The sequence below is a fragment of the Hibiscus syriacus genome, unplaced genomic scaffold (genome assembly GCF_006381635.1).
Source record: "Hibiscus syriacus cultivar Baekdansim isolate YM2019G1 unplaced genomic scaffold, ASM638163v2 tig00112490_pilon, whole genome shotgun sequence".
NCBI lineage: Eukaryota > Viridiplantae > Streptophyta > Magnoliopsida > Malvales > Malvaceae > Hibiscus > Hibiscus syriacus.
The window spans coordinates 565,971-710,149 of NW_024063343.1; the positions used below are offsets into that span (position 1 = coordinate 565,971).

Consider the following 144,179-nt stretch of genomic DNA (forward strand, 5'->3'; position numbering starts at 1 on the left):
TTAGCACCCCCATAACGCCCAAAATTGGTACCGATATTTATTAATTAGTGTCTTTACAATAAATTATAAATTTGTTTTCTAAATTTAAATTTACTAATAATTTAATATAGATAAATATTAAATATTACTAGTCATATTATAATATTTAATATTAAAACTATATAAATTAGATTTAAAATTAACCTAATATACAAAAGTACTATAATAATTAATCCTATAATTAATAAATAGTGATTAAAAACTAAAATAGTAAAATTAATCAACCTAATTCGAAATAATATCAAAATTATGTACTAATTATGTAATTTAACCTAATTACTAATATAGGATTAAAATATAAATAATAAAAAATATAAGGACTAAATATAATATTTTACCCTAAATATATAAATATATAGGCAGGACTAAAATATAAATAAATAAAAATAAAAGACTGAATTAAACTGGGTAAAACTTGTTTCCGGGGACCAAAATAGAAGGATTACAAAGATAAAGGGACCACAAATAAAATTTTTCCATGCCTAAATTACGTAAAAACCCTTCTCCCAAAACGACACCGTATGGGAGAGGATATAAATGGCCTAAAATCAGCCCAAAGAGGGTAAACCCTCTCATTTCTCTTGTTTCATTCTCTATCTAAACTGAGATAACCCTCTCGGTTCTCTCTAAATTCCTCATCTGAGGAAGACCGACCACTGGCCAGCAGCCGAGTGCCGCCTTCAACCGCCGACCACCATTCATGGTGGCCAAAATTTTGCAAACTACCCTAAAATATAGATCGACTTTCCCTCTTTCCAAATCCGACTTCTTTTTTTCTCTAAAAACCCTTCAATAAACCTAAATCTAGGATTTTTACCTTTGGTAAAATCTTTCTTCCGACGACCTTTGGATTTCGGTGATGGTAAGTGCTCTCAACTTCTTCCCTCTATTTACTGCTTGGTTGTTATCTCTTCTGTTTCTGGTGCTTGGTTGCTCTTGGCTTTCATTGCTTGCCCTCTCTGTTGTTGTGTGTTCTTGCTTGTTTTCGTTTCGCTCCCGTTCTTGCTGCTTTTGTTGTGTTATAGGTTTGGGGTTTATATAGCCCTTAGAGATCCTCTATAATGATGAGGAAATCCAGTGAGTCACTGGACCTACGGTGGTAACTCGCCATAGACCAGTGTGTTGTGTGGTCTGTGTTCATCCATTGGAACCTTCAGGATAGCTCTGGAGAGGCGACAATCATCGTGGCAGCATCTGGTTGGAGCAATAGAGGCGGTGGCCAAAATAGGCCCTAGGGTTTCTCCTGGTGCTTTGTGGACCGTTGGATCTCTCCAGATCCAACGATGATGGTTGTTGGCGACTGCTGGAGAAGCATGGGAAACCCTAGATGGGTCTTGGGCTTTTCAGGCCTGTTGGGTCTGAACTGGGCTGTTGGGACTTGGTTCTGTTGTAATTGGGCCTTTGGGTCTTCATTTGTAATGGGGCCCCGATTTTGTAATATTTGTAATATAATAATAATAATAATAATATAGTAATAATATAATATATTATTATTATAATATCAACTCGGACGAAAATGACTGTCGACAAAACATTTTTGAACTATCAAGTTCAAAATGTGGGCAACACACCTTATATGGAAGTACTTACCATTGTAGGGAATAGGATAAATGACATTCAAATCATCTTTCAGTCTCCTGACCATTTTATCATTTGCAGAAGCATTATCAAGTGTAATGGTAAATGTTTTTTTTAAAAGACCCCACTTACATATCATCTTTTTAACAAACTTAAAGATTGACTCACCATCATGAGGATGAGGAAAATGACGAAAATTAAGTATTTTAGACTGGAGTTTCCAGTTATTATCAACATAATGAGAAGTAAGATCAAAATAAGAACGTGAAGTGTAGGCAGACCAACCATCACATGTAAAACAAACACGACTTGAAACAATATGCATTGAATAAAGTAGCAATTTTTTATGCTTTTCATGCTCCAACATGCAATACTTAGTAACAATATACCTAGATATATCCTTAACAGAATTATTAAGGTAACAATGCAAATTCCTAAGTTTTTCATGCTCAACAATACTATATGCATAACCATGACACATAATAGCCTCAGCAAACAATTTACAGTATTTGTTTTGATCAAAAGAAATTATCAAAGCAGGATTTTCAGCAAGATATTATTTATAAGATTGACATTTCTCTGTATGCCTTCTAGGGTTAGATGTACCAATATAAGAATCAGCTTTATACCTTTTATTTTTGCAATACTTACGCTCGGCGTAAACAGAACCATCGACATATTTGATGAATGTGTAATGCTCCCAAACATGAGAAGTTTTTATCCCAACCTTAGCTGAACATTTAGCCTTCCTCTTAGATGATTTATTGATATCAACTGCTTCTGAAAATAGATCATTTATATCACCTTGCAAAAAAAAAAACAGAGTTAGTATACAAAATTAAAATATATATATATATATAAAGTAATGGGCAGTTTACCTCTTTCAAAATGTTCTTCATTCTGATTTGTTGGGTTTTCTCTTACAAAAAAAATAAATAATATATTAATTCGAATATTAAAATAAAAATGAAAAAAAGGGAATGAAAAATACATGGATAACTCAACTCGTAAGACAAATTATCCATGAAACCGTAAAAAAAATAAAGGTTTCAGATAGTTTAGATTTAGGTTCGAGTTCAAATTCGGATTCGGGTTTGGATTGGGTTCAAGTTCGGGTTCGGGTTTGGACTCGGGTTTGGGTTTGGGTTTGGGATCAAGTTCGGGTTTAGGTTTGGTTTCATGTTTGGGTTCGGGTTTAGTTTTGGGTTTGGGTTTTGGTTAGGGTTTGGGTTAGGGTTAGGGTTATAGAAGATGAACATGGGTGGGTTTGATCTAAACAAACAGATTGGGTTTCGGTTTTCGGTGTTTGTAAGGATCAAAAAAGGGTTTTGGGATGAACAAGGATAAACTGATGTTTGGGTTTGGTGTTTGATCGAAAAAAAACAAGTTGGTTTTAAGTTTTGGGTGTTTGTAAGGGTTTGGGGAAGAACATGAATGAATAAGGGTTTAACTTTTTGGTGTTTGATCGAAAAAAAGGAATGAGTTTAGGTTTTGGTGTTTGTGAAGATCAAATAATGGTTTGGGAAAGAACACAGATGAACAAGGGTTGAATTTTTTGGTGTTTAATCGAAAAAAAAACACGAAATGGTTTGGGTTTTGGTCTTTGTGAAGATCAAAGGAGGATTTTTGGGATGAACACGAATGAACAAGGGTTGAAATTTTGGGTGTTTGATAAAAAAACACAAAATGGTTTGGGTTTTAGTGTTTGTGAAGATCAAATGAGGGTTTTTGGGATGAACGTAGATGAAAAAATATGAACACATATGAATTTCTAGAGAGAAGTCAGAGAATTTTGAGAGAATCAGAGAGTTAGAGAGAGAGAGCAAAATAACAAAATGAGAAAAAGAAAGGAAAATGACTAAAAATGAAAATTTTTGCCTATTATATGTAAACTATATAGTATATATAGTTCATATGTATACTATATAGTATATATAGTTTACATATAGTATAGGTTATTATATATTGGTTATATATAGTTTAAATATTACTATCTATAAACTATATAGTTTATATATAATTCCATAAATTAACCCTAAACCCTAAACCCTAAACCCTAAAAAATATATACTATATATATAAATTATATAGTTTATATATAGTTTATATTAATAAACTATATAATTTATACATATTATATATTATTTATAATTATACATAATATATAAATATAAATTGTATAGTTTATATATAGTTCATATATAATTTTTATATATATGAACTATATATAAACTATATAGTTTCTATATATATATAGTTGTTTTAATTTTTTTCTCAACTTTTGAAATGAATGCAATTTAGTTTATTTTATAGATTTTCTTCAGACTTTACAATCATTTCGATTTGATCTCTTTGTGTTGTTTAATTTATTTAAATTTTTATTTGTAATTTTATATTTGTTCAATTTAGTCCTTAAAATTATATTTGCATCTGAAATTGACATATACTTATTACTTATTTATATTTTTAAGTGGCTTATAACTTTTTAAATGGGTATAATTTAATATTTTTTTGTATGAATTTCAACCTCACATTTTAAAATTATTTCAATTTGATCCCTCATCAATGCATGTTGTTTAATTTATTTAAATTTTTATTTGCAATTTCATATTTGTTCAATTTAGTTCTTAAATTTTTATTTTTCATAAAATTGATCTATGATTATTTATATTTTTAGTAATTTACTCTAAATCATATACAATTACAAATTGCAATTCAACGTTTACGAAAACGAAAACAATTAATCCAAAATAAAAATTAACCCATTTAAACTCAATTTGTATCTGAAAAAGATCTAACTTGAATTTTATCTGCTAATGATGTGACCCGATCTGAACGAGATTCGCCTGAAGTCCATCCGAACCTGAATTAACCTGGTCTTTAACTGCTCCGAACATGATTTTTTTTTACTTAAACTGACATCGATCCGAACTTAAAGTAAACCGACATGTCCACAAACTGTACTAATATAGTGAAGAGAGGGAAAGAACTAAGAACTACCGTGTTTTGATTTTAAAATATTAGGAATAGTGAAGACGCCATGAAATTATACCGCCTTGAATTTTTTAATTTAATGACAGCTTTAAAGTATTTTGTCTTTAATCTTTTTTAAATAAAAAAATAGTGAACAGTAAAGACGATGGGAAAATATTCTATCTTTAATTTCTTAATTCAAAAAATTATGTTTAGATGACGAGGATAAGTTGCTTGTTAGGGGTCTAAACGAGCCGATTTGAACTCGAGTATTGTCAAGCTCGACTCGAACTCTAAAATTTTAAATGTAAGCTCAACTCGAAAACTCGCGAGCCTAAAATTTTTAAACTCGAATCGAACTCGAAAGATAATATTGAAACTCGACGCAAACTCGAAAAGGCTCGAACTCAAAAAAAATTCAAGAGCTCGACTGAAGCTCGAAACTCAAACTCGATTCAAGCTCGAACTCGCCCACAAAGTATGTTGAAAGGAGGTAGCTGCCTTTTATTTATAATATCAAATAAGTGGTCCACTCATGTTCTTCCCCAATGTGGGATATTGCTTCAGCACACGATTCTACCGAGCACACAATTCCGAAACAGTAACTCACAACAAGAGCTGGAAAATAAGACCAAGAAGCCAAAAGCTCCAGAACCTGTTGAACCTAATGAAAAGATTTCTTTGAAAAAATCTCAAAATTCGAAGAAATCCGACTACAGCGTTAGAGATGAAGTTTCTGAAGACAATCAACGAGAAACTGATGTTTTTGAAGTCCCGGTGGAAAAAGCAGCGATTAAACCTAAGGTGGAAGTTGAAGAAGTCGATCAAGGAGAAGAGGAAACCAAAGCGATAGAGATATCAACTGCACCACCAGCAACATTCGAGCCGAAGAAACCATCTTTGCATAAATTGGCTTTGAAAAATGATGAGATAAATAAGCTGAAATCCAAGCTAGAAGAGAAAGAAAAGGAGCTTAGTGTGTTTACTCAAGGAAACAAGGACCTGAAAAAGCAGCTCAATGAAGCGACCTTGAACATTTCGAGTGCTAAAGCCAAGGAGGAAGAAATGACTTTGAAGTTGAGCCAAGTAGGGGAGGAACTAGGAGCAAGTAAAACAGACGCAGCTCAATTGAATGAAAAGCTCCAATAAGTTGAAGAGCAAAATGAAGCATTGGAAGTCGAGATGAAGAAGTTAAGGGTACATACTGAACAGTGGAGAAAAGCAGTGGATGCTGTAGCAGCTATTCTCTCCGGGGGCATGGAGATGAACAGGAGGATTTCGAACCAGTTTTTAGTACAAATTTATCCATTCTAAATTCCATTCACCATAATTGTATGGTGTTGTGAACAAATATCAATGTTATTCTACTTAATATCTTAATTATTAACTCGACACTACAGGCTTGATTTCCAAAGGTTATACTGCTGAGTATGATTCAAAGAGTATTTGATCATTTGGAATTTTATTCATAAATAATGTAATTTTAAAAAATTTAAAACTATAATATAATATTTTTTGAGCTGCTCACAAGTTTTTCGAGTCGAGTATCGAGTAATTCGTTTCGGCTCGTTAAGAACTCGAGTCGAGTTCAAGCTCGAGTCGAGTCCATTCGATTCGAGTATTTAATGAGCCAAGATCGAGTCAATCTCGAATAGCTCGTAATCTGTCTCGTCTCATTTACAGCCCTATTACTTGTACTCCAACATTGTTTTCACTGTAAATTTTGTTATACTTTGAAAAATAAATATGTGAATGCAATATTTTAAAAATTAGAAAACCGAGTCTATAATATCTACGTAATTTACCCTGGACCCTTTAAAATCAACAAACAAGATATCCAACCTGAAAATATTTTCTAGAAATAATACCTAACAATTTTTAGGGTAAATTACATGTTAGTACTTAAATTATTAGTTTTGATTCGTTTTAGTATATAAACTTTTAATTTTTAAAATCAAACCTAAAATTTTTAGTTTTTATTTCATTTTAGTACCATGACGTTAAAAATTTTAGTTTTTATTTCATTTTAATTTCTCTGTTCAAAATGTAATATTAAGTTTTTGAAGAAATTAAAAGTTTAGGTATTAAATATTTAAACTAATCAAAACTTATAGTTTAGGTACTAAATGTGTTAAATTTTTAACAGCGAGTACTAAAATAAAATGAAAACTAAGTATTAGGTATGATTTTAAAAAAAAATAGGTACTAAAATAAATAAATAAACTAATAATTTAGATACTAATTATATAGTTTACTCAAATTTAATAAACAAATCAAGTATCATATATCAAATATTTTTTTTTAACGCCTCTGGTCCTAAATGCACAGAATCAAGAGATTTGACATCACTGCCACTAAACACAACACTTGCGAAAACAAAAGGTCAATGGGAAAAAACCGGCCATGGAAATTATGAAACATCAACTTGATCAAAGATGTGATATTCCATTGAGAATATAATAGAAAGAATACTGTTGATTGATCCTTCCCACCATTCACATGCACAGCTAAACCATTTATCTCATCCACAAATATCTTATAAGCATCCACACATCTGGCAGCGGATTTATGATCTCCATGATGATAAGGAAAATTATTATTCTTTTTAGAGATCACCACGTTTAAGTAATTACGTTTCCGGTGCATTATTTTTTTTCATTAATCTGGGGTACTTACTAGTGATAGTATCTATTCTAAAGATTTCAATAATTTGATAATCAACGTTGAAATACTCTACAATCTCTGATGCTCGACTCTGGGACCTCTAAAAATAAAAATTTTCCTTTAACCACTGAAGTAACTTGATTCATGTAAATATGTGTGCATCGTTAATAAACTAAAAAAATCTTATCATATATTATATCGTAATCACCTCAATCGTACATTAAATTTGTAAGAGGCCATATTTTTGTTATCATTTATTCCTGTCCATGATTTTTCTATTTAAAATTGTGATATCATTTTTATTTTACTATCGATTCTGTTATTACTATCCAGGTACAGCATAATAAATAAAATTTTTATATAAAAGAAAATGATATTATCTCTATTAATAAACAATAATGTTGTGCTCAGCTTTGCTTACAAAAGGAGTAAGAATTCTGGGTTTATTCTTAACACAACGCATCATAAAATAAATTATTAATTTTGGTGAAGAAAACGAAGAGCACCATGTTGGATCATAAACTTGATTCATTATGAGAGCCTAAACCCAAACCCAAACTAAATTGATGTCATTACTTACATCATTTAATTAAAGATGTCATTGCTTACATCATTTAATTAATGATGTCATTGCTTACATCAATTTAGTTAGGTGAGAGTTAGATATTTGTTGAATTTGTAATGGTTTAAATTAGTTTATTTGTGTGGTGTAGGATTGTTCTTGAATAGTATAAATACCCCTTCCCATTTTAGTTTTAAGTATCAAGAAAAATTAAGAGCTTCTAAGTGAGTGAAGAAGCAAAGTCTTATAAGAGTGAGTTGTAGTTCTTGTTTTTGAGTGAGAGTACTCTTGTAATATTTGTTTGAGTTTCAATAAAAGTTGTTTGTGTGAGTGTTTTATTTCTAACAAAGTGGTATCAGAGCGAGTTGGAAAGATCGAAGGTCTCGACGAGAGGAATACGACGCCGCCAGAATTTTCTCAATCTGAGTTCTGACGCACCGCCACGCACCGCCGGAAGACTGCTGCCAGAAAATCGAGTTGACTCACCGAGTTGAGCCGAGTCAGCCGAGTTGGAGCCCTTGACCGAGTTGTCCAAGTCCCTCCAAAGTTTTTTTTCATCGTTCCGGATTCATCCGTGCAATCGGATTTTACAAAATCTCATTATATTGAGAGATATGGCAAATGGTATGGCACCATTCCAAGTTCCGACACTCAACAACAACAACTACGACACTTGGAGTATCAAAATGAAGGCACTTCTTGGATCACAAGATGTGTGAGATATCATAGAGAAAGGCTATAACGAGCCTGCGGATGATGATGCTTTTGCTACTCTTACACCAGATCAAAAGACAACTTTGAAGGATTCAAGAAAGAGAGACAAGAAGGCTCTCTACCTCATCTATCAAGCATTAGATGATGATGGTTTTGAAAAGATTTCAAGTGCAAGCTCTAGCAAGGAAGCGTGGGAGAAGCTGTAAACCTCTTACAAAGGATCCGAGCAAGTGAAGAAGGTTCGTCTCCAAACATTAAGAGGTGAATTCGAATCCTTAAACATGAAAGAATCTGAGTCTATTTCAGATTATTTCTCAAGAGTAGTAGATGTTTCTAATCAATTAAAAAGAAATGGTGAAAAGTTAGACGATGTGAGGATAATAGAGAAGATACTCCGTTCGTTGGATCCCAAATTTGAGCACATCATCGTGACGATTGAAGAAACTAAAGACTTGGAAGAAATGAAGATCGAACAGCTCCAAGGATCATTGCAAGCATACGAAGAGAAGCATAAAAAGAAGCATGAGTTTACTGAGCAACTCCTCAAGCTGCAACTCAAGGATATGCATGAGAGCCAACGCAATGATAGAAACCAACGTGGCCAAGGCAGAGGTAGAGGCCATGGACGAGGTGGAAGTCGAGGTCGTGGACGAGGCTAGAATTACAACAATAACAATTCCAATAATAACTATGAGAAAGGAGAAAGCTCAACACGAGGCCGTGGAAGAATTAATCCAAACTCAAAGTATGACAAATCTCAAATTCGATGTTATAATTGTCAAAAATTTGGGCATTATGCTTCAGAATGTAGAGCTCCCAACAACAAAATTGAGGAGAAGGCCAATTACGTGGAGGAAAAGACAGATGGCAAAGAAACTCTTCTTCTAGCACGAAAGAAAACTGATGGTGGCCAAGCAAATTCCTGGTATCTTGACAGTGGTGCAAGCAATCACATGTGTGGAAGGAAAGACATGTTTGTGGAGCTAGACGAGTCAGTAAGTGGAAATGTTTCGTTTGGAGATGATTCCGCAATAGCAGTGAAAGGGAGAGGTAACATTCTTATCCGTTTGAAAGATGGGAGACATCAATTTATTTCAAATGTCTACTATGTGCCCAATATGAAAAGTAACATTTTAAGTTTAGGGCAACTGGTAGAGAAAGGTTATGATATTCATATAAATAATTATAATCTTTCTATAAAAGATGATAAGAATAACTTCATTGCTAAAGTGCCGATGTCAAAGAATAGAATGTTCTTGATCAACATACAAAATGATGTTGCAAAGTGCCTGAAAGCTTGCTACAAAGATGCATCATGGCTTTGGCATCTTCGATTTGGGCATCTCAATTTTGGAGGTCTAGAGCTATTATCTAAGAAGGAGATGGTGAAAGGACTACCTCACATCAACCATCCTGACCAGCTCTGTGAAGGGTGTCTAGTCGGGAAACAATTCAGGAAAAGCTTTCCAAAGGAGTCAGAGACAAGAGCTAAGAAGCCACTTGAGCTCATCCATACCGATGTGTGTGGACCGATCAAGCCAAGCTCTCTCGGTAACAATAACTATTTTCTTCTCTTCATTGATGATTTTTCAAGAAAAAACCTGGGTATATTTCTTGAAATAGAAGTCAGAAGTTTTTGAAGTCTTCAAGAAGTTCAAAGCAGCAGTGGAGAGAGAAAGCGGTAGAAAGATCAAAGCCATGAGATCCGATCGAGGTGGAGAATTTACTTCCAGGGAGTTTCAAGAGTTCTGTGAAGCAAATGGAATTCGTCGACCAATGACAGTTCCTAGATCCCCCCCAGCAAAATGGTGTGGCAGAAAGAAAGAATAGAACAATCCTCGACATGGCACGAAGCATGCTCAAAAGCAAGAAACTACCCAAAGAATTTTGGGCGGAAGCAGTATCGTGTGCAGTCTACTTGTCAAATCGATCTCCAACAAGAAGTGTATGGGGAAAGACACCGCAAGAGGCATGGAGTGGAAGAAAGCCTGGCATTTCCCACTTGAGAACCTTTGGAAGTATAGCCCATGTTCACGTACCAGACGAGAGAAGAACGAAGCTTGATGATAAAAGCGAGAGTTTTATCTTCATCGGCTATGATGCTAATTCGAAGGGCTACAAGTTGTACAATCCAGACAATAAGAAGTTTGTGATTAGTCGAGATGTGGTCTTCAACGAAGAAGGAGAATGAGATTTTAACTCTCATACAGATGACTTCAATTTCTTTCCTCAGTTTGAAGAAGATGAGCAGACAATGAGGGAGTAATTAGATGAATCTCAACAAGAGCTTGCAACTCCACCCACTTCACCAACATCAACCACTCAAGGAGACTCATCACCTTCATCATCGTCAAGTGGGAGTCAAAGTGAAAGAGTTGTGCAACGCACAAGAAGCCTTAGAGATCTCTATGAGGTAACTGAACGACAAGATAATCTTACATTATTTTGTTTGTTTGCCGATTGTGAACCAGTGAGCTTTCAAGAAGCGGTACAAGAAAAGAAATGGAGAGATGCGATGGACGAAGAAATCAAGGCCATCGAGAAGAATGACACATGGGAACTTACCTCACTTCCCAAGGGACATAAGGCGATAGGTGTCAAATGGGTGTACAAAACAAAGCAAAATGCCAAAGGAGAGATTGAAAGGCACAAGGCGAGGCTAGTTGCTAAAGGCTATAGTCAAAAGGCTGGAATTGACTATGATGAGGTATTTGCTCCTGTTGCTCGATTGGAGACTATCAGACTAATCATTTCTTTGGCAGCTCAAAACAAGTGGAAGATACAACAGATGGATGTAAAGTCCGCCTTCCTAAATGGAGTTCTTGAAGAGGAACTTTACATTCAGCAACCATCAGGCTATGAAGTCAAAGGGCATGAAGACAAGGTGTTGAAGTTGAAGAAGGCTCTTTACGGGCTAAAACAAGCACCAAGGGCATGGAATAGCCGAATCGACAAGTACTTCCAAGAGAATGGTTTCAACAAATGTCCCTACGAGCATGCTCTATATATCAAGATCAAAGATGAAGATATTTTGATCGTGTGCCTCTACGTGGACGATTTGATCTTCACTGGAAGCAACCCAAGCATGTTTAATGAATTCAAGGATGTGATGATGAAAGAATTCGAGATGACAGACATGGGGCTCATGGCGTACTACCTTGGCATTGAAGTTAAGCAACAAAATGATGGAATTTTCATTTCACAGGAAAGCTATGCAAAGGAGATACTGAAGAAGTTCAAGATGGAGAATTGTAAGCCAATAAGCACACCGGCAGAATACGGGATCAAGATGACCAAACATGAAGAAGGCGAAAGTGTAGATCCAACATTCTTCAAAAGTTTGGTAGGAAGTCTACGCTATCTAACTTGCACGAGACCCGATATTCTTCACGCAGTTGGATTGGTTAGTCGCTACATGGAATCCCCAACAACCACCCATTTTAAAGCTGCAAAGAGAATTCTTCGCTATCTGAAAGGTACAATTGACTTTGGCTTGTTCTATTCAGTTTCTAATGATTACAAGCTTGTTGGATATAGCGACAGTGATTGGGGTGGAGACATAGATAATCGAAGGAGCACTACTGGATTCGTATTTTTCATGGGAGATATTGCATTCACATGGATATCAAAGAAACAACCGATTGTAACATTGTCCACTTGTGAAGCGGAATATGTTGCTGCTACCTCATGTGTTTGTCATGCAATTTGGCTTAGAAATCTATTGAAGGAGATTGGTTTGATACAAGAAGAGCCTACCAAGGTTTGTGTTGACAACAAGTCAGCCATTGCCTTAGCGAAGAATCCAGTATTCCATGATCGAACCAAGCACATTGATATTCGCTACCACTATATAAGGGAGTGTGTTGCAAGAAAAGATGTGGAAGTTGAATATGTGAAGTCACAAGATCAAGTTGCTGATATTTTTACCAAGCCACTGACCATCGAAGACTTCTTAAGATTAAGGAACCTACTAGGGGTCACGAGATCAAGTTTAAGGGAGGGTGTTGGATCATAAACTTGATCCATTATGGGAGCCTAAACCCAAACCCAAACTAAATTGATGTCATTACTTACATCATTTAATTAAAGATGTCATTGCTTAAATCATTTAATTAATGATGTCATTGCTTACATCAATTTAGTTAGGTGAGAGTTAGATATTTGTTGAATTTGTAATGGTTTAAATTAGTTTATTTGTGTGGTGTAGGATTGTTCTTGAGTAGTATAAATACCCCTTCCCATTTTAGTTTTAAGTATCAAGAAAAATTAAGAGCTTCTAAGTGAGTGAAGAAGCAAAGTCTTATAAGAGTGAGTTGTAGTTCTTGTTTTTGAGTGAGAGTACTCTTGTAATATTTGTTTGAGTTTCAATAAAAGTTGTTTGTGTGAGTGTTTTATTTCCAACAAACTAATCCGCCATTGATATGCCAATATCTTTCCAAGTTATCACCACTTAAGCTTTGCTGGGAAATACTGAAACGGAAAAGGAAAAAAATGTTCAACTTCTAGGCACTAAAACTGAAATTTATCCATCAAATTGAATCGAAAAGCAGAACTTTACTGACCTTTTCAATGAGTGAAAGATAATACGGCTTCACTTGCTCAACGTCAACAGGGACTTTGCTCTTGCTGTAGAGGTCATATTTGCTGTAAAATTAACATTTTCGCCAAATCGTATTATAAACTTTTCGGATCGGATCGTAACAAAATTCAAGTCGTAAATTCTAATACTCGTAAAGTTAAACATTTGAGACCTACTTAAATACTCTCAACCACTTCAAATTTTCCTTATCCTCATCGTTAAGAAACTGCACGTATGCTTCTTCCTTATGAAAAGCTTCATAATTGTATTTTTCATTAATGATGTATTAAATAATAATATTATTTAAAATATAGATTATAAATACATGTATATATATTCTTACGATAAAGTGAACGGTATCGGATAACGAACAGCCCTGCCGAGGTAGAGTGGTTCCATTTTCCTTTGCCACCAAGTACATGTAATCATCATGCCCCCATGAAATGGTAACATTGTCAAGCCCACTGCCATCGGAGTAAATTCCATTCTTAATGTTGCAATTAGGATTGTTGTAATCTGGGTTTTCCTTAAAATACTGAGAAAAAAAAATAAAAAAAATATATTATTGTAGCATAGTGATGATCATGTTTTCAGTGACTAGAATAGTTATTTACCTTGTGGTGAATATTGGCTTCGTCAAAGGCACACCCAAGAGGAAATGTATCCCCAACAACAGCCCATTGTGGAAGCCCTCCAAACTTGGGTAGAGTTTGATATTTCTTAAATAAGATATCGAACGTGAACACACCATGAATGAGGGCAGTCAAATGCAGCCAGTCTTCATTTGGCTAATCTTTTCTAATTGCTTCAGCCGATTGCAACAAGTGCTGGATTTGAGGTTCATCCAAATCAGGGTAACTGTCATCCACAACCTCGTTCAACAACTCACAGCACTCCCATTTGCTCATTTCCATCCTATCCAGCTTTGAATATTCTTCCCTCATCTTTTGCACCTACACATTATGAATCGAATAAATTAAATTAAGAGGATCGTGTCCTTACGGTATTGAATCTAGATTCATTATATTTTAACATGTTTTTATGTTTTCTTTTGCTTACAAAATCATGTCTGATTAATATGTTGCTGTCTGTAGAATTCCTCCACGCTCTTTAGCCTTTCACTTTCTGCATTGTAATCCCTAAAGGATTGGCCGAATGAATTGATCTCCGGTGCCAAGAATCCATCTCCCCACAGAGATTTCGGCACTGGAAATCCTCCGTCCAACACCATTTCATTGGTTTCCTCGACAACATTCTGGGAATCTGCTTGGGACACTTTTAGAACATAAAATAAGCGCAATAAGTGATCATTACTGCAAATTCCATGAAAAAGATAAAGAAAAGAAACAATGAACGATACCTAGCGCAGGCTTCTCGATGAGGATAGTCATTTTCCCTCCCGAGAAAATGTTCGGGAAAAGAGAGAGAGAGAGAGATAGAGAGAGAGAGAGAGAATTTGCTGTCTGAAAAGCAAAAAATGAACCATTAGGAGAGTTCAAGTTGTTGCTGTTGCCACTACAAAAAAAAAAATTGTAATTGCTGATGGAATTGCTGACGGAATTTAAGTTTAGTAACAGAATTTATGAGGGAATAGAATAGTCAGTAAAACGCTAGTAAAATGCTAGTTTAAACCAACATTTCCGAGGAAATAAAGTAGTCCGTTAAATTTACCGACAAAATTCTATCAAAATATTATTGTGGAAATATTTAAAATCCGTCGGAATATTTAAAAAATTTACCAAAATATTTTATGTTTCTCATGAACATATATTTTCCTTCGGGATATTTATAAAGATGAAAAGAAAATCTGAATTTTTAATTTTCGATGTATTACATTTTTTCCGTCATAAATATATATACTTACAAATATTTACTTATAAATATTTTATGTATTACATTTATTTTTCAATTTAGAAATATATATACTTATATGATCATGAATTATCAAATAAAGTTGGTAATTAGATACATCCAATACTTACTTAGCAAAAGAACCGTTCAACAAAACCTGCACTCGTCCATGTGAGTCCACTATCGTACCTGGCGGTGGCACACTAGATTCAGGCATCAACGTAGTAGAACTAACATGAGAAGTGGTCTGAAATGTCCGCGTAGTAGAGCCATCATGAGAAGTGGTCTGAATTGTCTTCAGAATGGTCTCTGAAACTGTATCTGTATCAATATCATGAGGATCCTCTGATCTAGCATCAACTGGTGAGTGGAGCCGATAAAGGGTGAGTATGGAGTAGTTGGACGGAATCCTCTACCTCTAGTCCCTGACATAATCTGTGAAAAAAACATGTAACTATAGGTATACTTCACAATGATAAATTAAATAGACAAATGAATCAAAATTTGATAGTAAATAGGAAAAAAAAGATTATCAGTACATAGCAAAAACTACACCTAATCATCTTCTATTAAGTCAAAGTACTCATTTTGATTTTCATCTTCGTCTGAATCATCTTTGACTTTGACATCCATAATATTTAATTGTGTCGCTGAGTCATGAACTAACAGCTCAAGTTCATCATTTGTCATTATTTGTATTGGATGAGACTCAGACTCGTCATCTTGGTATGAATCTGAAGTCGATTCAGGTTCAACATTATTTGAAATTGGGATATCCACAATTGCTCTAGCTTTAACTTTAACATATGCTAACCAATCTTGCTTATCACGTCTAAGACTAGGATAGTTGACATAACAAACTTGAGTTGCTTGAGTCGCTAGAACAAATTTATCGTTTCTGCTGTATCTTTTTTTCTCATTCACTTCTATAAGAGACAAGTATTTTGTATTGATTTTTGTACCGACTCCTGATCTCGGATCAAACCATTCACACTTGAACAAAACAATGTTATTCACTGGCCAACCTGGATATTGAATCTATATAACCTCAACAAGCCGTCCAAAATAATCACTTTCACCGTTTACATAGTTAGAGCCTTTAACACAAACACCATAGTTTGGTGATGGTTTATCTGAACCATAAGACATTTTGCGAAATTTAAAACCATTTACTTTATAACCCGACAATGATTTTACCAACCGAAGTAGACCCATCGCAAGTGCTTTTAAGAATATGTTTGTGATGTTATTCATCGGTTCTTGAACCTATTAAAAGTTACCAAAAATTAAAATTTTTGGCATATTTCTATAGCTCCTTTCAACTAAAAATGTAACTTGACTTACAAATCTATTGAACTATTTTGAGAATTCAACATCAAGTGTAAAATTCAACTCAAATGGGGTTGACAATATCTCTAACAGGTCCTATACATTTTTTTCAATTAAAGATAGATCATGATTAATAAAAAATTAAGCAGCGTCAGAATATAATGATAACTATGATACGTACTCAACAAATGGCTCCACCTCTGTGCAATTCAACAATATGTAGGTGTGTGATGCTATAATTTCTTCATTAAAAAGATATCTTTCATTCCCTTTCCCAATCGTCTCTGCTCTATGTTGTACAAAAATAGAAAGAATTTTTGGATGTTCTTCATGATTGTTTGGCATGAGTTGTGCACTATAAGTATTTGCTAGCTTGGGAAAATAATAATGAAAGAATTTGGACCCTTCTACTGTCTCATATGAATTGCAAATTGAACCTTCAACATGAGCTTTATTGCCGACAGAACCTTTTAACTTTCTAAAAAACCTAAATTAAAAGGAAACAAAAGATTGTAATTTAAATAAAAATGCTTATTCACTTTGTAACAATACTGTTAAATTATATTAAAAATTACCTTTCAAATGGATACATCCAACGATAATATACTAGTCCACCAATCCTTGCTTCATATGCCACGTGTATAGGTAGATGTTCCATTGAATCAAAAAAACTTGGAGGAAAAAATCGCTCCAATTTGCACAAAATGATTGGGCTATCATTTTCTAATCTTCTCATGTGTACCTCCTTGTTACAGTTGATGTTATGTCTTTGAAAAAAAGACTCAGCTCTGTCAATGCCTCCCAAACATTTGTCGGTAATAGCTCTTGAAAAGCTATTGGAATTAACATTTGCATGAAAACATGACAATCATGACTTTTCATTCCAAATAACTTTAATTTTTTCATGTCAATGCATTAACCAATATTGGATACAAAGCCATCAGGGAATTTTAAATCTTTCATCCCATCACATAACATTTTCTGCCTTTGTTTGTCAAGTGTGTAACATGCTTTTGGATATTTACCAGAGTCATCTTAATTTGCCAACTCAGGACGATCACAATAACGTTGTAAGTTTACTCTAGATTTTGCATTGTCCTTTGTCTTACCTTCAACATTCATTATTGTGTTGAATATATTCTTAAAAACATTTTTCTCCACATACATCACATCAATGTTATGACAGATCAAATTTGAAGACCAATATGGCAGAACCCAAAAGATGCTACGTTTTTTCCAACCACATAATTGAGCTAATTGGCCATTAATTTCGACAGCGTCTAACTCAGTCACTTTTACAAAACCCCAATTATCGGTCTCATTTAATATCTTGCTTCCAGACTTAATTGGTGGAGGATTGTTTAGAACCTTTTTACCTTTTCTGAAAGTTGTAGCATTTCTTCTGAAATGATGATTATGAGGTAAAAATTTACGATGATTATCGAACCAAGATTGTTTCCCACCATGCTGAAGAGTAAATGTTTCAAATTCCTCCATGCAATATGGACAAGCCATTCTTCCAGCTGCACTCCAACCCACATCATGTCGTACGCAGGAAAATCATTGATAGTTCATAACAAGGTAACATGAAGCATAAAATTTTGCTTCATTGAAAAATCATATGTTACCTCCCCTATTTCCCACAAATGTATCAACTCATCAATTAAGGGTTGCATGAAGACATCTATATTATATTTTGGATTTCTAGGATCTGGCACAATTATTGTCAAAAACATAAACTCATCCTTCATGCACATAGAAGGATGAAAAATATATGGTGTTATTAAACCAACCACAAAGAATATTGTTTTCCGGATTGACCAAAAGGTTGAAAACCGTCTGTGCATAACCCAAGCCTGACATTACGAGTTTTATAAGAAAATGTTGGATGTTCCTTATCAAAATATTTCCAATCAAGATAATCAGAAGGATGACACATGAGACCGACCTCATCAGTTTGATGCTCAGCATGCCACCTCATATGCTTAATAGTAACTTCTGAGGCATATAACCTTTGTAACTGAAGAGTTAAGGGGAAGTAATACATCTTTTTGTACGCCTTTCTATTATTAGAACCTTCACCAGCATTATCCTTGTACTGAGGATGATCGCAAAACTTATATTCGCTCAATTCAAAATCACTACCCTAGTAAATCATGCAACCATTTCTACAATAATGGATTTTTTTAAACCGACAAACCAATATCACGAACTAACTTCTTCGTCTCGTAAATATTTTTTGGGCATGACATTATCTTTGGGTATTAACCTCTGCATTATTTGACAAAGGTCATCGTAGCATGCATTAGGAATCCGATATTGTTCTTTCAAGTGTATTAATTCAGAAACCACTGATAACTTGGATTGATTGCTACTTGGCCATATCAGTTCAGAAGAAGCACCAAGTCTGTTATACAACATCTGCGTCAAAGCAGTTGGTGGTTGATCGTCTTCTATCATATATACATTTAATTTAAGACCAACAACATCTACCTCATTGGATTCATGATTACTACCACACAAATCGTATGCATCCTCTGGAACTGGAGTATTAAAATCCTTCATAAGGTTATAGTAACCAGTATAAGAAAAACGTGGTCTCCATGATGCACCAAATTGTGAGAATATGGAATAAACCCTTAAGTGATCACATGAATTTTAACCATTTCTGGATCTCGAAACTTTTATTTCTGCATTTAGGCCGACTACATGAACACCTAATATTTCCTCGATCCGCAAATCTAGGCTTACTTAACGCAAATGTGATGAATTCTAACTATGGCCGCTCAAAATCAGGATTAATAATGTGACCATTAATCAGCCTATCAATATTGTACATCCAAGATCGATCCATATTGAATACCAAAACTTGTTTCTATTGTAATATTAAATTAAGATACTTAAATTAGTAAAATTTAAATAATACTTTTTATTTTTTATTTTTTAAATTTCCTAAAAAAATTGGACTTATGGTATTATTATTGTAAATTACATGTAAACAAATTTAATTTTTTTTATTAACATGCAAAAAAGAACATTGTTAAACTATGTTACATGCAAAAATATTTTCTCTACTTTTTTATATATTTTGCATCTTTTTAATTAAAAGGTTAATACTAATAAATTGATAGCATTAAATTGTAAAAAATAAATTAAAACTTACCTCATATCAAAAATTCAGTAGAAAATTTTAGAGTTCTGCAAAAAATAAAAAGAATACTCTTTTTCTTTTAAATGTAAAAAATAATAGGTATGTTATCAATATCATTAAAAAGAAGTTTATTAATTAATCAAAAGCAACTTGCATTAACTATAAAAAAACAATTTACACTATATATATTATCATTGAGCATATGCAAAGCAATAACCCTTGTAAAGAAAAAATTATTTTTATAACAAGATGATTGAGTATGTTATATATAAGTCATGAAATTAAATATCTAAATCATTTAGATAAACAACATTCTCCAATCTAAAATTACAATATCAAATAAAAAATAAATGCATATAAATTAAAAAATAAAGGATAAATCCATAAATCAATATATTATAATTTCAAGTGGACATATAAATGAAAAATTAAATATTTAAGATAATATAAAATAAAAATAAGAAATACTTACATGAATCAATTTACATCTTCAAAACTCATTCACCATAAAATATTAAAATTTTGCAAAAAAAAATGTAAGAAAAATAATCTAAGAAATATATAATAGAAATAAAAAAAACTAACACATTTACCTTCAACTAAGATTCTGGTGTGGCTTTGTTGGTGTGGTCCCGCATAGAATATTTAGAAGAGTGGTTTTGTTGGTGTGATCCCGTAGAGAAGATTTGGAAGAGTACTGGTAGAATTTAGAATGGGGAATGGGAGAATACACATAAATGAGAAATAAGAAAGGTAAAGAAAACAGGTAGGTTGTTAAAATAATTTAAAATTATTTACAGCTCTAAGATTTAATATGTGTATTATTTTAGGCATTGTTGGTGTGGTTCCGCATAGAAGATTTGTTTAACTTTAATTAAAAATATACTAATTTAATTTGTGATAGAATAGTCATTCCGTCGGAAATAAAAATAACTACATTTAATATACAACTACATATTTCTCTTTTCAACCTTTTATCTGAATAATTACATATAGTGCGGTGCAGGTACCGTGCCTTATATGGTTATAAATACCCTTCACTCCCGGTTAAGTTTCTCACATCTCCTCACATCTCTCCTCTCAATTTATAAATTAATACAACAATTCCGTCAACGAGTAATAATTCTGGTAATTTTCTCATATTTGATTTAGAAGTTCGTGCGATTTTTCGTTATAAATTTTGTTATAAATTTTTTTATTATACTTATTGTTTATTATGATTATTTTAAAAAATATTATACTAATTATTTTCAATTAATTTTTTTGTTTGTAAAATTGAAAAGCAAGAGCATACGTCAAAATAGTTTTGCAGTACATGTAATAATATAAAATTATATTATTTAAATTATTTACGTTGATGTGTAAAAAAATTATTGTGTTATATTTTCGTTCATATATAATTTATTTAATCAGGTTTGTTTCTGTTTTTTTTTTGCAGATATATAATATTGACGCACTTTTAAACTCAAAGAATGGCGCGACTTTCAGCTATTGTTTATTATGATGGTGAAATTCGAGAAGATGAAACCGGCACTGTTTTCGTATCAAATGAGCGTGTTAAAATATCATTCAAGAGAAACATAACTCTTGAGGAGCTGATAACGAAGATTTCGAGGAAAATTCATGTTGGAAGTAGTAGAAGAATGTCGTCGTTGCAGTACAGATTTCTAACATCATTGTTTCCATTAACTTATACAGCGTTCGAACTTTCGAACAATGATGATGTTCAAATGATGGTTGAATCTCAAAGTAATTATTTAGACGCCGCTATTGAGATGTATGCATATTTTATTTAAGTGCGTGTTGTTCGGGGTCAATCTTTAAGCTCCCACTATGGGCTGGCTGAACAAGTTGATCAAGCTGACAGCCCGACTACAGTAATGTGTAATGATTTTAATGTCATAATGGGGAGACATTCATCCGTAACTCCTTACGATATGTACCGAGGTGGGTCCACGAACAATCCGTATGGCAATACCGCGTCCAGTTCAAGGGGAAGACATTCATCTGCAAATTTATTTAACCATATGGAGATGTCATCGACGCAACCATCTGTGCAGTTTTCATTTGACACGATGGCTTCAACCTCCAGGGAGAGGCATTCGACTGCGAGCTTTTTCGATCTCAATGTCGATATGCCTTCCAGTTCAAGGGGAAGGCGTACAAGTAGTAGGTTATTCGACCTAAATGTGGAAAGCATGGAGGAACCATCATCTCTACCAGAAGAACCGCTTCGTGAGCCTGGTGCGGATGGTGCTGAGACTAGACTATTCATTCACCCGGAATCACCCCAATTCAACTCCGATGATGATGAAGTTCCAGGAAATGTGGCACAAACTGACCCTCCTACACACATGTATGAAGCTGATTATGGTGCAATGTACGGGCCAGAATTTGCGGATATGCCTCATCTCGGTGACTATGGATATTACTCATCAATAAATAATGGTGAGTTATATTTAGGCATGGAGTTTTCAAGCAAAGAAGAAGCGGTGATGGCTATAAAAAATTACAATATCCGTAATTTTGTTCAGTCCAGAGTTAATCGATCGACGACCGAAAAATATGTATGCTATTGTGCCCGACGCGAAAACGGATGTAATTGGATAGTTCGCGTATCTAAAATGAAGAGGAAAAACAACATATGGGAACTAACAGTATACAACGGTCCTCACACATGTTGTGCTGCAGGGGTCAACCAAGATCATCCCAACTTGGACTCTGAAATGATATGCCAAGCCATCAGTTTTGGTACATTGTCGTTGAAAACTTAACGCATTTAGTACATAAACTATCAGTTTTGGTCTATTTTTTAAAACTTATCGTTAGATTTTGAACAGATTTATTAAAATGAAACAAAAACTAAAGTTTTTGATGACATATACTATAATAAAATAAAAATTAAACTTTAGGTATGATTTTGAAAAAAATTAAAGTCTAGGTACTAAAATGAATCAAAACTAATAGTTTATGTACTAAATGCATAATTTACCCTAAATTTTAACATTAAACTCATTAATATATTAAAATCCAATTAATTTTAAAATCAAATAAAAAATACCTAAATGAATTAAAGAAATATAAAACCTAAAATTAGTTGGAAAGAAAAAACTATTCTTAAATATAAATCTAATTACTTTTTTGTTTGTTCATTTGTTCTCGTTTATCATTTTAACGAATGATCATGGACGAGCAAGAACAAGCTATATTCCTTAATGAACGAACACGAACAAAATTTTGTTCATTTAGTTGTTTTTGTTCGTTTATTTGTTCGGTTAAAGTCAAACGAACGAACATGATCATATACTCTATTGTGTTCATTTGGTTCGTTTACATACCTAAATAAAATTAAAAAAACATGATGAAATAGAAAGATAATATATGAAACTCATCAAATATTTTTAATGATAAAAATAAATTATTTTTCTTAGAGATTTTAGATTCGAACAATTGCATATATCATAATTCATTAAAAATATTTAAACAAAATATTATTTTATAATCACTCTAAACTATCGAAAAAGAAGAATAGAATGTTTAGATTAAGCTGCATCATCAACCGGCAAAAAGTTCAGTTGTTTTTTTCAGTATGGTTGAGCAAGTTGGTGCTAAATAGACCAGACAGAGATTAGAGATGTATAATGGATTTCTTTTGTCCGTATGATATAAGAGAAATGTAATCTAATTTTGACTTTAATATGATTTAATTTAATTTAAATTTGATTCTAAAAATAAATAGTAAAAATTGAAAATATTCCAAATTATAATGATTATTATAGTAAACTAAATACATAATTTAGATATCTTCTTATACATTGAAACTAGTCACTTTAGATCTTATAGGGATCATATATGGAAAATGTTAAAAACTCAATCAAAAGACTCAAACAAAAAATATATACGAACTGTCGACAACGTTTTTCGCCCGGGGAGACCGATACCGACTCTGGGGTTTTCTCTTTGAAAAGAATTTTCGAAATGTGAGGAGTCGCCACCAATCAGTAAAGGTGTGATTGGAATACCATAAAACCGGGTGATTTTAATAAAATATTTTTTTTTTATCAAAATACCGAGTTTTGGGTATGCGAAAATCCATAAATCAGGTTCGAGAGTCGGTTACGCGTGGGGAAGGATTAGCACCCCCACAAGCGCCCAAAAATTGGTACCTATTTGATTACCCTAGATTTAAAATCGGAAATTTTGAGTTCGATCTTTATTTAATTTAAAAATCATTAGGAATGCAGAGTTTGAAATGAGTATTCGTTTATTGAGACAGATAGCATTCGCCCCCGAGCATAAATGCGGGAGATCAGCTATCGTGCCTAATAACCAAACATTTCCTATAATACCCCAAATAGTAGGTCATTGACTAATTTGAAATGAATTAAAAATTTGAAGGACCAAATTGAATAAAAGGTAGAGTATAATAAAATTACTTAAGCAAGACCAATGTGTAAGTGATAGAATAATGAAAGAGCATTTTGGTCCTTTTAAGTGAAATGAATTTTAAAACCCATTGGATTTAAATAAAAAGGGAAAGGAAGTCAAATAAGCTATTTTTCTTCTTCTTCTTCTTCTTCTTATTCTTCTTCTTCTTCTTCTTCTTCTTCATTCTTTCCCGTGGGTTTTGCTATCCTCCATAGCTCCAAAAATAAACTTTTATTATTTGATTTTTCCCTTTCGATTATGGGTATTTCTTGTAACCTTAAGTGATATAGAAGATTAAGGAAGGATTAAATGAGCTTAAAACTATGAAATAAAGTAAATATTGTACATTTTAGAAAATGGTTTTTTGAAATGATATGTTAGTATATTGGTTTTTATTGATGGTTAATGGTATATTTGACTTGTCAAAGAGGTAAATGAGAGAATAGAAGCATTATATAGGATTAAGAACATATTAGAAAAAGTGGTTTGATTCTTAGAATTGAATGTTCTTGAATGATTTTAGATGTTCTAAGAGGCTAAATGAAGGAATGTTAGTATGAATAGTTATGGAAGAGTTTAATAGTATTGTATGGGGTAAATATAACGAGAATTGACCACATTGGGATGAAAATCGAGTTAAAAACTGGAAATTTTGGGCAAGGGTATCGGTACTGCTAAGAACAATACCGATACTATAGGAAAAAATTTGATAAATTAGATGAGTAGTACTGATATTGATTCAATCAGTATTGATACCGATGAGGTAGTATCGATACCATGGTAAGGGGTATCGATACCAATAAACATCGAATCTAATTTTGGTATCGATACTGGTAAGGGGTATCGATACCCTAGTAAGGTAGTATCGATACCCTAGTAGGGTAGTATCGATACCATGGTAAGGGTATCGATACCAGGCAACATCGAACCTATTTTTGGTATCGATACTCGAAGGGGGTATTGGTACCATAGTATAAAAGTATCAGTATTAGGGTAGTAGTGTCGATACTATGGAGCCAGAAATGTTAAAATAGGCTGATATTGGTATAGAAAGTTATTGATATGTTCTTTTGAGTATTGTTCAAGTATAATGGTTAGAAAGTATTCTAACATTGAGTACGGTACTTGTTCTATGGATGCTTGAGTAGATCGAAACCAAGCTCCCGAAACAAGCAAAACTAAGGGCAAAAGCAAAGTACCAGAGTAGTCAGCCTTATATTTGGGATACATAGAGAAAAAAGTCAGGTGAGTGTATTTAATTGTGTACGTACATGCTACAATAATTATAGTTGTAGAAATGATTAATGTAAGTATGGTGATTACCAAATGGCACTTCGAGTGCAAAATGTTAAGAAATTAATACTAAGTGTATGAATTTTCGTATAGGGCACTTCGTGTGCTAACATGATAAGAAATTCATATTATATGTATGAATTTCCGTATAGGGAACTTCGTGTGCTAACATGATAAGAAATTCATATTAAGTGTATGAATTTCCGTATAGGGCACTTCGTGTGTTAACATGATAAGAAATTCATATTAAGTGTATGAATTTTCGTATAGGGCACTTCGTGTGCAACATGATAAGAAATTCATACTAAGTGTACGAATTTATGTATTGGGCACCTTGTGTGCTAAAGGATAAGAAATTCATATTAAGTGTATGAATTTCCGTATGGTACATATATGGGTATAAACATAAGAACTACATAATAAGGAAATGGGTCTTTATATTAGTAATGAGTATGCAAACCACACATATTTTAGAAATGGTTGATAAATGATTATATTAGCACCAGGGATGTAAATTGTGGAATACGAATTAAATTGAAAGATCCCATGAGATATGAAATTGTCAAAAGTTTGTAATAGAAGGTGAATTATCATAATTGTATCGGATGAGTAATCCATGTAAATTATAGTAAAATTTAGGTAATTGTGCACTGGCAGTATGGGAATAAACCATAGAATGTATAATGATAGAAATGGTTAATTGATATGATGAATGATTATTATAGTATAGACTGCTCTAAAATAAAAGATCAAAAGGCCTAACTGTGCATATGACATAAAGGTGTCATTTATGCTAGTTAGATGAAAGACTAAGTGTCTTTGAGGCCTAACTGTGCATATGACAGAAAGTTGTCATTTATGCCAGTTAAATGAAAGACTAAATGTCTTTGAGGCCTAACTGTGCATATGACAGAAAGGTGTCATTTATTACAGTTAGATGAAAGACTAAGTGTCTTTGAGGCCTAATTTTGCATATGACAAAAAAGTGTCATTTATGCCAGTTAGATGAAAGACTAAATGTCTTTGAGGCCTAACTGTGCATATGACATAAATGTTTCATTTATGCCAGTTAGATTAAAGACTAAGTGTCTTTGAGGCGTAATTGTGAATATGACAGAAATGTGTTATTTATGTCAGTTAAATGAAAGACTAAGTGTCTTTGAGGCCTAACTGTGCATATGATAGAAATGTGTCATTTATGCCAGTTAGATTAAAGACTAAGTGTCTTTGTGGCCTAACTGTGCATATGACAAAAAGGTGTCATTTATGTCAGTTAGATGAAAGGCTAAGTGTCTTTGAGGCCTAACTGTGCATATGATAGAAAGGTGTCAATTATGACAGTTAGATGAACGATTAAGTACTGTTGAGTAAAAGAAAAATGGCCTAGTTGTGCAATTGGCAGAAAGTTGTCAATTATGACAGTTAGATGAACGATTAAGTATCGTTGAGTAAAAGAAAAATGGTCTAGCTTTGCAATTGGCAAATAGGTGTCAATTATGCCAGTTAGACGAACGTTAAGCACTATTGAGTAAGAGAATAAAGAAATTTTAATGTATTGTGATATGAATGGATAATATATATATTTGTAACAACAATGCATAATGGTATAATGGATATAAAGGATAAAAGAAAGGTAAATGTATAATAAAGATAAAGGCATATAAGGATTATAATGATAAATGAAAGATAATATCTAAATAGATAAATGAAAGGAAAAATGTAAAGGAAGATAGGTATGCTAGGCATACGAAAAAAAATTAAAAAAATTGTGAATGAAATATGGTTTAAATGAGGAGTATGGGATAATGAAAGAATATACGATTTAGTACGAAATAAATAAATGTGACATATTTATGTATATTCAAAGGTTATGTTATAATATTATGTCTCTCTAAATAATTACTTAAAGTGTGTTTATTCACGCGTAGGTAGAGGTAAAGACTAGTGCGTAAGGAGTGCAGCAGTAGCAATAGCTTTCATCAATTAAAGGTTGACTCATCAGTAATATTATGACAATCTTATTCAATTTAAGAACTTGGTTGGCATGTAATTAAATTATGGTAAATATTTTGGAAGGTAATTATGTGATAGTTTAGTATGTTGCTTTCAGAAATATCATATTTTATAATTGATCAATTTGAAACAAATTTTTACGGGTTTTCAAATGAAAAACATTTTTATAAAGTAATGTGACCTCTGTATCTCGTGTACGGAAAGGTATATGGGATATGGGTGTTACATTGCCTCAATTTTAGAAAATATGATGCAGTTTTGAAAAAGATGTTGACTTATTTAGGGAATTATTAGTAGTCACCTTCTGAGCATGATTGCGGGAGATATACTATTAATTCCTTAATAACTGAACAATGCCTTAGATTTATAAAAACAACGCGATCAAGCAAAATTTTATTTGTCCTAATTATACTAAAAATAAATTAAGGCTTTTTCTAACTTACGATGACAAATTATGAAAATTAAAGAACATAAGGGCTTAAATCTAGAAACGTATGCTATAATATTAATCCTATTTGATTTTAATCGATTATTGAGTCGAATAACTAAAATGGTCCTTCGAGCTTTTAAGCGAGAGCCACTTCGAATTATCCCCTAAATTAAGAGACTAATTTGAAATCTAAGTTAAAATGGAGGCTCTATTTAACCTATTTAATTATGTCAATATTAAGAGTTTAATCTAAGTTCAGGGACCAAAAAGGTCAAGGTCTAAAGTACCATGTTCTAAAAGATTTAGAATTTTGGAACCTAAATTAATAATTTTTAAAGTTAGGGGGCTAATTAATATCTAATTATTACCTAAATTATTACACTAAAATTTTTAAAAATTATTAATTATTAATTAATTTTAGAATCGAACAATCGATTCGAGTAATCAGGAGTATAATGCAAAAACTCGACTCGAATATCTCCCTAATTTAACTAAAGTGTCGTCCTAATTTCTAAGGTTGAATCGAATATTAATCCTAACTAGAAAACTAAATATAGAAAATTGAAATTATGAAATAAATTAAATAATAATAAACTTAAATAAAATAATTAAAATAAAAAGTAAAAATATACAAGGACCTAATTGTAATAAAATCTAACTATATGAATTAGAATGCAAGAAATCAAAAGATAATAACTAAATAAAAATAAACAAGGACTAAATTAAAATAAAACAAAACAGAGTAATAAAATTGCAATGAATTAGAAATGAAAGGTCCAATGACCAAAATGTAAAAACACGACAAAGTTTGGGGGACTAAAATAGTGAATAAACAAAAAATATAAAGCATGCAAAGCAGAAAGGTAAAATAACAATTTTTGTCCCTATAGGGACCAAAACGCAAAAACACGACAAAAGTTAAGGGGTTTAAAACACAATTAACTCCAAATCTTTTTCTATACATACCAACCTATTCCTTTCTTCATTTGTAACTTGTTTTAAAAAAAATAGGAGAGAGAAAATACATTCTCTCTCGCCCAAAGTCGACTGGCACACTGCCTGTCGCCGCCTTCTGTGGTCGTTGGCTACCAAAATTCACGTAGAGGCTCGTCTTGGGCTCCTTGTCACGAATCTAGGCTTGGTTTCACACGAAACGACCTCCATCACCGTAAAAAAAGCCAAAACCATTCGTCTTTCCGGGTTCTGGTGACTCCTCCGATGACCCAAGGTGAGTTCCGATCCACTCCTTTATTTTTTGTATTTTTTTGCTGTAAACAATAGTTTGGTTGTTACTCTTGTTCAAAAAAAATGCCTTTGTACTTACATGTTGTACGATATACGTATTTGTGTTTTCTGGAACGAAACCAAAGGCTACATTTTACTTCGAAATCTAAAATAAAAAAATGTTTTACTGAGATCTATTGTAAAGCACGAAAAAAAATAAATAAATAAATAAACTAAGAAAATAAACACTATTTGAACACTTTAAAAAAAGTAAAGAAAAACCTTGTTTTATTGCTTTTGGATCTCTCAAAATGAGAGTTTACATTGTTTTTGCTTATGGATCTCTAACCGAAAAATTTACAGTGTATAATGTTAGGGTTTTATACCCCTTACAAAGCAAAAAAAAATGATTGCTCTTTGTTTTATTTTCCTTCTTGTTTTCTGTTGTAGGTAGCGTGCAGAAGTGGATCTGCAGGGATTGGGGGCAGAGAAGGGTGACCTTTGGTTGGGTGTTTAGAGACGGTTTCTAGGGTTTAGACCCGGGTCGGGTCTAGTTGGGCCTTGGGTCATGTTTTGGGCTTGTTTTGGGGTTGCCCGAGTTTGATTTGTTTGAGATCTATAAAAATGTGCTCACAGCTGCCCCTCTTTGCTCATTGTTATGAAACAGAAATGAAGCAAAAATAATAAAAAACCAATTTTCATCTTGGTCTCTTCTTGTCATGCTGCGAACTCTTCATTGGGAGTGTCAATTCTTCTCTTTCTGTGAAATTCTTTGAGTCCTTGCTGCAAATGATGCCATCTTTGCTTCGTTCTATTGGTTGTGTATTTATCTTCAGTTCTTCAGGTTATGGGCTCTTCTCATCATGATCTTTCTAATGGAAATGTTCGTCCCTCGAGTGAGGCGTCGTTGATTCGAAGTACCGTGAATCGAGCAAAGGAAATGTTGATCCCTCAAGTGAGGCATAATTTGTTTTAAGAAAAACAATCTCAAGTGAGATAAATCTTCTGTTTCGAGTGAAACTATCTTAAGCGAGATAAAATCTTCTGTTTTGAGTGAAACTATCTCAAGCGAGATAAAATCTTCTGTTTCGAGTGAAACTCTCTCAAGCGAGAAAAATTATTTTGTTTCGAGCGAAACAATCTCAAGCGAGATAAATCTTCTGTTTCGAGTGAAACTATCTCAAGCGAGATAAAATCTTCTCTTTAGAGTAAACAATCTCAAGTGAGATAAAAATCTTTTGTTTCGAGTAAAACTATTTCAAGCGAGATAAAATATTTTGTTTCGAGGGAAACTATCTTAAGCAAAATAAAATCTTCTGTTTCGAGGGAAACTATCTCAAGCGAGACAAAATCTTCTGTTTCGAGGGAAACTATCTCAAGCGAGATAAAATCTTCTATTTCGAGGGAAACTATCTCAAGTTAGATAAAATATTCTGTTTCAAGGGAAACTATCTCAAGCGAGATAAAATCTTATGTTTCAAGGGAAACTATCTCAAGCGAGATAAAATCTTATGTTTCAAGGGAAACTATCTCAAGCGAGACAAAATCTTATGTTTCAAGTAAAACTATCTCAAGCGAGATAAAATCTTCTGTTTCAAGGGAAACTATCTCAAGCGAGATAAAATCTTTTGTTTCGAGGGAACTATCTCAAGAGAGACAAAATCTTCTATTTCGAGGGAAACTATCTCAAGCGACATAAAATCTTATTTTTCAAGGGAAACTGTCTCAAGCGAGATAAAATTTTTGTTTCGAGGGAAACTATCTCAAGAGAGATAAAATCTTCTTTAAAAACAATCTTGAGTGAAATGAAATGTTTCTTTCGAGTAAAAATCGTCTCAAGCGAGACAAATCTTGTTTTAAGAAAAACAATCTTGAGTGAAATAAATCTTCTTGTTCGTAAAACTATCTCAAGCGAGACAAATCTTGTTTTAAGAAAAACAATCTTGAGTGAAATAAATCTTCTTGTTTCGAGTAAAAACTATCTCAAGCGAGACAAATCTTGTTTTAAGAAAAACAATATGTAGTGAAATGACTTGTTTGAGTAAAAATTGTCTTAAGCAACACAATCTTGTTTTAAGAAAAAAATCTTGAGTAAAATAAAACGTCTTCTTTCGAGTAAAACTGTCTCAAGCGAGATAAAGTGTGTTTTAAGAAAAACAATCTCAAGTGAGATAAATCCTCTATATTAAATAAGACTGTCTCAAGCGAGACGAAATTTGTTTTTAGCAGAAATTATCTCAAGTGAGACAAATTTGTTTTTAAGAAACGCGTCTCGAGCGAGACCCTTTGTTTCAAGAGAAACAATCTCAAAGGCGATCGATAGTCTACTTGCTCCTGCATGTGGAGAAAGGCCTTCAAAAGATCTGATCGTTTACTTCAGGATGATGAATCTCCAAAGATGCCCCAACATTAATCATCTCTTGCTTCAGCACTGATTCTAATCATGAGCTTTATGTTTGAGAGCCACATGTCAACCACCAATATCCAGTCTAGAGAGATTGTCTTGTTTGAAAAATGTTTTTTCTTCTTTTTTTATTTTCAAGAGTCTGAAAATATCAAAAGTTTGAAAAATGTTTAATCAAAGATTTTTGAGTAAATATTGCCCTTTCTAAGTTTCATAAATGAGACAAATCATAAAACAAGAGTTCATTGGATATCAAAGAATTAATTACACTCTTAATCCTTCAAAATAAATTATAGCCATTAAAGTGTCAAGACTAATGCTATCTTTGAGGTATGGTTAAGTAAGGAAATGATAAAATGTCTCAGGTAGTTATTTTTGGTCAACGGTTTGGCATTCCATTTCTTTGATGTTCATTGATCTGATGGGGTAACTTGTATGCTCCTCTACTAGAAAATGTTCTCCGGCTCCTAGCTCTCATGATCACACTCAGGTTGTGTGATGCCTTATCAAGGGACAACAACTACATTATCTTCATATTCGAGCCACCTTTTCAGGTTTTCAACTCGAATCCTCTTTGGTTTAAATACGTTATTCAGAGTTTACGTCTTGAACCCCCTTTGTTATTTTTCTCTATTATGTATTAAGATTTTAGGAAACCTTTTTGTAAATAAAAGATTAATTGTGATGCGCGAGATGAAATTGAAGATAGTCTCTTTGTTTAGAAAACCATGTATGATTATAAGGGACTTTTAAGGCACGTAATGTAGGCTATGGTTCATGGTTATGAAAGAAAGGGATAAAATGGCCAAATAAGTTTTAAGGGTTATTGAACCAAAGATCAATATTGTCTTGCCCGATTTAAATCTACTCGTATGAGTCTTTTATTTTCTTTGGATGCTCAATGACCTTCTTGTGAACTGATTCTAAAATGATTATGCATGATCAATCTCATCGTTTGAAGCTTGATGTGTCATTTGAGTCGAGGGACTCTTTGCATATGCTTGTTGTCTTTTTTCTTTGTTTTTTATTTTGCTCTTTTTATTTTCTTTTTTTTCTTTGCTTTTTTCTTTACTGTTTATTTTTTGCTTTTTTTCTTTGTTTTGATTTGATTTTCATACTTTCATTTGGTTCACTTTCGGTATCTTATTTGGATTGATGGTCTTCACTCATCAGAGCAGATTCCTCTACCTAGCCCCCAATGTGGAGGGTGATCCTTGGTTAGGGTTGAATCAGAAGAAAACATAATTTAGGCTCAAAGGGGACAAGGAATATATTTTCTCCATTTTTGAAGGGATAAAAAATAAAGTCGTTCATCATTTCATAAACAGAAATCCTTGCAAAAGAGGTATCCCCAGGGGGATAGATTTTCAAGATTAATTTATTCACTTGAAAACAATGTAATTAATGCATTATAGAATTATTTTGAATTAATTTTCTTTTTCTTCTTGCTCCTAGCATGTCTCAATTATTCATGCTCAACTTTAGAAAATTGATGCAAGATGCCCCGCATAGTCTTCTTAGAAGAAGGTTTACGTTCAAGTAAACATTTTGTACTCAATGTCTTTAGGTTTTATTGATAGAAAAAAATGTTGGTTTTGCGTCTAAGAAGACGACGGTGACTTTATTGGCTCAAATAAAGGTAAGGGTATACATTTTTGTCTTGAAAAAGATAAAAATAATGTTTTAAAGTCTCAAAGAGAGGGAATGTCAAAATTTGGTTTTTTGGTAGTGACCATGAATTATTTTGGGTAAAGAATTAAGAGCTTTTATTTTTGGGGTTTTAGACAGGATAAGAAATGTCAAATCTTGTCATATGTCAAAAATCCATAATTCTTGAAGAATTAAGAGAATCCGTAATTCATTTGATATTCAAAAACTAAAGATTAAAACTCGTTCAATTATTCAACCTTAGAAGGTAGCATAAGTTCAATCATTAAAGATTAAGCAAATATGAAAGACATAACAAAAATGATTTCAAGCAAAACAATGTTCTCAATGGAAGATGCAATGCCCCCATCATTCTTTAATTGTCTATGCCCTTATATCCATCAGGTTCTGTATCTTGTGCTTCAATGCCCTACAATTCTCAATAAGGTGCCTTGATGGCGCTAACATTACATCCATAGTTTTCAATTTTTCTAGGAACGAATGAGGTGACTTTGTCGTACCTCAAAACTTTTATCACAAGATTCTCCACAAGTTGCTCCAAGATCAGTGATTAATGCATGTTGGGATGCAATGTATACCATGTAATGTACCATTTATATTGTTAATGTAAAGATGGAAAGATGCATATGCAAATGCAAAATGGGTGTGCAAAATGCGAGATGTAAATGCAGCAAGGAATTAATCCTAAAACAACTGTTCCTAGAATAATTCTTGAAAAAACCGACAATGTCTCGGTACACTGGGGAAGTGAAGGGCTGGTCCATCTATAAGTCGCCTAGCTCCTACGAGATTCTGGGTATTGCATCATCTTCAAAGCTTCTACTTCTTCTTCTACTTTCATAAGTCTTTTGAATTGGTTCGTGATCTTCAACTGTTGGCTTCAGCGTCGAATCGTTTCAAGTCCAATTTGTTACCTCAGCGGTCAGATGTCTAGCTCGTCCCCTTGGTAGGTGGATTCCTTCTTGCCGCTACTCGATCTACTTGGAGCATCTTGGAACTCCTACCGATCCCACGAAAGGCATTGTTGTGGCATTATTTTTCAAGAACATTCTAAATGATCAATTATTTAAGAGCAGACAAAAAGAAATCAATGTTAGTAGAAACAAGACAGAAAGAATCAAGTTAGGTGGAATGATTAGTCAAAGAGATATAATCTTAGCAACAATAAATAAATTCGACTCAAAGTTGAGACTAAAAAAAGGCATACAAAGAAAATTAATAATCCTAACCGCATGCGTTCTAGTTCTCCTAGGTTATCCACATGGCTCTAGCGGGGTAGACTTACTAAATTCTCTATATGTGGCAGAGTTCTAGCAAAGGTTCCCAAGCAATATTTTACAACTTGCTAAGGTTGACCCCTATTCTGGCCCATTACAGACTTGCGAATCAGGTTCAGGTCAGGGGATCACACCACTAACAGCGTACCTCAGAACTGGTATCCATATAGACAACTTAGGGTGTTTTCCAGAGATACTTTGTTAGACCCACACAAGGAAGCCCAATGCTCCTAATGAGGTGTGACGTTTCTCTCTACTTAGGTAAATTGGGTTTTAGCTTGGGTTTAGAGCTATGATATGCAATAGTCCTAAATATTCACGGCAGTGTAAGCATTAGCCAGAGAGGAAATCTATTTTTTCTTTTAAAATAACATAATGAACCGTAAATTAAATAAGATCGAACTCGTAATTTCCAAAATCATAAATATAGGGTAACCAACTTGTGGCTCGACTCTCAATTTGTTTAAAAAATAAAAGTCCCCAACGGAGTTGCCAAACTATCGACACCATTTTTCGCTCGGGCGGGGAAAAGACCGATACCGACTCGGGGGTTTTCTATTTGAAAAGCATTTTCGAAATGAGGAGTCGCCACCAATCAGTTAAAGTGCGATTGGAACACCATAAAAATCGAGTGATTTTAATAAAACATTTTATTTTTATCAAAATTCTGAGTTTTTGGGTATGCAAAAATCCAGAATTCATGGTCAGGAGTCAGTTAGGCGTGGGGAAATATTAGCACCCCTACAAGCGCCCAAAAATTGGTACCTAGTTGATTACCCTATATTTAAAATCAGAAATTTTGAGTTCGATCTTTATTTAATTTAAAAATCATTAGGAATGCAGAGTTTGAAAAGGGTATTCGTTTATTGAGACCGATAGCATTCGCACCCGAGCGTAAATGCAGTAGATCAGCTTTGTGCCTAATAATCGAACATTGTCTCATTTTTAGAAAACATGATGTGGTTTTGAATAGGATATCGACTTATTTAGGGAATTACTAGTAGTCACCCCCTGAACATGATTGCGGGAGATATACTATTAATTCCTTAATAAGTGAACAGTGCCTTAAATTTATAAAAACAATGTGATCAAGCAAAATTTTATTTGTCTTAATTATACTATTAATTCCTTAATAAGTGAACAGTCACCCCCTAATAAATGGTCCCTCGAGCTTTTAAGCAAGAACCACTTCGAATTATCCCCTAAATTAATAGACTAATTTGAAATCTAAGTTAAAATGGAGGCTCTATTTAACCTATTTAATTATGTCAATATTAAGAGTTTAATCTAAGTTCAGGGATTAAAAAGGTCAAGGTCTAAAGTACCGAGTTCTAAAAGATTTAGAAGTTTAGGACCTAAATTCATAATTTCTAAAGTTAGGGGGGTAATTAAAATCTAATTATTATCTAAATTATTACACTAAAGTTTTTTAGAAAATATTAATTAATTTTATAATCGAACAATCGATTCGAGTAATTAGGCGTATAATGCGAAAACTCGACTCGAATTGCTCCCTAATTAAACTAAATTGTCGTCCTAATTTCTAAGTTTAATTAGAATATTAATCCTAACTGGAAAACTAAATATAGAAAATTGAAATTATGAAATAAATTAAATAATAATAAACTTAAATAAAATAATTAAAATAACAAGTAAATATATACAAGGAACTAATTGTAATAAAATCTAAATATATGGATTAGAATGCAAGAAATCAAAAGATAATAACTAAATAAAAAATAAACAGGGACTAAACTAAAATAAAACAAAACAAAGTAATAAAATTGCAATAAATTAGAAACGAAAGGTCCAGTGACCAAAATGTAAAATCACGGCAAAGTTTGGGGGACTAAAACATGAATAAACCAAAAATATAAAACTTGCATAGTAGAAAGGTAAAATAGCAATTTTTATCCCTACAGGGACAAAAATGCAAAAGCATGGCAAAAATTAAGGGGTTTAAAATAATTAACCCCAAATTTTTTCCTATATACCAACATATTCCTTTTTTTCATGTGTAACTTGTTTTAGAAAAAAATAGGAGAGAGAAAATATTCTCTCTCGCCCAAAGTCGGTCGGCCGCCGTGCCGTCGTCGCCTTCGATGGCCGTTGGCCACCAAAATTCACGGGGAGGCTCGTCTCGGGCTCGTCGTCAGGATCTAGGCTCGGTTTCGCACGAAACAACATCTATCTCCGTAAAAACAGCCGAAAGCATTCGGCTTTCCGGGCTCTGATGACTCCTCCGAATACCCGAGGTGAGTTCTGATCCACTCCTTTATTTTTTATATATTTTTTTTAAAAATAGTTTGGTTGTTGCTATTGTTCGAAAAAAAAGCCTTTGTACTTGCATGTTGTACGATACACGTATTTGCGTTTTTTGGAACGAAACCAAAGGCTACATTTTACTTCGAAATCTAAAAGAAAAAAATTGTTTTACTACTGCAAAGCACGAAAATAAATAAATAAACTAAGAAAGTAAACACTATTCGAATACTTAAAAAAGTAAAGAAAAGCCTTGTTTTATTGCTTTTGGATCTCTCAAAACTGAGAGTTTACACTGTTTTTGCTTATGGATCTCTAATCGAAAAATTTACAGTGTACAATGTTGGGGTCTTATACCTGTTACAAAGCAGAAAAAAATTATTGCTCTTTGTTTTATTTCCTTTTGTTTTCTGTAGCAGGTTGTGTGCGGAAGTGGCTTTGGAAGGGATTGGGGCAGATATGGGTGGCATTTGGTTGGTTGTTTAGGGGCGGTTGCTAGGGGTTAGACCCAGGTCATGTCTAGTTGGGCCCGGTCGAGTTTTGGGCCTTTTTTGGGGATGCCCGGTTTAATTTGTTTGGGCTCTGTAAAAATGGTGCTCACACGAACAAATTTGACTGCATCGACAAACAAATCACAAAAGGGGATCAAATTATTGAAAGATAACTGAAAACTGTAAATCAGAGTCGAGCGTTTTGAGAAACTATTCACGAACACAAAATAACATATTCAAATTCAATCCGAGAGTTCATAACAAAAAAAAATAAAATCAACGGAATTTATGGATTTTAAATTGCTTTATCATTATAGACGTGATTCATTATCGACCAAGAGACATCTTCTTACTCCTCATGTTTTCTCTTTATTTTCTTTAATTATCTGTTTCTCTCTAATAAAATATAATGTGTGATGTGTCATTTTCGCATTAAAAATTTTACATTTTTATTCCATTGAGACATTAATTTGTCACTTAACTTGTATACAAGTTGTAAAAGAAAATGGAATTCAAACCCATCCCTTTCTACCGAAAATGACATTTTTTTTATTCAAGGAAAAGTGAGTTTTAAAAACCCTTTCGTATCATGATAAAATCAAACTTTGATCGCGATAACAAAAGGGGAAAAGAGTGCTCAAATACCATTAATCGACCAACACAAGACTTTTGAAGTGAGGTGTGAGTCGTAATACAATTTACTGATGTAGCACACAATAACCAGTTAGAGTCAGGAATCTTTAAGGAGTTAGGATAAAAATATAAATTATTAACAAGTCCAAAATTTAATGCTCTTAAAATGACTAAATTGAATTAATAATTTTCAAGTGGATCTTAAAAACAATTTTCTCATTTCATCTAGGGGCAGCCCCTGCTTGTTCCTACTAGATTCGCTCCTGATTTGGAGTTAGAAGTTTATTGGAATAAATTTATATAGCATTCACAGAATTATTCATAGGCTGTTGGCATATTTTTATTTATTTTATTATTAAAAGTAAATTACATTTATGATTATCGAAATTTTAGAACATTTCTATTTTTAATTATTAAATGATTGTTTATTTAAATTTTAATTCTCGTTCATTTTATAATCAATAAATTGATCACACGTGTTACAATGTATTGGAAGATATTATTTACCTTTGTAAATGTAGTTTGCCTTTTTTTACACATTAGGCTTAATACCAAAATAAGTGCCCCAACTATGCCTCGATTCTCGAATTGGTGCCTAAATTATTTTTTGACCAATCCAGGAGTCTAATGTTATAAACGTTGTCCATTTAGGTGTTTGGGTCATCAACGACATTAATTTCTCCGTTAAGTGACACGTGTCACAATATGGTATTTTGAAATTTAATGTTTTTAAAAATATTATCATATTTACAAAAAAAAAAACTCAAATTTCTCTTAAATTATATAAAAACCCCAAAAAACACATAAAATCCCCAAATCATATCCTTAACCCACCGTCGCCGCCCTCTCCAGCAGGACCACCACCGCTAATGTTGTCCCTGCCATCCTCCTAGTCATACGCCATCGTAGTTGCCGTTAATTGACCGTCGAGATCGCATGAGATCGTGATTTTCATCGTAGGTTTCGCGATGTATAAAATGTCGATTCACTGTCGATCGACCGTTGATTGACACGATTTCATGGGGGTTTCGGTCGTCGGGGGAGATGAGGTCGAGTTGAGCTTTATTAATAGCAAAGGGCGATGATCTGCTTGGGGTTAGGGGTTGAAATGAAGGTTTTCAAAGTTTTAGAGTTATTTCAAAATGTTTATATTTTTCTTTTAAAAATATATATATAATTTTAATTTCTAATTTTTAATAAAATTTTTAAAAGTACCAGATTGTGACACGTATCATTTAACAGGAAAATTAAAATTGTTGACAACTCAAACACCTAAATAAGTAACGTTTGTAATGTTAAGCACTAAAAATAATTTAAACACTTATTTAAAAAAATATAATTTACACATTTATTTTAGTATTAAACCTACACATTATGTACTATGGGCACAATCTAACGTATTTAATGAATCATGACAAGTCAAAACGTGTCTTATTTGCTCTTAGAGACTACGAGGAGTAAATCTTGATAAATGTCATATAGGCTAAGCTGAAGAAAGAGCTGTACGTGAAGAGACAAGTGTCATAAAATGGCATCCAGTAACGCTCAGAGCTACTCGATTAGTACGTCGACGACTGTGACTTGATCCTGACACATTCATTCAATGACAAGTGTAACACGTGATTTATCGTAGAATCTCAAAATTTAAAGTTCTCATTCATAAATATCATTTAAGTTTGTCTATATATAATATTTGTGTCTTAACGATACTTTTGTTAGGAGAAAAAGTAAACTTATTGTTTAGGTTTCATAAAAATAATAGAGAAAATTATAAACAAATATTTTGACAATATATGAAATCTTTTTTTATGATGAATCATGGTAAAAAATCTCGTAGATCTCTTGTAATCTTAAATTTGATAAATTAATTTTTATTATAAAATAATATAGATGTCATTTTAAAAAGTATCACATGACCTTCACATCATTTGGGATAAAATCTATCTTGACAAGCCACCAATATAAAATCTCATCTAGAGTGTCGAAGCTATCCGTAAGGGTTATTCTCAAAAATGGACACAGATCGAATTTCGGTCAACCTAACTCGACTAAAAAATTATACACCCTCCACCTAACTTGATTTTTTGATATAAAATCTGAACCTAGCCTGACCCTACCCGAAATAATATATTTATTAAAAAAATATTATTTTTATTCAATAAAAACATGGATTTAATTGAATATATATATAGTGAGAGAGTGTGGTATTATTGTAATTATTCTTAAATATATAAGGTAAAATTATAGTTTTTTGGTCGGGTCGGGTCAACTATTTTTACCTTAAACCTGAACCCGACCCAACTCGAACATAACATCTAAAACAACTAACTCAAATCCAAACTTTTTTTAAAAAAGTCGATCCAATCAGGTCGGATCAAAACCGTCAAGTTCAAGTTCCATACCTAACCCTAGTTACCCCAAAAATGACTGGCGATGTTGTTGTTTGGCTTTTTTTTTTCTTTAGGGTAAAGTACAAATTTAGTAATTGAACTTTCTCTCCTATTTCATTCAGTGTAATTTAAATATTGTCAATTTCCTCTCAAAACTTAATGCATTGGTTTTTTTGTTACTTAACTGTTTCCTCACTAATAACGTTATAATGTGGTTATTTTATTTTATTTTAATAGGTAAATAGTAGGTTTAATCATTGAATTTTACTCTCTATCCTATTTCACTCACTATATTTTTATTTATTTTCAATTTAATCACTGAACTTTATGAATTAGATTTTTTGCCACTCCTATGTTAACAACAAAAAAGTCACGTCATAACACCTGTCGCACTGTTTTTCGCCCGGGTGGGGGGAAATTGTATGACTTAGGGGTTTTTATTTGAAAAGATTTTGAAATGTGAGGAGTCGCCACCAATCATTTTAAGGTGCGATTGGGACACCATAAAATCGAGTGATTTTAATAAAATATTTTATTTTAATAAAAATGCAAAGTTTAGGGTCTATGAAAACCAGAAAATAATTTCGAAGTCAGTTACATATGAGAAAGGATTAGCACCCCCACTACCCAAAATTGGTACCTAGTTGATTACCCTATATTTAGAATTGAAAATTTTGAGTTAGAACTTTATCTAATTTAAAAATCATCACAGATGCAAGTTGAAAATGACATTTGTTTATTAAAGCCAATAGCATTCGCCCCTTAGCATGAATGCGAGAGATAAATTATTGTACCCAATAACTGAACATTTCCTCGATATTTTAGAAATCATGATGATATCTTGAAAAGGATGTCGACCTATTTCGGGAATCATCAATAGTCACCCCCTGAGCATACTTGTGGGAGATATACTACTGACTCCTTAACAAGTGAACATTGTTTTAGGTTTTAAAATAAGATGCAATCAAACAATTTATTATTAACCCTAATTAAACTAAGGGTAGATTAAGGCTTTCTCTATCTTAAAGTGTCAAATTATTAAATAACCTAGAGACATAAACCTAAAATATGTAGGCTCTAATATTAATCCTACTTGATTTTAACCAGTTATTGAATCGAATAATCGATATGGTCCCTTGAGCATTTAGGTGAGGGACAACTCAAATTACTCCTCAAATTAAAGGGCCTAGATTGAAATCTAACCTAAAGTAGAGGCTCTAATTGATAACGTATTTAATTATGTTAATTTAAAAATTCTAATTAAAAGTTTAAGGACAATGTACAAGGAAACTAAAGTCCAAAGACCTAAATGTAACACTTTAAAGTTTAAGGTCAAAATCTATAATACCTAAAGTTGAAGGACTACCCAATAAATTAAGGCTCAAATAAATATCGTAAGTATCTATTAAAAATTAAGAGATTAAATTAGGTGAGCTTTAAAATTAATTGATGATTAACCATTTAAGGATTCAAACAATCGACTCGAGTAATCGAGCATTTTATGCCAAAACTCGAATCAAATTGTTCCCTAATTAAACCTAAGGTGAGACCCTAATTACTAAATCAAATTTGGTATTAAAAGATCCTAATCTAAGGACAATTTCTAAGAACTAATTGAATAAAAAAAATTAGAAATACAAATTCAAATAACAACCCAATTAAATAAATTAAAATTAAGAAATAAACAAACAAAAAAATTAAATTAAAATAAAAAATAAATATGCAAGGATTAAATAACATTAGCATCAAACTATAGGGATTAAAAAATAAATTGAACATGCAATTATAAGGGACCAAATTTAAATAAATTAAAAATTAAGCATGCAAAACAAAAAATAAACTCAGGACTTAAGTGCAAAAACACGCTAAAATTAGGGGGACTAAATGGTGATTTTCTATTTTTAATAAGCTAGATATACATTAATAAATAAAAAATGAAAAAATTACACGATTAGGCCAACAAGATTTTAAAAAAATTAAATGGTCACTGCAGGTGACCAGAATACAAAAACACGCTAAAACTATGAGGACTAAGAAGCAAATATACCAACAATACATAACACACATAAAAAAGGGGAAATAACGAAATGAGTACAAATAAAGAAGGGTAAATAACAGATTTGGTCCTCACAGGTGACCAAAGTGAAAAAACACAACTAACTTTGGGGACTTAAACGCTATTTCACCCTAAACTTCCTTTATAATTTTTTTTCTTCATTTTAACCGATTTAAAAAAAACTAAAAAACTCTCTCAAATCTCCCTTCTCCCTCTTGGTTGTCCCTTCGACTCCATCTCGACCGCCGTTTCGGCCACCACACACGGTGGCCGGAGTTTCTAAACTAAACCCAAAACAACCATATTTGCTCCAATCTACACTCCTAAGCTCGAATCTGAGGTTAAAAATCACCAAATAGCGCTTTTAAGTACTCCAAAAATCCTCTAAACGCTTCGACTTCCCCCACTTCAACTACTACGAAGATGAACCGACCCCTCGGTTCGACTATCCCTATTAGGTAACCCTTTAACTTCCTCATTTTTTGTATATATATATATATATATATATATATATATATATCGAAACTAACAAAGGGAAAAAGGTTTTACTTTTAAGGTTTTTTTTATTGCTTTATGAAAAACAAGGGGATCCATTTTACAACTGAGTTTTTCGAGTTTTATACCTGACTTATACAGAGATTTTTTCAATAAAAAAATGAAACATAATCCATCTACCTTCTGATATCCACTGTTTGTGATGATTTACATTTTTAATACCCCAGATTTTTTGGGATTTATTGAAATTTCTGATGGATTTCTTTGGCTAGTTTCGACGGTGGTGACAATCTGTGCGGCTGGATGTGGGAAGAACTCGGTTGGCGGTTGTGGAGCTCATCTTGGCGGCGGCGGCGATTGATGATAAGATTTGTTAGGGTTAGGGTTAGTTTAGGCTAGGTTTTTGGTTTTGGGCCTGAGTTTGGGTCTTGGTTTGGGTTCGGGTTTCAGTTTGGGCCCGCATATTTTGGGTTGTTGTTAGGGATTAAGTTTGGGTTTGGTTACTAGGTTTGTAATAAATATTTAATAATATTTTATTTATTTGTAATAATATATATGTATATATATATATATATAATATAATATAATATATAATAGTTGAAAAATTGTGATTACACCCGTTAGAGAGGAAACGACTGAGTGACAAAAAAACATAATGTATTAAGTTCAGTGAAGGAATTGAAAAGATTTAAAATACAATGAGTGAAATATGATAGATGATAAAATATAATTACCAAATTTGTAATTTACCCTTTTCTTTAGTACAGAATTGGGGAAAGTTGTATTGCAATTTGCATCCCTCATTTGAGGCTCGCCCACATTGGGCAGTCGTGGGAGCATTTTGATGTTATCAGTTTTGTGAAGGTCTACTATTCATCTCTCCATCATCCAGAACGTATATATCTACGTATAAACAGAGACGGAGCCATGTGTATGCTGGTTTATAATTAAAAAATATATAGGGAAAAGCATGTATTTAGACCTTTAAATTTTAGTTTATTTTGATTTTGCTATCTTAAATTTTAATTTATTTTGATTTTGTTCCTCTCATTTTATAATGTTAGATATACCTTGCCCCTTAAATTAAAATTCTGGCTCCATCTCTACACATAAATACACCATATTCTACGGGTAAATCTACGTGCAAATAGTAATTATCTGTCTCCTAATCTGTTTATTTGATAGCAGTAAATTTAGCTCAGTTGATTAACAAATGATATTATTGTATTTACCCTATAGCTTACCAGGAGCCAGGAGGTAATAAATATTTACCCCCTTTTGCCTTTAGGAATATTAAAAACGACAATTAAGGCTCCACCGCCTTTGGAGCACGTGGGGCCTACGTTGATTAATTATTCCTAAGCCTCTATCACCTCACAGCTCTGTCACATTACCATTTACGAAACGTCTCATCCATATGCCACGTTGCTGGAATGCTTCGAACGTGGCTACCTTTCAAGCAGCCTTCAAATATTGTAACAATAACGGGCACCGTGAGTCCAACACTACCCCTCACATTTATTCATTTTTAACCGCTGTAAAGAGCGCAAACATACAAAAACAGAGCTCTAGAATTTACCCCTCCGCAGTTAAAGCACCCATTTCACCGTCATCTTCTACGCTATATAAAGCAACCAAACAGAGCACCAGTATTTTACATACGATAATTGACAATGATCGGAGCAAATCTTCGTTCTGATCGAACGGTCCTCGTTCCACCGTGGCCGAGCTACGATGATAATACCACGGGAGAAGTTTACTCTCCCCTCAAATATGATTCTGCGGGCAGCCCGTTTTACATCCAGGAAGAATTAGCTGAATTACAACGTTACTTGCCGTCGAACGAACCGGATTTCCGATTGGATTCCGAGCTCCCGGGTCTGAGAAACCCGGATTCTCCGGTTAATGCTAGCTCGTGCGACCATTTCAGGATGTTCGAGTTCAAAGTAAGGAGATGTGCACGTGGCAAGTCACACGACTGGGTTGAATGTCCTTACGCTCATCCTGGTGAAAAAGCTCGCCGGAGAGACCCGATGAAGTATAATTACTCTTGTAATCCTTGCGCTGATTTTAGGAAAGGGAGCTGCTGGAAGGGTGACTCTTGCGAGTTCGCTCATGGCGTTTTTGAGTGCTGGTTACATCCGGATCGTTACCGGACTCAATTATGCAAAGACGGGTTCGGTTGTAAGCGTCGTGTTTGTTTCTTCGCTCACTCTCCAGACCAGCTCAGGGTCGTGGAATCAGCCGATCCATATGATGGTTCCCGTCCACCTTCTCGTGCAAAAACGCTACCTTTTTCGCCTCCGGTGAGTCCTCTTGTTGAGTCATCACCGCCTGTTTCGCCTATGTCCGGGTCACTGAGTCGATCAGCTTACATGAACGAGATGGTAGCTTCTTTAAGGAACTTGAAACTTTGTAGTCAGCCTTTAACTTCTTGGAACACACAAGTAGGGTGCTATTCTCCTCCTCCTCCTCCTGGGTTCGGGTCTCCGAGAGCGGCGGCGATCCGACCTGGCTTCTGTAGCCTTCCTAATACTCCTACTCCAGGGATTGGGTACTCGGACATATGGGATAAAGCGTGTGAAGAAGAGCCAGTGGCAGAGCGAGTCGAGTCTGGGAGGAATATACGTGCCATGATGTTCGAGAAACTGAGTAAAGAGAATTCCTTGGTCAGGGATTGATTCAGGTGAACATCTGGTCGGTTTTGTTGATTTCTGATTGATTTTTGAAAATTATTCTCCTTGTTAAAAGCATCTGAGAAGAAAATATGGAGGATGGAGGATTTGATGTAAATCTTTTGTTAATTACTTTTCTTACAAGTGATACGAGGATGGAGGATTTGATGTAAATCTCAACATTTGGGGACCGACGATGTAATTTACTCTTTTAATAATCCATAGTAATGAAGAGATAAGCTTTTGTTCGAGTTGCTTCGTTCACGGTGGGACATAGCTTCTAAAAGAGAAAGCTAGAAGTCTCTAGTCTTCACTAGCTTTGGTGAAATAAAATGGCCCATGTAGAGGGATGATAAAGACTATAACTACATTTTTATTTGATCAAACTTGATTAAATCGGCATGAAATTAACTTAGATGAATTTTGCATGAATGCTGTACGACAAACTCATGAATGCTACCTTGCAAATGGGCTTGTAATGGAGTCGGTTGCGTACTGATGGAATGATTTTGAGATGAATTGTATGATGATGATACGATATCAATCTCTTTGCTGGACCCGTCATTTGTTTACCTATTGTGAGTCAATTCCATGGCCGAGCACTGGTTCAACTCACTCAACACACTGCTCATCGTTGCTCTGTGCAACGATTTAGGTCTAGTGCAAGCCATTGCTACTTCTAAAGCTTTGGAGACCGAGTTCTGATCGAATTTGCTGTACAGTCTTCGATCAACTATGCTTCTTTATATCACTCTTTTTCGAGATTAGTTACAACGTCTGGGGTGTACTATTTGCACTCTTCGTCGTTGGGGTGTACTATTTGCACTCTTCGCCGTCAGGACAGAGAAACGTCTCGACAACTTGGTGACTCTACTAGAGAATTTAAAAAAAGAGAGTCGAACTATCAATTTATTAATTAGTTGTCTTTGCAATAAATAATAAATTTGTTTTGATTTTGTTTTAATTATTTTTATTATTATACTAATTTTTGTTTTTATGTGTGTACAGATTTAATGTTGGATCATTAGAATATAACAATATGCTGTATATTATTTTTTATTTTATGCTTTTTCTCATCCATTGTGCACTGCATTCATAACATGAGCTAAAATCCCGCTTATCCTATTTAAGTGAATGAGAAACTATTCTCTCGTGTGATTTTCACTTCCGTATGGATAAGAGACAATTCTTTGAGCTCACACCTTATGTTCCTCGTGTGGTTTTCGCAATGGTGGGGCATGCACATAAAAATCCCTGTTAGACTAGTACCAAAAACATTTTATGGTAAGAGCGTCAATAGAAGCAGTCACAAGGGAGAGAATTTTTATGAAGCTCAAGCTCGTTTTTGAAAAGACGAAAACATGAAACTGAGTATAGAGGTTGAAGCCATGGTTGATGATTTTCAAAAGGTCAGTTGAACCTTCAAAGATGTTGGACTCGAGAATACTCCTGAAGAATGGATGATAGAAATCATTAAATTGAAGAGTGGTGTTGGCTATTGGAAAAACATACATGAGGAACAAACAAAGAAATTCTCCTATGACTTTTAAATTGCCGAAGAAACATACAATTCAACCATCACCAATTTGGAGAAATGTCAAGCTGAAAACCAGATATTGAAGAAGGATATAGCCAGTATGAAACTTCATATCTGATCTATCAATGTGAGATTAATGCTGAATTAAAATTCACTATAACTCAAAACCACACACTGATAAAAATGGTAGATGACTATGGAGATCTGGTACAAAAACTTCTTGAACATAAAGGTTCTCTGATAAAGGAAAATGAGTAATATTGTCTACAACTTCAAGAAATGGCAGGTAATATTCAAGAAAAAGAAAATGACAAAGAAAGTTGTTGCCCAAGCAAGCAAGGTAGCTCATAAGCGGGTAAACCTAGCTGGTTTCACAAGGGAACTGAAGCAAAATGACGATATGATTCTGGAGCATAAATGGAAATTAACTTGACTTTTTAAGGAAATAGAGAAAATAGGAGAAAAACAATCCTTTATATGAAATGATCCTTTGGATGTATTGAAAAAACCCTTTTTGTGTTCAATGGAAGCTGTTTTAAGATAATTACTCTTGAATTATAATCTTTCATACATGCATTTACATTTATATTTATATTTATATTTGTATTCATGCTTTGCATAACATCACATGAGAATAATCAGTGAAAGATTTTGAAATCAGGAGCTCTGAAAATCAAGGGCAGGTCTTTAAAAGATTAAAAGCAATGAATGGAATATTAGCTCGAGTTGGAAAGATTGAAAGAATCCAAGAACAACTTGTGGAAATCCAACAAGAAATGCTTGAAGAAACAAGAAGGTTCCAAGCTGAGTCTAGAAACAGATGTTTAAGATGATGAGTATGATGGTTACTCTATTATATTGCAAAAAATGTTAGAAGACCCTATGAAACATGAAAAGTTGAAAGTCTTGGGAAAAAGTCTGGATTTCAATGATATGATGACAAATGACCAATAACATGTTGTTGAATATAGAGATCTAACTCATTTTCATGAATCAGGAAATATGACAGATAACATGGACATCAAAGTTGGTTCAAAGAAGAGAAACATGGAACAAGTCCCATTGAAAATGGATAAATAGGGCAAGAAAGAAAAAAAGGATGACACATCTCATTCCAATTCCAGTGTCGTATTCAGAGTTGTTACTCTTTCTTTTTGAAAGTGGTCTTGTGACACATATCCCTCATAGTACCTATATGCATCCAAATTGGAAAAATATCAAGAATCCATGCAATTATCACTCTGGAGATTTTGGTCATTCTACAGAAAGTTGCAAAATGCTAAAATTAAAAGTTCAAGACCTCATAACATAAGAGTTGTTATGTTTCGAAAAAAAGAAACCTAAGCTTCTCAGAAACTCAAAGCTGGTTGAAAAATAAAAATTTTCAAGTCATAATCTTTCTCAAAACGATGGTCAAAAGTCAAACATTAAAAGCAAACATTTTCAGGAAAGCAATAGTAAGGAAACAAACATATCATGGGAATCTTTACCCTGTTTTCCTTCAATCTCCTACAACAAGTTATATGCCAAATTACACAAAGCTTAGCTTATTGCTCCATGTTTGGCTAAACGTTTGGTATCACTTTACCCAAGATGGTATAATAAAAAGGTCTTTTGTGAGTATCATGCTGGAATTCGAGGACACTTCATCGAAAATTGTGGCAACTTCAAACGACGAGTTCAAGATCTTCTGGCTCATGGAATTATAAAAATGGATGCTGACAGTCAATCCATTATGATTAAACATTTGGGAGTCAACCCCAAGAATAAAGTTGATAGTGTCAAAAAAATGGAGGACAATGCAAAGCCAAGGAGGATGAAGTATGTATGGTAGATTTAACTCTCGATAATTCTCTCAAGCTAAAAAATATGCAAAAATAAGAAATGAAAAAGCAAAAGGTAATCTGAGACTGACCTATAGGTTTAAAAAGAAATAAGGTAGATATAACCTTGGAGACACCTATATCAGATCTTTTGAAATCAAGAGAAGCAGGGGAAATTTAATGAATGCTACTCCAAGTACAGCTGCAAGAAACATCCAGAATCAAGATACAACTATTGCCACCAAAGAAATTGGGTCTGAACTTGAAACTGAGCCTAATTACCAGTCAGGAAAGAGGATGGTATGATTTGATCAAGAAATAGCTCAGGAGAAAATAGAGATTTGTATATCTAAAAGCTTATCCAAAGAAGCTACCCAAGAAATGATCAAGAAATGGGGTACAAATATAGACAGATATCCATAATGTGGCAGTGGAAGTTGTTATTTACCACTATTGTATCTTTCATTTTGTAACATCCTGTTTGAACATGTTTTTGTTCCTTTCTCCTCCTTTTGAAATAAAAGTATGCTACTTTTAAGGTTATGAGCATTGAATCAATTTTGCAATCTTGAAGTTCTTTGAGTATCATTAGATTAAAAGATCTTTACAATTAGAGTTATACATCTTTGACAAAAGAATCAAGATTGAAAACCAGAAAAAAGGACCTTGACCTTACCTCAGATGAAATATACCCAAACACTACCCTCCTACAAAAATGAGAGAGCTTTCTCCAATGTAAGGAATTAGACAAAAGGCTTGGTATTGATATTTAGAAGCATACAACGTGGGGCATCTTTGTAAGAAATTACAAAGCTGACTAGATTACTTTTCTATTAATGAGGTTCAACAATGAAAATTTGACAAATCTAGTTTAAAGTTAGTTGCTTGTAAATTGAAATTTAGTGATGAGATTTTCTGAATTTCACCAAACACATAGACTATAACAAGTTCTCATTAAAGAGTAAGAGTCATATATGCAGAAAAGCTATCCCTTTAAAGCAATTGGTTAATAGCCCTGACTTTATGGACAAGTTTCAATTAGCCCAATGATGGCTAATGTCAATAAAGCTGAATTCAGCCAGCTAAAATGACAAAAGAAGTCGTTATAAGAGAGTGAAATAATACCTGTTATAGTCTATTTTCACACATATACACACATGAATCTCATTATTAAATCGATGTTTTCTTAATGCTTTGGGTATAATCAAAGATTTCAGAGAATTGAAATGGAGGTACTTTAGAAGGTCTAGTAATTGTTATGCTAGATTGTGTCATTTTGTATGCATCCGGTTAAAGATACCAAGTCCAGAAAATGAGTCATGTGACAATGTTCACAAAGAGCGAGAGAGGAGTGAAATCTTCACTAAGATGTAACCATAGAAAATAGGGAAACCAACATGAAACTAACCTCTCAATCTTGATACTTGTCAAAGAGCTATAACTCTGAAATAGTAAAAGTTGTTGATTCTTTTGATATTCTTTGAATTCATGCTTATAATTTGATTCTATTGTGAACCTTTAAGGAGCAATATTTTGCAAAATTCTTTCATTCTTTGATAAAGAAATGAGGAAGAACATTTTTAAACAGGATGGTCTCAAATGTAAAAAGAGCTCCTGAAGCAAGTCGATGAGCAAGGCCAGAATGATGAAATATTTCATTTCTTGAAAGTAAGTGGCCTGAGAAATCAAAAGTCTGGGAAATTGGACTTATAATATTCCCTGTGTGACTACCAATCAAGGAAAAGGTGATTACCTTATTTGGAAGAGGCACATATCTCAAACATTTCTGTCAAAAGGATTGGTCATCTCTTAAGTTTGTGACAACATGAAAAGAATCCCTTAAGTTACTTAAACAACATTGATGTTTAGTAACACTGGAATGAGAGAATTCAAGATAACGAGATTTGACACCAAGGATGTAACACCCTAAGACCCGTACCCGACCCGAATACGAGTATGAGGTGTCATATTGACTTTTCAAACTTTGACTCTTGACAACATTCAAAGAAAATTTAAATCTTTCATTAAAATAAAAGCAGTTTATTTACATAAATTGACCAAAATAACCCAAAATCGATCAGAGCATATTTAACTCAATCAATTAGTACATGCCAACTATATTCGAAATAACCAAACACATTTAAATCATCTATTTTCTGATATGAAATTTTGTAAGGGAGATGCTGACCTATCTTGCTCTTCTTGCTTCTGTAACCTACGTGTGAAATAATCACACGCTAAGTCTAAGACTTAGTGAGGCATTAAACTTATAAAGGAAACTCTAAATGCTTAAACATGTATGAACATATCATCTTATAATGCCACATCAATTAATATAACATTATATATATAACATACTATACACATATACATATCACACATTACTTTAAATCTCTAACCTTATTCCACTATCAATATTCTTATCATTTATATCTTATAATTATATCCTCTTATATCTATTCTTTTACTCAACATATTATTCAATTAACCAAGCAATACAAACATCATCATATAAATCATATCATATTATCTAATAAGAAATACATGCATACATATAAATCATCATTAATCACTTATCATTTAATCACATAGCACATATACTTAACCTTCTTAATCATATACTATACCTATACCTCATCATGTCATTGCTATAAAATTTATCATATCACAATATATATTTGTTATTATCTCTTGATTAGCCCATGTACATATGTGAGAACTATTGATATGTAAGTCTCTAGAGGTTATGCACTAATGCTGTCACCACAGCTCATATACATGCACCGAAGTGCCACCTAGAATTGCACCGAAGTGCCATGTAGAATTGCACCGAAGTGCCGCGTAGAATTGCACCGAAGTACCATATAAAATATCCCTAAGGACCACGTAAAAAATTCCTTAAGAATCATATACATATGCTAAGGATCAAATATGTGTCTCAAAAGACATCAAACATGTTCCAAGGAATATATATATCCCGAAGGACCGCGTAGATCCTCGACTCTTGGCATGCCAACTATACCTCTAGCTCTCAAGACATATAACATGGGCATTATTATTTATGGTTGTCACATATTCACACATTTGTATCAAATAGACATATAATCTCATAGCTTCTTATCACGTAGATCGTGTAATATTCTCGTAGAGTCTCATATCTCATTATCATATATATCATATCACATATATTTGTATTCATATATACAAATAGTCATATAGATCCCTTTTTACATAGCTTATATCATACCTTCATGTAATCATACATATCTTGTCACATGTCTTATTATTACCTTTTTATAAGATCACACGTAGTCAAGTAGTTCATTTCCAAATAAATCACACATATACGTAGATCACTTGCACGTAGAACACTTTCATAAACTCACATATCACATAGCTTATACTTGTTCTTATATCTTCTCATAACATATTCTCTTATATCTTTATGTCATATCATATACTATATATTCATATAATCTCATATTATCCTATAAGTAAATACTTATCTTATAGTTTGGTATCATCATTTATACTCAATTCCCTTCACTAGTATTTTATTCTCATATTACTCTATGGTCTAATCTTATTTAACTCATCACCCTTCTCATGTAGTCATATAGATCATTCATATTAATTCCTATAACTTATCACAATGCATGTATTCACACAAATCATTTAATACATACTATAATATATATCACATATACTCAAATCAAACATATGCATATGATCATAAATTCATGCATTCTAATACATGAAATAGACTCGTCGCAAGTCTTATTTCCATTAAACATCATAAACAAACTTGTATGCACTCATCTTGGCCTCACTAAGTTCCAATCCCCTTTTATGATTTCCTTTATTCCGATCGAATCTTAACTTGATGGTCATCCCGAAACTTGTTCGTGCTCGATATCTACATGTTTATATATTGATACATATCAATATCTAATTGATGTACTTTAATCTATCATTTCTTAGAATAAAAGAAAGATTTATTTCATTTCCCATTGAAGTGCATCGGTACATACTGCAGTGCATCGATGCATTCTTTAACATGTGCATCGATGCACTACCCATGCATCGATACACAAATCACCTTCGATGTTTTCATTTTAAGGGGATGCATCGATGCACTCCTTATGCATCGATGCACTAATTGCATTCGATGTTTCCATTTTTAATGGGTGCATCGATACACTTCCTGTTCATCGATACACACTGAACAATTTTCTGGAAATACCCTTGATGCATCGGTACACATTGAATGTGCATCGATGCACATAGCCCAGAAATATCATTTAAGCACGAAAATCATCAACTTTTCACTCAATTCTTCTATTTTAAGCCCCTATCATGTCATTAAACGCAACTACCATTACTTAAACCAACTTATATCCATATAAACCATCTTTAACTTCCATATCTCATCACGATTCTTAAAATTTAATAATCTTACTAAACTTTCAACTTTGTTATTAATCCTTTCTAACTTCATAAATCTCTTATTCTTATTGATGACAAGTCAAATTCAACTTTCAATTCTTATTATAAACTCTATTTCCATATTTCACTCAAGAACTCCAAATCTTTAATCTTCTCTAACTCCTTTATCTTTTGATTTTAAGATAACTCAAGCTTTCATTAAGCTTAGTTATCATCTAATGATCATAAACCAACTTTAATTTTAATAATTAATCAATTAACCACAAAACTCACCTTTGCTATGATGACTCACGGCTGAAGAAGAAGAGAACTTTGGAAGTTTTTTTTTTGCATTCTTTTCTCTTCCACGTGGGTTTCCTTATCTTATAAAGGAAAATAAAAAATCTTTAATGTCAAATGACCATTTTTCTCTTTACTTTATCTAATAATTACTAACAACTTTTATGATTTATTTCCAAATAAATCATTGAACTAATCCATTGTTCTACTTTAGTCACCAAATTCTGAAACTTTACAATTTGATCACTAACCCGATATTGAGGATGTTACAAATCTCCCATCCTTTAAAGAAATTTCGTCCTCGAATTTTCATTACATATACCAATAAGAACATACCTTTTAATGTTCTCATGTTGCCTCCTTTACTTAATATTTCCTTCCTTTAGTTCTTTAACTTTTTTTCCTTTATACATTCATTTACTGTCACTTATCATATACACAGTAACCAGTAACCTCAATCCATTCATGTCTTTTCTCTCATTTGATTCTACATTTTCCTCTAACCTTTCTAAAATTCCATATAATGTCACTCATCACGTAGACAGTAACATCCATCTCTAATTACCTTATAACAATAACCAAACTCTTTTTCCTCCATCATTTGACCAAAAACACAACCTTAAATCTTCTTTAAATATGATTAAACATACACTTTACGAAATTAAGCAATCTTTTCACATCACCTTACACACGTCTCTTACTTCTATATCAAATTTATTATCTACACTTCCATATAACCTTTATCATATCTGATCCTTTAAACTCAATCCTTTTCATTTCCTTATCACATTTCCATGATTTTGATAGTCAACTTTACTTATACAAAATCTTATTCTTTAACCTCCAATGTCACTTGTATTTTTCTTCCTCAAAGTTCTCTTTAAAACTTGTAAATACTCTTCTCTTTGCCTTCATCATATCTATATAATCCAAATACATAACCATATTCAAATCCATATCATACTTAATTAACTCACTTTATCTTTTCTTCCAATCTTTAGCTTTACTCAAACATACGAATCTTCACTTCCTTCACTATATCACATTACTATGATCAAAATATACAATTATATCCCGATTCACCTCATCTTTGGTTGTCTTATCCTGACAACATCTCAAAATATTAAATTTCTATACATTTTCCATCATATAATCTGGTTAGCCAACGCTAACTCTTTCCATCTAAAATGCAAACCCTTATTCTATCCATAATCTTGCTTACACACAGTACTACCTCTTTGTTTCATATCCATAACTCTGATTTCATTCATCTTATAAATGTATCACTGATGCACTTATTCTTGAATCTTTTTTCAATTTCTAACCACATCACTTGATCTTTTAACATTCTTATGGTGACACTTATTCACCATATTCTATCGTATCCATGAAATAATAGGAATACTTCATATCACTTTTCCGATTCAAACCTGTGAAAACCTTCTATTACTATTCTAATATGATTTCAACTTTTTAAAATCAGTCTTTGATCTTATGAGGCACTTCTTGAGGTGTCTGCTCTTCCTCCTGCCTGGCCAGGGTAGGTGAATTGCTACTACCATCAGGTTCACCTCTCGCTTTCTTTGAAATTCTCATAATCAGATTTCTATTATATTAAACTAATATTATTCTATTAGCAAGACAACATACTCCTTACACTATCAGATCAGAAATTTTTCACTCTGTGTTGGCATGTACACATTTTATGACACTTTAGACTTCGGTTTATGCCGAGAATCAGCTAAACCTTAGCTCTGATACTATTAAATGTAACACCCTAAGACCCGTACCCGACCCAAATACGAGTCTGAGGTGTCACATTAACTTTTCAAACTTTGACTCTTGACAACATTCAAAGAAAATTTAAATCTTTTATTAAAATAAAAGCGGTTTATTTACATAAATTGACCAAAATAACCCAAAATCGATCAGAGCATATTTAACTCAATCAATTAGTACATGCCAACTATATTCGAAATAACCAAACACATTTAAATCATCTATTTTCTGATATGAAATTTTGTAAGGGAGATGCTGACCTATCTTGCTCTTCTGCGCTTCTATTCTCGCTTCTGTAACCACGTGTGAAATAATCACACGCTAAGTCTAGGACTTAGTGAGGCATTAAACTTATAAAGAAAACTCTAAATGCTTAAACATGTATGAACATATCATCTTATAATGCCACATCAATCAATATAACATTATATATATAACATACTATACACATATACATATCACACATTACTTTAAATCTCTAACCTTATTCCACTATCAATATTCTTATCATTTATATCTTATAATTATATCCTCTTATATCTATTCTTTTACTCAACATATTATTCAATTAACCAAGCAATACAAACATCATCATATAAATCATATCATATTATCTAATAAGAAATACATGCATACATATAAATCATCATTAATCACTTATCATTTAATCACATAGCACATATACTTAACCTTCTTAATCATATACTATACCTATACCTCATCATGTCATTGCTATAAAATTTATCATATCACAATATATATTTGTTATTATCTCTTGATTAGCCCATGTACATATGTGAGAACTATTGATATGTAAGTCTCTAGAGGTTATGCACTAATGCTGTCACCACAGCTCATATACATGCACCGAAGTGCCACCTAGAATTGCACCGAAGTACCACGTAGAATTGCACCGAAGTGCCGCGTAGAATTGCACCGAAGTGCCATATAAAATGTCCCTAAGGACCACGTAGAAAATTCCTTAAGAATCATATACATATGCTAAGGATCAAGTATGTGTCTCAAAAGACATCACACATGTTCCAAGGAATATATATATATATATCCCGAAGGACCGCGTAGACCCTCGACTCTTGGCATGCCAACTATACCTCTAGCTCTCAAGACATATAACATGGGCATTAATATTTATGGTTGTCACATATTCACACATTTGTATCAAATAGACATATAATCTCATAACTTCTTATCACGTAGATCGTGTAATATTCTCGTAGAGTCTCATATCTCATTATCATATTTATCATATCACATATATTTGTATTCACATATACAAATAGTCATATAGATCCCTTTTTACATAGCTTATATCATACCTTCATGTAATCACACATCTCTTGTCACATATCTTATTATTACCTTTTTATAAGATCACACATAGTCAAGTAGTTCATTTCCATATAAATCACACATATACGTAGATCACTTGCACGTAGAACACTTTCATAAACTCACATATCATATAGCTTATACTTGTTCTTATATCTTCTCATAACATATTTTCTTATAGCTTCTGTCATATCATATACTATATATTCATATAATCTCATATTATCCTATAAGTAAATACTTATCTTATAGTTTGGTATCATCATTTATACTCAATTCCCTTCACTAATATTTTATTCTCATATTACTCTATAGTCTAATCTTATTTAACTCATCACCCTTCTCATATAGTCATATAGATCATTCATATTAATTCCTATAACTTATCCCAATGCATGTATTCACACAAATCATTTAATATATACTATAATATATATCACATATACTCAAATCAAACATATGCAGATGATCATAAATTCATGCATTCAAATACAAGAAATAGACTCGTCGCAAGTCTTATTTCCATTAAACATCATAAACTAACTTGTATGCACTCACCTTGGCCTAACTAAGTTCCAATCCCCTTTTATTATTTCCTTTATTCCGATCGAATCTTAACTTGATTGTCATCCCAAAACTTGTTCGTGCTTGATATCTACATGTTTATACATTGATACATATCAATATCTAATTTATGTACTTTAATCTATCATTTCTTAGAATAAAAGAAAGATTTATTTCATTTCCCATTGAAGTGCATCGGTACATACTGCAGTGCATCGATGCATTCTTTAACATGTGCATCGATGCACTACCCATGCATCGATACACAAATCACCTTCGATGTTTTCATTTTAAGGGGATGCATCGATGCACTCCTTATGCATTCAATGTTTCCATTTTTAATGGGTGCATCGATGCACTTCCTGTGCATCGATACACACCGAACAATTTTCTGGAAATACCCTTGATGCATCGGTACACATTGAATGTGCATCGATGCACATAGCCCAGAAATGTCATTTAAGCACGAAAATCATCAACTCTTCACTCAATTCTTCTATTTTAAGCCCCTATCATGTCATTAAACTCAACTACCATTACTTAAACCAACTTATATCCATATAAACCATCTTTACCTTCTATATCTCATCACGATTCTTAAAATTTAAGAATCTTACTAAACTTTCAACTTTGTTATTAATCTTTTTTAACTTCATAAATCTCTTATTCTTATTGATGACAAGTCAAATTCAACTTTCAATTCTTATTATAAACTCTATTTCCATATTTCACTCAAGAACTCCAAATCTTTAATCTTCTCTAACTCCTTTGTCTTTTGATTTTAAGATAACTCAAGCTTTCCTTAAGCTTAGTTATCATCTAATGATCATAAACCAACTTCAATTTTAACAATTAATCAATTAACCACAAAACTCACATTTGCTATGGTGACTCACGGCTGAAGAAGAAGAGAACTCTGGAAGTTTGTTTTGCCTTATTTTCTCTTCCACGTGGGCTTCCTTATCTTATAAAGGAAAATAAAAAATCTTTCATGTCAAATGACCATTTTGCCCTTTACTTTATCTAATAATTACTAACAACTTTTATAATTTATTTCTAAATAAATCATTGAACTAATCCATTGTTCTACTTTAGTTACCAAATTCTGAAACTTTACAATTTGATCACTAACCCGGTATTGAGGATGTTACAAAGGAAGCCACATATGTACCTATAAGGGAGCATTATCAAAATTAGACCTCATGAGAAGCATGAATGAACATTAAGAGTAAACGTTATAACTTGGAATGTTGGGGCATGTTGAAGGCCCATTTCAGTCAGAAATAATCCATGTGGGGCATGTTGAAGGCCTATTTTAGACAAAAATGATCCAATAGGGTATTTTGAAGGCTCACATCAACAAGGAGAAACATGCTGAACCCTTATCATCCTATGAAAAGATCATCGATTTGAGCAAATATTTCCCTTAAGGAAGAAAGGTATGAAGAATGAAAATGGTGAAACAATAACAATCAAGTTGATCATACATCACTGTTTGTCCACCATATGATCACATTATTCCCACAGAAGGAATAAGAAATGATGAATGTGTTGTCAAATGTTCCTTGATATGATGCTAACAAGTTAAAGCATCCCATTAGTATTTTCACTGAAGAATCATTGCGATGAATGTCATGCGAAGAGTTCCCTGGTGGAGAAATCTAGGCAGAAACCACAGGAAATGATGAATGTGTTGTCAAATATTTTACGAACCAATAATTATGGTGCTGAACTAATGTTACGATCATGTGGTTGACATAAGATGAAGTTTTTCTTCACACTCCAGGAATTAGAAATGAGAAATAATGAAGATTTCTTTCCACGAAAGAACGTTGGAACTTTAACAACAAGAAACTGTGGAGCCAACTAAGATTGAACAATGAGTTGTTGTTAAGCATCTTGATATGATCAGAATAATCGTGTTCGAGATCTGATTAGATGAGGAGACATGAAAGGAATTATGATAAATCCTTCTTGTGAAGTGTTTCAAGAGTCAAATCAGAACATACATGCCTAATATCCTGATTAACCTCTGTTGGGTTTAGCATATTCATATCTACATTCTGCACGGATGATAGATTCTCTTTTCAAAGATGATAGATTCTCTTTTAAAAAACGAAAGCTTTATTGGATTCCTACACAAGTTCAGGTAAAGACAACTACTGTTATCAAGAACAAAGTAAGACAACCAGGTCATAGTTCTGAGTATGGAAAGAGTCCTATAAATGAAACAGTTATTCTTAAGGTAAAAGAAGACACGAAGATGCAAGTTGACAAGATGGTTATTCAAAAATAGAAAGATGCAGGGACAAAATACCTTACGAGTATATGGTAGAATTCAGATCACAAATACATGAGTCATGTTTGAAGAGGCAAACATCTGAAGAATAGATGAACGTAATCCATACAGAGGAAGTATTGGAGCATGCCCAATCAACAAGTTGTTTCGAAAAATGAGAAAGCAATTTTCAACGTTTCTCATTCAATCTTTTCCAAAAAAAAATTATTGAAAAGTAAGAAAGCGATTTCCAAAGTTTCTTACCCAGTAAAATATTTCTCACGAATTTGTAAAGCCTCCGGGTCATTTGTAAATTCTTTGAGTCGTCTATCAGTTTTTCAAGTAAGATGGTTCTTTTTCAATTCAAATCAAACTCCACGGAAGAGTAATGGAAGCAAATCCAACTTTGAATCTAATATTCACGAAAGAGTAGTGAAATTAGATTCTTGTCAAGTTGATCATTTTCAAACTTCACGGAAGAGTAGTGGAGTAAATTCAACTTTCACAAGAGAATAGTGAAGCAAGAGCAGAAACAAAATCAAAAATTCGCTCTCCACGAAAGAGTAGTGCAACGAATTTTTCAGCAAAGTATAAAGCCTTCATGAAAGAGTAATGAAGTCACGCAAATTCAAACTCCACGAAAGAATAGTGGAAACAAATACAACTATGAGTCTAATCCTCACGGAAGAGTAGTGAAATTAGATTCTTATTAAGTCAATCATTCAGTTGTTTTCATAGAAGAGTAGTGAAGAAACATATTCTGTTCAAGTCATGCAAATTCAGCCTTCACGAAAGAGTAGTGAAGCAAATCATTTGCAAAGTCATCCTCAGCCTTCACAGAAGAGTAGTGAAGCAGGAGCAAGATCATATTAAAATTGGATCTCCACGAAAGAGTAGTGGAACGAATTTCCCATCAAAGCAAGAAGTTCACTCGACGAAAACTTGTCTTTTTATCTTTGCTTTATTATTGTTTACATAAAAATAAAGCAAAGAGGGGCAGCTATTGACGGTCGTTTTCGTTCGAGTGACGATTATTATATATGTTATTATATATATATAATAATATTATAAATATTATTATTTATAAAGCCCGAAGGCCCAGTTACAAAGTATGGCACGAAGGTCTGGTTACAAAGTAAGGCACACAGTCCTGATTACAATGAGCCTAATCCAGATTCAGGCCCAACAACCAATTCAGGCCTAATTCTAGCAAGCCCATGAGAGAGGCCTGTGCAGCTAGGGTTCCATCAGATGTTCCAGTCGCCAGCAGATCCTAGCCGTTCGATCTCAACGCAGATCAAGGGTATAGATCGAGCCAACAGAAACCCTAGAAACCCTAGGGTTATCATCTCGCCGCCTCCAAAGCTCCAATCCGATGCTACCACGACTTCACCACCTCTCCAAAACCCAGTAGAGCTCTCCCAAAGGCTCCAGAAGAAGCATCTCGACCGCATAACACATCGATCTATGGTGAGTCACCACTGTAGGTCCGGTGACTCACTGAGTAGGATCATCATTGTGGTCGGTTTCTAGCGGCTATATAAACCCCGTTCCCGCAAGCAATAATGACAGAGGGATAACAACAGAGACACAAAACATAGAGAAGAAGGAAAATACAAAATAGAGGCTACCACAATGATCCACAAACATTAACATCCAGTCGAAAGCAAGAAAAATAAAGCAGAAGGGAACTTACCCAACTGTTGAAGCCCAAACGTCATTAGAGAATACATTTTACCGAAGGTAAAAATCTAGATCTAGGTTGATTTGGGGATTTTTAGAAAAAGTAGAGCCTTTGGCCTATCTTGAAGCTCTTTAGGAACATAACCCGACAGCTGGTTGCCTTCTAGATTCCTACAGAAGTACAATGTTAGTACTGTCACAGTTTTAAATTTGTTCCTCATTATGTTGATATTACTCTCCTAATGCTCAATAACTTACAGGAACTTCAGAGATTTAAGTTCTTCCAGAAACTCAAGAATTGATCCGGTCAAGTGATTGTTCGACAAATCCCTGGAACGGGGCATCATCAACACCGGTTGTTACGATAATGTCGTGTTTAGTATCAGAAGTGTTATCCGACAATGTCGGTACTATGATATGTACACTTAAGGGACTGCATTGATGAGAGGTTGCCAAATGAAGAAGATATCATGCCACTTAATCCACTTGAACTCAAGTTACTGCCCTTGTCGAAATAAATCAAGAAACTCTTTATGTTCTTAGAAAAAGTCTGGGTTTCATGAGAAAAGGATATTGCAAGAAACCTTACAGAGAAACGATTTGAGGAGGAACGGAAACATTATAGTTGCATTCGATACCTTTCTAGGTATAATTCTTTGGTCCACATGGATCCCCCACCCACCATTTGTTCACTTGATATGTTGGTTTGATAGTTAGAACAGCAGCAGCTGTGTGAAAGGAATCAAAAGTGAGTTAACTTCGGCCTTTCCGTTTGATCGGATGAAAATGCAGTCGTTCAAGGAGAAACTTACCGTCTTCGGAAAACGTTGGCCATTCATCCAGTTGTTTGGCCATGTAAATCTCGATGGCATTCAGAATAGGGGGAAGGTTAGCATCATCCGTTTTATAAATCGAAATCCGATGTTCCTTCCCTGTAAAGGCTTCCGAGTTCGATATGGTGGCTGCATACAGGTACAGAGGGACTAAAGGTCCAAACATTAAGGACCCATTCCAGGATATAATGAATTTTCTTGTCTGTTTTTTCTCAAGTCTCTGCACTTCGGCAAAGTACATGTACACATAAAAGCTGCTAGCATCATCGTCGGCTGTCCACGATAATTCCAATCGGTCACAACTGTTATGAGGCATTGCAGCAGTTCTAATGACTTCTAATGGAGCTCTGTATCCATTTTCATTACTGTTAATTTCTAAAGAGGTACTAACCAGGAATTCAAAAAACGGCCGTATAATGGTCGTTATATCGCGGTATCGGCAGCCCGTTATCGATATCATCCGAAATCACGGTGTGAAACGGAATCACACTCATAACGACCGATAACGACCGCAATTTAACGGGTAACGGTCGATCGCGGTTATAACATACTTTTTTTTCGTTAATTCTCGTTACAACACCAAACATCACCAACAACACAGTTACTTTAAAAAATAGCAATTTATATATAAAAATCAATGTACTTTCCAGCAAAACTAAAAAAAAAGTAAAAATGAAAAAATATATTCTATAGAACTTGTAAAAATCAGTTTATTTTACATTAAATTTGAAAAAAAGTAATCATAATTTCAGAATCGATGCAAAATACAAAAAACAAAAAACAACAGAAAAAACAACCCCAAATTGAAATATAATTTTTTTTTCTTACAACTTCAAAAAGCATCTCAAATTTCATTGACCCAAGCTCAAAATAAAAGAAAAATCAAAAGAAAAAAAAAACTTCACTTTGAAGAGAATCTCACAATTACAAGTAAGATGCTTGATTGATTTAAGTTCTTTCTTCTTGTTTCTTGTAACATACATCAACTAACTTAGTTATAAAAAAATTTTGAAAGAAAATCTTCACAAATCTATCTATTTTTGTAGTTTTGTGGATATTTTTAGTAGAAATAATAAGAAAAATTTAAGAAAGATAACAAAGAAATGAAAATGGATGCATTTAAAAAAAAATCTTTGCTGCTTCTGCGTTCTCCCTCCAGCCCTCAATTTTCACGGTATAAGAAGATGATATTTGTTTTATCTCAATATTTTTATTTTTTTATTTGTTATGAGTTAATATAATATTCTTAAGAAATTTATAAATAAATACAAAAATAATTAATGATGGTAAAAATTGTGTTTATGTATTAATAAAAGTCTAAAAGTGTTACAAAATACTCTAAAAATCATTAAAAGTTATTTTCTATAATTATAATTATAACTACTATATTTTATAATAAGTTATGCGAATTTAAAAAAAAATCACGTCTGTGATACCCGCAGGGATCGCTATAGCATCCGTTATATTCGCGACCGCGATAAACGCAACGCGACCGAAAACTCGGCCGCGACCGCAATTTGAATCCCTGGTACTAACCACATCCCACGAAGGAGAGTTGTAGGGAGACCAAATGCGATCGTAAGCATCATCTTTGTACCGACTGGTTCGTTAGCACACCCGATGTCGAATCTTTCGAAGAGTACTAATGAAACAGGTTTCCCAAGCTCAGTACCATAAATTGAACTATTCAGTGGCCTAAGCTCCAATGCTGATGTAAAAGGAATTCCAGTACCTTTATTCACAAGGCAAACACTTACAGTATCCGATACCGCAGCACCAGATATCTCCTTCATTACGACATCGGAAGCATTCCGGAACTTAATCGATGATCATAGGTTAACACCGAGATAAAGATCGAATTCCGGGGGCATTTGTTTGCCTCGTAGTTTCCGTACAAGAACGAAGCTCTGAGCAGGTATAAACTCCCCTTTGCTGCTGCAGGTGTTAAGGTGTAACAATTCTTGTTACCATTTGGAAAACTCCTGAGATCTGATAGTGGAGAAGGTAGGTTTGGATTCTTGGGGTAAGCATATCCAGAAGAAATGCTGTTGCTGATCCCAGTGTTGATGTAAGCTCCATCTGATGTGTAACTGATACCAGTGTTAGGGTCAACGAAATTGAGATTCTTCGGTGACCACAATCAATGCTTATCAACTAGTCCTGTAAACGAACGGAACAAATACGAACGGTGTATGTTTATGTTCGTTCGTTTAATTTTAACCGAATAAATGAACAAACATGAACATAAATGAACAAAAAATTTCTTGTTCGTATTCGTTCATGTTCGTTTATTTAAATGATAAACGAACACAAATGAACGAACATAAACGAACGGATGTAAATAAACATAAACGAACACAAACGAACGTAAACAAACACAACAAATAAACATAAACGAACATAAATGAACAAAACAAACATATAACATTAATTGGATTTTAAAATATTAATGTGTATCATATTAAAATTTATTGGGCCTTAATATTTTAAATAGATATAGAGAGATTAGACTAAAAATAAATAAACGAACAAAAGTAAATGAACATAAACGAATGAAAATAAACGAACATATTATCGAACGTTCACGAACGATATTGAATGAATGTGCCTTCTGTTTGTGTTTATTCATTTAATTAAACGAATAAAAAATCATAAACGAACTTTCCGCCGAACGGTTCGCTAAACATTCGTTTCGTTTACAGGACTATAATGAACCCTAAAGAAAAATAAGGAATTTTCTCAAGTTCGTATAACTGGACACAAATTTTAGCTTAAGAAAGGTGAACTTATAAAATTTTAATAACGACCCTCTAGCAGAAACAAGCTAAAAGTGAGATACCTTGAAGAGGAAGGAAGTTAGACTAACCCGCTTGGAGCTCGCCATGAACAAGAACAGCAGCAAGGGAAAGCAACAATGGAGGAAGGTACCCAACAAACATTTTCCTTTTTTTCTTCTTCTTCATCTTATTGTTTAGGTGAATGAGATTGATGGAGAACACAAATATGAGAAGCAAGAGGCTTAATGGAAATTCATCCAATTGGACTTTCCTTTTCTGTGAACTAATACTATAATATCATCAGCCGCAGTTAATGGATTCGGGCATTTTCCACTGAAACAGTTCTCACATGGTATTGCTTTAAAATAAATTAAGAAGCTGTTTAAGTGTTGAATTTTCCACCTTTTTAATGAAAAAAAAGAAATGGAAATAACTCGGTATTTATATATTAGCATGAGGTCATTTGAAGGTTTTTCTTGGTTTCTGTCAAATCGGTAGCATCTTATAAAAATATCAAATAATAAAATATATAATTATTGCTGAATTATTTAACGATCTAGTGTGTGTGTGAATGATATGATAACTTTGAGCATAGTAGCTATATCTTAAATATCAATTTTCTTTAAATTTATGGAGTGATATTTTTTTATTTCTTCATTGTTTCCCCCTAAAGAATGAATATCATGAACAATCAACAGCTAATTTGAAATTGTTTCAAACTGTTTCACTGTGCACCATTCAAGAGAGAAAATTCTGCCTTAGAGATCCTCAGTGTACTACGAAAGAGATTGTGTCTAATGGTTGATTAGAAATTATGACTTATATTCTAACGGTTTATTCTTTCTAATTTAAAGGAGTCGCGGAGAGACACCCGAACGGAGTGAATGTTAGAGAGCAAAAATAGATGCGGAATGGACTCGCCGTATAGGCATAAAATATTTTTATTAAAATGAAAAAAGAGAAGGGAACTTTGCTTAGATAAGCAAATATCTTTATGTACATTGTCTGTCACAACCTTAAATGCACACAAATTTGAAGAAGAAGATTCAACAAATGACCTCTTTCATGTTTTACAACATGCCCTGCGCCCGTGGTACTCCACTCAACAAAATCAGTTTACCACTAGATGCCTGCAGATCAAAAAACAAACCGAATAAATCATTATGCTTCCCACAGGAACAAACTGAAATAAAAATGAATTACCTTAAAGTGCCATCTCAGCCTGCAATGCTGCAAGTTCATCTTCCTCAGCAGTGCGCTTTTGAGGAAAGGGTCGAGCTGGTTGCCTACCAGCAGGTACCTGTACTGGAGCTGCAGGAGCGGTTGTCGCAGGCTGAAGAAGTTGTTCTTCCAACTCAGCACCTTCAAGTTCTTCGAGTTCCGCCTCCAATTCATCCTACACCATCAGAAGTTTTCAACTTATTTCTTAGATGAGTATAACTGCTAGACATGGTATTCATAAACATAGATAAGTAGTAACAAAACCAAAAGAAGACGAGCGAGTGCATCAGAAAGTAACCTCATCAAAATGAGCTGCAGCTCCAATTGGAGTTGACAGTGCTTCTTGAATCTGTTTCATGTTCTCAGTTTGTTCATTGATCTCGTCCATTGTTTTGTCAACATCATCTATATTCCTGTAAAGAAAGCAAATTTCAGTAGAACAGTGAGAATTATCCATGGCATGTGCTCCATGAAGGCCCAAATATAAGTTCTAATTTATATGGCATAAATCACTATTCAGCAGACATCAATGATAAGGCACTGATGATGAATTTATTGGAATACATACGTTTCTTTCTGCATTGCCTTCATAGACGGCTGCTCCAGTTCTCAATGCATCTACAGTTTCGGTTGTGGCTTTAGCACCTTCTAACAATATCATCTGCAGATATTCAGCAGAGGAAGCCATTGAAATTTAGGAAAACAATAAATATTCAGCAGATGCATTGCAATGATACCTCTCTTGTTTCTCCTTTGGCGAAATCCTTGGCCTTTTCGACCTCTGCAGCAGCCTTTTTCACAAGTACTTTCTCCTTTTTCTCTAGCATTTCAAGGGTCTGTATCGTGAAGACAAATATAAGTAATAGGATTCGAAATAAGCGAAGTGCAGATATTGAGAACAACCCTTCGGAAAAAAGTGAACAAACAGTTTAATAATTCGCCAAAGGTTATTATTCCATTAATCACTCAGCCAGTAACTCAGTTCTTATATCTAAATCCCAAATTCTCAACCACTTATGACTGCTAAATTCAATCCTCCCAAATTAACGCCGATTTTCGAATTCAGAGCAAATACCCGATTCACACAACGCAAAAGTAAATACAAAAAAGTGGTTTCTTAATCAATGAAATTCGAGAATATACCTCATTTAATTTGTCTAATGTGGTTAGAGCATTTCCTTCCTGCTTGGGTTTCCCAAAAAGCCGACCAAGCATGGTTGATTCTCTGCGATTATGAACCCCGACCGCCTGTTCGACGATAATCATCAATAAGATCGGATCAAAAGAAACAATAATCAATTACTCGGAAACAGAAAAAAATCAAAAAATTGAACTAAGCGTGAAAGGGGGGGGGGAATACATTGCAAAAGAGGGGGAAGCTCAAACCTGTAAAATCACGAAATTAGGGTTTTGGGAAGTCGAGAGAGAAAGAGATCTGTAGTTCCCTTGCAGAAAGGGATAAACAGGAGAAATTTGATTTTATTTGGGTTTTTTTTTTAAATATTATTTTTCCTTAAGCGTGTTGTGTCCGAACAAAAGTTGTTCTCCGAGTGGGCGTCGTTCAATGGAGATTGTCTAACTAAAGCCGGATTAATATACAGTTAAGAAATAGTGTGACCGGAAATTTAATAAGATGTTTAATAAAGTTGGTTTAGCGTTATCGAAAATGTTGAGTAATAATATTGTTTTAGGTGGAAAATATGAAGAAATATTAAAAAAATTTGACAACCGATAAACTTAGCTTATCGATAGGTATTGATACCGTGCACAAAAGTATCGATATATATAGTAATATATAAGAAAGTGATAAAAACCGGTTAAAAGTAGACATGTATCAGTACTTTTATACACCTTTATAAGTACATGTATAGAAGTACCAGTACTTTAGTGATTTAAAAGAATTGCAATAAAAACGCCTATAAAGTATCAATACTTACACACATGTATCGATACATGAGAATATAACGGATTGAAATTTGAGAAATCTGGGTTCAATTTAACAAAACATGTAAGAATTTGACAAAACCGATTGGAAATTGACAAAACTGGTTTCAATTTGAGAAAATTGGTAAAGAGCTACCGAAATTGTTAAAATTTGTATCAATACATGTATAAATATATGTACCAAAGTATCAGTAGTGTAGGAATTTAAAATAAATGAAAAAAAGGAAAATGTCTCGAAAGTATTGATACCTTACACACATGTATCGATACATGACAATATAACAAGTTGAAGTTTGACAAAACCGGTAAAGAGATATTGGAATGGTTGAAATTTGTATTGATACCTTTATAAGTATATGCACCAAAGTATCGATACTTTATGAATTTAAAAGAATTGTAATAATAGCTCCTATAAAGTATCGATACCTTAGACACATGTATCGATACATGACAATATAATAAGTTAAAATTTGACAAAATCGGTTTCAATATGACAAAACTGATAAAGCGCTACCGGATATGTTGACTGTATCGATACTTTTATATGTATATGTATTATAGTATCGACACTTTAAGAATTGAAAAGAAATGAAAAAATGAGAACGTATCGAAAATATCGATACCTTATACAAAAGTATCGAGACTTGGGTAATGATATCGATTAAATTTAAATAACATAACCGGTTAAAATATCAAATACATTGCTACATTTCTCTGAAATAGATAGAAGACGACAATAGTTTTTGAAATCAAAGCATATTAGTTGTTGCGAAATAGAAACAATACATTTTTGAAAGCTTATTTGCTTGTTTGTTGCAGCAATCGAATCGAAAAGTATATTGTCGAAACCTAGTTTTTTAGTATTACAGTATTCAAAAATAGGGATTAGGTTTATGGGTTTGGGGTTTTTGAAGTAAAGAAGGATTTGTGATCAATTACAGGTAGAAAGTGATATTATAGGTAGAAAATAAATATCGATACTTTTATATAATATTATAGGTAGAAAATAGTAGTGTAGGTTGTATAAAGGTACCAATATTTGTAGTAGAGAGTATTCTCATTCCTTTGAAGAAATCCTAGTTTTTTAGTATTACAATATTCAAAAATAAGGATTAAGTTTATGGGTTTGGGGTTTTCGAAGTAAAGAAGGATTTGAGACCGATTACATGTAGAAAGTGATATTCTAGGTAGAAAATAAATATCGATACTTTTATATAATATTATAGGTAGAAAATTTTATTGTTGGTTATATAAAGGTATCGATACTTGTAGTAGAGAGTATTCACATTCCTTTGAAGGAAACTCGGTTACTATAAGATTAATTATCGATACTTGTATATTGAATAAACAATATATAACTTGTATTTGATTTGATTCGAGTTAATTTAATGCTTGAATGTTCATAAACTGATATATTAAGGAAAAATGAAGTCAATGGATCTTGCAATTGTTGTTCGCGAAGATGACATTGAAATGGATCCCTGGAGTATCAACAATAAAGTAAATCGAAAGCAACCACTGAGTGGATATATGTACTTCTAGTAAGTATCAATATATTTGTGTAATTGTTGTTGAAATGGTAATTAGATTAAAGTATTTAAAACTTTTAAATTGATTACAAATTTTAAATCTTGATAGTATGACTGAATGTCAAAGGATGAAGGAACTTGGTAATTACAACATCGGTTCGGTATGTAAACTTAAATTGACATTGAGTATTATTTAGCGTTGATTTATTGATTAAAAAATGTTTATGCTTAATTTCATATGAAACATGAGGTGTTGGAGAAATGAAAGTCGATGAGTGATGCTGAGAAGAAATAGTATGTGACACAGTCCATAAAAGATAAACAAACAATATAAAGCTTGAAGGAAAGCACATGAAAAGAATGTATTCATTAAAATTGTAAATGTAACATCCCAAAATATGGGTTAGTGATTAAATTGTAAAACTTCAAAATTTGGTGACTAAAGCAGAATAATTGAATAATATTGTAATTGGTATAGGGTTAAATTGCAATAAAGAAGGAATAGAAGGATAAAATGGTCATTTGCATGGGAAATAATTAAAGAATATATATATATATATATATATTAGTTCCACGTGGAAGAGAAAAAAGAAAAACAAGGTTCCAGAGTTCTCTTATTCTATTTTTTTCTCTTAAACGTGAAGACTCATAGCAAATGTGAGATTTTTCATAAGCTAATTGTTAGTTAAAATTTAAGTTAGGGTTTGATCATTAAATGATAACTAAGCTTAAGGAAAGCTTAGATTATCTTAAAACAATAAGATGAGGGGTACATGAAAAATTAAAGAAAGGAAGTAGAAAAGTGAAATCTTTGATTAGAGTTCATAATAAGAATTAGAAGTGGGATTTGACTTGTCATTAAGCTAATTAAGGAATAGGAAGTCTTAGAATCAGATTTAGAACATGTGGGAATTTGAGTGAGATTCTTAAAGTCTATGTGGAAGAATGGATTTTGATGTTTAAGAGATATTGAATGTGTATTAATTAGTTTAAATAGGTGTATGAGAGTTAAGAATATAAAAAGAGGGGAAATATAAAGTGTTGAGAAGATTATTAAGAGATTTTCGTGCTAAAATAACATTTCTGGGCTATGTGCATCGATGCACATTCAATGTGTGTCGATGTATCAAGGGTAAAACCCAGAAATTATTCAATATGCATCGAAGCACCTGAAGTGCATCGATGCACTCCTTTAAAATAAAAACATCGAATGTCATCAGTGTATCGATGTACAAGTGCTGCATCGATGCACCCACTAAAATACAAACATCGAATGGGATTTATGCACCGATGCATAGATAGTGCATCGATGCACCCGTCAAGGGATGCATCGATACATAGTGTAGTGCATCGATGCATACCTTCATTAAAAGATAAAAATAGCTTTCTTTTTACCTTAAGGAGTGATAGTTTCGAATATATCAATTAGTATACTGATAAGTATCAATGTATTACTATGTAGAGTTAGAAGGTAATCTCGTTCTAGACCAATTGAAGGATTAGAATCGAGTCAAAGCAAGGCTAAGGTGAGTACATATTATAAGTATGGTCTAATGGAATAAGACTTGTGATAAGTCTAATTCCTATGTTGATTTTCATAGCACAATAGTTATGAACATGCATACATGATAATTATTATGATACATGCATAAAGTATATATGTGCAGATGATTTGATAAATGATATATGTGAATAGATTCAAATGTACATATGACATGGGAAGTGATATGAGTGATATGATCACAAGAGAAATGCCATGAATACATGAACATATGAAACATAAGAATAATGCCCATGGTATACGATATGAGAGCTACAGGTATAGTTGACATGCCAAGAGTCGAGGGTTCTACGTGGTCCTTAGGGACATATATGTATCCTTTGGAACATTTATAGGGTCTTTTGAGATAGATTTGATCCAATGGAATATATATATGGTTCTTAAGGAGTGGTCCTTCGAGACAAATACAGTACATAGGTCCTTCGAGATAAAATTTCATAGCCCCTAGTGGGACCTATACGAGCTGTGGTGACAGCAATAATGCACAACCTCAATGTACTCGAATACCTTGAGTTCTCAAAAATGTACATGAGCCTATAAAAAGTTATTAAAGGTAGTTGCATTGTTATAGTTATATGTTACTATATTATTATTGTTTACATTGAATTGCATATGACATGATTGAATGAATAGATTGCATGTTCATATTCATACGGAATGCATTTTTATTATATTTATATGTCTCACTAAGTCTATGACTTAGCGTGTAAGAGATTTACACGTAGGTACCAAGGATCAGGAAGAACGGAAATAGGGTGGCAAGAACAACAGAACTGCTAGAGGATCGGATCAGAAGTAACTGTTAAAGTATTTATTTTGTTGTGAATAGTATGTTGGCATGTAAGTAAAGTGTCATTTATGAATGCTCTGATCGATTTTGGTTATTTTGGTCATTTTATGTAAATAAACTGCTTTGGTGTAAATGAAAGTTTTAAATGTTTCTTGAATTTTGTCAAGAATCAAAGTTTGAAAAGTCAATGTGACACCTCAAACTCGTATTCAGGTTGGATACGAGTTGGGGGTGTTACAGTAAATATTGTGATAAACGATATATAAAAGCACTAACATTATATATTTTTAAAAAATGTAGGAAGTGTCGACAAGGTGTAGCATCAAAAGAATGAACTCCATAATTGAATACCTGAAGAAGAAGAATAAAGTTAATGTGCTGGAAGAAATAAGGTTTGGATCTTTGACCAGAGTGAGGGATCGACCAATTCGAAGGGACTTGTGTCGATCGTTGATGGAGGAACTTGATGTACAAAAATATAGAGTTCAATATGGTGATTATTCATTTCCTCTGCGGATCCCATGTGTTGTAGCCGTATTGGGGCTAGAAGATAAAGGCAATAGTGTTGAAGAAGTCATTAAGACGAAGAACTGGAAAGCACTTGAATGAAATATGATTTAAAGTCCAAGGTGACCTATGCTGGACTTGAGGAGAAAATTAAAAAATAGAGCTTACGACAAGGATAACCTGAAGGCCCGAGTACTATTGTACCTTCTCAGAATCTTTCTTTGTCCAACGAGTGATACATCCCCTAGCAAGGACAATATGAAGTTGATTTGTTATGAATGCTTGTAAGGTGAATTGAATTGGGCTGAATATGTCCATGTTAGATTGATTGAATAATAATTAGCTTTCAGAAGGGCCGAAGCTAGACATACCTTAAAGGGTGCATAGCAATCTTAGAGGTAAACGAGTTGAAGGATATGTTGGGTTAGAAAACTTGTAAGTATAGTTATTATAAAAATTATAAATTTCATTATAAATGCAGGTTGTATTGTTTAATTTTTGGTATGATTGTGCAAGTGTGCCGGCATTTCAAAGAACCGGAGTGGCACACATATGTGCATGGAGGAATGAAGAAGTAGTTTGAGTGATGGAAAAATTAAAGCTGGAAAGACCGAGCAAGCAAGAAAAGGTAATAAAAATAATTATATAATATTAAGAATATAAAAAAATATATTTGTAATTTAATTTTGAAGGTTATTGGCAAGGATGTAGATGAGGAAGAGGAAGAAGAGAAGGAAATAGGGGGATTATGGTTAGGGTAGTTCAAGTAAATTTGACATTTTGATGTCTGAGTTGGCGGAGCTAAAAAACCATTTTTGATTGTTTGCAAAGACAATCCAGAATTAAGGAGGCAATTGAAAGTTTTAAGGGGGAAATGGGTGGAAAAAGTGATGGAGTGATGAAAGAAGTGGTGGAATTGAGGGGTGAATTTAAGGGGGTGATTGGAGTGGCTGAAAAAAATTGATGAAGGGGAAAGATAAGGGTTGAAATAAAAGATATAAAGAGTTATGTGGAGAAAAATATGATGAATTTAAAAAAGATGAAAAAGAAAAGTTGGATGCAGTGAGGAGGAAGGATGTTAATGTTATGCGGACACCGGAGATTGTAATCGATGCTGAAATGGATTCAGAATGTGCTACACCTAAGAAGAAGAAGAAAAAGGTAAGACGAATAAAAGAAAATTGAATTTGATTTTTTATTATTATGTTGTGAGTAATAATTGTGCCTCAAAATTGTAGGTTGAAAAAGTGAAAATACCAAAAGAATTTGGTTCATTTAAAAGTAGAATGTGTAAATATATATTGAATAGTGGGTTACCATCGAGGTTAGTAATATATATTGCTTTGTGAGTGATATTTAAATATTTAATGACAAAAGATTAATCAAAATTTATTATACAACTATATTGTAATCGAATTGGGAAATCAATACGCCATAGTATCCGACGTTGCAACGTTAAAACCTATGGCATGGGTTACCAATGTGGTAATTAGAAAGTATAAATTGTTAAAACCTAGTGAATATGTTGTAATTGTGTAATTAATTTTGTTAGGTTATTGATTTGGTCAACTGGTTGTTGGTTAACTATTCAAAGAAGATACTGGGAAAGCGGAAGATTGGCTACCTTCCATACAACTTAGCGGTGGGTTAAATTAATAAATGTTGAAAAGTAGTGTTATGGATGGTCAATTAATAATGATTGTTGAGGAAAACACAGAAAATGGCGTTGGAACACAAGGCAAGTGTTGACCATGTTGTGAGCTTTTGGGAGTGTATATTGAGAGATTATTCTAAATTAACAAATTGTGACACAGTAAGATACTATATGATTTGTAAATGATGTTTTGTATTTAAATATTTATAAAGAATTGTTGTATTTTGTTAAATTGGGTGTGACATTTATTGTAAATCCTTATTACAATGAACAATATTTAGACTCATTGGTATCTGTTGGTGTTGAATATGGTTGCTCGTGTTGCAACTATTTATGATAGTCTATTTACAACGACAAAGGAAAAAAAAGAGTGCAAGATGTGAGGAAATCGGTATGTATGAAAGGAAACTATAATTTATAATGCATAATTTGTTTGTAATATAACTTGATTTGTTTTTCACGTAGATGATCTTATTAGATAAATATAATAAAGAAGAGATTTTTGTAAATATATGTGGGCAGCTGAAGGTCCCATTGAAAGATTTCAAATTAGTTGAGCATAAAATGAATACACAATTGAATGTGTATGTAATGTTAGCATAAATTGAACACATAATTTATAATGGTTTCATATTTGATATTTGTGGTATTCAATTTTTTTAACAAATATGATTGCGGCATTTATGTGATGATGCAGATGGAAGGGATCGTTTCTAGAGGGTCAATGAATAATTTGGTAAGTGGAATGAAAAATTACTTTACAGTTAAAATGTTAAAAGTCGTAGATTGAATGATGTGGTTAAAATACTGACAATTTGAATATAGGTTGTTGGAGATTGGGATCGTATGAGAATATTAAACGATCTTATAAGCCATGATCAAAATAAAAAGAGAGATGCATTGACAATGGCTTGCATGAGACACATGGAAAAACATATATGATGAAGTAAGCCAAATTTTGTATGTGAATGAAATTATGTATGTGATGAGCAAAGTTAGCAATAGGTTGTTGTACATGTTTGTTGTACATACCACGAGTTATACTGATACTTACGATATATGTAGATAGAGACTTGCAGTATTCCAAATGTCGTCGTTGTCCTGAGATGTAATAGACATATTCAAATTATAAATAAGCATTGAAAATTAAAGACATCATAGTAAAATAGACATAGTACATTTGCGGATCTTTCGACCATTCCATTCCGTCTTAAAAAAATTAGTTGATGTAAGATGTGTGCTTGTTTCCAAACTGAGTTTGATGTGAGGACATGTAGTTTGTTATGTCCCTCACCGTTGCAAACACATATCACCTAATTTTCTTCTCGACCTTGTTCTTTTTTAATTCTTTTCGCTTTCTCTATTTTCTTTAGGGTCGCAAACATTGTTTACTATATTGCTTTTGTTAACTGAATCTTTCAAACCAAATGAGTATTCAAATTCACCAGTTAGTCTTTTCATCTCATCTCTTGTGGGTTTGAAAGACGCATCTATCTTTGATGCAATGTAGTATAACTGACTTGACGTTGCACGTAGAGAAGCGAACCGTGCCATTTGCATAACTTCTGGGGGTACATTCAAGTAAAAAAAACTTGGTGCACAAGCCTTTGCATCCTTAGTTCACCTACCTAGAATCAATGACTTGGCAAAGACGTGTCATCAAAGTGCTTCAAAACATGAAGTTGATGGCGACATGAAATTCCTATGGTCTCAAATTTTCTACACGAGCATGTTAAGGTTTCCATACCAACATCAAAACTAATTTTAAATCTCTTGTTTTTTTCTTTGTACTTTGTCAAAATATAATTTTGACATTCATCTGATAAGGAATGAATCTGTTCCTGAAGCCGGTACAAGGTCTCTCGTTGAAGTTCTTCTTGGAACAAACGAAATGATTTGCGCGTATAAATTTCAGCAACATGGCTTTATAGGTAAATCAATTTTGTGATCTAGAAGGGCTTTGTATGGGAACTTAAGTAATCCACTTTCAACTCGTTAATACACATTTTACTAATTCATTCTTCAATTACACGAACAACATCTAAATATGTCTTCGTGTTTTTCAGTGCAATCGCGAGTGAAGCATTCATAGACTCGTATCTTTGTGTAGAGTGAATATTTTCAAAGAAATGACCGGTTAGATATGCTTGTGCCCATAAGTGACGAGTATTTACCTTCTCAATTACCCATGGATGCTTTTCGACATTGAATTATGAAACAATTGAATGTCATTGAATATCAAATTCCTCTGTTGTCCATCAGGAAGCCATGCATGTAGAAAATGTTGTTGTAAATTTGCGGTCACCAATGTTAGCTTGTGCATTGCGAGAAAAATGCAAAGAACATAATTTGTTATTAGCAAAAGGGATAATAGATTTGATAGCCCTCTACATTGCCATATCCCCATCGGTGACAACTGAAAGAGGTGATTTATTCATCATGGCTTGTAAAAAATTCTTCAGCATCCACTCAAAAGATTAGGATGTTTCCTCATCGATAATGGCAGTAGCAAACACTATTGTGCTATGGTGATGATTGACACCGACAATAGGCATAATTGATCGACCATACAAATTATCTTTGAACGTTGTGTTGAAAGCAATTACATCACCGAAACACGTGTAATCTAATCTCGATGTAGAATCAGCCCAAATAAGATTATGCAATGCCCCTGATTAATCCACTGAGTATGTCATAAAAAACTCAAGATCATCATATTTCTTATAATCAAAGTAAGCAATTAGTGCATTGACATCCCCATTGAAGATTTCTTTTGCTTTACCTCTTTAAAGTGCATTGTATAGGTCTTTATGTGTAAATCCAACATTCTGATAACCCTCTGCCTGATGCATGAAATAATTTTTTACATGTGATGTCTCAACACTAACATCTTTCAATGATGTTGCCTCATCCACATCATCCTTTCTCACAACTCTATTTGAATGTGTAAATGGTGTCATAACAGTTGTGCACAATGTATAATTATGTTCTTGAAAAAACTTACTTATAACCCATTGATCGTTTGTATTTCTTGTTGTAATCAAGACTTTTGCCTTGGATCTGATTCTTATAACTGGCGTATGAGCACGTTGATGATCAACAATATTGACTTTGGATGACCAAATCCTTTCTTTTGAACAACAAAATTCTTGTGTCTTCACATTCCCTTCCCTATCAAGGTGTATTGTTCCCCGACGTATTCCTTGTAAAAGTCCCAAGCTTCTACTCGCGAAGAGAAGAGTTGACCAACCGATTTTTCAAATTCATTAATAATAAGTAATTCATGGCATTCCTCGCTCGACTTAAAATTGTCTGATGCAGTATGGTCCATAACTAATGGTTCAAAAATACGAAAAAGGTTTGCTTGTTTTAGGAAGTTCAGTGGTCCCGACAAGAGTAGATGTTGAATTTTGATATTAGAATTTGAAGTATAGGTTCATAAAAAACATGCTTCAGTGGTGCTTTCAATTATATTTGGAGGTGATAGTTGAAGGGTGGGTACAACATTTATTTCTTAGGACATATTTAGGTCTGTACAATTAATAAGTACCAAATTCAATAAATTAAACTGGACGTATTGATACCACTAATGTAAATATTGATACTTTGATTATAAGTTTATATACGTTTTCTGTAAGTATGTATACTTGTTGTAATTATATCGATACTTTTATTACGGTATGCTTGTAAGTATCGATACACATTATTAAAGTATTGATTTTTATAATTTCGAAACAATGTATGCAAAGTATGAAAATGTCCAATTCCGATACTTTTTATATAAGTATCCCTACTTTTATTCCAATATGCATTTGAAACAATTTGCACGCAAAAAAGTATCGATACACGTATAATAAGTATCGATACTTATAATTTTGAAACCTATTACTTTAAAGTTATAGGTAAATTTACAATGTAAACGGTTGTAACAACCCAGAAAATTGGAAAAGAAAAAAAAATTATAATTGTGTAAATTGGCGAAATTTGGGGATTTGATTAAAAGTTTTCAAAACTTGTAGGCTATTTTAGAAGTGAAGGAAATTCAAGGACCAAGCCCTGAATTTTTCCAAATAGTGTCGACAGAAACACCTTATATGAATGAATTTCATTTCTGAAATTCAAAAACATTGCTCAAAAATCCTTCCTCTTATGCCCAACTTCTAAAACTGATTCCGACGCCGTCCGACCTCTGATCGTCATTTTGAAACCACCATCGTGTTCATCATCGAGTGATGAATAAACTCCTTAAATCAATTGAAGTGAAACACTGTCAAACGCCGTGAATTTTGATTTAAAGTTTCAACATTTTTTTAGTACCACCGCCGAGAAAATCTTCAATTCATCTCCGATCGTTGCTCCGTTTTCGACACCTCCTGCACCATCGTGTTCCTTGTGTCATTTCGAGTTCGTCGGTGTTCTCTTTGTCTCCGTCGGCGATGGCGCGAAAGAGAGGTTAAGTGGTCAAAGTTTCCAACGTGTTGAAATCAAGCTCTTCACCGTTCAAAATTGTGAACCGAGCTTTGTAAGTGCCTCAAAATCGCTTAAAAAAATTTTGGTAATTTTTTCTGTAATTTGTCCGACGCCGGAAGATGTCCCACATGCCGCCACTGCGCGTGGGGAAGGTTCTGCCGCGGCTTGGATGCTTTAAAACCGGTTTGACCGGTCCGACCCGACCTGACCCGTTGACCCGACCCGGCTCGTTGACCGTCGTTGACCACGGTTGACCAGAACTTTGACCGGCGTTGACCGACCATTAAACGGTCGTTGACTTTTTCCGTGTATACTTATTCTGACGTTTTTCGACGTTCCGAATCCGTTTTTGGGTCCAATTCACCAAATTCGAATCCGAAAGTCTCCAAATCGTCATTCAAACCCGTTGACTTTGACCAAAAATTCAAATTTTCGAAAGGTCATATTTTATGTTTTTCGACGTCCTGAATTTGATTCTGAAGTCCGTTTTGCCAAATTCTGACCCAAAATCCCCAAAACGAGCTTGTTAACCCAAAAATGCTTAGTATTTTAGCATTTTTGAATATTTATTTGAGATATGGTTATGGAATTGATTCAGTAAAATATTTTATGAAGGTACTCGTGTTTCACCTGAGCGAGGATCAGTTAGGTCCAGTGTTGGTCGTTCGTTAGATCAGCCCGAACTGTGTACTATGAGAATTACCCGTAGGTTTTCGTAAATTATTTAAATAAAGGTTAAGATTATTCGTAGTAGGATTCAAATATGGAGTTTTTCGATTCGTAGGATCCAGCGTTGCAGCAGAGCGTGAGTGACGAACCCAATAGTAGGCTTCCCTATTTGATTTTCTCAGACTGTTATAGGTGTGTTTCCTGACAATGTTACAATACTGTTTTAAAATATATATCTGAATACTGTGTATCTGATATCTGATTTACCGCATATTTATGATATGATTTCTTGTTACGATATTTTATACCGATTTCTGAATATTGATTATTTGACATCTGAATTATTGTACATTATTGATTTGATTTTTGATTTGTGTATTTCTTCTTATGGTTTCCAAGCATGAAACATTCTTATGTTTTTAAAGGATTATTCATTGCTTTACTCGAATACATTCATGTTCATTACTGTCATTGGGGGGTATTGTTGGAGGAAGATTATCTGTAGGCTCCTCGGCTGTGTGCTCAGGGCCTTACTGGTTGTGCGGGGTGTATGGTTCTGGGGAACCTACACAAACATATTATGTAAGGATGGGGGTAGTGTTCATGTTTTTGAAAAAAACATGTTGCATAAATCGATTTTATTGAAAGATTTTATCTGTATGTTTATTTTTATATATTGTATGGAGCACACTGGGCTTTTTAGCCCATTATGTAAATTTTACCCTTTTTTAGATAACAACAGACCGTAATCTAGCAGATTTGGCATAAGAGGAAATCAACTACTTTTACTCTTGTATGAACGAATACCTCTACATGTTTTTTAGTTGTATTTGGTGACATGTATTTTGCTATCGTTTTGTATATAACCGTATTATCGATATTTTGTTCTGTATTACCTCTAATGTTTTATAAGTTGTTTTAAATATAAAAAGAATCTCTGAATGAGACATGTGACTGCTTAGGTTTGGGTCTAACGTTCAGACCGGGTCTAGGGGGTTACAACGGTAAAAATCTACCAGTTTAATAATAATAGGCATAAACATAAAGAACCATATTTTTTGTATAGGTATCAATATTTTTAGTCTAGTATACTTCTCAAACTACATGCACGTAGAAAGTATTGATACACTTATCATAAGTATCAATACTTATAATTTCGAAACCTGTTACTTCAAAGTAATAGCTAAATTTATAATGTAAAGCGTAAAAATCTACTGGTTTAATGATAATAGGTGTAAACATAAAGTTTTGATACTTTTTTGTATATGTATCGATACTTTTAGTCCAATATGCTTCTAAAACAACATGCACATAAAAAGTCGATACACGTATCACAAGTATCAATACTTATAATTTTGAAATCTATTACTTTAAAGTAATATGTAAAATTACAATGTAAACGGTAAAAATCTACCGATTTAATGATAATAGGTGTAAACATAAAGCTTCAATATTTTTGTATAGGTATCGATACTTTTGATCTAAACAACACCGATACTTTTAACACGATTACCAACATTAAACCAATTAACTGGTTTGGTTAACAATATTTTACCGTTTACATTACTATAAACCTATAAACAAACTGGTAATGCATTTTTTTCGTCTTCATTATTTAAGAAAAAAAAGAATCGATCCTTCATACTTGTAATCAAAAACCCTAAACCCAAAAGGAAAAAGAGAACTCTTCCACTCCGATGAATACTTTCGTTCAGAAATATTGCACCATTCAAGCTTCCTAAAATATCCTTTGCACTGGAAACATTTCTTACAACTATCACGATAAAATTTGCAGGTAAATTTATTCAGATTTTGTCCTAAATTAGAGTTTTAGTGATTTAGGGAATCAATTGGTTTTTCATTAATCGTTTTGTGTTCCATGTAATGTCCGAGACACAATTCTTCTCAACCAAGGTCATCTTCTCAACTAAGGTCTTCTTCTCAAATAAGAAATTCTGACCAAATCAGGTCGTTTGATACAAACAACTTTAGAACTGATGAAGAGAAAGAAAAATTTTATTGGCATTTCAAAGCAAGAAAGATTTGTCCTGAACGTGTTATTGACATGGAACCAAAATATTTCCCAAACCTTGTTTGAGTGTTCTAAAATAATGCCTCATTCCACCATGAGTCTAATAGGAACAATATCATCGGAATAAATACTCATGTAATGGGGAAGGATATATATATATATATCTCTGGAATCTATTGCTGCGGGTACATGTGTCGAGAATAAAGGGGATTCCAATGAAACTGATTTAGATCCTACAATTAAACGTGTGGATAGAAATAGCCACATTCACCTAGATGTGGAGACCAGAGTGTTTCAAAAAATGCTCACTTGGTTTATTCGGCCTTTCGGTGGAAAATTTTCTGTAATTCGAGATATCAATTATTGGTGGTTAGCAAAGTATAGCTCAAAAACCGCTCCAAACATTGCACAATTAATATTCCACACACTTCTTAATTTAGTTAGAAATGGTGAATCTATTACAAATTCTCTACCATATGGATGTGTCATTACCCATCTGTTGAAGAAGAATAAAGTGGATTTTTTGCTTGACTACCCTGTTCAATTATCCTGGAAGATTGATATGTTATCCATGAATAAAGCTGAATACGAATTTATTGAAAATGTTGGTTCGGGTAAAAAATATGGCATTGGAGTAGAACAAGAAAAAGAGCAATTGGACCCCATTGACAATGATGACCACCAACTGATGGAAGATGCTAGAGTTGAAGAGGATATTACAATGAAGTCAGTGATGAAATACATGGTTAATTTTTGGGAGCATTTTGATTCTCGTATGAGGCACATTAATGACCAACTCGGGGAAATACGAGTCGATATTTTATCATTGCGTGATGAAGTCTCCAACTTGCGTAACGAATTCCGTCAACGGCATCATACGAGTTAGTTAATTCATTATTTATGTTCTAAATATTTACATGTTGTAAAATGTATTTGCTTTTCTTATAACAGCGATGAACAACCAAGTGCCTAAATGAAGAGGATGACATTATAGATGATGATGATGATGATGAAGATCTAAATAAATATATGGTGTCTGCAACACCACTGACAATAAAACTTGTCATTTTTATGTCAATGGAGTCCTACCTACTTTTAAAAAAATTCCACAGGTTTTAAATTTGTTCATTTCGATACATTACTTTAACATATAAACGTACAATTTTAATGTCATTTTGTTCATGTTGTAGATGTTATACTGAGACCAAGTGTATATGAATTTCTTAATTTTTGTTTAGAAAATTTTATTGTTGCCATTTGGTCTTCCAAGTTGAGGTAAACACTGTTAAGTAATTGAATTACTATAGATAAATGGATAATTTACAATTGGATGTTATTCTTAGAAATTGTTAACAATCTCAGGCATAACATTGATCGTGCACTTCACAAACTACCTTTATTGTGTGACCACTTTATATTCATTTGGGTAAGATGCATGTCATTTTGCGTAGCTTACTTTTATTTGTTTATGATTCCTATAAATTTAAGTTTTACTGTTTGTATAAACAAGATTAAGAAAAGTGCAAAAAAAGATATTGTTACCTAATGTAAAGATCTACAAGATGTTTGGAATACGTTTCCTTAATACAACCCGGAAAATACACTGTTAGTGGATGATTCAGCCGAAAAATGATTTATAATCCAGTAAGTTACATGTTTGCCATATGTTCTTTCCGTTCAGCTATATGTTCATACATTGGTTGATTTACAATTTATGTATTTATATAGCAATACAATTACATATGTCCACATCCTTTTAACGCTTCATCTTGGAACGACAATGCTTTAGGTATTTCACAAATTTATGCCTACTTATACGAAATTGGTTTCTTATTACATTATTGAACATGTTTTGTTTGCTAATTTATATTATTTATATATATCCTCAGCAAAAGGCATAAACATACGCGAGTATTTGAATGTTCCGGACTTTGTCAGAAATAACTATTTTTCTTCGGTTTATTTTCTTTGTGGGTAGACTATTAGAACATTATTATGTATAACATTGTTTTTATGTTTCGTTTACTTATATTGTGTGTATATTTTCTATCCATACACATAATACACTATTTTTAATTTAAATGTACTCAAACATATAAACAAAACTGTGTATTTTTAATATTCCATAATACAACATATGACTTACACAATAAAGATTCTATTTTGATGGGGCACTATAAAGAATCCAATCTGACTATCTCGTATCATTTTCCATGTGAGTGCTTTATTTCTGTGAAGCAACTCAGTTTTGAATTGAACCAATATTGTTTTCCCTGCTTTTTGGCTGATAACACATGTTACTTGAACAATATGAAACAATTATACAATTTTCAATTTCAATTTTAATTTTGAATTTGAATTTCAATTTGAGCTCCACTATAAATATGAGCTTTGTCAACCTTTGTTCCCTTCAAACAATAACATGCTCAACAGTCTCTCCTTATTAACTTAGAAAATTTATGTTATCATTGATTAATCCTAATTTTCATTGTTTTTCCTACATGAAACACGAGGGAAATCCGACCATCATAATTTTGAGGCACAAGCTAGACGATTGGATGTGTGAAGAATGTCTTTCGGATAAGATCCATTTCATCCAGCTCATGAAGATAGGATAACTATAAACCAAAACCGTCAAATAGAAACATACCTGATGTAGAATCAGATGCAAATTTAAAATCACGACGGTGATGCATCTGGTTCTCAAACAGTTAAAGCTTCAGAAATGTTTTGGACTTATGATTTGGGTGGTATACGAGAAATGCAACAAAGGGCAACCAAAATCATGAAAATTGAGGGGTACAATTTGTAATAATAATAAAAATAATTGAAGGATACACATGTATAAAGTATCAATACTTAGCTAAATTAACAATGTAAACGGTAAAAGTCTACCAGTGTAATGAAAATAGGCGTAAATGACAAGTATCGCCACTTGTCATTTACGACTATTTTTATTATATCGGAATACTTTTATCCGTTTACATTGTTAATTTACCTATTAGTTTAAAGTAATAGGTTTCGAAATTCCAAGTACTCATACTTGTTATTTACGTGGGTATCTTCTATTCTTTAATATTATTAAAAGATGTACCGTTCAATTCTGAGAATTTTGGTTGCATTTGGTTGTATTTCCCGTGTAGCACCCAAATCATAAGTCCGATATGCTTATGATGCTTTATATGTTTGAGAACCAGATATATCACCTTCGAGATTTTAAATATGCATCTGCTATGTTTCTCTTAGATGGTTTTGATTTAAGGTTATCTTATCTTCATGAGCTGGATGAAATGGATTTGATCCAGAAAACATTCTTCACTTATCCAATCTTCTAGCTTGTGCCTCAAAATTACGGTGGTCAGGATTTCCCTCGCATTTTATGTTGGTTGATTGCTCTGAATATATCAAAATATTTGATCTCCGAAGCGTTGTTGGTTGATTGGTCAGGATTTTCTGAAGATTTGTTGGTTGATTGCTCTATATCATTTGATAGAAGATGAATGAGTTATTAGAATATTGTACACCTACTCCAAGTATCAACAATATTAATTTTGAAACATTAATTGCATAGTTTCTATATCCATACTTATGTTTTTGTATCGATACCCATACTACAAGTATCTTTATTTTATATTTAAGGATTGTTGAAATATCAATACTAGTTATTAAAGTATTGTACACATACTCCAAATTTCTCTATTATTGTAAAACAATATTCGTGCAAATGTATCAATACATGTTATTAAAGTATCGATTTTTTTAATTTCAACAACAAAGTTTCGATATTTAGAATTTTGAAACGTATTACTTTAAATTAATATGTAAATTTACAATGTAAACAGTAACAAATCTATTGGTTTAATGATAATAGGCGTAAACATAACTTATTGATATTTATTATTCCAATATGCTTATCAAACAATTTGAACGCACAAAGTATCAATACATTCATAACACGTATCGATACTTATAATTTTGAAACCTATTTCTTTAAAGTAATAGGTAAATTTACAATGTAAACGGTAAAAATCTACATGTTTAATGATAATAGGCGTAAACATAAAGTATCGATACTTTTATTTCAGTATGTACCTCAAACAATTTTCACGCAAAAAAGTATCGATATAGATGTATAAAGTATCGATACGCAGAATTTCGAAACGGATTACTTTAAAGTTATAGATAAATTTACAATATAAACGGTAAAAGTCTATCGCTTTAATGATAATAGGCGTAAACATCAAGTAGCAATATGTTTTGTATAGGTATCGATACTTTTAGTCCATTATGCTTTTCAATAATTTGCACGCACAAAGTATTGATACACTTGTATAAAGTATCGATACGTGAAATTTTGAAACCTATTACTTTAAAGTTATAGGTGAATTTACAATATAAACGGTAAAAGTCTACCAGTATATTGATAATAGGCGTAAATGCAAGTATTGATATTGTCTATATAGGTATTGATAATTTTATACAGGTAACGAATTTGACAAAACCGATTGGAAATTGATAAAACCGGTTAAAATTTGACAAAATCAATTGAAATTTGATAAAACCAGTTAAAATTTGACAAAGTATCGATATTGTAAGAATTTAAAGGAAACGAAAAAAAAGGAAAATGTCTCAAAAGTATCGATACCTTACATATGTATCGATACATAACAATATAACATGTTTAAGTATCGGCACTTTATGAAATGGTCTCAAAAGTATCGATACCTTACATTTGATAAAACCGGTTTCAATTTGACAAAACCGGTAAAAAGATACAGAAATGGTTGACATTTGTATCGATACTTTAATAAGCATATGCATCAAAGTATCGGCACTTTATGAATTTTAAAAAATTGTAATAATAGCGCTCATAAAGTATCGATACCTTATACACATGTATCGATACATGACAATATAACATGTTGAAATTTGACAAAACCGGTTTCAATATGACAATATGACATGTTGACGGTATCGATACTATTAAAAGCATATGTATCATAGTATCAGTACTTTAAGAATTGAAAAGAATTGAAAAAACTAAAACGTCTCGAAAGTATCGATACATTATACAAAAGTATTAAGACTTCAGTAAGGGTAATGGTATCGATTAAATATAATTACATAACCGATTAAAATATAAAAAAACCCTAAACCAGAGAAATAGATAAAATATGACCGTAGTTTTAGAAATCGAAGCGTATTAGTGCTGTGAAATAGTAACAAGGTATTTTGAAAGCGTAGTTGTTTGTTTGTTAATGCAATCGAATCGAAATGTATGTTTTCGAACCCTAGTTTTTTAATATTGTAATATTCATAAATATGGGTTATGTTTATGGGTTGGGTTTTCAAAGTAAATAAGCATTTGAGACCGATTATAGGTAGAAAATACAATCAGTGTTCGCGAAAATGACATTCAAATGGAGCCCGAGAATATCAACATTGAAGGGAATCGAAAGAAACTACTGAGTGGTTATATGTACTTCTAGTAATATCAATGTATTTGTGTAATTGTTGTTGAAATGGTAATCGGATTAAAGTATAAAGAACTTTTAATTGATTGCAGATTTTAAATCTTGACAGTATGACTGAATGCCAAAGGATGAAGGAAGCTGTTAACTATGTTGACTGCATAGCCAATAAAACCCAGAGGGCAGTGTCCAAATGGTAAGCTAGGAATTGGTAAGACAAGCTTCATTTGAGGGTCATTGAACTCAACCCCTCCCAGGTAAGGACTGCATGATTGAACATTACATATAATAATTGTATTATGTTCTTAAAGATTTGTTCTTCAATATATACAAGAATAGTTGTAATGATCTCCGTTAACATTTCGAAACCAATAAGTAGCATGCATGCAGTACCCTATATCCTCGAGGCAGATAACAAGAAATCTGCCACTTAAAGATTTACCAACAGCGATAGCTTCTGTATGAAGATCAAACCTAGAGTCAACTTCGCCATTATGCCCATACTACTCAAAAGAACCTGTGAATGAAGGGATTTGCACACAATCGCGAGAATTTGATCGTCACCCAAGTATTCTGCTAAAATCCTACAACAGAGATGTCTGAGGAAACTTATACTTGGGTGAAGATCAAATGCTTGCGGTTGTGTACTAATCCCTTCATTCAGCAGGTTCTCTTGCGCAATATGGGCATAATGGTTGATTCTAGGTTCAGTCTTCATACGGAAGCTACTGCTCTTGGTAAATATTTAAGTGGCATATTTATTGTTGTATGCCTCGAGGATATAGGGTATTGCATGCATGATACTTACTGGTTTCGAAATATTAACGGAGATCATTACAACTATTCTTATATACATTGAAGAACAAATCCTCAAGAACTGAATACAACTATTCTATGTAATGTTTAATCATGCAGTCCTTACCTGGGAGGGGTTGAGTTCAATAGCCCTCAAAGGAAGCTTGTCTTACCAATTCCTAGCTTACCATTTGGATCCTACAAGGGGGTTTTATTAGCTATGCAGTCAACATGATTAACCTAGATAATCTGAACTACAAAATTGATTCCAGCCACGATTTACGGGAAACTCTATTCTACAAGCTCTTTGGCAAGGTTCAAGTACACGATGCAAGGGAACATATGGAAAGGGCTCATAGTTGCATAAAACATGAAGGGATTATAAAAAAGAATGGACTTATCCATTTACATTATTAATTTACCTATTACTTTAAAGTAATAGGTTTCGAAATTCCAAGTATCGAAACTCCAAGTAGCGGTATGAAGTAAGCAATTAGTGCATTGACATCCCCATTGACGATTTCCTTTGCTTTACCTCTTTGAAGTGCATTGTAGATGATCCAACATTCTGATAACCCATATATAATGAGCATTGTAGAAGTAATAGGTAAATTTACAATCTAAACGGTAAAAGTATACCGATATAATGATAATAGCGTAAACATATCATATCAATACTTTTTTATATCAGTCTCGATACTTTAATTCCAGTATGCTTCTCAAACAATTTGTACGCAAAATGTATCGACAAACATATATATATTCTCCATACTTATAATTTCGAAACCTATTACTTTATATAAAAGTAATAGGTTTATATAAATAACATAACCGATTAAAATATAAAAAAAACCCTAAACCAAGAAATAGATAAAATATGACCGTAGTTTTAGAAATCGAAGCGTATTAGTTGTTGTGAAATAGTAACAAGGTATTTTTAAAAGCGTAGTTGTTTGTTTGTTAATGCAATCGAATCGAAATGTATGTTTCGAAACCCTAGTTTTTTAATATTATAATATTCATAAATATGGGTTATGTTTATGGGTTTGGGGTTTTCAAAGTAAATAAGCATTTGAGACCGATTATAGGTAGAAATTACAATCAGTGTTCGCAAAAATGACATTAAAATGGAGCTCGAGAATATCAACATTGAAGGGAATCGAAAGAAACTACTGAGTGGTTATATGTACTTCTAGTAAATATCAATGTATTTGTGTAATTGTTGTTGAAATGGTAATCGGATTAAAGTATTAAAGAACTTTTAATTGATTGCACATTTTAAATCTTGACAGTATGACTGAATGCCAAAGGATGAAGGAAGCTGTTAACTATGTTGAGTGCATAGCCAATAAAACCCAGAGGGCAGTGTCCAAATGGTAAGCTAGGAATTGGTAAGACAAGCTTCATTTGAGGGTCATTGAACTCAACCCCTTCCAGGTAAGGACTGCATGATTGAACATTACATATAATAATTGTATTAAGTTCTTGAAGATTTGTTCTTCAATATATACAAGAATAGTTGTAATGATCTCCGTTAACATTTCGAAACCAATAAGTAGCATGCATGCAGTACCCTATATCCTCGAGGCAGATAACAAGAAATCTGCCACTTAAAGATTTACCAACAGCGATAGCTTCTGTATGAAGATCAAACCTAGAGTCAACTTCGCCATTATGCCCATACTACTCAAAAGAACCTGCTGAATGAAGGGATTTGCACACAATCGCGAGAATTTGATCGTCACCCAAGTATTCTGCTAAAATCCTGCAACAGAGATGTCTGAGGAAACTTATACTTGGGTGAAGATCAAATGCTTGCGGTTGTGTACTAATCCCTTCATTCAGCAGGTTCTCTTGCGCAATATGGGCATAATGGTTGATTCTAGGTTCAGTCTTCATACGGAAGCTACTGCTCTTGGTAAATATTTAAGTGGCATATTTATTGTTGTATGCCTCGAGGATATAGGGTATTGCATGCATGATACTTACTGGTTTCGAAATATTAACGGAGATCATTACAACTATTCTTATATACATTGAAGAACAAATCCTCAAGAACTGAATACAACTATTCTATGTAATGTTTAATCATGCAGTCCTTACCTGGGAGGGGTTGAGTTCAATAGCCCTCAAAGGAAGCTTGTCTTACCAATTCCTAGCTTACCATTTGGATCCTACAAGGGGGTTTTATTAGCTATGCAGTCAACATGATTAACCTAGATAATCTGAACTACAAAATTGATTCCAGCCACGACTTACGGGAAACTCTATTCTACAAGCTCTTTGGCAAGGTTCAAGTACATGATACAAGGGAACATATGGAAAGGGCTCATAGTTGCATAAAACATGAAGGGATTATAAAAAAGAATGGACTTATCCGTTTACATTGTTAATTTACCTATTACTTTAAAGTAATAGGTTTCGAAATTCCAAGTATCGAAACTCCAAGTAGCGGTATGAAGTAAGCAATTAGTGCATTGACATCCCCATTGACGATTTCCTTTGCTTTACCTCTTTGAAGTGCATTGTAGATGATCCAACATTCTGATAACCCATATATAATGAGCATTGTAGAAGTAATAGGTAAATTTACAATCTAAACGGTAAAAGTATACCGATATAATGATAATAGCGTAAACATATCATATCAATACTTTTTTATATCAGTCTCGATACTTTAATTCCAGTATGCTTCTCAAACAATTTGCACGCAAAATGTATCGACAAACATATATATATTCTCCATACTTATAATTTCGAAACCTATTACTTTATATAAAAGTAATAGGTTTATATAAATAACATAACCGATTAAAATATAAAAAAACCCTAAACCAGAGAAATAGATAAAATATGACCGTAGTTTTAGAAATCGAAGCGTATTAGTTGCTGTGAAATAGTAACAAGGTATTTTTGAAAGCGTAGTTGTTTGTTTGTTAATGCAATCGAATCAAAATGTATGTTTTCGAAACCCTAGTTTTTTAATATTGTAATATTCATAAATATGGGTTATGTTTATGGGTTTGGGGTTTTCAAAGTAAATAAGCATTTGAGACCGATTATAGGTAGAAATTACAATCAGTGTTCGCGAAAATGACATTAAAATGGAGCCCGAGAATATCAACATTGAAGGGAATCGAAAGAAACTACTGAGTGGTTATATGTACTTCTAGTAAATATCAATGTATTTGTGTAATTGTTGTTGAAATGGTAATCGGATTAAAGTATTAAAGAACTTTTAATTGATTGCACATTTTAAATCTTGACAGTATGACTGAATGCCAAAGGATGAAGGAAGCTGTTAACTATGTTGACTGCATAGCCAATAAAACCCAGAGGGCAGTGTCCAAATGGTAAGCTAGGAATTGGTAAGACAAGCTTCATTTGAGGGTCATTGAACTCAACCCCTTCCAGGTAAGGACTGCATGATTGAACATTACATATAATAATTGTATTAAGTTCTTGAAGATTTGTTCTTCAATATATACAAGAATAGTTGTAATGATCTCCGTTAACATTTCGAAACCAATAAGTAGCATGCATGCAGTACCCTATATCCTCGAGGCAGATAACAAGAAATCTGCCACTTAAAGATTTACCAACAGCGATAGCTTCTGTATGAAGATCAAACCTAGAGTCAACTTCGCCATTATGCCCATACTACTCAAAAGAACCTGCTGAATGAAGGGATTTGCACACAATCGCGAGAATTTGATCGTCACCCAAGTATTCTGCTAAAATCCTGCAACAGAGATGTCTGAGGAAACTTATACTTGGGTGAAGATCAAATGCTTGCGGTTGTGTACTAATCCCTTCATTCAGCAGGTTCTCTTGAGCAATATGGGCATAATGGTTGATTCTAGGTTCAGTCTTCATACGGAAGCTACTGCTCTTGGTAAATATTTAAGTGGCATATTTATTGTTGTATGCCTCGAGGATATAGGGTATTGCATGCATGATACTTACTGGTTTTGAAATGTTAACGGAGATCATTACAACTATTCTTATATACATTGAAGAACAAATCCTCAAGAACTGAATACAACTATTCTATGTAATGTTTAATCATGCAGTCATTACCTGGGAGGGGTTGAGTTCAATGGCCCTCAAAGGAAGCTTGTCTTACCAATTCCTAGCTTACCATTTGGATCCTACAAGGGGGTTTTATTAGCTATGCAGTCAACATGATTAACCTAGATAATCCAAACTACAAAATTGATTCCAGCCACGACTTACGGGAAACTCTATTCTACAAGCTCTTTGGCAAGGTTCAAGTACATGATACAAGGGAACATATGGAAAGGGCTCATAGTTGCATAAAACATGAAGGGATTATAAAAAAGAATGGACTTATCCGTTTACATTGTTAATTTACCTATTACTTTAAAGTAATAGGTTTCGAAATTCCAAGTATCGAAACTCCAAGTAGCGGTATGAAGTAAGCAATTAGTGCATTGACATCCCCATTGACGATTTCCTTTGCTTTACCTCTTTGAAGTGCATTGTAGATGATCCAACATTCTAATAACCCATATATAATGAGTATTGTAGAAGTAATAGGTAAATTTACAATCTAAACGGTAAAAGTAGACCGATATAATGATAATAGCGTAAACATATCATATCAATACTTTTTTATATCAGTCTCGATACTTTAATTCCAGTATGCTTCTCAAACAATTTGCACGCAAAATGTATCGACAAACATATATATATTCTCCATACTTATAATTTCGAAACCTATTACTTTATATAAAAGTAATAGGTTTATATAAATAACATAACCGATTAAAATATAAAAAAACCCTAAACCAGAGAAATAGATAAAATATGACCGTAGTTTTAGAAATCGAAGCGTATTAGTTGCTGTGAAATAGTAACAAGGTATTTTGAAAGCGTAGTTGTTTGTTGTTAATGCAATCGAATCGAAATGTATGTTTTCGAAACCCTAGTTTTTTAATATTGTAATATTCAGAAATATGGGTTATGTTTATGGGTTTGGGGTTTTCAAAGTAAATAAGCATTTGAGACCGATTATAGGTAGAAAATACAATCAGTGTTCGCGAAAATGACATTAAAATGGAGCCCGAGAATATCAACATTGAAGGGAATCGAAAGAAACTACTGAGTGGTTATATGTACTTCTAGTAAATATCAATGTATTTGTGTAATTGTTGTTGAAATGGTAATCGGATTAAAGTATTAAAGAACTTTTAATTGATTGCACATTTTAAATCTTGACAGTATGACTGAATGCCAAAGGATGAAGGAAGCTGTTAACTATGTTGACTGCATAGCCAATAAAACCCAGAGGGCAGTGTCCAAATGGTAAGCTAGGAATTGGTAAGACAAGCTTCATTTGAGGGTCATTGAACTCAACCCCTCCCAGGTAAGGAGTGTATGATTGAACATTACATATAATAATTGTATTAAGTTCTTGAAGATTTGTTCTTCAATATATACAAGAATAGTTGTAATGATCTCCGTTAACATTTCGAAACCAATAAGTAGCATGCAAGCAGTACCCTATATCCTCGAGGCAGATAACAAGAAATCTGCCACTTAAAGATTTACCAACAGCGATAGCTTCTGTATGAAGATCAAACCTAGAGTCAACTTCGCCATTATGCCCATACTACTCAAAAGAACCTGCTGAATGAAGGGATTTGTACACAATCGCGAGAATTCGATCGTCACCCAAGTATTCTGCTAAAATCCTGCAACAGAGATGTCTGAGGAAACTTATACTTGGGTGAAGATCAAATGCTTGCGGTTGTGTACTAATCCCTTCATTCAGCAAGTTCTCTTGAGCAATATGGGCATAATGGTTGATTCTAGGTTCAGTCTTCATACGGAAGCTACTGCTCTTGGTAAATATTTAAGTGGCATATTTATTGTTGTATGCCTCGAGGATATAGGGTATTGCATGCATGATACTTACTGGTTTCGAAATGTTAACGGAGATCATTACAACTATTCTTATATACATTGAAGAACAAATCCTCAAGAACTGAATACAACTATTCTATGTAATGTTTAATCATGCAGTCCTTACCTGGGAGGGGTTGAGTTCAATGGCCCTCAAAGGAAGCTTGTCTTACCAATTCCTAGCTTACCATTTGGATCCTACAAGGGGGTTTTATTAGCTATGCAGTCAACATGATTAACCTAGATAATCCGAACTACAAAATTGATTCCAGCCACGACTTACGGGAAACTCTATTCTACAAGCTTTTTGGCATGGTTCAAGTACACGATACAAGGGAACATATGGAAAGGGCTCATAGTTACATAAAACATGAAGGGGTTATAAAAAAGAATGGACTTATCCGTTTACATTGTTAATTTACCTATTACTTTAAAGTAATAGGTTTCGAAATTCCAAGTATCGAAACTCCAAGTAGCGGTATGAAGTAAGCAATTAGTGCATTGACATCCCCATTGACGATTTCCTTTGCTTTACCTCTTTGAAGTGCATTGTAGATGATCCAACATTATGATAACCCATATATAATGAGCATTGTAGAAGTAATAGGTAAATTTACAATCTAAACGGTAAAAGTATACCGAGATAATGATAATAGCGTAAACATATCATATCAATACTTTTTTATATCAGTCTCGATACTTTAATTCCAATATGCTTCTCAAACAATTTGCACGCAAAATGTATCGACAAACATATATATATTCTCCATACTTATAATTTCGAAACCTATTACTTTAAAGTAATAGGTTAATTTCCAATGTAAACGGTAAAAGTCAATCGGTATAATGATAATATGCGTAAACATCAAGGATCGATACACATGTATAAAGTATCGATACGTGGAATTTTGAAATCTATTACTTTATAGTAATAGGTAAATTAACAATGTACACGGTAAATTTTTCTATCGGTATAATGAAAATAGGAGTAAATGTTCAAGTATTGATACTGTCATATAAGTATCGATTCTTATAATTTTGAAACCTATTACTTTAAAGTAATAGGTAAATTAACAATGTACACGGTAATATGTTGAACCTTGGTACCTAACAATAGGCATAAACATAAAGTATCGATACTCTTTGTATAGGTATCGATACTTTTAGTCCAATATGTTTCTCAACAATTTATACGCAAAAAGTATTGATACATGTATAACAAGTATCGATACTTATAATTTCGAAACCAATTACTTTAAAGTTATAGGTAAATTTACAATGTAAATGATAAAAATCTATCGATTTAATGATAATAGGCGTAAACATAAAATATCGATACTCTTTGTATATATATCGATACTTTTAGTCCAATATGCTTCTCAAATAACATGCACACAAAAAGTATCGATACATGTATCACAAGTATCAATACTTATAATTTTGAAACCTATTACATTAAAGTAATAGGTAAATATACAATATAAATGGTAAAAATCTACCAGTTTAATGATAATAGGCTTGAACATAAAGTTTCGATACTTTTTGTATAGGTATCGATACTTTTGATCTAAACAACAATGATATTTTCAATACAATTACCGATATTAAATCAATTAAATGGTTAGGTTAACAATATTTTACTGTTTACAATACTATTAACCTATAAACAAACCGATACCGAGGTTCAAGTAATAAGTAAATTAACAATGTACACGGTAATATGTTGATAATACTAATAACAAATCAAGTAATTAACCTATTTTATTATCTTCAAATTTCTAAGGCTCTATCATCTTTAAACTTTGGTAACATTTTAGGCGCTACCTAATATGTTGATAATAATGATAACAAATTAAGTAATTAACCTATTTTGTTGCGTCGGATTTCTAAGGCCCCATCAGCTTTAAACATACGCTACCTATTATATTAAATAAGCGCTACTTGTTATGTTATTATGGTTGATAATGTTTCCAGTAATTAACATATTTTGTTATCGTAGGGTTTCTAAGGCTCCATCAGCATAAACTTTGGTAACATTTTAGGCGTTACCTAATATGTTGATAATACTAATAACAAATTAAGTAATTAACATATTTTGTTATAGTCGAATTTCCAAGTCCTCATCAGCTTTAAACAAGCGCTACCTATTATGTTAAATAATTGTTAGTTGTTATGTTATTATGGTTGATAATATTTCCAATAATTAACATATTTTGTTATTGTCAGATTTCTAAGACTTCATCAGCTTAAACTTTGGTAATATTTTAGGCACTACCTAATATATTGATAATATTAATAACAAATCAAGTAATTAACCTATTTTATTATCGTCGGATTTCTAAGTCCCCATCAACTTTAAAAATGCGCTACCTATTACGATACATAAACGCTACATAATATGTTATTATGGCTGATAATGTTTCCAGTAATTAATCGGTTATGTTAAAGTCAATATTTTTTGGTGCATTTTACATACGACAATAACATTCCCGATTATTATCATTATTATTCCAATACAAATAATATTTCTGGTGAAAATATATAACATTTCCGGTATCAATTTTAACCGGTCACCTATTTACTATTTATATGTTTCAAACTTATAATTTTCAATTAGAAATTTAATGATCATTTTAGCTGGATGTTAGCATACTGACTAGGATATGATAAAATTATATTTTTATTATGTCTATTGACACTGTTGTTGCTTTCAAGCACCATCTATACGATAAAATGTTTTAAATACTAACTGGTCGGAATAATATAAGCGAAATGTCAATCCATAAAATACAAATTTTAAGATTATATTTTATCATAGAACAATTAATAAGTTAACGTTCAACTTAGATTATTACTAATTTTTAATAAAAAGTGACGAATTTAAAGTATATAAATAATCAAATTACTATTTTATAATGGAGGCTCACAACATATAAGATTTCAGTTGTTGGGTTTATATCACTTAAGTTTCAAAATAAAAGTCTATCACTCTTACCGTTTATCTCTGTCAAGCTTAGAAAATCCAATGGCGGAAACAGATCAGGCGCCGCCGCCGTCAGACAAACTCGTTGCGATGAAATTGGCCGACGCTGTTGAGAAATACGCATTCACCGACCGAGTCCTGATCCGTTCCATCGTCAGCCGACCAGACGGCGGGGCTGGCCTAGCTGGACAAAATGTTCGCGCCTGTGGTTGGGTTAAGGCAGGGAGAGAGCAAGGGAAGGAAACTTTTGCATTCTTGGAACTGAATGATGGATCGTGCCCGGCGAACTTGCAGGTCATTGTAGACGCCGGAGTGGCTGTTCTAAGCAAGCTGGTTGCAACCGGCACCTGCGTTGTGGTGGATGGAATATTGAAGGTGCCGCCTGAAGGCACGAGGCAGAAGATTGAGCTTCGGGTCGAAAAAGTGGTTTCTGTAGGCGAGGTGGATCCTGCTAAGTACCCGATTCCAAAAACCAAGCTCACACTTGAGTTCTTGAGGGATCATCTTCATCTTCGATCTAGGACCAACACGGTATGAATTCTCATCTTTTCTTCTATGAAACTTCGAAAAGAAGTACTATTTCGGTATTTTATTAATAAAAAGATTTAAATTTTAATACATCTGAATGTATTGAAGGTGCATTTTCAATCTTCATTACAAGTAAACTCTGCTGAGTTTAATTTAGCGACTGTAGGACCGGTTTTTATGCTGTATAATATCGAGATATGTTGTGCAATATGTTTAGCTTCCTTTTTTTATTATTATAATTTTGTAATCCTTGGTAATTTTATATGTGAATTCAGATTGCTTCCCTTGCTCGAATTAGGAACGCACTTGCTTTTGCTACTCATTCGTTTTTCCAAGAGCATAATTTCCTTTATGTGCACACTCAAATTATTACTACTAGTGATTGTGAGGGTGCCGGTGAGATGTTTCAAGTTACGACTTTGATTAGTGATTCTGAAAAGCTAGAGAAGGAACTGATTAAAAACCCTCCTCCGTCCGAGGCGGATATAGAAGCAGCTAGGCAACTTGTGAGCGAGAGAGGAGAGGGTGTTAAACAACTTAAAGCTGCTAAAGCAAGCAAATCGGATATCGCTGCTTCTGTGGCTGAACTTAACAGAGCGAAGGAAAGTCTCTCTAAGTTGGAGGAGAGATCTACATTGAAACCCGGATCCCCAAAAAGGATGGCAAGATTGACTACACTCAAGATTTCTTTGCTCGTCAAGCTTTTCTGACAGTGTCCGGCCAACTGCAAGTTGAAACATATGCTTGTGCTGTTAGTAATGTGTATACATTTGGCCCAACTTTTCGGGCCGAACAGTCTCATACTTCAAGGCATTTGGCAGAATTTTGGATGGTAGAGCCTGAAATAGCATTTGCAGATCTTCAGTTATGTCTGGCTATATGCGGAGCAAAATATATTCATGTGGTAATTAATTCAAAGACTGAATGCTTTGCAGGATGACATGAACTGTGCTGAGGCTTATGTGAAGTATATGTGTAATTGGTTGCTTGATAAATGCCTGGATGATATGGAATTCATGGCTAAAAGTTATGATAAAGTTTGCATTGATCGGTTGAAATGGTTGCTTCGACTCCCTTTGTACGAATAACATACACTCAGGCGGCGGTGGAGCTTTTAGAGAAGGCCGTGAAGGTTGGTAAGAAATTTGAGAATGAAGTGGGGGATTGATTTAGCTTCTGAGGTATTGCCCTTGGTTTTAAAATGCGGGATGCGCTCTGATGCATTTAGTTCTCCGAAGCCGATGCGTAATGCGTGATGCGCTCGCATCACGAACCCGATGCGCTAATTTTCACAAAAAAAATACTTTTGAACTAATTTTATACCTTGTAAATACTTATATATAAAAAATACTTCAATTAATACCAAAAGTAGTTTAATAGTACTTCATAAATGTTGAATAACAAAATAGACAAATACACGTAGGAAAATCAAAACAACCAAAAGACAAATCAACAATAGCCCCCACTTCTCTTTCTCCCACTAAGTTCTCCAAACTTTCTCTAGTCACAAACTAAATGTCTCCAAGATCCCCATCATCAAACCCGAGCACGTCTCCATCTCCCTCATCATCATCAGTCACTCCAATGTCTTCCTCCATCTCATCTTCATCAACAAGAGCGAGTATTTTTCCTTTATCATTTCTTGATGGGCCGATCCCATCATCACCTCCTCTTCTTGATCCTCTAGTGAAATGACTTTACTCATTAGCCCCGGAAACTCTACCCACCGCATCCCATGTAAGATCATCATCAAGAAACACCAAATCCTCTTCATCTTAAAATAACTAAATTAAGAGATCAAAATTTAATTTGAACTATAGTGTGAATCCATATGGTTGAATTAATGCGAAGAACTAATTCAACCGAGTAGTGCATCGAAACGCATGCCCATTATCAAACAGAAAAAGATCCGTTACTAAGCCCGCCCAAGAGTCCGAGGCACGCGTCACATCCTCATCAACTAACATCCATGCAAAGCTTCTCAACCAAACACGCGCACAATACTCCAGACTCAATTACAACATTACACCTTTCTAGATAATACGGTACACGCGTATGATAAAGGTGTATTAAATATACACTTCACCTCCCTCCTTATAACGCCACCCTCACAGCTCTCTTTTTCACCTCAACATCACTCTTTCATCATCTTACACTCCGTTTTGCCCTTCTTTTGTTGATCTATTTCATTGTGCGATCAGGGCTTTTCATCATGTCGAATGATCAAAAGAAACCCATGACTCAGAAGCTGTACGAGTCAGCTCCATCATCTCGGTAGTAGGCCAAGTTTTTAACGGCGACCACACTCAGTGCAACGTTGCTTTCTTGTCAGGGTTAACCTTGACCGGGACTGTGGCGGCCAAGATTTTACTAAACGCCCAAAAAAACTTTTACTAAACGCATCGGCACGCATCAACCGCATCGGATCGCATCAGACCGCATTATGTACCCCTACCGCATCAGGCTGCCAGATGCGTTTTGACCATCGCAACGGCCGCATCAAGCATCAAGCGCGCCTAATGCACGCTTTTTTAAACCAAGGTATTGCCAGTGTTTCTAATTCTTTCTTCGACTCGCTTTTAACATGGATGCTAATATCTTGTTTTCCTTTGACCTTGCAGATACTCGACAGAATTTAAATTTCAGAAGCCTGTTATTGTTTATAACTACCCAAAGGGAATAAAAGCATTCTACATGAGGCTCAATGATGACTTGAAGACCGTTGCTGCTATGGACGTCCTTGTGCCGAAGGCCAGCATTCTCTCTCTTTTATGCCATCACATATGTATTTACAATCTTCCGTTTTTCTTTGCTACATTTTTGAGTCGATATTTTCCAAACATTTCAGGTTGGAGAAATGATCGGGGAAGCCAAAGAGAAGAGCGTTATGATGTCATTCGGGAAAGGTACGTGGTAGCGTTTCCTTGGTCATGTCATAATTTTAATTTAGTTTTGTAACTCAAATTTAAACTGTCTTTGTTATATCGTTGACGTTGATACTGAGACTGACTTTTGTTGTTATTCCTAACAGAATTTCAGAGATGGGGCTGCCTCTTGAGCCATACGAGTGGTATCTTGACCTACGGCGCTTTGGAACAGTTAAACATTGTGAATTCGGGTTAGGCTTTGAACGAATGATACTCTTTGCCACCGGCGTCGACAACATTAGAGATGTTATTCCCTTCCCAAGATATCCAGGTAGAGCTGATCTTTGATTGTGTGGTGATCTGAGGAAATGATATCGATTTTCAGTTTAAAAATACTCACGGATGTTACAATTTTGCTTTTTATCATTACATACTCGGAAAGAAATTGAAATTGATTCTTCACGTTTGCTATTGCTTCGGTTCATCCTTGACAGCTCCAAATATTTATTTTTGTCTGGATTTTAGTCTTAATTTTTTTCCAGTTGGAATTGCCAAATTGGGCTTAGAAAAATTTCACCCATATAATTCTTCATTCGAACCAAATAATGTATATAGAAGGGTGATCTCATTAAAAACTCTCTTCATACCAAGGATGGACCTTGATAGCGGAAGGAGGAAAATAGTCCCGAAAACTTGAATATATACAAGGAAATGAAACCACATAAGCGTTTGCTACACCAATCCAAAAACACAATTGGAACACAAATAAAACCAACAAAACAATATTTCCTACTCTTAGGAATTAAGCTTGAGGATGACTTTCTTGTTTCTTATGACGTCAGCCATATAGTTAACCAAGGGAGTGTAACACGTAGAACTAGGGCTGTTCATTCGGTTAATTCGGTGGTCGATCGAACCAAATTATCATTAACCGAATTAATCAATTTTTTTTTCTTTAACCGTTAATTGAACCGAATTTATTTTTTTCGAAAATATTAACCGAACAGAATAAATTTCGGTTAATTTTCGAATTAACTGAAATTTTTTAAAATTTTCTAATTTATATAAAAATTAAATATTTTTAATTCAAAAAAACAGTTTACAATTAATTTAAATAATATATAATTATAAAATAAAAATTTTATATAAAATTTTTAATTAATTAATATTGATTTAGGTTTAAAAGTTATTGAATCTTAAATTATTAATTAAGTTTTAAATAGTTTGGGCTAAACTCATATGTTATATATAATATATTTAATATTTAAAATTTAATTTCGGTTAATTTATATAAAAATTAAATATTTTTTAATTCAAAAAACAGTTTACAATTAATTTAAATAATATATAATTATAAAATAAAAATTTATATAAATTTTTTAATTAATAATGCTTTAGGTTTAAAAGTTATTGAATCTTAAATTATTAATTGTGTTTTAAATGGTTTGGGTTGAGGTCATATGTTATATATAATATATTTAAAATTTAAAATTAAATTTCGTTTAATTTGTTAATTAACCGATTTCGAACTGAATTATCCGTTAACCGAATTCTAAAAATTTTCTTAACCGTTAACCGACCGAACTAATTCGGTGGCCGAACGAATTAACCAAACTAATTCAGTTCGGTCGGTTAAATTCAATTAATTTGAAAAAATGAACACCCCTACGCAGAAGAAGAGTTTTTTTTCCCATTATGGCAGCCGCTAAAATAAATTGGGAAATAGGGCTGCGAGAGTTTTATTTTGTGATATACGACATTTTTTTACAGTGTAGGGGGACTTGTAATTTCAAGGTGACGAATTTCATTAAAATATATTTTTTATATTTTTAATTTGAATTGATTTTTTAAAAAAGTTAGAACTCGTCACGTCGAGATGACGAGTTCATTTGGTTTCAAAGTCGTTTAGATTTGAAAATTAGTTGTTTGTAGTCGTTGGAACTCATCGTGTGGATGCGACGAGTTCCAACGTTCATTTTGAGAAATTTTCAGTATAAATAGGAGTTGGGTTAGTTGATAAAGTTATATGAGAACCAAATCATGCATTTGTGGCAAGAATATTTCAGAAAATTCCGAAAAATCATTTTGGCTCTTATTACTCTGATATTGATTATTCATAATCAAGCTCATCTTCAGATGAGGAGTGAGTGAAAGAGTCAATAAAGTCGATTATTGATCAACACAAGAAGATGAAAAGGGGGAGGAGAAATAGAAGAATAATGAAGACTTACCAAATCGACGCAACAAACGACTTATCGAGAGGAAAGAGAAAAAGAAAAATAATAATGTAAAATTAAGAGGAGGAAGAAAAAGAGGAAAAGTTGTTTATTTTGTTGAAAAAATGTTTTAAATATATGTATGAATTTGAGTTTAGTTAAACATTATAGTTTGCAATTATATATAAAAAGTAAAAAAGTAAAGTTTGTTTTGATAAATTATCAAAAACAGGTACAACAAAACAACATAAGAATACAATTAAGAAGGTTTTATCGACCTGCTTGATATTTTGAAAGATGTGGACAATGCTTCTTGTTGTGGCCTTTACCTCTACAGTGGCCACAAAGCTTTGACAGACCCTGCTCTCGCTGAGGATCATTCATATCAATATGAATTCGACTAGATTTTGGACAACCCCTCAATTTCATTCGTAATTATGGATTGGGAAACCATTCTTCAGAAACAGTTGGTGACTGATATGCTTCTTTTAGGAGATACTTATACTCACAACTGTATATGTTGCGCATAATATGCAGACTATAACAATCATCAGCGTATGAGTACAGGTCTACATTCACATACATACATGCAGTAACCACATGAGCACATGGGTATCTGAATGCTTGAAATCGACAACAATCACACCATCTTCTATTCAGATTACCAGTTTATGTGGCAGAATTCTCACCCTCATGTGGTCGAACAAGTGCATGGACAATGTATTCAGAATCGAGTCTGGAAAAATTATGAACATACATTGATGTTACATGTGTTTGATTTTTGTTCATTGCTTTCTCCAGATCTGGAGCCCAATTTTTGCCTTCGTTGAGCATGCCTCCACTTGGGCACCTTTATCTGCCCATACTTTACCCAATTTGAAGTAAGTCTCCCGAACAATACTTGTTACATGAAGATGCCTAGTCCATTTAACCAATGGATTGATAAATTTGACAAGATTAGTTGTTATATGACTGTAACGTTGGCCATGATCGTCATATGCTTGTGATTATCTTTCCCGATGTATTTCAACTACAAACTTATAAACCTCTTCTCCATACTTCCTTAGATTTTCCAGCCTTGCAGGGAAGTTCTGTTGTAGTAACGTGAATCCTGAAAGAAGTTAGATTTAAGTATAATGATAAATGAAAACCATAAATGAAGGGAAAAAGAATAAGTTAGACATGTTAATAATCTCTTTCTTGATATATTTATTTTTAAACCTTTTCATAATATTGGAAGCAATATAATGTATGACATACGTAGGAAATGCATGGGAAGGTGACCACCTACTTCTTAGTCTATCAATCGTGGCCAATAACCCAAGTGAACGGTCTAAGATCATATAAGCCCCATCTTGAGTGACAACATGAGAACACAAGTTTGACAGAAAGAAATTTCAAGTTTCCTGAGATTCATTTTCAGCAATGGCAAAGGCAGTGGGGAAGATGTTTTTGTCACCATCTTGTGCAACAACTATCATCAGGACCTGTTTGTATACGCCATATAGAAAAGTCCCATCCACTTGAACCATTTGTTTTCAGTAACAGAAACCTTCAATGGATGACTTAAAAGCCCAGAACAAGCCTCCAAAAACTCTCTTCCCTGGGATAACATGTCCATCAAGAGCAAACAATGGTTTTTGGGATGAAAAATTCAATTGCGTGCAATAGACGTGGAAGATCATTGTACGACTGATCCTAATCACCGTGAAATAGTGTTATAACTTTCCTTTTGGCCATCCATGACTTGTAGTAAGACATAATATAACCTATTGTATTCCGTATTGATGCCACTATCATTAAAAGCGAGATCCTTAGATTTTTCTCCACTAGAAGCTTGGAGTTTGCACATATGACATCAGAATCTAAGTGCTTGTGGTCTTGTGTCAAGGAGCTCAACATACAACTATGCTGGTTATGAAACCTTGTGACTTCCCACAACATCAATCGATGTAGGTATGAGATACGTATCATCCACTTACAACCGACATTATTATTTATACACCTGAAAAAATGTCTTCTAATCAGACTTAACAACATTGAATTCCATATGAGTTTTGATACAAAACTCATTTATTGTTAGTTGGGAATCCTTCTTAGTTTTAAACTGCGACTCAACTTCCAATTCTGTTAATCCATCGTCCAAGGTACTGCAGTGGGCTGCGCATATCTTCGTCATATCAGGAATCTCATGATTGCTCATGGTATTATAGTTTATCTCATGCAGTGCAACTAAATGATGATATTTAGGCATTTGGGGTTATATCATTTGTCGTTGATTGGGTGTTATTGAATATAACCAAATTGATAGATTATTTTACATTGTATGACCACGAGAAACTGATGTCTCCTAGACGTCACCCTCTATATAAAAAACTTGTCCCTCTGAAGCATCATCGACGATCAGAATCATCGATTATTGGTGTGTCATCGTCTGTCATCAATGGAACAAAAGTTTCATCATCCTCGCTAAAAATAATAATACTTTCACCAAATCGCTTAACAAGGTTATCTCAATCTTCTGATGGTCTTTCTTCTTCGATCACAGGTGCATTAGTTGAGGAAGTAGGAACATATGTAGTTTCAACGTATATCTCAATCATTTGATTATTTGAATATTGATGAAGACCAACCATAACAACTATATCATCATCATCATCATCAATCAAGCTGGATTACACTATATTTGAGTGGAGTCTCTGAAATTATGTGTCGATACCTCAAACATGAAACAAAAGCTCCAAGTTTTCTTTCAATTTTTAGCTTCATTTTCCAATGAGATACATCTATATGGAACATCACGTTTATGGACCTTTGTGACATGAACACAACACCTTCATCATTTTGGATAACTTGACAATTTAAGTGCACGACTGTGAAAATTTTGTTAGCTATATCTTGAGAGAGAGATAGGTTTTTGCTTGTGTAAGGCAGTTGTAAACATAACAATTTTTGTGAAGATTCACATTAAGTAAGCCAATTTAACACAAAACAAGCTATCATTAATGACCATTTAACAACTTTTCAGTGAAATGCCATCTCATAATGCTCTATTTCAGCAACTTTTCAATGGTCAATTAATGCACCATTTTAACAACTTTTCAGTGGCCAATTAATGCACCATATAAGCAACTTTTTAGAAAACTTTTCGGTGGTGATAAATCAATTTATATAAGGAAAACGTGTATTTCTCATAGGTCAAATAATGCACCATTTCAGTAACTTTCAGTGGTCATTTAATCATCTTCAGCAACTTTTCAGAGGTTATTTAATCATGGCAGAAAAATATGGTCATTTAATGCACCATTTCTCATAGGCCAAATAATGCACCATGGTAGAAACTTTTTTAGTGGTCATTTAGTCATCTTCAACAACTTTTCAGTGATATATACATTTCAGAAAACTTTTAACTGGTGCATTATCACTTCATATAAGAAAACATGTATTTCTCATAAGCCAAATAATACACCATGGCAAAAACTTTTCAATACACAATTAATCATCTTCAACAAAATTTCAGTGATATATCAACTTATTTTAGAAAAAAATTTTAGTGGTGCATTATTAATTCATATGAAAAAAATGTGTATTTCTCATAAGCTAAATAATGCACCATTTCACCAACTTTTCAGTGGTCATTTAATAATCTTCATCAACTATTAATGTGTAAGGTGAAAGCTATTTTACTCATTTGAAGAAAAAAAAACCAAAAACAACTTCAGTCTTTCACTTCCAAAGCTTGAGTTTTTTTGAACATGGCAACTATTCGGCAACTGTGTTTTACGATTGTAAATATTAACCACATGTTTCGAAAAGAATATTCAACTAGACGATTTGAAGTTCAATATAGAAACAAATTTTCAACTCGAAAGCAGTAGAATAGTATATATATATATAAGTTGCGACTATCATGCACAATGTTTCATCTAAACGATGATGTCAACCTTGCTAGCATGATTAAGACGTACTTATTATATCATTCTTTATCTAATGTCGATTTATTTGTAGAGTTCACTGATCTCGACCTTGTTCGTATGATTGAGAATGCTGCTTCCAGCTCGAATATCCCACCAACTCAGACAAATGACGAAGAAACAAACATAAATGATGTAGACCCAAAATCATCATTACAATTTATACATGAACGACTACAACAAAAAGATGGAGAATTGAAGAACTTAATATTACTTTTGACAAGTCTACTGATTACGAAGATTAAAACATCATAATGAATATTGCTATGTTTATGATTTTATTTACTGTTGAAGGTGTTCATAAGGTTAGTCTTATTTATTTCCTTAAAGTAATGTATTAAGTTTGTTGTTTTTTTCTTCTTAATGCACATTTCTCATGGTCATTGTTGTTCTCTCCATAATGTCATGTTTAATAGTCTAATTTAATGTTCATAGCTCGTTGGTCTTTTGAACAAAATCTATTATAATCTGATTAAATTTTCAATCATATATTAGTATGACCGTTCGGACTCCTCACACTGATAAGATAAAAAAAACAACTGAATGTAACCACTCAAATCACATCACCTAAGCATTATAACTTTCTATTTTAAATAGACCATTACAAAAAAAAAAAACAACCACAACAAAAAAATAATATTTTTTAAAAGATATCTTATGGATCTCGTCACCTCGAGGTGTATTTCTCATAGGCCAAATAATGCCCCTGAGATATTATGTTTTAATTGACCTCGATAAGTGGGCCCCACATAGCACATTAATTTATTGTAATAAATGCGACTCATAACCTCGATGTATCAAGTCCATATAAAAATATTTTTTAAAAAGTATAAAAAATAATTTCAATTTTAAACATTTTTAAAAGAAATTAATAGAACTCATCACAATGAGGTGACTAGTTCTTTCGAAATTCTAGAAATATATTCGTTTATAGTCTTTGGTCAAAGAACAACAACAAAGGTCACTTGGGCAACGGTCATAGGTGACGAGTTCTTCCATATTAAAATTAAAAAAATAATTAAAAAGTAAATTAATATTTTTTATTAAAAATTGTTTACAAACTAGTACATAATAAAATTTATTTATATTTTCTAAGTTCTTGACGATGTCGATGAGTGATTGAATAATAATGGTACGGGGCTCGTCAAGTACGTTGGGTCGTTGGCCTTGATCGTTAACGTCATCGTCTTCATCATCATCTTGGTTTCATTGTTCAAAAGGAGGTGTACTTAAAACAATCTAAGATTCACCTTTGAAAAAGAGTGATGCGTTTATCATCATCATCTTGGTTTCATTTTTCAAAAGGAGGTGTACTTAAAACAGTCTAAGATTCACTTTTGAAATAGAGTGATGCGTTTATGGTATTTGAAGTCATCACTGTTGTTACTGAACTGACTTAGCTGCTACGTTGTTAACCTTATATGATATGGTCCCAATAACCCTCACCCGCATGTTCTGTTAAAGATGCTTGAGTGTGTTTTATTGCATCCCATAAACCTCCAACCTAATTCGACTGAGTCTCAGTTGAAGTATGATATGCAGCATAGTAACCGAAACTAGCCTAAGATGCATAATAGTAACCTTCAGATATAGATGTTGAAGCAGAAGAAGAAGATGACGATGATTTCTTTGACTCGGAAAATTTGGCCTTGTATTGTTCCCATTCTCTCATCTGTTCCGCTGTCATGAGATATGATTTCCCATTTGCTTTGTAATTTCATAGATATGGAGAATAATCAAAATCTAGGTCGATCGGTGTAATCTCGTAACACGGGGTGGGGGACCAATAGGTGACGCTGATTCTATTGCTCAATGTAGTAAGTATGCTTCATCGACCAATTTTCAATATGTTTCCCACGTGCATCAATTTTATGGAGCGTGTCTATATCCCATATTTTCGTAGGAATCAGTTGGTGAGACACAAACTGTCGCAACACTCTATCAGCGGTGTACAACTGAACAATCGCAAAATGTAGTACAGACGTCATGGCACACCATAAATCGGACACATTAAAAAATCCCAGTGGAAATAACCGGTAGATCTCTTCGTCAACATACGGAAGCCAAGAAAACTATGTAGTATATATAAAGTTAAACAATTTCAAATAAAATAATAAAAGAACTAATATTTACCGTATATTGACCGACGATGTCAATCCTCATCCGTATATCTTTTTTAGTGGCACCAATAACTTCGTGTTGGTTATTTTATGATGCTATTTAAAAAATTTAAAAATAAAAAATGATTAAAAACAAACAAATTAATTAAAAATTAGTTAAAAATGAAGTTAAAAAATTACCTTCCAGCTAGAGGAAACTCAACTAAGGCTATGTAATTGGTGTAAAAAATGAAAATCGATACCAAGCCCATGATTGTAGCAATATTAGAGAATCTGCTACATCAGCTTTTCGACCCGCTCGAAAATTATAGTATTGCAAAGCTCTCGATACAAAAGGCTAAAATCGCTTAGCCCCAACTAGTATTACGACACTCAGTGAAGTTATTTAATATATGAAGATACTGAGTGTGCGCCAAATTATAGATTTATCTAGTAATAATACCCATTCGATCAGTTGGAGAAGATATACTCGGGATGCAAAAATAAGTTATTCCTCGGTAAAGTTGTTTGTTACTTGAAATTCAGACTCCAACCACGTTATTCGTATCTGATAATCGTCCATGACCTCGGATGGTCGCAGTTTTCCCAAAACCTCGTGGACCGTACCACCTCACGATGGCAGCACAATTCACAGGAACACCGAGATGGTAAGTGACGTCTTCCAAACTAATCATCTCTTTACCACTTGGGAAATGAAAATGTGCGTCTCAGGCTTCCAACGTTCGATAAAAGCCACAATCAACATTGGGTACACCTTAAAGCCACATACAATTATGGCTATAAATAGACTGGATTGCTGAAGATATATCATCATCCGTTGATACAGATCTCCCGATGTCATCCCACGATGATGAATGCTTCCTTATTCTTGCAAACGAAGTTCGATTGATGAAATGTGAACATTATCAAGATGTAACATTTCTTTTCGAGAAGTCATTTTTCAAATTTTTTCAGAAAGTGTGAATTTTGCTCAAAAAGATACTCGAATGAACTTTCGAATATAATTTTAAATAATGATCTATAATTATAATGATGGAATATTTCTTTAATGATTTCAAAAATGTTATTTGAATTTATTTTATAGCATGATATACTCAAAGTATTTTACATTATATCTATATTCTAATTATGGATGATTTCGGGTATGAACTACCTAAATTATGCTTTTTATGTTGATAAGTTGATATTTATTTTGATATGGAAATGTTGATTATTATATGAATATAATATGATATGGAAGTCCATTGTATGTTGCATTGAGAGTCTTGGGTACACTTGGCATGCTAGGAAGTTGAGTAAAGTTCAAGTTAAGTTATGGTACATTCGTGTACATTACTTATGGCACCGTTGGTTCATATGATATGATTTGCACCTGGAGTGCATCTTATGATGATGATTGTCACAATGTAGTGCCTAGTGCGCACATTATGTATGACACATGTACCTTGCCTTCTCTTACATATACATTGGGTTATGAAAGTAAGTGTGAAAGTTATGAAAAGTATGTGAAAGAAAAGAATATGGAAATAAAATGAAAGTTCTAAAATATGTATGAATAAAAAAATATGAAATATTTATTAGGTTTGATATTGATTTAAATGATTTTTTATAAAATCATGAGATGATGATTTTCAAGTTTTCAAATAGGAAAATGGTTTGAACAGTTCGGTTTGAAAGTTTTATTGTTTTTATTTAAATTACATATTTATGTTTTATAATACTCTATGATATTTATGTTTTATCTCACCTTAGCTATGTTATTGCCTCACTAAGTTTTACTTAGCGCATGACATTTTTCATGCTTAGGATTCGAATAAAGAAGCATGCGTTAAGTAAGGAGTACTGAAGCATCTATTCTTGGAAAATCAAGCCAACCTACAGTATCAGTAAGATATCTTTTACTCATTAGTGGCATGTATGTTATAAATGTTTGAACGAATCTGATCGATTAACTTAAATGGTCGATAGTAAATATAATTTAAAGGTAAATTGAATGATTCTAAATTAGGCAATATTTTTGTAGTTATATATATATGTTGAGAAACAACATTGAACTGCCTAGTTGTTGCCTAAAATCAGATTTTAATTGGACGATAAATTATTATTTTATATTTATATATGATTAATTAAATAGTTCTAAATTGTTAAACGAGAGGTTTTAAATGGAACAAAAGTTTAAAGCTTTATGTACAAAGAATATTTGAAATGTGAATGTGACATCTTTAACTCGTATTTCGAGATGTATACGAGTTATGGGTGTTACACTACTTGCCATAAACTCCAACCATTATTAACCGCCAATAAGAACGCTACATTCACTGTAGATGGTTTTACAACCAGACTGAAGGGGTCGAGATAATCTTGGCCCAAGTGAAAATAATTAAGATCACTAATTTTTCACCTAGAAAGCAAGCAAGTTAGGATGACATAAGATTTTCCTTGTGTGACACTCGAGAAATGGTTTGGACACCTGAGTTACTCTGGCTTTATGATGATCTTCCTTTATTTGTAAATATTTAAATATTTTCTGTTTTGTATGCATCTAATGCATGTAAATTCCTAGTCGTACCAGTATAAATCTTGATGCACGTAAATTATGAAATTGTACCCTATGCTCGACTAGGTACAGGATGTGAGCTTTCGATACATGTAAATTCTGGGCCTCACCTCGACCTCTCGATGATCTGAGGTAGACTGAGGGCCATAAGTACTGACGCACGTAAATTTTTATTTTTACCCCTAATCTATCATGTTCTAGATAAGCTAGTGTGTTGTCCGAGATATATGTAAATTCCTCCGACCACACCACTCGACCTATCTCATATTTGATATATACTTACTCATGTTTATGATTTTGCATGGCATGTTCATGTAATAAATGCATATAGTATTACATAGTTATTTTTGTGGCACTGAACTTGTGAACTCAGCGCCTGGAATATGTTTTTGTGCACATGATAGTTAAGGATCGCTGAGAGAGCCTATCATATCTGTTCATTTCAGACCAGCTGATTATCATAGTATGTCATGAGTATTTGTAGAGAGCATGTATTCTATATGGACCTTGTATAGTTGAGTTATAACTCTACTTTCATTTTAAACCCTAATATCATGATGTACTTATTTTGGAGGACATATGTATTTTGTAAACGTTGAATTGATTTCTGCAATAATTTATGATAAACTATTTTGATGGTTACAAATTTTTTAAAAAGAAATTTCTAGGTTGATTATTTCGGTGGTTCCAAGTGACATCCTAATTCATAGATCTTCCGGTCGGACTGGATTAGGGTTACATTTAGTGGTATCAAAACATCCATGTTTAGTCATTCCTAGGACCCATGGGTCAGAGTCAGTAAGTGTCTATGTGAGTACATGCCTCTAGAGTGTCAATAATACTTAAGATTTTGGAATAGCGATAATACCTCTCTTTCCTTTTATTTTTAGGATCCGACCTTGGCCAACAATATGATTCCTATTCATGAAGGCCATGAGGAGAGTCACATCTCCTTAACAGGAGGTTTCAGGGACGAGCATGCCCCAGACCTTGATAATAAGATGGCCACATAGGCAGGAGTAGACGAGGCTAATTTCTTTCGTAATCTGACCTCGACCTTTAGGTAGATAGTACGTGCCATTTCGAATTTGTATGCTATGCCACCTCCCCCACTTGTACCCCTAGTTTAGCCTGCTATGGCACCTTAGGAGTATCCAACTGAGAGACCCCGTCGATAAGAGATGTCATACTTCTATGGATCCAAGGATGACGATCCAATATCTGCAGCCAGTGGCTCCAAGAAAAACTCTGCACGTTACGTAAGTTGAACCTTACTCCTGAGGGCAAGTTAGAGTGCATCACCACCCTTCTGAAGTACTTTTTGTCAGAGTTCCGTGTGAAGTACATTGGAGAGGCTCATATTGACGACTTGCGCGACCAGTTTCTACATTTGATCGAGGGTAACCAAATAGTAATCTAGTATGAAAAAGAATTTCTCAGGCTGAACAAGTATGCGTTAAAGCTTATCCTTATCGAGGCCCACTGTTGTAGGAGGTTTAGGGATGGCCTTAATTTGGATATCCATACTCAATAAGCAGCTAATCCAACTTTTGTATTTGTATATCTGACCCGCTAGGATACGACGATTGAGAGAATTTTATGCAAGAAAGCTCAAGAGGTGAGCGACTCAGTGAGACAGATCCGAAGGGCTCCAGAGACTACCAGACCATCTCAGTCATCAGCAAAGAGGGCCAGATGACCTCAGAGTTCAAGGGTACCTCAAAGCTCAGGCTGTAAAGGTGGGTCTGTCTCATGCAGAACACCCTTATCTTTCACTTCTAGATCAAACAACAACAGATTTGATCGGACACCATCTCACGCAATGTGTTCGATTTACGAGCGTAGGCACACTAGAGAGTGTTACCGAACTATGGGAGGTTACTTCAGTTGTGTGTCTTTGGACCATTTCATTCGATATTTCCCCCAAGCTCAGAGTTCAGCCCCCGCATCATCTCAGAGATCTACGTAATCCTTTCAATAAGGCCGAGGGTTCTCGAGGGGTAGTAGAGCTGCGTCAGGGCAGTACAGTAGGGGTACCTCTAGATCTGAGATCGTTCAGGAGATAAAGGTAGCCTAGCAATAGTATGCCGTCAGAGCCCAGAAGTAGTGTGATGTTGCTAATAAAATTTCAGGTATCTTTACAGTCTTTTTGGTTCCTGTTATTGCCTTAGTAGATCCAAGTTCTACCCACTCTTATGTTTGTTATGATTTGGCTCGAAAGAGAAATATCTCGACTGAGGATTTAGAGATAGAGGTCAAAGTGTCTAGTCCTCTAAGGTTAGACGTATTGGTTGATAAGGTTCACCATCGTTGCCCCGTAGAACTCCAAGGTGAGATATTGCTAGCTGATTTGATGAAACTACCATTTCGGGAAGTTCAATGTGATCTTAGGCATGGATTGCCTTACTGAGCACGACATAGGTTTGAGATGCAAGACAAGACAAATTAAAGTTCGTAAAGACGATGGGACCAAGTTAGTGATGACCAGTAGGAGCACGAGTTGCACTACTAAAGTTTTTTTGGCAATCAAGGCTCAAAGGTTGTTGAGTCAAGGGTACAAATTCTTCTTGGCTCATGTTTTGGATACACAAGTCTTTGTCCCGATGCTTGAGTATATTCGTATCATTCGAGAGTTCTCTGACGTGTTTTTGGAGAAACTACTAGAGTTACCACCTGACCATGAGGTCGAATTTAGCATAGACATTATGCATATTGAGCCCCGGTATCCATTGTACCCTATCGTATGACACCGACAAAACTAATGAAGCTAAAGAAACATATTTAAGAGTTTTTGGATAGGGGTTTTATTAGACCAAATGTTTCACCTTGGGGAGTGCTTGTTCTTTTTGTCAAGAAAAAAGATGGGTCAATGAGGTTGTGCATTGACTATCGACAATTGAATAAATTAACGATCTAGAACCGCTACCAGCTTCCTGGAATTGATGATATATTCGACCAACTTAAAGGCGCATGTGTGTTTTCTAAGATTGATTTGATGTCAATGTGCTACCAGTTGAAAGTTAAGGATGCCGACATTTTTAATACCACGTTCAGGACAAGGTACATCCATTACCAGTTCCTCGTGATGCCGTTCAAACTCACCAATGCCTTGGTGGTATTTATGGATTTGGTGAACCACATTTTTACCCTTATCTAGATTAGTTTGTGGTGGTTTTTATCGATGAAATCTTTGTGTACTCTCGATCCGAGGAAGAGTATGATCAGAAACTTCGGGAACATCAGCTATATGTCAAGTTTGGGAAGTGCGAGTTTTGGTTAATTGAGGTGGTATTTCTAGGCTATGTAGTTGCAATCAATGGCATCCGAGTGAATACTTAGAAAATTAAAGCAATATTAGAGAGAGAACCACCTAAGAATGTCACCAAAGTATGTAGTTTTATAGGATTAGCATGGTATTATCATCATTTCGTCAAGGGCTTCTCTATGATTTCAGCACCGTTGACCATGCTAATTCAAAAGGGAGTTCCCTTCATATGGAACGATAATCACTAAGAAAGTTCTGATTATTTGTAGGAGATTATCGCACAAGCCCCCATTTTGACACAATCGTAAACTGTAAAAAACTTCATCATATTTAGTGATACGTCAATGAAAGGATTATGATGTGTTTTGATGAAAGAATGAAAAATTGTGTCCTATGCGTCACGTTAACTCAAGCCTCATGAACAAAACTATCTTACCCATGATTTGGAACTTGCCGTAGTGGTTTTCATCTTGAAGATTTGGAGGCACTACTTGTTCGGAGAGAAGTGCCACATCTTTACGGATCACAAGAGTCTTAAGTACTTGCTCACTCATAAAGAGTTGAACTTGAGGTAACAAAGATGTGTATAGTTGCTAAAAGACTATGATTTTGTGATTGATTACCATCCATATAAGGTGAATGTGGTTGTAGAGATCTTGAGCAAAAAGACCGTAGTAGAGCTGAGAGTTTTACTAGCGCATCTAAGTTTGACAGATTCGGGTTGTTTGCTGGCCGAGCTGAGAGTGGAGTTCGAGCTAGTGAGCGAAGTTAAGAGATTAAAAAGTTTAGATGATCGATTGAAGACCCAATTAGAGCAAGTCCTTTGAGGTAAGGCCCTGTGTTATGAGTTACGCGAGGGACGTGTACTGTACTTTCGAGGACGTTTATGTGTGTCATCTGACAAACAACTTCGGGACAAGGTCCTTCATGACGTACATTGCATTCCCATTTCCGTTCATCCAGATAGTAACAAGATGTACCAAAAGCTTCACCCATCGTATTTTTAGTCGGGTATGAAAAAAGAAGTGTCTGAATTTGTTGCCAAGTGCTTAGTGTGCCAACAAGTCAAGGCGGAATATTAGGTTCCCTCAGGGTTGCTGCAACCGATTCAGATTCCATAGTTGAAATGGGAGAAAGTGACTATGGACTTCTTAACCATACTTTCGATGAAAATATTCAGGCATGACATGGTATGCATTATAGTGGACCATCTTACCAAGTCTTCTCATTTTCTATCGTTTCGTATGGACTATACGTTAGAGAGATTGGCTCAGCTTTATATCTGCGAGATTGTGAGATTGCATGGGGTCCCTATCTCAATCATTTCTTATAAAGATCCATGATTCACTTCTCGATTCTAGAAGGAACTGCATAGTAATTTGGGTACTAAATTACATTACAGTATTGTCTGTCATCCTCAGACAGACGGAAAGTCTGAGCGAGTAAGATATACTTAGGTGCATTGTTTTAGATATGGAGGGCAATTAGGAAGATCAGTTGCCTTTGGTAGAGTACGCGTACAACAACAGCTTCCAAGCAAGCATTTAGATAACACTGTATGAATCCTTGTATGGGCACAAGTGCAGAACTCCCTTGTCTTGGACGAAACTCAGTGAGGGTAAGATAGTAGGCCCCAACTTAATCTGAGAAATTGAATAAAAAGTTCAGCTGATTTAGAGTTATATAAAAGATATTTCTGTCAGGCATAGGTTGTTTGTCGATCTAAAGTACAAGGATATAGAGTTTGCAGATGAAGACAAGGTATTTCTCAAGGTTTCCCCATAGAAGAAGGTATTTCAGTTTGGACGCAAGGGTAAATTGACGCCACGATTCATCGGACCGTATGATATTTTAGAGAGAGTTGGGTTAGTGTCTTATCGTCTAGCGTTGCCTCCAGAGTTAGAATACATACACAATGTGTTCCACGTCTCTATACTTCAAAGATATCGATCTGACCCATAACACGTTATCTCGCTTGAACCAGTTGAATTAAGGCAAAACATGACCTACGAGGAAGAACTGATCAGAATCCTTTCCTGAGACGTTAAGGAGCCGTGGAACAAGAGAATACTTTTAGTAAAGGTTTTGAGGATAAACCATGGCATTGAGGAAGCGATATGGGAACCCGAGGGAGATATACAACTTTAGTAACCACACCTCTTCTATTCAGGTAAATTTCTAGGATAAAATTTCTTCTTAGGATGAGAGAGTTGTAATGCCTCAAATTTTGGGTTAAGAGTTTCAGGTATATATGATTTGGACTTTAGAGTAAAATCCTCCTAGCCCTTGAAGAGTTAACCCAAGTAGTAATTGATTTGGGCTTGGGATGAGCCCGACAAGTGAGAAAAAGGATTTTTAATCTGGACCTAAAGGTGGAGGGACTAGGTGAGTAATTTACTCGTTTATTTGAATCAACGCTGATTTCTATTGAATTTTGATGATATCACATTTTCCACTCCTCCCTTTTCCATGTATTGTTTGTCTCTTCTTCCATTCTTATCATCGCCTTCTTCCTCTTCAAGAAATCAAACTAAAGCTTTGTACTTTAAGAGTTCCAAGCATCCTTTATGAATCCTAAGGTGATAATTACAATCCTCATCTCCCAAGCTTCCATTCAAGCCCCTATTTGTAAGCTTTGGTTAAGTTTCACAAAAATGAGTTTTTTGGGGTTTAATATGTTTTTAGGGAAGTTTTGGGTTACAATATTGTTTTTAACACCTTTCTAAGATTTAAAATGAGTTAATAACTCATCTTGTTTATCCTAATTAGTTTAAGAGAAGGGTAAGAGCTCTAAGGCAAGAGGGAAGGAAAAACTCACTGTTTGGTGATTTGGGACATTTTTCAGCAATGTAACATCAAGGTAACGCGACTTTAACTTGTCCATACCACATGTAGATCATTGTATGTGCATTTTGGTATGTTTTGTTCATGCAAGCATGCTAGAGTAATTTCATGGCAAGTTCCATTTTTTATGTTTGTAAGCTTAAAAGATGATAACTTTTAACCCCATTAAGACCTTAAATAAGACCTTAAAAACATTTGCTAGTCTTAGGGGAGTGAATCAGTGAGATTCAAGTGTGTTTTTGTGCCCAGAACATGGCATTCTGGTTCATCAGTATCGGTACTGATCGCATGTAAATCTGTGATGTGGCACTTAAATCTGTGCAAGTATACACAATCGATGCAAGTAATAAAGTAGGGAGTGAGTATCATCTCCACATGGATTGGGGCAATTCTTTAAAGATTGGTACAACTAGGAATAGGTGTCACTTACTAATCCTAAACGCCTAAATCTAATGATATAAACAAATGATGAAAGAGTTATGGCATATGGTTTGAACAGATGGAAAAATTAGTGAGGTAAGAATTGTGTGAATTGAAGTGGGTAAATAATTTTTGGTGTGGAAAGAAAAATATTCAAGAGTAAGTAAATAAAAATTGCAAAGGAAAAAAATTAATTGCAAGAGTAAGAAAATATAAGTTTCTAAGGTGAAAAATGATTGAGTTCTGAATATAGACTTATAACCTCACACAATCAAACTTCTAATAGAGTAGTTGGGTTGAATTTGCTATGGCATGAAATTATTCTATGCCTAAAATGAACTAAGTATGTTGTGCCTATGCTGCCTGATAGGATTTACTAAAGTGTTCCTAAGCTATCTCTAGTAAGGAACCTGATATAATTATTGCCACATCAATACTTCGCAGCGTAAACAATGACCCTAGCCTATTGATTAAGTACTATCCCTTTTAGTTGCTTGGAACTCTCTCCTTATCTCTAAGGTGGATTAGAACCTCACCATCCCAGATTATTTCCCTTGTTCACATAGATTTAACCTAACTCTTTCGATATTAGGTATCAACTCCTAGAAAAACAACTATCTCTCAATAACTCTTACAAAGAATAGGAATATTAAGCTCTTACAGTGCTAAGGCATAATATTAAAATAGTGAACAAAACTACAATAAAACATAAATATACTTAATAATTCATTAAACATAAAATAAAATATCATTCTAATATCTCCAACACCAAATAAAACAGTTCATGATATGACTAAAATCATCCGAAAATATTCATTAAGTCGAAGCCCTTTAAAAGATAAGAAATAAAGAATAACGAGAAGGAAACTCCCAAAAACAGAGCTTCTTCGTGACATCAGACCATCACCATGACTACTCCAGTGCTCTAGCCTCTCTTGAGGACCTAGCCGCTACTCCAAAGAATCCCAGCTATGGAGGACACCAAGGAAGGACGAAAGGGGAACAGTGGAGAGGTTAACACAGTTGCCTTTTCCAAAGCTTTTTTTAGGGTAAGTGTGGGATCCTCTAAATGGTAGGCATAATGTGCTATTTATAATGGGAAATTTCTAGGGAATAGTGCCCTTGAAATTTCCCCAACTACCCTTGAATTCATTCCTATTTTGTTAATACTATGGTAGCTAGCAGTGTCCCTAATCCTTGGCAGGGGCACAGGTTCACTTGAGGTACATTAGACAGTTGGCCACACGACGTCAGTAATTTTGTCTCGTATTGTGTCAAACTTGCTGTGGCGAAAAATTCTTCATGGTCATCATATTCAGTTCCTTTGGCCCTCGAACAAAATTTGACTCGGCAAATATTTTTCCTCCTCGATCATTTCCTATCACCTGCATTATCACAACCAGCGCACAACCCTTCTCATCAGAAACAACATTTAAAAAAAAGTTATCCGAGGCAAAACTTATCCAGCACATGTATGAAGTGTCCTAAATGAAATTAAAATGTGATGACAAAGGCTTATAGACAAATAATAAATTAAGTAAAAAGACCTAAAATATAGTCTTTTTATGGAGTTATCACACCCTCAAACTTAAGCTATTACTTATCCTCAAGAAATTGATAATGAACAACAAAAAATAAAATACTATGGTAAAGTTATAATTAGGACAGTCAAGTGGTCTAAAATTTCAGCCATCAACAAAACGTTTGGCTTCAACATTCTAGACTTACTGAGATGTCAAGTATCTTTCCCTAAGCCAAGATCTTTTGCAAGCGTTGTGCGTGATTGTGTTTAGTCCATGCTTAACAAAATTATAGAGTCCCTAAGTAAGTTCTTTTGTTTTGCCAAGACATAAAATTATTCATTAAGCACATAATTACTCCCATTTATTAAACACTTAAACTTTTTAATTTTTCAATTTTTTACACTGTACAATGGGAGTCAATCTATCACAACCACCATCCCACACTCTAGATGGATGGGAGCATACCTTCCATCCCCGAGCAAGTCAGCAGAGTCATCCTGTGACTGCTTTCATTCACTCATATGTTGAGGTTGTCATTTATTCAAGGGATTTCCAAGCAATGTCGTTACACAGATGAGTGTCCCTCTATAGTTATGTTGAGTCATTTATTTGCAACACAATTCAAACATTAATACTAAGGAGTTTATCTTAGCCTTTTCACGTTGATTTAGCAGTTTAGTTCATTATCAAAATTTTATGCCACTATGCACAAAAGTTCTTTCATAAAATTTTCTAAGTTCCTCAAGCATAGAAAACATACAATCGTGTTCAAATAGTCACAAAGAATCAAGTCATAGGGTCGGTTCTATCCTCATCAACAATCATGTACATTAAGTTATAGCCATGGGAAAAATATTTATCATCATCGGGTATCATCAACTTATTCCAAGTAACTAACCTAATCCTAACTAATGCCATAACAACATTTTAAGCTAACATTATCAATGCAAATGACTAAGTACGAGCACAATACCTCCCTCAAAATTGAGGGATGAATTGCCCTCAATTCATGAAAAATAAATAAATTAAACTAATCTAAATGCCATGCAAATGTAAAATTGGTGAAGTACCTCATTGTGGTAGGACAGCTTTATGGACGCTCTGGTGCTGCATATTTTGAGTGGCGGTGGGCTATCAGAGTCTGTATCGTCGAGCATGTACGGTGATGAGGTAATAACATATGCATGGCTAATTGAACGCTTATGGTGTCTCCTAGTCCTGGAAAGACTAAATCGTCATGGTAATTACTCTATTGGTGGGTTATCAACTGGATCTTTCAAAGGTTGGCTTGTTTCTTCCCCGATAACAAGTTTAGTGGTCTTTTCAGTGGTTGGTTTAAGAGCAGTGTCTTCAGCAACAGGCTCAGCTACATCTTCAGGTTGGGAAATTTCTTCCTCAAACAATTCTGGCTGAAACACCTGAGTATGCTCCGAGGAAATTGGGTTGCTGAGCTCTTCATTCTCATATTCTCCTTCTTCAGAAACAGGGGAGAAATGTAGCAATTCGGGAGACATATATTGGAGAGTTAGGCTGAATATTTTTTGCCGAAGCAAAAAATGTTTGCTTGCCTTCTTGTGCTGCTGCTGACTTTGTCTTGGGCAAAATCTCATTGGGGAAGGGCGATAGGTCTTCATTGGAGATCGGTAACAGCTCTTTGAAGAATGTGTTAAGTTGAGCATCCCTCGTCTTGACATATGTAAAGAAGATCTCTATGTGACCCTCTAAAAACTCCAATCTTTCCTTGGTTTCTTGAGTGGAAGTCACCACAGCAACCGTCATTATCACGGAAACTGTTTTCACACCTTGCTCCAACACTTCTCCTGGGGCATCATCATCAAAGCTCATCACTCGGGTACTTTCTTCTTTGTAATGCCCTTATTTGGCTTGATAAAATTTTCAAGGGGTTCCTCGGGGACTTTCTTTTTCCTACACAAGGCAGTAACTAAATTTAGGAAAATTAAACTACCTCTAGCCCTTTTGGCACATTCGTGGATTTGCTCAAAGATAATCTCACCGATGTTGATTTCCCACCCGTATATGATAGAGTAAAGAAACATCAATCGCCTTACCAACACAGTTGAATTGTGGGATATGGTATCATGTAACACCCATTTGCTGTATATGTTTCAGTACATAAGTCATAGGTGTCACATGACTTTTAAAAATATTCACTTATTTATAAAACCCATAAAATTTTGTTTCGAAAAAAAACCAAAACATTTTAGTACAATAATAAAACAATCGTTGAAACATATTACAAAAATTGCAACTTAAACTCATTCCAGAGTTTTCTTAAGTTCAGATACATGCCAACTAATTACCAAAAAGCGATATAATTGTCCTACAGTTACTGATGAGTCAACCTTGAATTAATGATATTTGTTGCACTTCTTACTCTTCTAGTCTTTGCTATTTCCTACATATGAATTCAACACACGCTAAGTATTTACTTAGTGAGGCATAATATGGTAAAGGAAACTACAATTCATACATTAATATATCATGACTATCAAAATCCAAAATAATTCGTTACTTCATGAGAATCATTTAAACCTTTTTAGTTAAATCATGAGTGGCACCTTTTATACCAAAATGCATTGTTATGAATTTAACTTGCATTAGTGAACCTTTCTGCCAAAACACACTGTTATGCCTTTATCTTGCATTAGTGGCACATTTCTGCCAAAAATGCACCGTTATGTATTTAAATTGCATTAGTGGCACCTTTCTGCCAAAAATGCACCGCCATGCATTTAATTTACATTAGTGGCACCTTTCGGCCAAAATACACCGTTATGCATTTAATTTGCATTAGTGGCACCTACCTACAAAAAATGTACCGTTATAAAAATATATCAAATACTGTAAAACATATATTATATCAAAACATTAGAGGTTGACTCATTGCGAGTCTTCCTCATCCCATATAATTACAATAAATGCACTAACCTGATATACCTCCCTAGTATGTTGTATTGATGTCCAACTACTCGGTAACCTTATCCTTGCCTTTTTTCTTGCTTGACTCGGGAGCTTGGTTATGATCTACACGAACATCCATAAAGTACACATACCATACCAATGATTATATACTCTATAACATTATACTTTTAATAATACTCAAAAGTACTATTATATTCAATTTCTATTAAAATTCCTCCTATCTTAAATTTTCCAGGCTCAGTAGTATCGGTACCCCTACCATTGTATTGATACTTCTATACCATGGTATTGATACTCCCTTTTAGTATCGATACCATTTCTGTATTATAGAATCTATGGAATCGATACCTTCCTCTTAGTATCAATACTAATTGCATAAGTATCGATATTGTTCGTCGTAATTCCTCAAATTTAAACCTATAGTATCAGTACTGATTTTTACTACCGATACCCTTACCCAGATTTTCCAATTTTCAGCTCGATTTTTACCAATTTTTTTTATTAAATCTTTACTTTTACCTCAAACAATACCCTTAAGCTTAACATCACTTAACCCAACTAACTTTCCTCCATTTAGCTTCTTATAACATCTAATTTCTCCAAATATCATCCCAAACCAAGAATCATACTACTTTTTCATACATGTTTTTAATCACATCCAATGCTTATAATCTCTTATTTACATATTTGACAAGTCAAATATACTAGCAAACCTCAATAAAAAAATCATATTTCAACATATCATTCAAAAACCCATTTTCTTCAATCTCAAATAAATCATCCATCTCTTAGTTTTAAATCCTCTTTAATCCTTCTTTAAGCCTCTATAACACTCAAGGTTTTAATACTAGCCATTAAACTAAAGGAAAAATTAACTTGGAGGAAACTCACCTTTGGTTATGGATAGAATGACACACGGGAAGGAGAAGAGAAGAAGATAACTTAGTTTCTTTTTCCTCTTTACCCTTTTTTCCTCTTCTTAAATACCTTAATTAAAAATTCATTTTAAGTCAATTTGCCTCTAAAGGACCAAAATACCCTTTCATTCTTTCATTCTTTCTAATTGGTCTTCAACACAATTTCCTAAATCATTTTTTATACTTTATCATTTATTCAATTTTATTCCTCAAAACTTTAAATCCTATCAATATAGTCACTAACCTAATATTTGGGGTATTACAATTCTCCCCCTTAAGAAAATTCATCCTCGAATTTAAAGAAGTACCTGATACGAAGAGGTGTGGAAACTGATTACTCATGTCCTCCTCTCTTTCCCAAGTAGCTTCTTCCACCTTATGGTTTTGCCAGAGCACTTTAACTAAAGGAATCTTCTTGTTACGCAGTTCCTTGTTTTCTCTAGCCAAGATCCACATTGGTTCTTCCTCGTAAGTTAAATATAGTCGGATCTCTATTTCTTCGGGTGTGATGACATTGGATGGATCTGATCGACACCTTCTAAGCATCGACACGTGAAAAACATTATGGATCTTGTACATATCTAGAGGTAAATATAATTGATATACTAGTAGTGTGACCCCTTTTAAAATCTCATAAGGTCCAATAAATCTCGGACTCAGCTTTCCTTTATGCCCAAGTCGTAATACTTCTTCCAAGGCGATACTTTCAGAAATACATTGTCTTCCACTTGAAATTCAATTTCTTTTCTTTTCAAATCTACATAAGACTTTTGTCGATTGAAGGCTATCTTAAGATTATCCTGGATAACTTTCACTTTCTCTTCCATTTCTTTATCAAATCTGGGTCAACTAGGTCTCGATCTTTTATTTAAAAACCAATTTAATGGTATTCTGTACTTTCTTCTATACAAAGCTTCATATGGGGCCATCTTAATACTTGATTGGTAACTGTTATTATAAGTAAACTCTGCTAAAGACTATGATCCTTTAAACTCAATCACACATGCCCTTAGAATATCTTCTAATATCTGAATAGTTCATTCTGACTACCCATCTCTTTGAGGATGAAAAATTGTGCTGAAATTCAATCGAGTACCCAAAGCCTCATACAAAGACTTCTAGAATCTTGAAGTAAACCTTGGGTATCGATGACACACTATCGATATAGGCACTCCATGAAGTTGAACTACCTCTTTTATATACAAATCCACATATTTATCTATCGAAAAATCAACCCGAACTGGAATATAGTGAGATGTCTTGGTTAATATGTCTACAATTACCAATATCGAGTCCTTTTTACTTGGTGAAAAGGTAACCCTGTAACAAAATCCATTGTAACTCATTCCCACTTCAACTCAGGAATGGATATCGGTTGTTGTAGCAATCCGGATGGCACTTGATGTTTATCTTTCACTTGCTGACATGTCAAGCATCTCGCAACAAACTCTGATACAACTCTTTTCATACCAGACCATCAATAACGACTCTTTAAATACTGATATATTTTATTCCTACCTGGATGCATCGTCAAAGAACTATAATGTGCCTCGGAAAGAATATCTTTCTTCAATTCATCATTATCGAGAATGCAAAGTCTTCGACGATAATATAAACATCCATCAGCCCTCATTTCGAAGTCTTTGACCTCTTATTTTTCCACTTGCGCCATTCTCTCCAAGCATTTCTCATCTCAACCTTGCAACTCTTTTACCCGATACAAAAGCATTGGCTTTAACCTAACTTCAGCAATCAAGGCACCATATTCATTTGAAGACATATACACATCCAAAGCCCATAGAGCGACAAAAGTTTTTCGGCTAAGTGCATCTGCTACCACATTAGCCTTTCCGGTATGATAATCGATGATCAAATCATAATCTTTTAAAAGTTCGATCCATCTTCTCTGTCTCAAATTTAGTTCTTTTTTAGTCAACAGGTACTTTAGACTTTTTTGATCCGTATAAATATGACACCGCTCACCGTACAGATAATGACACCAAATTTTCAAAGCAAACATAACTGCTGCCAATTCCAAGTCATGTGTTGGGTAATTCCTCTTGTGATTCTTCAGTTGTCTTGAGGCATAGGCCATAACTTTTCTATCTTGCATAAGCCCACATCCCAACCCATTATGAGATGCATCGCTAAAGACTACATAGTTTTTACCTGACTCAGGTTGCACAAGCATTGGGGCCTCTATTACGATTCTCTTTAGCATTTCAAAAATTTCTTAGTATTTCTCCGACCAAGCAAAAGACACATCTTTTTGTAATAACTTAGCTAATAGTGAAGTTAACATTGAGAAGTTCTTCACGAACTGTCTATAATAACCAGCAAGCCCCAAGAAACACCGAACTTCAGAAACATTCCTTGGGATTGCCAATCCATTATAGCTTGAATCTTTTTGGGATCTACTCTTATGCCTTTTGCGGAGACTATATGATCAATGAAAGTAATCTCAGCTAACCAAAATTCACACTTGGATAATTTGGCATACATCTTTTTTTCTCGATGTGTCTGAAGAACCACTCGAAGATGATCATCATGTTCCTCTCTCGACTTGGAATACACCAAAATATCATCTATAAATAGCACCACTAATTGATCCAAATAAGGTTGGAATACTCTGTTCATCAAGGCCATAAATGCTTCAGGAGCATTAGTCAATCCAAATGGCATCACCAGAAACTCGAAATGTCCATACCGAGTCCGGAAAGTTATCTTTGAAATATCATCCTCTTTTATCTTTAATTGATGACACCCCGACCTCAGGTCTATCTTAGAGAACATTATTGTGCCTTTCAATTAATCAAAAAGATCATCAATCCTCGGAATAAGATACTTATTATTTATCGTTACTTTATTTAACTGACGGTAGTCGATGCATAAGCGCATAGACCCGTCCTTCTTTTCACAAACAGCACAGGTGCTCCCCAAGGAGAAACATTGGTCTTAAAAATCCCTTATCGAGTAACTCTTGCAATTGGGCTTTTAATTCTATTAACTCGTTGGAGCCGTCCGATATGGAGCCATAGAAACAGGTTCGATACCTGAGTAAACCTCAATCTTGAATTCTACTTCACGATCTAGAGAAAACCCAGTAATTCTTCTGGAAAAACCTCGGGAAACTCTTAAGTGTTGGAATATCATTTAATCTTACTTCTGGTACTCGAGTGTCTGTCACATTAGCTAGGAAAGCTATACACCCTTTTGACATCATTTTCCTTGCTGTCATGGTTGATATTATGTTGGATGGTGATTTCATTTTTTCGCCGATCAATACGATTTCTGAGCCTTTCCAATCTTTTAAAAATAATCGATTCTTGCAACAATCGACCCATCCATGATGTGGAGACAACCAAGCCATGCCCAAAATGATTTCAAACTCATCGAAAGGCAACTCTATTAAGTTTTCTAGAAACACAATCCCTTTAATCTTTATAGGGCATTTTCTATATACCCGAGTTACTCTCGCACTGTGACCCATAGGGTTTACCACTATCATCTCACTAGCAATTAGTTCTAAAGGAATTCCTCTAGTTCTAACCAACTTTGTACTAATGTATAAATATGTAGAACCAGGGTCAACTAAAAGAAATAAATGCATACCAAAAAGATGGAATGTACATGTTATGATCTTCGGGTCATCCCGATCCTCATTGGTCTTAATATTGTAAATTCTGTAGACTCCCTGAGTCTCTTATTGCGACATTGATTTAGATTGTCCTATGGATCTACCTCTTTCTCTACTTCTGTTAGAAATTGCCACTGATCTCTCAGATTTCGCTGAATTGTCCCTGGATTTTTAGGATAGTTTCGGGCAAAATGACCAGTCTCACCACACTGGAAACAAGCTTCACTGAGTAATTTGCATACTCCACGGTGCACTTTACCACATGTCTAACATGGAATTCTCTCTCCAAATGCTCTACCCAAGCTAGTAGCAAAAGACTAGGACTATTTAGTTTTATGCGAAGATTCAGTAGCCTCTGTTAGTAAATCGGAAACTCGAGCCATTTCTTATCTTAGCATGATGGGGAGTGGAAGGCGTTCCAACTCTTTTCCCCGACTGCATACTCTGCTCCGCTGTTAGGGTCTCATCTTGAGCTTTTTCAATAGCCTTGACTGGATTTATAACTTGTTGCAAGCTAGGCAAGTTCAAAGCCAACATCATTTCTTGCAACTTTGGACTCAAACCCTTAATGAACCAATCACATCAAGACTTGTCATTGGGAACTACTTTAGTAGCAAAATGACTCAACTTATTATACTCAGCCACGAACTCATGTACTGCTAGATCACCTTATTTCAAATTAAGGAACTTTAGCAGCATCGCCCATCTAAACTGCTCACCCACATACTTGTTCTTAAATTCCTCCAAGAAGAACTTTCAGGTCACTTGCTCTAGTGGTGAATACATCGTAGTATTTAACCACCATACTCGAGCTAATCCCCAAAGTAAAGATACAACTCCACCCAATTTTTTCAAATTCGAGCAGTGAAGACTATCAAGAATTACCATAACATCATTTAGCCATAGATCAGCCTCTATAAGACCCTCATCCTCTTCTCCCCATAACTCTGGAGCTCCCAAACTCTTCAGGATCAACATCCTCGGTACTGGAATGGAGGCAAAGGAGGTTGGAATCGTGTTAATATAGCGTCAATAGTTTGCATAAAAGCTCCAAACTCTGTCACGGGCATACCTTGATGTGTCGGGGCTCTAGCATTATTAGATGGAATCAGATGCTCTCTATTCTCCTCATAGCTTTTGCTACCCGGTCCCTCTCTATGTTCTCTCTTAGCCGTTCTTCGCGAGTTCGAAGATTTTGACATCTTCTTAAACATACATAATAATAATAATAATACTAAAGTTAGTAAGGAGTTACATCAATCACACTCTAATGACAACATATCAATAACATTATTAATCTTAATAGTATGAAATCCCTTTTTTTAAATTCAAAAAAACCATTTTCGGATGAGAATCGGTTATATCTGTAGCTCTGATACCAAACAATGTAACACACATTTCCTGTATATGTTTCCATACACAAATCATAGGTGTCACATGACTTTTAAAAACATTAACTTATTTGTAAAACCCATAAAATTTGTTTCGAAAATAAAAGAAACATTTTAGTACAATAATAAAATATTCGTTGAAACTTATTACAAAAATTGCAACTTTAATACATTCTAGAGCGTCTTCTTAAGTTCAGATACATGCCAAAAAGAGACATAATTTTCCTACAGTTACTGATGAGCCAATATTGAATTGATGATCTTTTTTGCACACCTTACTCTGCTAGTCTTTAATATTTCCTACATGTGAATTCAACACGCGTTAAGTATTTACTTAGTGAGGCATAATCTGATAAAGGAAATTGAAATTCATACATAAGTATATCATGAATATCAAAATCCGAAATAATTCGCATACTTAATGAGAATCATTTTAAACCATTTCAGTTAAACCATGAGTGGCACCTTTTATGCCGAAATGCACCATTATGTATTTAACTTGCATTAGAGGCACCTTTATGCAAAAAATGCACTATTGTGCCTTTATCTTGCATTAGTGACACCTTTCTACAAAAAATACACCGTTATGCATTTAACTTGCATTAGTGACACTTTTCTGCCAAAAATGCATCGTTATGCATTTAACTTGAATTAGTAGCACCTTTCTACCCAAAATGCATCGTTATGCATTTAATTTGCATTAGTGACACCTTTCTGCCAAAATACACCCTAATGCATTTAATTTGCATTAGTGGTACCTTCTTACCAAAAATGCATAGTTATAAAAATATATCAAATATTGTAAAGCATACATTAAATTAAAGTATTAGGGGTTGACTCATTGTGAGTCTTCCTTATTCCATATAATTACAATAAATGCCCTCGTCTGATATACCTCCCTAGTATGTTGTAATAATGTCCAACTACTCGCAACCTTATCCTTTCCCTTTTTCTTGTTTGACTCTAGAGCTTGGTTATGATCTACACAAGCATACATTAAGTACACATACCATACTAATGTCATATACTCTCTAACATTTATACTTTTAATATACTAGCAAACCTCAAATGAAACTTTTGAGAAGTTGCTATTGTTTTTTTTAGGGGGAAAGAAAGGGAAAATAAAAGTGACAGAAGAAGAAAAGGCAAGTGAAAGAGGAAACGTCAAAGAGAGAAAAACTAAAATCGGGCAGTTTTTTTAGAAAAAATTAGATAAGTATGATGGTTTTTTAGGGTTACTAAATGAAAAATTAAAAGTGGGTAAGGGGTAAGAATGAGGGGATTTGATAAAATAAAATAAAAGATTTTTCCCCAAACTTGCCACCCAAACCCAATAGTTTAGGGTTTTTCCTCCTCCAATGCATGAGACCTCTCCCTAGGCTGGCACCTATCAAGAGAAAACTAAAGGAAAAGGTTAGACAAAAAAATAAAGCTAATAATTTAAAATAAAACACGTGCAATTTAAAGGAAGTTAATTTATTTTTAAACATAAAGAAAAAATATTTTGCGGAGGCAAAAAATTTCAAAGCATAGGAGCAAACTCTTAGGCATCATGTAGCAATAGCACCTACTTGTCGCGCAAGATGGGTGCTCTGTTATAGGCCTTCAGCCTTTGGCCATTTACTTTAAATGTGTCCTCATCATCCAAATTTTTTATTTCTATGGTGTCGTGGTTGTGCACTTGATGCACTAGGAAAGGCTCTGACCATCTTGACTTCAGCTTGCCCGGAAATAACTTCAGTCTAGAGTTGTAGAGGAGCACTTGTTATCCAAAAAAAATTGGCGTGGCAATACCTCTCAGCATAAACAGTGACCCTAGTCTATCGATTACGTATTATCCCTTTTAGTTGCTTAAAACCCTCTCCTTATCTCACTACAAGAATTTCTCCTATCGTGACAAATTTAATTTTCTCAAAATAATTTTGTAACTATTAGTAGCTTTTTTGTGACAAAATAAATAATCGTCGCATTACATTAAAAATATATATACAATTATGACAAAAGCTAAAATAGTCATAATAATTTGTCACATTTAGCAAACATGTGTAACATATGGTGACAAAATAAATTTTATTACGAATTTTTGTCACAAATGTTTCCCTTCAATTTTTTAGCGCCAAATTGAAGGCATATAGTGACAACTTTTATAACTAAAAGTTTTAGAAACTATGACAGAAAAATTTGTCACAACAAATAATGAGATTTAGATTTGTTGTGACAAATTTTTTTGTAATTATATATTTTAATTATAGTGACAAAATGTATAGTCATAAATGATTATCTCTAATTTTTGGTACAAAAACAAAATATATAGTGACATGTTTTGTAACTATAAAATATAATTATTGTTACAAAAAAAGTATCACAACAAATAATGAGATTCAAGTTTTTAGTAAAAAAAATAATGTTTTTCGTTATATGTTTTAATTATAGTGACAAAATATATTGTCACAAAGATTTCTCTCCATATTTTTTTTGGGTCAAAAAAGTCATATAGTGACAAAATTTTATAACTATAAGTATTGATAATTATTACAAAAACATTGTCACAAAAATAATGATATTCACGTTTTTGTGAAAAAATATATTTGTAGTAATAAATTTTAATTATAGTGATAGCATATATTAATTGTCATAACTATTTTTCTCCACTTTTTTGTTTCAAATGTTATATTGACAATTTTTATAATTATAATTTATAGTTATTGTTATAGAAAAATTATCACATCAAATAATAAAATTCAAATTTTTGTAATAAATTATTTTTGTACTTATATATTTTAATCGTTATGAAAACTTATACTATCGGAATCATTTCTCCTGATTTTTTAGTGTCAAAAATGTTATATAGTAACAAAATATATTGTAATTAATAAAATTTAAGTTTTTTTGTAATTAATTATTTTTGTAGTTATATATTTCATCATTATGAAAACTTATACTATCATAAATATTTCTCTCTATATTTTAGAGAAATTTACTTGTATTTATTTTATAAATAATTTTTTAAAGCTCGCAGTTTAACCGTTTCAGGCCATTATTCCAACTTTATATTTCTTATTTCTTCGTGAAGGTAAAAAATAAAACAACGAGTTTTTTCTTTGATATTATGTCTAATTACTCTAGTAGGGATTAATTTAAAAGAAACCTAAACCTAATGATTTGATCTAAAATTAAGATTCTATGACTACATTGAAAGGAATATAAATTAAGCAACAAAATTAAATGCAATTAAAAAGAACAAAGGGATTAAAATGTGATAAAATAAAAAGACAATAGTTAATTAAAAATAAAACATAATAGCATAAAATAATGGCTAAATTGTACTAAAATAAAACAGTGATCCACGATCAGAAATTAGAAAGAAACATTAAGTGACCAAATTGGAATAAAGGGGAAAAAGAGACCAAATATAAAAATACGTGGGACTATAAGGACCCGTATCCTAATTAGACCAAAACTTTTAGGAGAACACAAAAACCCTAGCCTTTTACGCATGTTGTTTTCACTTGGTCATTTCTCTTCTTTGCAACGTATCTCTCTCCTCCTTTCTTTCTTTTCTTTTTTACCATTTGAAAACTCTAACCCTAAAAAGATTAAAACACTCTCAAGTCTCTCATTGCTCTCCACGGATGGGAAACTTCATATATAACCTAACTCTCTCGATATTAGGTATCAACTCCTAGAAAAATAGCTATCTCTCAATAGCTTTTACGAAGACTTGGAATATTATGCAAAGGAACCAGACAATTTGTCAAAAGCTCTTACAGTGCTAAGGCATAAGATTAAAATATTGAAAATAATAACAATAAATATAAATATACATCATCCATTAAACATAAAATAAAGTATTATCCTAACATCTTTAACACCAAATAAAGCAGTTCATGGTATGGCTAAAATCATCTGAAAATATTCATCAAGTATAAGCCCTTTAAAAGACAAGAAATGAAGAACAAGAAGAATGAAACTCCCAAAAATTGAGCTTTGCGGTGACATCAGACCACTACCACGACTACTCCAGCACGCTAGCCTCTCTCGAGGGCTTAGTCGCTACTCCGACGAAGTCCGGCTATGGAGGACACCAAGGAATGAAAAGAGGGAAACGGTGGACAGGCTACTGCAGCTGCCTTTTCCAAAGTTTTTTTAAGGAAGGTTAGGTATAATGTGCTATTTATAGTGGGGAATTTCTAGGGTTTAGTTCCCTTGAAATTTCCCCAACTACCCTTCAATTCATGCCCATTTCGTTAATACTATGGCAACTGGCAGTGGTCCCAAATCCTTGGCAGGGGCACTGGTTCACGTGAGGTGCATTAGACAGATGGCCACGTAATGTCAGTAATTTTGTCTTGTACTGCGTCAGACTTACAAGAGAAAACTTACCACGGCGAAAAATTCTTCATGGCCTTCATCTCCAGTTCTTTTGGCCATCGCACAAAATTTGTCTCGGTAAATATTTTTCCTCAATTATTTCCTATCACTTGCATCATCACAACCACACACAACCCTTCTCATCAGCAGCATCAATTTTTTTTAAAAAAAACTAGTCGAGGCAAAACTTATCCACAACATGCATGAAATGTCCTAAATGCAACTAAATACAACTAAAATGCGATGACAAAGGATTTTAAAAAAACAATAAATTAAATAAAAATACCTAAAATATAGTTTTTTATGGAGTTATCAAGTACTGGAAGAACAATACCGATATTGTTCTTCGTGAAAGGCAAAAACCAAGTGATATATAAGGACAATATTTGATACCCTTTAAGGAGTATCGATACTCGGGTCTAATATTGATACTCAGGTGGTCAGTATCAATACTAAATCATTTTTGAAAACACGAAGCTGATTTTGGTATTGATACTCAGAGGAGTATCAAAACCCATGGTAGAGTACCGATACTCCCCATAGGGGTATCGATACCCAAGTATATTTCAAAACATCGTAGCAAATTATACTATCAATACTCAGGTGAGTATCGATACCCAAGGGGTGAGTATCGATATTGCTGACCTAGTATCGATACCCACAAAGATTTTGACAATTTTGGTTAAATTATTTGGGTGTTTTAAGTCTGTATAAGCTACAAGTATCCAATACAAGTGAAAATAATTAAGATCACTAATTTCTCACCTAGAAAACAAACAAGTTAGGATGTCATAAGATTTGGTTTGTGTGACACTCAAGAAATGGTTAGGACACTCGAGTTACTCTAGCTCTATGATGATCATCCTTTGTTTGTAAATATTTGTATATTTTTTGTTTGGTACGCATCTGATGCACGTAAATTCTGTGTTGTACCGATACGAATTTTGATATACGTAAATTTCATAATTATACCCTATGCTCGACTAGGTACGGGATGTAAGCTTATGATGCACGTAAATTTTGGACATAACCTCGACCTCTTGAGGATCTGAGGTAGATTGAGGGCCATGAGTACCGATGCACATAAATTATGGTTCTTACCCCGAAGCTATCACGTTCTAGATAAGCTAGTGTGTTGTCCGAGATACACATAAATTCCTCCGACCACACCACTCTGCCTATCTCATGTTTGATATGTACTTACTCATGTTTATGACTTTGCATTTCAGCATGTTCATATAATGAATGTATGAAGTATTGCATAGTTATTTTCGTGGCATTGAGTTTGTGAGATTAGCACGTGGAGTACATTTTCGTGTGCAGGATAGTTAAGGATCACTGAGGGAGCCTATCACATCTGTCCATTCCAAACCAACTAATTATCAGAGTGTGTCTTGAGTATTTGTAGAGGTCGTGTATTCTATATGGACCTTGTATAGTCAAGTCATAACTCTACTTTGATTTTAAATCTTATGGTCATGATGTACTTATTTTGGAGGACTTTTTCTTTTGTAAATGTTGAATTGATTTCCGCTGTAATTTATGATGAACTATTTTGATGGTTACAAACATTTTAAAAATAAATTTTTGGGTTGATCATTTTGGTGGTTCCAAGAGGCATCGTAATACATGGATCTTCGGGTCATACTGGATTAGCTAGGGTGTTACAACTAAAGCGTCATAGATCTATTTAACATGGGAGATGTAAGCATGCATGCTCAACTCCCCCTTCTTCTTTATTTCATCTTGTAAAGTGTGGTAACAATGAATGACTATGCACCAAAAAAATGAGGTAACAATGAATGACTCACTGTGGATAGGAGCCAAAAGGCTAGGGTACTATCATGAGCCATAAAGACTTCATAATCCTCGTTCTCAATGATATAGTCGTTATCAAGAGTAATTATGGCCCGATAAGGCAAGACAACACCAGCCAACAGCTTTTCCAAATGGTGGCTGTGGACGGCTAAGAGAATATGTTGCTTCCATAAGAGAAAATTGAATGTTATAACATCTTTTTTAAACAATTGGTATTTAAAAAAGCAATTATGACTTTATTTGTAAATTTTGGATTTTAAATTAATTTGAATTGTTTTGAATCAGAGTCGTCATCGACAATTGGGTTAGGTAGATCGAATACCTAAAACAACTTTTAAAACAATTTTAAGAAAAAATGTTTTTAAGGCAAAAATTGGTATATGTTAGAAAAGATTCATTTTTTAGGATATGGGGAGTCGATTACTTATGGAGAAGGATAACCACCCCTACAGTGCCTCAAAATTGGTACTTAGTCGCTTATACATTATTATAAATGATGGAAATCGTGAATTCGAATCAATATTTAAAGTGTGATCCTTTTATTGAACATTGAATAATTTGTTTCGAAATAATTATTAGAGAAAATTCTTTGACTTGAAAAGAAATCTCAAGATTTGCAATCCTCCATCGGGAAAGCTATCCCATTTATTTCTTATCCATAAAAGAATATTATATCCTTAAAATACTAAATCGAATAAGAAACTAATACCAAAACTCATATGAAATAATCTGTCAACTTTTATCAAAAAAATATAAATTGTCAATAATTAGAACAAAGCAGAATAAAAATGAGATAAATTACATGAGAGTAGAATAAAAATAAATAAAATAAAATAAAAATATTACTATTAATGACAATATTACTTTTCATTGATACATGTTGATTTTATGGATGTATTTCGGGTAGAAATTATTAGATCTTGCAATAGAGTAATGATTTCCCTAAAAAATATCCTCGATTTGGTGGGATTTAGGTGATTTTTTATTGGGTTTTGGATTTTTCCTGACTTGGTGCACTTTTCCCACTATTCGGTTGGATTTGATGACAATGTCGGCTTTTGGACTCGGTAGCGGTGGCTCAAATGACGGGGAAACCAAGGGGTTGGGCATGTGTGTCGCACGCGCGACAAATTAACGGTTTAGATCTTTTGGGAGTAGATTCTATTAACATATTTAGGGTTAAAACCCCTATTTTGAGTTGTATCCGAGCCGTTTATTTTCACCAAATTTGACGGCTGATGTTGGAGGCAGCCAGGGAGATAAGGTGAAATCCTAGCTTTGTTGGGTCATCATTTGTGGGCTTGGTATTGGATCATTTGTTGGGTCTTTGGGTCTATTTTGTTATTTGGGTTTGAATCTGGTAATAATGGGCCCGCTAAACAAAATGTAAAATAAATGTTAATAATAATAATAATAATAATAATTAATAATTAAAAACCAGACAAAAATGAGTGTCTACAGCTGCCCCTCTTTAGCCATTATTGTGTTACCAAGAATAGGGCAAAGACAGCAAGACAACGAGTTTTTGTCTGGTTCTCTCTTTCACTCTGAAATTTGATATTAAAGACGATGATGTTTATATATTTTAAAGTGATATGGTCACTTTCAGATAAATTGTTTGCTGACGTTGATGATGTTCCTTCTCGTTAAGGAAATTGGGTTAATCCGGAGATAATATGGTGTTGAATACGATTGTGCTCATCCATGTTGAAGAGTTCTAATCTCTTTCAAGTAAAGTTTTTGCTAAAGATGATGTTGTTCCTTCTCATTGAGGAAATCGGGTCAATCTGAGTATAATTTGGTGTTGAAGATGTTCTAGAAGTATTTGGGTAATTTGGACATAACATAGTTCCTTCGTGTTGAGGAAGTCTGGTTATCTGAGGATGACACTTCTCCTTCACGTTGAGGAGATCTGGTCGGTGGATGACCTTGCTCCTCCATGTTGAGGACATCTACCCGTATTTAGAGATAGTTTTGAGATAACATGGTTCTTTCGTGTTTAGGAAGTCTAATTGTTTGAGGATGACACTACTCCTTCGCGTTGAGAAGATCTAGTCAGTGGACGACATTGTTCCTTCATGTTGAGGACGTCTAGGCGTATTTGGAGATAATTTGGAGATAACAAGGTTCATTCGCGTTGAAGAAGTATAATTGTTTGAGGATGACATTACTCCTTTACGTTAAGGAGATCTGGTCGGTGGACAACATTATTCCTTCGTGTTGAGGACGTCTAGCCGTATTTGGAGATAATATGGATACAACACGGTTCCTTCGCGTTGAGGAAGTCTGATTACCTGAGGATGACTCTACTCCTTCGCGTTTAGGAGATCTAGTCAATGAACGACCTTGTTCCTTCGTGTTGAGGAAGTCTAGCCGTATTTGGAGATAATTTGGAGACAACACAGTTCCTTCACATTGAGGAAGTATGATTGTCTGAGAATGACACTGCTCTTTCACATTTAGGAGATCTGGTCGGTGGAGGACATTGTTCCTTCGTGTTGAAGACGTCTAGCCGTCTTTGGATAATTTGAAGATAACAATGTTCATTCGTGTTGAGGAAATCTAATTATCTAAGGATGATACTTTAAAAATGACATTGCTCATTCATGCCGAGGAGAGCTAATCGTTGCTCTGTGTCAAATCTAATTATGACATTGCTCTTTCTTGTTGAGAAGATCTAGTCATAGATGCCAATGATTGACTTGAAATAGAATCTTCTTCTTCAACATGGAATTGTGAAATGAAGTATTTGATAACTTTGAATTCTTGTCAATTATTCAACATTTGAGTGGAATCAAATGAGTGGAAAGAAATTTGTTTCCAGAGAAGTTATCTCAAGTGAGATAAAATTTTATTTCAAGTGAAACAATTTCAAAATTTGTGTTTCGAGGGAAAATTATCTCAAGCGATACAAAATTTGTTTTGAGGAAAACTATCTCAAAGGTGACAAATTTGTTTTAAGTGAAACAATTTCAAAATTTGTGTTTCAGAGGAAAACTGTCTCAAACGAAACAAAATTTGTTTTTAAGAAAACAATCTCAAATTTGACAGACTGTCTGCCCTGCATGTTGAGGAATATTGCCTTTAGTAGATTTGATCGTTCACTTTAGGATGTCAAATATGTGGATGACATTGTTACTTCATGATAAAGACATCTAATCATCAACGAACTTTTATTTCCTGAAAGATCAATGTAAAAAATGATGCATTTATGAATGATTATCTTGATTGTTTTTATGGATGTCAAGATGAAGTTTATTTCATGTTTTTATTTGATTTTTATTTTGATAAAAATGACTTTTAAAATTTGTCCTCATGAGAGGAGAAAATGATCTTGAGAAAGGAAAATTATATGATGTCCTCGTGAGAGGAGAAAAAATGACCTTTAAGAAAAATGAAATAAGGATTTGAAGGGAAAATAGTATTAAGAAAGACTAGATTGATGTTCTTAAATGAACAATCTTGAGAAATATGAAATTAGTTTCTCAAAAGAAATTATAAAGACATCCTTATAAGAAGGAAAAACCTTTTTTTAATGTAATGCGATAATGAATGTATGATACAAATATGCTAATTCATGTGAGTGTATGTTTATGTTGATGCATGCTTTCTTGATCAATAGTGGGAATGGTTGCAAAAGCAGTCTTCATTATATCCATGATTCGGTTATATTCACTCTTTGTTTGCGCCAGTGTGCATCCTTGTAGTTCTTGATGTGTGTCAATTTTTTCTTGCCCCAACAAATTTTTGCCCCTGATAAATTTGGCTTCCCTTGTTTGAACTTGTGTATAAATCCAACAGAGCTTCCCTCATAATACTATCATCATCCCTACTAGATGGTTTGAAAAGAGAATCTATCATTTCAAGCTTTAGAGATTGTGTATGCACAACTGCCATGTAGCGGGAAATCAAGGGACACTGCCTGAAGCTAACCACTGCAGTAATTGTTGGAATATCAGACTGCCCAGCAGAGCCATAAGACACATCCATGGCAAGGATGATGATTGGGAAGCTTAGACAACTGGAATTGAAGATGTTTGCTCAATTTCTAACATCGAATTAAGCTTTCCAAGCTTTATATTGATTTTTAGAAGTAAATTCGTAAGGTGCTGATCATTAACCATAGTTGGAGACATACACTTGCGTGAATATACCAAACTCGGCAAGAATCATAGAGATCAAAATTTTCTTATCAGTTAAAACACAAAGGAGGAATTGTGGAGCTCCAGGAATTTTAGATTGGATGTCCTCAAACATTCGACAACTTATGCAACCTTTCTTGTGGCCTATGCCTAGATTTTTCAACCGGGGAAGCTCTTTGCATGGTGTTAAGAGCTTTTATATATCATTGCAAGGACACCAAATAGCAAAGCTCAGTGGGAATATAAGTGGGACACTTTGGTTTGCCAGCATTAAAGCATGGGAAATCACCATAACAATGCAACTGTATGTTGTGACAATGGATAAAACAGTCATATAGTAAGCTCCACTATCTCTGCTTTACCATTTTCATTCTTCACGCCTTTCTGAATCATAAATGTTTGTTCAATTCTATGATCTTGTCTTTTAGGAAGATATGGGCCTTTAAGAATGCCCCAACATTTATCATTTCTTGCTCCATTACTAATTCTAAGATTGAACTTATGTGTTTGGAGATACATGTCAACTACCAAGATCTACTCCCGAGAGATTGTCTTGTTTGAAAACGTTTTTCTTCTTCTTTTATTTTCAAAGATTTGAAAAAAATCAATTAAAATAATTTTGAAAAATGTTTAATCAAAAATTTTGAAAAAATATATTACCCATTTATAGGTTTCACAATTGAGGTAAATCATAAAATAAGAGTTCATTGGATATCAAAGAATTAATTACACTTTTAATCCTTCGAAAAAATTATATCTATTTGACAAGTATCAAGATTAATGCTAATTTTGAGGTAGGGTTAAGTCCGAAAAGGATAAGGTGTTGAGTTGTTGTCTTTGGTCAAGATTTAGCATTCTCGTTTCTTTGATATTCATTAATCTGATAGAGTAGATTTTATGCTTGTCTACTGGAAGTGTTCTCCGATTTTTCAGTTCTTATGAGCACATTCGGGTTGTGCAATGTGTTACCAAGGGATTTGTGAGATTGCCTCCTATACAACAACTGCACAATCTTCATATTCGAGTTACCTTTTCAAGTTTTCAACTCGAATCCTCATTTGCTTTCAAGACGTTATTCAAAATTTTACGTCTTGAACCCCTTTTTTATTTTTTTCTCTATCATGCATTAAATATTTTAGAAAACCTTTTGTAAATAAAAGATTAATCCTGATGGACGGGACTAAATTTGATGATAGTCTCTTCTGTTTAGAAATTCATGTATGATTAGAATGAACTTTTTAGTCACATAACGTAGGTTATGGTTCACGGTTACGAAAGAAAGGGATAATAGACCTAAACAAGTGTTTAAGGGTTATCGAACCAAGGATCAATTCGTTTTGTTGTCTTTAATCTTGTCTTGCTTGATTTCACTCTGCTCGTATGTGTCTTTTATTTTCTCTTGATGTTCTATGATCTTTTGGTGAATTGGATCTTTGAAACGATTGTACTTGATCAACCTTTTGGCTTGAGGCTTAATGAGTCACTCATCTTGAAATACTCAATCTGTTCTTACTATTCTTTTTTTCTCTTTTTTTCTTTTTCTTTTTTCTTTTTCTTGTCTTTATTTCTTCTTTTTTTGTTTCTTTTTTTTCTATACTCGCCTTGATTTGATCTTCGTACTTTGCATTTGGTTCACCTTTCGGTATCTTATCTGGATTGATGATTTTCACTCATGCGAGCAGATTTTCTTCACCATGCCCCATTGTGGAAGGTGATCCTTGGTTAGGGTTGAATATGAAGGAAATATAATTCAGGCTCAAATGGGGACACAAGGGATATATATTTTATCCTTTTGTGAAGGGATAATGAAATAAAGTCGTTCATCATTTCATACACGAAAGTACTTGCAGAAGAGGTATCCCCAGGGGATAGATTTTTAGGATTAATTTCATTCCCATGAAAATAATGTAAGTAATACATGATAGAATTATTTCGAACTATTTCATTTATTTTTCTTCTTGCTTCCAGCATATCCCAATTCTTCATGCTCATCTTCAGAAAATTGATTTGAGATGCTCCATCTTGTTTCCCACGCAGAACCATTCTCGTGCAAGTAAACATCTTGTACTAATTGCTTTTAGGTTTTATTGGTAGAAAAATGTTGGTTTTGCGTCTAAGAATACGATGGTGTGACTTTATTGGCTCAACAAAAGGTAACGGTATGACTTTTTGTGTCTCAAAAAGATAAAGACGATATTTCAAAGTCTCAAAGAGAGGTAATGTCAAAATTTAGTCTTTTTTTATAGTGACCATGAATTATTCCAGGTAAAGAATCGGGAGATTTGTTTTTTGGTTTTAGACGGGATAAGAAAGTTTTAATCTTTACATATGTCAAAAATCTATAATTCTTGAAGAGCTAAAAGAATATGTAATTCATTCGATATTTGAAAAACTGCAAGATTAAAACTCGTTCAATTGTTCATAACCTTAGAAAGTAGCATAAGTGCAATTATTAGAAGATTTAAAAAATATTTAAGAAAATATTAAAAATAGAAGAAGAAAAAATGAGTTCAAGCAAAACAATGCTCTTAATGGAAGTATAAGAAAGCTTCATGGTATATATGAAGATCTCTTCTTGATTAGCTTCAGAATACCCCATCATTCATTGAATATTCATGCCCCTGAATCAATTAGATTTTGGACCTTTCGCTTCAATGCCCCGTAATTCTCAGTGGAATGCCTTGAACTTCCTATGTGGATTAGCCTATGTCATCACACACTTAGAGGTTTCTTTGGATGAAAAAACACGCTTTTTCCTTTTTCCTGATTTAGCCCAGCCAGTTTCTCAATAATCTGATTGATCATGCTGGTTTGGGTTTGCAAGATGGGGTCTATGGTAGCCTTATGTGATTGCTCTAATTTAGCTTCCTAATCTCGTTATATTCTCTGTAAATTCTCTTGCATATCTTCCTTCAATCTTTCGAAATTTGCTTCCATTATGTCACGTGATTAGGACCACTTCCATCGAATTCTCCATGAATTAATCCTCATGTTTTCATGAATGATGCATATGAAAATTTTTATATAAATGGAATGCAGGTGCAAAATGAAAAGATGCAAATGTAGATGCAAAAAATATTGATCCCAATGATGAATATCATAGGATAATTTTCATCAGATATAAAAGTCTTCGCATTACAAGATAGTCCATTTTTACAGGCATGTTTTCGCTTGGACACTGAGTCTGAAACGAGTCGATTTTCATCTCGGAGCTTTTTCCTTGTAAATTATGCCCCTCAAGCACTATATAACATATATTAGTTAATGCCCCTATAGTGTTGAAGTCACGCGTCACTCCTTGGTGATTAGCGATGGAACAATCATAGATAAGACTCTACCATTGGATTACTTCTTGGATCAATGGGTCATCTTTCTAGTCTCGAATGTTGCATGATCTTCAAGCAAGTTTCCTTCTTATAGTCTCTGAACTTCTTTTAGCCCTCGGTGCATGTCTGTGTACACGACTGCTTAATTGAAAACTTTTATCTCTCCTTATGAAAATTTTCACTTAAATATCCCTTGTGGATCGTCATGTCAATGAAATACAACGCAAAAATGATGAAAATGACGTAAAAATTAGAAAAAAAGGAGTTAGTACAGGTAAGATAATCAATAGAATTAAAAGATGTTATTTAAATATAACACCTACCCAATCATGGTATCTACCCGAACATGCTTTCATTAAATAGCAATCCTACTCGGACATGTGTTCTACCCAAAATAATTTATTTTAAAGAAATTGATCCTAACTGCATGGTATCTAGTTCACATGCTTTTATTCAACAAAATTTATTCTATAAATTTAAAGAAAAAGGTAAAGGTTAGAAACGCTCCTCATTTGTGTACACTTATTTTGGCACTTACTACAGACAGAGGTTCGACATAACTCTACCTAGGGTGACGAATCTATGGTTCACTATATGCATGGTTTCAGCTCTATGAGAAAAGGGTACTCGAATTCTTCTTAATGTCGGTGCTCTCTTTGGCTACCAAACCCTCAATCCTAACCCATTATAGCCATAAACATATCGAGCTCAATTTGAGGGGATTCATTTCCTTATAACCATACGAGGAATAAATCCTTACAAAAGTATAAGGCATGTGTACCTAAGAGGTTATTTGTTAAGGCTCATACGAATAATAAATTCTTACGAGAGCAAAGTGTTCACCCCTACTTAATTGGGACAAAGCTCGGATGTAGAGCTTATGACATGTAAATGCACACGGAGTGTGTGAGAAGGAACATACAAACCTTTAACTAAAAAGAAGCGAAAAAATCTTGGTAGAAACTTTAACGAAGTTGAAAACATAAATTAAAACATTAGTATGACAATAAAAAAATAGTCAAAACTTCAATAAATGGATCATAAGCTAACTATAGACTCGAACTTATAATTTCCACCACTACGACAATGTATAAGCGACTTGCAGCCTTAATCTCTAAAGTATCCCCAGCAGAGTCGCCAAGATGTCATAACGTCTTTTTTAAACAATTGGTATTTAAAAAAACAATTTTGACTTTATTTGCAAAATTGAGATTTTGAATTATTTTGAATCGGAGTTGCCATCGACCTTTGGGTTAGGTAGATCGAATACGTAAAACGTCTTTTAAAACAATTTTAAGAAAAATTGTTTTTTAAGACAAAATTTGGTATGCGTTATCAAATATTCATTTTTTTAGGATTTGGGAGTCAATTACGAGTGGGGAATGATAAACACCCCTACAGTGCCTCAAAATTGGTACTTAGTCACTTATACATTGTCGTAAATGATGGAAATCATGAATTCGAATCGATATTTAAAGTGTGATCATTTTATTGAACATTGAATAATTTGTTTCGAATTAATTATTAAAGAAAATTCTTCGACTTGAAAAAAAATCTCGAGATTTGCAATCCTCCATCAAAAAAACTATCCCATTTATTTCTTATTCGTAAAAGAATATTCTATCCTTAAAATATTAAATCGAATAAGAAACTAATACCAAAACTTGTATGAAATAATATGTCACCTTTTATCAAAAAATAATTGTCAATAATTGGAATAAAACAGAATAAAAGTGAGATAAAATAACATGAGAGTAGAATAAAAATAATTTAAATAAAATAAAAATATTACTATAATTTAATAAATAAAATGTTCGATTTATTTCAAGTCCACCATTCATTCGAATGGAGTCGAATTGCGCTACTCCTGTCGAGCGGTACTTTTCTTGCCCATTCTACATCGAGTGTTCTTGAAAAAGAATCCGAGTAACATATTAAAATATATTATCAGATGAAATTGATTCGAAACAAAACGTATGAATATATAAGTGTCAAATATAGTAAATAAATATATATGCTTACTTAGTGTATATAAAAATGTATATACAAATATTTGTCAAATATAAGTGATAAAATATTCATATATAATATAGTACATAAAATGTATTCATCTACCGTAATATATGCATATATATAATGTAACGTCCATATGTATATAATTGTATATATATGTAAATGAGCAAAATAAAAACAGGTAATCCTTAAGGCCATAATAGAAACAAGGAAACAAAACATATATAGTAACTAGGAGGACTAAATTGTATTAACAATAACTTGAAAGACCAAGCTACAACACGAACAACAATAAAGGCAACAACCGAAAATATCATATAATAATAGTACTAGAAGTGAAAATAAACCACAAACAATATTCAGGACTAAAATAAAATAAACTGGAAATTTGGAAGGTAAACATTAATTCTACCACAAAGCATCCATGTACAAACAGTGACTAAAATGTAATATTTGTTAAATACTTCATCCCGAGTCAAACATCAATAAAATGGCATAACCATAAGATGGTGACTTGAATATAAATGTGTAGAATTAAATGCCTTTTATGGGTAATTTGAAACCCTAATAATCATTTCACACCCCCTCCTTTTAGCCGACTCCTCAGGAAACAAAGGGAGAGATCCCTATTCAACATCCCCACGCTGCCATGGCAACCCCACTCCGGCCACCCAACAGTGCCAATCAAGGGATAAAATAGTCCCAAACAAAACCCCTTCCTTGCCCACTAGTCGAAAACCAAGCATAAACCCCTTAAAACAAAACCCTTTACCCTTTATCTAAAATAAGTTTAGCGTTTACCTTCAAAAATTGAAGGTTTTGTCTTGATGGAAATCATGATTTCGTCCAATAACAAAGGGTAATCTCCTTTCCTTCTTTTTATTTTCGGTGGTTTTTCTTTGCTCTCTAATTTCCCCCTTTTTCTGATTCCCTCCCAAACTCCCTCTTTTCTTTTCGGTTTTTCTTCTTTTCCTTTTTTCTCTATGCCTTCTTTCTGGTTGTTTCTCGAAAAATCACCCCTCCTCTTTTCATTATTGCATATTAATTCTATGGATGTATTTTGGGTAGAAATTATTAGATCTTGCAAAAGGGGAATGATTTCCCTAATAAATATCCCGGATTCGGTGGGATTTAGTTGATTTTTATTGGGTTTTGGATTTTGACTGATTTGGTGTACTTTGCCCACTATTCGGCTTGATTTGATGAAGATGGTGGCTTTAGGACT

General features: G+C 33.6%; 2 protein-coding genes and 5 pseudogenes across 2 annotated transcripts; 4 read left to right on the forward strand and 3 right to left on the reverse strand.

The window, feature by feature from the left end:
* The first annotated feature begins 5,070 nt into the window (after window positions 1-5,070).
* On the forward strand, window positions 5,071-5,904 carry LOC120180108 (annotated as a pseudogene).
* A 7,377-nt stretch (window positions 5,905-13,281) lies between these two features.
* Window positions 13,282-14,515, reverse strand: LOC120180109 (annotated as a pseudogene).
* Window positions 14,516-44,134: 29,619 nt separating this feature from the next.
* Window positions 44,135-45,430, forward strand: LOC120180096 (zinc finger CCCH domain-containing protein 20-like). The gene has a single exon (XM_039185503.1). It carries the CDS (start codon window positions 44,178-44,180, stop codon window positions 45,183-45,185), a length of 1,008 nt encoding a protein of 335 aa, XP_039041434.1. The 5' UTR covers window positions 44,135-44,177; the 3' UTR covers window positions 45,186-45,430.
* Window positions 45,431-60,992: 15,562 nt separating this feature from the next.
* Window positions 60,993-64,635, reverse strand: LOC120180110 (annotated as a pseudogene).
* A 931-nt stretch (window positions 64,636-65,566) lies between these two features.
* LOC120180104 lies at window positions 65,567-67,153 on the reverse strand (annotated as a pseudogene).
* Window positions 67,154-96,094: 28,941 nt separating this feature from the next.
* Window positions 96,095-97,710, forward strand: LOC120180093 (annotated as a pseudogene).
* Window positions 97,711-99,192: 1,482 nt separating this feature from the next.
* Window positions 99,193-99,881, forward strand: LOC120180095 (asparagine--tRNA ligase, cytoplasmic 1-like). The gene is made up of 2 exons (XM_039185502.1): window positions 99,193-99,516; window positions 99,642-99,881. Exons 1-2 carry the CDS (start codon window positions 99,305-99,307, stop codon window positions 99,823-99,825), a joined length of 396 nt encoding a protein of 131 aa, XP_039041433.1. The 5' UTR covers window positions 99,193-99,304; the 3' UTR covers window positions 99,826-99,881.
* Window positions 99,882-144,179: the final 44,298 nt, after the last annotated feature.

Bases quoted from the DNA above. Each gene is read 5' to 3' on its own strand.
- LOC120180095 (XM_039185502.1), top strand. From the start codon at position 99,305: ATGAGGCTCAATGATGACTTGAAGACCGTTGCTGCTATGGACGTCCTT. The intron at 99,517-99,641 runs GTACGTGGTAGC...TATTCCTAACAG, and splicing joins TATGATGTCATTCGGGAAAG to AATTTCAGAGATGGGGCTGC.
- LOC120180096 (XM_039185503.1), top strand. From the start codon at position 44,178: ATGATCGGAGCAAATCTTCGTTCTGATCGAACGGTCCTCGTTCCACCG.